We start from the raw sequence: 136,792 nt of genomic DNA on the forward strand, positions 1-136,792 counted from the left end.
AACTTGTATTAGATCAAATAAGCCTCGACACTCTTTCATTGCCCCCCATACAAAAACTCCTCACTTGGTTTGCTTAACGCTTATTTTCGCGTATACAGATTTTGGGGCGGAGTCTACCCTCTTACTCAAGTAAAACCCGACTAGTGACTCAGGGACTCACGGGTGAAAGGAACAAACCTGTCAGGCATGACATCAGAGATCGATACTATACACAGTAGGGTTGAGCCTGCCCCGGTAGTGAGAAATGCACACACAGACACTCCTCTCTGAGTAATGTTGAGCATCACTGATTCTACTCAGTCAAGGACAGGGTTACCTGGAAAGTTTGGGCCAGATGAGGGTTGGAGAACACCTGTCCATGTTTGGGCGCATCGTTCTTAATCAGGAAGTCTCTTCCCAGCTCCCTCCCAGCAGCCCTCATGGTACGGACCCACTTGGCCCAGTGGTGCGCGGTCACCTGGGCAACGGGGAATCCACACAGGGCGAGGTCAGAGGCGGGCCTCAGGACATCCTGGAGAGAGAGCTTGTAGACACATAGGAACAGGAAACACACAGTTAAGGAGTTAGGGTTTCCACTAGTTACCACAGCCACAACGTATAAATGGTCTATATCGTAGAAATTCATGATAATTGTTTTTGCTTTTTGGTCGTAATTTAAGGTTAGTGTTAGGCATAAGGTTAGCACTGTGGTTGAGGCTAGGGTTAGGTTTTTTAAAAACCTACGGTCGATGTTCACACCCCACGGGAATCTAATTAGCATAATAAAAACATCACCATAAAAATGTCAGTTTGAAATCAAATCAAAGTTTATTTGTCACGTGTGCCGAATACAGCAGGTGTAGACCTTACAGTGAAATGCTTACTTACAGGCTCTGACCAATGGTGCGAAAAATAAAAATTAAGTATGTGTGGGTAAGTAAAGAAATGAAACAACAGTTAAAAAACATTTGATAAAAGAGTAGCAAGGCTATATACAGACACCTGTTAGTCAGGCTTATTGAGGTAGTATGTCCATGTAGGTATTGTTAAAGTGACTATGAATATATGATGAACAGAGAGTAGCAGAAGCGTAAAAAGAGGGGTTGGCGGGTGGTGGGACACAATGCAGATAGCCCGGTTAGCCAATGTGCGGGAGCACTGGTTGGTCGGGCCATTTAGGTAATATGTACATGAATGTATAGTTAAAGTGACTATGCATATAAAATAAACAGAGTAGCAGCAGCGTAAAAGAGGGGTTGTGGGGGGGGCACACAATGCAAATAGTCCGGGTAACCATTTGGCTACCTGTTCAGGAGTCTTATGGCTTGGGAGTAATAACTGTTGAGAAGCCTTTTTGTCCTCAACCTGGCACTCCGGTACCGCTTGCCATTCGGTAGTAGAGAGAACAGTCTATGACTGGGGTTGCTGGGGTCTTTGACAATTTTTAGGTCCTTCCTTTGTCACCGCCTGGTGTAGAGGTCATGGATGGCAGGCAGCTTTGCCCCAGTGATGTACTGGGCCGTACGCACTACCCTCTGAAGTGCCTTGCGGTTGGAGGCCGAGCAATTGCCATACCAGGCAGTGACGCAACCGGTCAGGATTCTCTCGATGTTGCAGCTGTAGAACCTTTTGAGGATCTCAGGACCCATGCCAAATCTTTTTAGTTTCCTGAGGGGGAATATGCTTTGTCGTGCCCTCTTCACGACTGTCTTGGTGTGTTTGGACCATTCTAGTTTGTTATTGATGTGGACACCAAGGAATTTGAAGCTCTCAACCTGCTCCACTACAGCCCAGTCGTTGAGAATTGGTACGTGCTCGGTGCTCCTTTTCCTATAGTCCACAATCATCTCCTTAGTCTTGGTTAAATTGAGGGATAGGTTGTTATTCTGGCACCACCCGGCCAGGTCTCTGACCTCCTCCCCATAGGCTGTCTCGTTGTTGTCAGTAATCAGGCCTACCACTGGTGTGTCGTCAGCAAACTGAATGATGGTGTTGGAGTCGTGCCTGGCCATGCAGTCGTGGGTGAACAGGGAGTACAGGAGAGAACTGAGCACGCACCCCCGGGGAGCTCCAGTGTTGAAGATCAGCGTGGCAGATGTGTTGCTACCTACCCTCACCACCTGGGGGCAGCCTGTCAGGAAGTCCAGGATCCAGTTGCAGAGGGAGGTGTTTAGTCCCAGGATCCTTAGCTTGGTGATGAGCTTTCAGGCTTTCAGGGTGATGAGCTTTTGTCCAGGTGGGAAAAGGCCGTGTGGAGTGCAATAGAGATTGCATCATCTGTGGATCTGTTTGGGTGGTATGCAAATTGTAGTGGGTCTAGGGTTTCTGAGATAATGGTGTTGATGTGAGCCATTACCAGCCTTTCAAAGCACTTCATGCCTACGGACGTGAGTGATACGGGTCTGTAGTCATTTAGGCAGGTTGCCTTTGTTCTTGGGCACAGGCACTATGGTGGTCTGCTTGAAGCATGTTGGTATGAGACTCAATCAGGGACATGTTGAAAATGTCAGTGAAGACACATGCCAGTTGGTCAGCACATGCCCGGAGCACACGTCCTGGTAATCCGTCTGGCCCCGGAGCCTTGTGTATGTTGACCTGTTTAAAGGTCTTACTCACGTCGGCTACGGAGAGCGTGATCACACAGTCGCCCGGAACAGCTGATGCTCTCATGCATGCCTCAGCGTTGCTAAGATAGATATATCAGCTTTTTTGCAGTCTCAATCCAATGCATCCGCCTATTTAACACTTCCACATCTGCTGTGAAAGGTGACAGAGCTAAAGGGGTGTTTGTCAGACCATGAGACATCCCAAAATCGTCTGTAGCGTCCGGTTTGGCCTACAAACTATTATGACCCATCTATGGAAAGATGAGACTTTCACGAACACGATGGTGTTCTCCGTTTTACTCTACGATCCCCACCAACGTCTTGGGACTCATCTGAGTTCGGTACAGCCGATCTGCCAACTTCTTTCTGTAGCATCTGAACAGTTTGGGCTACACACTATGACCCCTCTGTGGAAAGGTGAGAATCTCAAGAACACATACATGTAGGTTGTTTTTCCTCTAGGACGCCCACATGCCTCAAGACTTGTCTGAAGGTCCGCTGGTAAATTTATAGTGAAAACTAAACTTAGATTAGAAGAAGGATTTAATTTATCTAGGGTTAATTTAAAACTAGGTTTAAAATTTCGTGCCCCAAGATTAATAGATAAACCTTTATTTAACCCAGTTTTAAGAGTTAATCCATGTTGGTGCAACCCACCCTATGTGTACAAAACATTAAAGACACCTGCTCATTCCATGACATAGACTGACCAGGTTGAATGAAGGTGATGTCACTTATTAAATCCACTTCAATCAGTGTAGACGAAGGGGAGGAGGCGGGTTAAAACCTCTTGCTCCTACCTGGCACGCAGGCGTCCCATCTAGAGCTCTGGAAATGCAAATGCGCTACGCTAAACGCTAATAGTATTAGTTAAAACGCAAACGTTCATTAAAATACACATGCAGGGTATTGAATTAAAGCTACACTCGTTGTGAATCCAGGCAACAAGTCAGATTTTTAAAATGCTTTTCGGCGAAAGCATGAGAAGATATTATCTGATAGCATGTAACACCCCAAAAGACCCGCAGGGGATGTAAACAAAATAATTAGCATAGTCGGCGCTACACAAACCGCACAATAAAATATAAAACATTCATTACCTTTGACCATCTTCTTTGTTGGCACTCCTTGATGTCCCATAATCAATATTGGGTCTTTTTTTCGATTAAATCGGTCCATATATAGCCTAGATATCGATCTATGAAGACTGTGTGATAAACTGAAAAAAATAGCGTTTCATAACGTAACGTCATTTTTTAAAAGTAAAAAAGTCGACGATAAACTTTCACAAAACACTTCGAAATACTTTTGTAATGCAACTTTAGGTATTAGTACACGTTAATAAGCAATAAAATTCATCAGGAGGCGATGTAAATTCTATAGGTGGTCGTCTGGAAAAAATGTCCGGAAAAAACTCAACCAATACATCCTGTTGGAGGCCGGAGGGAATCGGTTCCCTTGGGTCGGTTCGACCAAGAATCAAATCCGAAGCAAATGAGAAGACTCTAGACATCCTGTGGAAGCTGTAGGTACTGCAACCTCGGCCTCATTTAATACGGTTCACCTTTAACAATTCCTGGAAGTGGCGCATGGATATTTTTTTCCATTTTCAGTGATCAGATTTTCCTGCGCTTTTCGATGAAACAGACGCTCTGTTAAATCACAGCCGTGATTTAACCAGTTTTAGAAACGTCAGAGTGTTTTCTATCCACACATACTAATCATATGCATATACTATATTCCTGACCTGAGTAGCAGGGCGCTGAAATGTTGCGCGATTTTTAACAGAATGTTCGAAAAAGTAGGGGGTAGGAGCAAGAGGATAATTATTAAAGAAGGATTTTTAAGCTTTGACACAATTGAGACATGGATTGTGTATGTGTGCCATTAAGAGGGTGAATGTGCAAGACAAAATATGAAAGTGCCTTTGAACGGATATGGTAGTAGGTGCCTGGCATACTGGTTTATGTCAAGAAGGGTCCACCACCCAAAGGACACCCAGCCAACTTGACACAACTGTGAAAAGCATTGGAGTCCACATGGGCCAGCATCCCAGTGGAAAGCTTTTGACACCTTGTAGAATCCATGCCCAGACGAATTGCGGCAAATTTGTTTATCAATGTTTACATATCATTCTGTTTGTAACTACAGCTATAAATACAGCTGCCCTAACAGCCAGCAGCAGGTTGCCATGGAGAGAAAGTATGAAGTATGAGTATGACGTCTCAATTTAACACAATGTACTATACAGATCAACAAAGCAACAGCTCCTTTGAGGAAGCCATGGAAACAGAGTAGAACTGCCTGCTAGGGATGAACAGCTGGACCCAGGCCAAATACAGGTCAAGAATAAACAAATTAGATCTAAAAATAACAAGAGGACAGACAGTGTGTGGGACTGGGGGGCATGTTTTTAATGCTTATTGAAGGACGGACGCACTCAGAGTGCAGAGTCGTTCAGTTGTTGCCATGGATAAGCTACAAACAAAAAAACAAGTGGACAGAAAGGTGCCGTTTGTTGATGTTTTAGATCTAATGTATTTTTTAAAGATGGATGTACACTATGGATGCACTGCTTCACAACATGAGCGGTCTCACTGCATTAGAAACAGAATAGAATAGAGTAGAAATTCTATAAAATACTAAAGAAAAAAACATTATTGTCCATCTGGAGCTATAATAAAATAACCATACAACATACTTTACCTTCTGACTGCCAAACAGGCGGACGGTGTCACACCAGCAGGCCGCAGCCCCCGGCACGGTGGCGTTGAGGGCGTGGAAGGATGGGATCGGGTTAGACTCACTGTAGCCATACCTCTCCAGGAGATCCACTGTCTGTGCCCTGGGAGCCCGGCCACTGGAACAAGACACACGCACACAGTCAAACAGGGATCAACAGAAGCTAAATGTGTTGGTGTAGTAAGTAACACACAAATAATTTAGTATGACTGAGACCGAAAATTTCTAAGGCAGGCAAGCCACACTGGCTACCAACACACCCAAATGGGCCAGTGATTAGCTCAAGGTCACTGATCCAGAACTGGATGGTCAAATAAGTTCAAGGCTGCCACCCAATCAGTAAGAAACCAGTCCAGTATATTCAGTCAGTGCAACACACTAGGGTTAAATAGAAAGTATAACACAATAGTGGCTAGAAAAAACACAACGCCAAGATGAATAACACTGGTTATTCCAGAGTAAACTGGAACTGCACACACACACACACACACACACACACACACTACAACCAAAGACACATTACTTGGTAATAACACACTCATAAAGAAACAGAGGGAAAGTTATTCACTGAGTAACTGTGAACGGGGGGGGGTGTAAATCAGGGAAGGTTAGTCAAAACACATAAAACATGCAAAGGAATTTATCTACTGCTTTTAAAGGTCAGAATGGGTCTCCATTTATGCTGCATAGTATTCATAATACCGATTTCATGAAACTGCCATTGTGAACATGAGTCTCACTGTACGACACTGGCTCACTGGCTATTTTCAAACAAAAACATTGAGAATATATTAGATCATATTACCAGCCTAACCATTCATGATACAATAACCCGTTGCTGAAGATGCTGACTGTTAGTCTACCACATGTTTTTATCTGGCTGTAAAGTGTGTGGTTAAAAACGACAATGAAATATAACAAAACATGAGCTACTGGGTCTTGGCAGTGCAGTGCCACTCCCTCACCTGCCGTTCAGGCCGCGCACCTGGCCTGTGCTTGCGTCATAGAACAGACAGAAGCTGTCCCCACCGATCCCACAGCTGCAGGGTTCTGTCACGGCCAGGGCGGCAGCCACAGCCACAGCAGCATCAGCAGCATTCCCTCCTCTCTTCAAGATGTCTGTGAGGGGAGCAAGTCAAGATGGTATCTGAATATATCAGGTCCAGCCAGGGTCTGGACTCGGATTGGAGAGTCATTTAAAGCATAAAGTGATGGAAAGTGATATCGCCTACAAACATGAAACAACGTGCAAATTAAGATACTATTTTTCACATAGGCCTTAATCAAAGGCGCACTAAAGCATTGGACCAGAGCCACTCACCCAGACCAATGTTTGATGCCAAGGGTTGACTTGATGCCACACAGCCATGTAAACAAACAACAGCTGACCTGCGGGAGGTGAAGGGGAGATCGGGCTGCATAGCCTAGGCTACTTCTCCTTTATCACACAAAAAAACTATTTCCTTCAATACTTCCTCACGTGAAACGCACTGTGCAACAGTTCAGTCATTTCTGTTAAGAGGCACTCTATTTGGACGGCGAAAATAACTAGCTCAATAACGTTTCCTTGTGACATTCACTCGACAATTATTATAATCTAAATGTCATATGAATAATCTGATATTGTTCCACACTATTTTGCTACGTTGTGTCACTTTGCTTCCTGATCGATTAATCGGGGGTCGATTGATCCAGGAATGGTGGATGGATTACAGATCACATCCATGAACAATGCATTGCATTAAAATTACGTTTTTATTTGTATTGTGTGATGTCAAGTGGCAGTACATTGTAGTAGACTAGGCCTACACAACACAATATTCATGTTAGTTTATCAACAAAACAAATAAGACCCACGTGAATGTCTACTCACCAACATACTGTAATGAAACAGGCAGGGAGCAGGTCTCGAACCCTCGACCTTCTAGTCCGAGGTCCGGCGCGCTACCCAGGGTCATTACAATACTGTATACGACCAATGTTCCCTCTAAACTGCGTGCATGTGCGTCCGTAGCCTAGGCTACCGCTCTTTTATCACGCAACATTTTTCCCCCTGCGTTTCCTCACATGAAACGCACTGTGCAAAGTTCATGCATTTCTGTTGAGAGGCGCTGTATTTGGACGGCAAAAATAACTTGCTCAATAACGTTTCCCTGTGGCATACCGTCACTCGACAATTATTCAAATCTAAATGTCAAATGAATAATCTGATATTACTACACACAATTTTGTGTCACTTTGCTTTCTGCTCGATTAATCGGGGGTCGATTGAACCAGGAATGGAGAGATTACATACCACATTCTTTTCATTATGTGATGTCAAGTGGCAGTACGTTGTAGTAAACTTAACCTACACAAGATTAATGTTAGTTTATCAACAAAACAAATAAGACCAAAGTGAATGTCTACTCACCAACATACTGCATATGACAAATGTTACAAACTGTGTGCATGTGCTGGTGCACAGCTCCCCCAGGACTGCTGTGCAGAAAAATATCAGCCTGTGCAGAGAAGCACTAGATTGAACTTCACTCAACTTTCTACAGTTTTCCCCCTTATTAGTTAACACGATCAACCTTTCCCTTTACTGTAGGAATTTTGATCGAATCAACGCAATATTAGCCACTTTCAACATATGGAAACAAAAGGAACTATGCAAGACTTAAAGACAATGTATGCTTGATCTGAATATGTGTTCGGAGGGGCCATATGGATGGTGTGAAGCAATTGCGGAGCCTCCAGAGGCATGCAGAGGCCAAATTGAGCTCTGTACAGCATCACCTTGCCTACCCAAATTTTGGAACAATGAAGAGGGCTCCGTATAGTTCCTCATTGACATGATGGGTTGAAGGCAGGTGGTTGCGGGAGGTCCAGTATAAACACTAACTCACTTCCTTGACAACTTTCTGCACAACAGCTCTGCTCTGCTCTGCTCAGGCAAGCACAATACCAGATTAACCATGCAGGGCCTTTTAGTACGCAAAACTAACTATGCAAGACGTTTTGTTGTAGGCAGAATGCATCAGAGTAAGACTGGCCAATACTCTACACAGACCAGTGAGGCATAACCAATCAGAGCTGCAGTAGACCTATATGCAAATAGACCATTGCCATACATGGATCTGTGCCATTCACTTTGAACTGGACTGTGTTTACAGCATTAGCGGTCATGAGTAGATGTGCTTGTTTTGAGATCTAAGGGAGAGCTGCATGTAGCCACGCATAAACATTTAGTTCATATCCTTTGCTAGTTAGTGAATTATTAGCCCAGTTATAGATCATTTCTTGTCAGCAATGGGGGAGTTATTGCTTCCTACAAGAGCACAACACATTTCAAGACATCTTTGAAAAGCTAGTCAGGTAAAAATAATTGTTTTGTCTTAAAGGGGCAGTGTTGTATTTTGAGATAGGCTTGAATAAGCTAAGTAGTCAATATGCAGAGGGTAGCATAATTTGTCTAATTATCTGCAATAATGGTATGGGAATAATCATGTATATTATTATTATATTTATTTATTAAGTGGTTTCTTGCATCAAACAACACAACATTTTCAGTCACCTCCTTGTCTGAAGGACAAGTGGATACACAGGTTAATGTCAAGCCCTGCATCTTTTTTTCAAAAGTATCATGGAATGAAGGCCTATGTTGAACACCACACATTGGCTGCTACTGGAGGCTGAATGACAGAACAGCTATTTCCATGTTAAAATGTTATGGGATACATTTTATGCATTGTTTTTTATAGTAGGACACTGGTAGGCCTACATTATGATCAAATAGCCACGGTAGCCTACCTGACCACTGTCTGAAACTGAAACTTAATGCGCGTACAGCCTCAGTGTTCACAGTAAATGCAGTGTTCACAGTAAACTTTCATGTTTGCGCTCAGCAGACCTGAAATTTGCTCAGGGCTTACAAAAAGAGGGAACATTGTATATGACCCTGGTAAATACGGTGCATTCGGCCTCCCGAGTGACGCAGTGGTCTAAAGCGCTGCGTCGCAGTGCTAGCTGTGCCACTAGAGATTCTGTGTTCAGACTCTGTCACAGCCGGCCGCTACCGGGAGACCCATGGGGCGGCACACGATTGGCCCAGCGTCGTCCGGGTTAGGGGAGGGTTTGGCCGGCAGGGATGTCCTTGTCCCATTGTGCACTAGCAACTCCTGTGGCGGGCCGGGCGCAGTGCAATCTGACACTGTCACCAGGTGTACAGTGTTTCCCCTGACACATTGGTGCAGCTGGCTTCCAGGTTAAGTGGGCATTGTATCGAGAAGCAGTACGGCTTGTTTGGGTTGTGTTTTGGAGGACGCACGGCTCTTGACCTTCGCTTCTCCCGAGTCCGTACGGGAGTTGCAGCGATGAGACAAAACTGCATCTACCAATTGGATACCACGTAACTTGGGAGAAAAAGAGGTTAAAAAAAAAACTAATGAAAAAAAACGGTGTATTCGTAAAGTATTCAGACCCCTTGACTTTTCCCACATTTTCTTACGTTACAGCCTTATTCTAAAATGAATTAAGTATTGTCTAATGTATTATTAATGAAAAACTGATATGTCATTCAGACCCCTCATATTCCTCAGTACTTTGTTGAAGCACCTTTGACAGCAATTACATCTGAGTCTACTTGGGTATGACACTAGAAGCTTGGCACACCTGTATTTGGTTTCTCACATTCTTCTCTGCAGATCATCTCAAGCTCTGTCAGGTTGGATGGGGAGCATTGCTGCACAGTTATTTATAGGTCTCTCCAGAGATGTTCTATCGGGTTCAAGTCCGTGCTCTGGCTGGGCCACTCAAGCACATTCGTAGACTTTTCCTGAAGCCACTCCTACGTTGTCTTGGCTGTGTGCTTAGGGTCGATGTCCCACTGGAAGGTGAATCTTCGCCCCATTCTGAGGTCCTGAGTGCTCTGAAGCAGGTTTTCGTCAATGATCTCTCTGTACTTTACTCTTTTCATCTTTCCCTCTATCCTGACTAGTCTCCCAGTCCCTGCCGCTGAAAAAAATCCCCACAGCATGATGCTGCCACCACCATGCTTCACCGTAGGGATGGTGCAAGGTTTCCTCCAGACTTAACTCTTGGCATTCAGGCCAAAGAGTTCAATCTTGGTTTCATCAGACCAGAGAATCTTGTTTATCATGGTCTGAGAGTCTTTATTTACCTTTGGCAAACTCCAAGCGGGCTGCCTTTTACTGAAGAGTGGCTTCCGTCTGCCTACTCTACCATAAAGGCCTGATTGGTGGAGTGCTGCAGAGATGGTTGTCCTTCTGGAAGGTTCTCCCATCTCCACAGAGGAACTCTGGTGCTCTGCCAGAGTGACCATTGTGTTCCTGGTCACCTCCCTAACCAAGGCACTTCTCCCACGATTGCTCAGTTTTGCCAGGCTTCCAGCTCTAGGAAGAGTCTTGGTGGTTTCAAACTTCTTCCATTTAAGAATGATGGAGGCCAATGTGTTGCTGAGGACCTTTGATGCTGCAGACATTTTTTGGTACCTTTCTCCAGATCTGTGCTTCGACAAAATCCTGTCTCAGAGCTCTACGGACAATTCCTTCGACCTCATGGCTTGGTTTTTGCTCTGACATGCACTGTCAACTGGGGGACCTTATATAGACAGGTGTAGCCTTTCCAAATAATGTACAATCAATTGAATTTACCACAGCTGGACTCCAATCAAGTTGTATAAACATCTCAAGGATGATCAGAGGAAAAAGCATGCACCTGAGCTCAACTTCGAGTCTCATAGCAAAGGATCTGAATACTTACAGTGAAGTCGGAAGTGTACATACACCGTAGCCAAATACATTTAAACTCAGTTTTTCACAGTCCTGATAGTACAAATTCCCTGTCTTAGGTCAGTTATGATCACCACTATATTTTAAGAATGTGAAATGTCAGAACAATAGTAGAGAGAATTGTTTATTTGAGCTTTTATTTCTTTCATCACATTCCCAGTGGGCTAGAAGTTCACATGCACTCAATTAGTATTTGGTAGTGTTGCCTTTAAATTGTTTAACTTGGGTCAAATGTTTCAGGGAGCCTTCCACAGGCTTCCCACAATAAGTTGGGTGAATTTTGGCTCATTGCTCCTGACAGAGCTGGTGTTACTGAGTCAGGTTTGTAGGTGTCCTTGCTCACACATGCTTTTTCAGTTCTGCCCACAAATTTTCTATAGGATTGAGGTCAGGGCTTTGTGATGGCCTATCCAATTGTTGTCCTTAAGCCATTTTGCCACAACTTTGGAAGTTTGTTTGGGGTCTTTGCCCATTTGGAAGACCCATTTGCGACCAAGCTTTAACTTCCTGAATGATGTCTTGAGATGCTGCATCAATATATCCACATCATTTTCATTCCTCATGACGCCATCTATTTTGTGAAGTGCACCAGTCCCTCCTGCAGCAAAGCACCCACACAACATGATGTTGCCACCCCCGTGCTTCACGGTTGGGATGATGTTCTACGGCTTGCAAGCCTCTCCCTTTTTCCTCCAAACATAATGATGGCCAACCAGTTCTATTTTTGTTTCATCAGACCAATTCTCCAAAAAGTATGATATTTGTCCCCATGTGCAGTTGCAAACCGTGGTCTGGCTTTTTTATGGCGGTTTTGGAGCAGTGGCTTCTTCCTTGCTGAGCGGCCTTTCAGGGTATGTCGATATAGGACTCATTTTACTGTGGATATAGATACTTTTGTACCTGTTTTCTCCAGCATCTTCACAAGATCCTTTGCTGTTTTTCCGAGATTGATTAGCACTTTTCGCACCAAAGAATGTTAACCTTCCTGAGCGGTATATGACGGCTGCATGGTCCCATGGTGTTTATACTTGCGTACTATTGTTTGTACAGATGAACGTGGTACCTTGAAACAGACTTGTGGAGGTCTATAATTTTGTTCTGAGGTCTTGGCTGATTTCTTCTGATTTTCCCATCATGTCAAGCAAAGAGGCACTGAGTTTGACGGTAGGCCTTGAAATACAGTGGGGAGAACAAGTATTTGATACACTGCCGATTTGGCAGGTTTTCCTACTTACAAAGCATTTAGAGGTCTGTAATTTTTATCACAGGTACACTTCAACTGTGAGAGACGGAATCTAAAACAAAAATCCAGAAAATCACATTGTATGATTTTTAAGTAATTAATTTTCATTTTATTGCATGACACAAGTATTTGATACATCAGAAAAGCAGAACTTAATATTTGGTACAGAAACCTTTGTTTGCAATTACAGAGATCATACATTTCCTGTAGTTCTTGACAAGGTTTGCACACACTGCAGCAGGGATTTTGGCCCACTCCCCCATACAGACTTTCTCCAGATCCTTCAGGTTTTGGGGCTGTCACTGGGCAATACGGACTTTCAGCTCCCTTCAAAGATTTTCTATTGGGTTCAGGTCTGGAGACTGGCTAAGTCACTCCAGGACCTTGAGATGCTTCTTACGGAGCCACTCCTTAGTTGCCCTGGCTGTGTGTTTCGGGTCGTTGTCATGCTGGAAGACCCAGCCACGACCCATCTTCAATGCTCTTACTGAGGGAAGGAGGTTGTTGGCCAAGATATCGCGATACATGGCCCCATCCATCCTCCCCTTAATACGGTGCAGTCGTCCTGTCCCCTTTGCAGAAAAGCATCCCCAAAGAATGATGTTTCCACCTCCATGCTTCACGGTTGTGATGGTGTTCTTGGGGTTGTACTCAAACACAGCGAGTGGAGTTTAGACCAAAAAGCTCTATTTTTGCCTCATCAGACCACATGACCTTCTCCCATTCCTCCTCTGGATCATCCAGATGGTCATTGGCAAACTTCAGATGGGCCTGGACATGTGCTGGCTTGAGCAGGGGGACCTTGCGTGCGCTGCAGGATTTCAATCCATGACGGCGTAGTGTGTTACTAATGGTTTTCTTTGAGACTGTGGTCCCAGCTCTCTTCAGGTCATTGACCAGGTCCTGCCGTGTAGTTCTGGGCTGATCCCTCACCTTCCTCATGATCATTGATGCCTCACGAGGTGAGATCTTGCATAGAGCCCCAGACCGAGGGTGATTGACCGTCATCTTGAACTTCTTCCATTTTCTAATAATTGCGCCAACAGTTGTTGCCTTCTCACCAAGCTGCTTGCCTATGGTCCTGTAGCCCATCCCAACCTTGTGCAGGTTTACAATTTCATCCCTGATGTCCTTACACAGCTCTCTGGTCTTGGCCATTGTGGAGAGGTTGGAGTCTGTTTGATTGAGTGTGTCGACAGGTGTCTTTTATACAGGTAACAAGTTCAAACAGGTGCAGTTAATACAGGTAATGAGTGGAGAACAGGACGGCTTCTTAAAGAAAAACTAACAGGTCTGTGAGAGCCGGAATTCTTACTGGTTGGTAGGGGATCATGCAATAAAATGCTAATTAATTACTTAAAAATCATATAATGTGATTTTCTGGATTTTTGTTTTAGATTCCATCTCTCACAGTTGAAGTGTACCTATGATAAAAATTACAGACCTCTACATTTTTTGTAATAGGAAAATCTGCAAAATCGTCAGTGTATCAAATACTTGTTCTCCCCACTGTACATCCACAGGTACACCTCCAAGTGACTCAAATTATGTCAATTGGCCTATCAGAAGCTTCTTCAGCCATGACATTATTTTCAGGAATTTTCCAAGCTGTTTGAAGGCACAGTCAACTTAGTGTGTGTAAACTTCTGACCCACTGGAATTGTGATACAGTGAAATAATCAGTCTGTAAACAATTGTTGGAAAAATGACTTGTGTCGTGCACAAAGTAGATGTCTTAACTGACTTGCCAAAACTATAGTTTGCTAACAAGAAATTTGTGGAGTGTTTGAAAAAAACGAGTTTTAAGGACTAAGTGTATGTAAACTTCTGTCTTCAACTGTATGTAAATGAAGTATTTCAGTTTTTATTTGTAAACATTTCTAAAAACCTGTTTTCACTTTGTCATTATTGTAACGGCCATTGTTGGTGGAAGAAGGTGAGGACCAAAGCGCAGCGTGGTATGTGTTCATGATGTTAATATTTAATGAATCAACCTGAACACTGAAATTAAAAACAACAAAGTGAACGAACGAAACTGAAACAGTTCTGTCTGGTGCAGAATACAAACACTCAACAGAAAATAATCACCCACAACTCAAGGGTGAAAACAGGCTACCTTAGTACGGTTCTCAATCAGGGGCAACGATTGACAGCTGCCTCTGATTGAGAACCATACCAGGCCAAACACAGAAATCCCAAATCATAGAAAAAAGAACATAGACTGTCCACCCCAACTCACACCCTGACCATACTAAAACAAAGACAAAACGAAGGAACTAAGGTCAGAAAGTGACAATTATGGGGGTAGTGTATGTAGATTGCTGAGTTTTTAAAAATTTAATCCATTTAAAAAAATAAGGCTGTAACATAACAAAATGTGGAAAAACTCTAGGGGTCTGAATACTTTCCAAAGGCAATCAGAGAGCTAGAGGGGGGGGGTATTGAACACACTGTCAGCCTATTGGAGTATATGGGGTATTGGCCCTATATTGATTGTCTAGTTGTGTTATATTCTACACTGAGTGCACAAAACATTAGGAACAACTGCTCTTTCCATGACATAGGCTGACCAAGTGAATCCAGGTGAAAGCTATGATCCCTTATTGATGTCACCTGTTAAATTCACTTCAATCAGTGTTGATGAAGGGGAGGAGACAGTTTAAAGAAGGATTTTTATCCTTGAGACAATTGAGACATGGATGTGTGTGTGCCATTCAGAGGGTGAATGGCCAAGACAAAATATTTAAGTGCCTTTGAATGGGGTATGGTAGTAGGTGCCAGGCACACCGGTTTGAGTGCGTCAAGAACTGCAAAGCGGCTGGCTTTTTCATGCTCAACAGTTACCCGTATGTAGGACATCCAGCGAACTTGATGTCAATATGGACCAGCATCCCTGTGGAATGCTTTCGACACCTTGTAGAGTCCATGTCCCGACGAATTAAGGATGTTCTGAGGGCAAAAGGGGGTGCAAATCAATATTAGCAAGGTGTTCCTAATGTTTTGTGCACTCAGTGTACATTTACCTTGTAGCCTATACGTCATAAATCTAATAGTGCACAATATGCTGGTGGCATTGTTGTTTTCAGACTAAATATTATGCATTAATATAAGCCTAAATGTGGATAAAACTATGTAAAGGAAAAGGGTTATTCTTGAATGATAATCAGATTGTATTGGAATGCTTGGAATGTGTGATGCATTATTTAAATCATGTAATGTAAAATAATGATGCTTCATGGGTGTTTCACGATAACATTGGCCGAGTAAAATGCCATAAAGTATCAGGAAAATGTATAGCCTGAAACATACTCCCATTCATAACCATGTATGGACCCCAATAGGCTGACAGTGTGTTCAATAACCCCCCCCTCTATCTCTCTGTCAGGGCTGGGGCCAGGCAGGCAAATGCTATAGTACAACATTAACCGGACCAGATGGTTGCCATAGCACAACTACTGTAAATTCAATTTAAGGCAGTTACATCATGACATCATCCAACCAGCAGTCTATATATACACCCCTCCCCAATCTGAGGGATTGAGAACGTTTGGTGGGTCTGGACAGGTACAATCCTAGATAGGAACCTTTTACGGAGGATGTACAGTTTAGGTGTGTACGAGTTTGTGTGGGAGCCCTTTGGACTTTAGAGAACCCCTTTTGGCCCTGTGTGACTGTTTTGGCTGATAAGGTGAACCATGTGCTCAGGTAGCTTTGCCAAGTCCCTGGGCATCACCTTGATCCCCCTGGCCATCTTGTGTGTGCTCAGTAACATCCTGCTCTTCTTCCCTGGGGGGCTGGTCATTGACGACAATGACCATATCACTAAAGAGGTGTGGTACTTTGGGGGCATCATGGGATCTGGGGTTCTGGTAAGTCAACTGTTATGGAAGGGATGGAAAAGGGCTTTTGACGTGGGGCTTTTAATAGCTTCTAATAACTCTCTAATGTACACATTTCTAATTTCAATGGTTTTACTTGAATATCTCTATTCAACATGTGGAGAAACATAGAAATGTACCAATATTGTCTTGAGCCTTTCAGAAAACAGTTGAACAGTCAGGCAGACATATACAGTTGTGGCTATAGCCTATGTGGTGTGTTTAGGAGCCCGTCACTGCCTACAAGACAGCTTTAGTGAGATGAACGGTCCTTTTGAAAAGCTTTGTTTCCTACTGCGAAATGGACTGTGGATTTTGGTTGAGAGGCTGGGAGTGGGTCAGATGTAAATCATGTATAATGTATTATAACTGCATAATAGTATATGAGGTACAATTTGAAACGATCAAAATGATAGACGGAGGTGGGCTTGAGCAACATGCTTGTGTTATTCCAGCATTGTTAGAATGTGATGAAATGTTCCCAGTGTTCAAAAGACAGTGCCATGCTGTTTTTGCTTCTTTAAGCCAACCTGCCGTTGTCCTTCCTGTTGCCGATGACAGACACCATAGCCTCCATACTATTCGGATACAAGCCAATATGATTGTCAGTGCTATAGTGAGAATTTACAAAATAGAGAGCAGTCTTCCTGGTCTTATCTAAATGGTTGTATGATGTCTTTCTGTCCAGATCTTAATCAATAGTTGTGTATCCGAATGGTTGTGCGTATATTGTTGCGGTCTGATCCTAATGATTGTGTGCTGTATATCTTTCTGAACAGATGACCCTCCCAGCACTGGTCTTCCTAGGACTCAAAAACAATGACTGCTGCGGTTGCTGTGGCAACGAGAGTTGTGGAAAGAGATTTGCGGTGAGTGACGTTACATGGAGAGAAAAAAAACATGCAACTTAATAACATATTTATTTAGTTAAAGCATGGGGCATCCAAAGCAGTACACTGGCAATTCACAGGACTCCTATAGACAAAGCCCTCATTATACTGGTGGCCAGCAGATAAGAGAAGCGTACAGTTATGACTATAATTACTGTTCCCTGAAGAAGGCAATGGGGAGTTTGCACACTACCGCCCTCTACTGAAGAGCATTAGATCACGGCTGACAAGGCCAATCAACACCGTACCTCACCGTAAGCCCTTCCACAGGTGATAAATCAGATGATTCATTCTTTCAATTGTGTTCTTGTACCTAATTTCCCTCCTTCATGGGACAGTAGCTATAGTCATAACTGTACATTCCCTTTCAGTAGGTCAACTCAGTGCAAAACAGCTATGGGGATAGAAAATCACACCCTAAGCAGACCCCAGTGGACACCAAATGAAAAGGGCAACGGCAGACCACACCGAGTTCCAACCCGACAGAAAACCTGCCTTTGTGATACATGAGATTGGCTTACAAGATGTGTTAAAAGAAATCCTTTCAGATAATATACCATATTGCCCAGTCATCATCATCACAATATCCTCACCAAGACCCCTTCAAAATGGTGCACAGTCCAGCTTATTGTCCACTGTATGCTCACATATTGAAAGGATCTCTAAACAAATTGTTTGAGTCAATCTTATCTGATTATGTATCATGAAATAGAAGCACACTTCAATCAATAAATCACATTTCTTTCATAAAGCTCTTTTTATATCAGCAATTGTCTGTGTTTTACAGATATCCAGCCTAAAACCTATAATGAATAGAGGGTGCAAACACTTCAAGACTGTAAGGTCAGGTGGCTTTTCATGCTTTAGGAAGTCAGGGTATGTGGGTGTGATGGTAAGAGACATGGCAGTTAGGGATCAGTTCAGGTCACACCAGCTAGTCAGCAGCATGGGAGAGGCAGCCCAACCAGGTGGATTGTCCTCAGGCGTAGAGTGAGATAAATGGGCTAATTAGTGGGGGCATTCAGATCCAATGTTTTATTGATATCCATTCTTTATTGACTATTACACTTCATATTGCACACGTTTATGAACATATCCTTTAATAAATCTCAATAACATAATTTCACTTCATAAATGTTACATTTTTCTTATTAAAAGTTGTGAAAGGTTTTCTAAACAAGTTCATGCCAACAACTGCTTGTTCAGTAAGCACAACTTTTATTTTGAAACTATCAGACCAGCGGTGAAAAAAGCAAACATCCGGGACTAGCATTAGGCACTCAAGTATGGTGGTGGAAAATTGTGTTTCAAAAAGAAAGTATGGAAATTTTCCCACCTTCTCGCAATTAAATTCATTTAAGGAGGAAATGGACTCCTTTGCAGCCTGAATGGAGAATGTTTTATGTATGAACCTGTGCACGGTGGATAGGAGTGTACAGTCGGCTGCATACATTCACTTTGGACGGTAAAATTATGACTCAATATCGCCATCTGTCGACCTTTGGCTAGATGCCGCCAGATCCCTGGTGGATTGGGCACTTACACAGTTAGGTATTTCCTGCCTTTCGCTGTCATATGCTGGAGAAACAGCTTCCACAATCCACTGGGAGAGACACTGTTTAGAAAGCGCTCTACCACGAGCCGGATTAGAAAAACAGAATTTAAAAAATTGGTCACACAAACTGGTCCGCTCAAGTCTGCTTAATGCTTATAGTATGCTTAATGCTCTTACCGGACACAGGGCATGTACCGCTCTGCTCTTTAGAAGTGAACAGAGGGAAAAAGCTCAAAAGCTAGAGACCTGTAGGACATAGTCATGACCTTGGAGGCGAAGGTCACAACGTGACTTTAGAGTTGCCAAAGGAGCACATTATACAGGAGGGGTGAACAGATAACGGGTGGAGATCTCCACCACCTGTAGCTGAGGCCAAAGCCACGAGTAGAGCGGTCTCGTAGGAGAAGATCTTCAGATCCACCGATTCAAATGGAGCATCAAACAGCACATCCAAAACCCAAGCCATATCCCATATAGCCGCAATAGGTTTAGAAACCGGCCTGAGACAGTGCACACCTTTTAAAACCGAACTGCCAGGGGAAGAGCGCCCCAGGAGTGGCATCATCAATTCTCACATGAAACGCTGAATTAGCTGCCATATACACCTTCCAAGGAATTAATCTGCGTTTCGTGGTTTATCGCTTGTGGAAGGCGTGGCTTCTGGTGAGGCACAGTGTTCATTGGCCTTGTCAGGCGTGATTCTAATGTTCTTCATTAGAGGGAGTTACCGTGCGAACACCCAATGTACGGAGTTCACCGACTGAAGGGAAACAAAGAGCAGGCAGTTAGCTACAGCGCTCTCTTACCACCCGATCAATAGTATTATTGATCTCATACTGGTACCATACTGCAGCATTGTTTAGGACGGTGCCATTGCTTTCAACAGATTTTGGGGCAAAAGGATCAATTGATTGATTGTCCATTGTTGCATTGGTTGGCTCAAGGTAATAATTATTTCAAACTGTTACTGATATGCTCACAGAATAAGTAAGACCTAAAGTCCATCCTGACCTAGGATCAGGAGCCCAGACCTGTCCATATAATCTTAGCAATTATGGTCTGAAAGCCAAACTGATCCTTACTCAGACGCTGTATGGACACGGGCCCTGAACACTAGTGTTAGTCCACTGAGTTAAAAGTAGGAGGGGCTAACGAAGTCTATTTGAGTCACTTTGATGGCCTGGGTTCAATACCCAGATTGATTGACCTGTGATCTTTATTTTCCTCAGATGTTCACCTCGATCATCTTTGCTGCGGTGGGGGTTCTGGGGGCTGGCTACTCCATCATTGTGTCTGCTGTTGCCATTCATAATGGACCAATGTGCCTCTATACCAATGGTACAACAGAGTTATGGACCAACCCCTTTGTTGACGGGTAAGAACGGTTTTACTACTCAAACACATTGTTGTTAACCTCTTGAAGCTAGGGGGCACTATTTTTATGTTTGGAAAAATAACATTCCCAAAGTAAACGGCCTATTTCTCAGGACCAGATGCTAGAATATGCATATAATTGACGGATTAGGATAGAAAACACTCTAAAGTTTCCAAAACTGTCAACATTTGGTCTGTGCGTTAAACAGAACTGATATTGCAGGCTAAAACCTGAGGAAAATCCAATCAGGAAGTGCCCCTGTTTTTGAAACCTCTGTTCTTATGCATCCCTATTGCCCATTTAAAGGGATATCAACCAGATTCCTTTTTCTATGGCTTCCCTAAGGGGTCAACAGCCTTTAGATGTAGTTTCAGGCTTTTATTTTGAAGAATGAGCATGAACAACCACATTGCGTAAGTGGATAGGTGGGGGCTCTCAGTGAGTTGTGCGCAAAAGAGAAAGGCGGCCATTGTTACTCCCGGTCCTAGTGAAAAGCCAACTGTCCCGGTCAATATATTATCGAATAGATATTTGAAAAACACCCTGAGGATTGACTATAAAAAACGTTTGTCATGTTTCTGTGGACATTGTGGATATAATTTGGAATTTGTCTGCGTTGTCGTGACCGCTCTTTCTGGTGGATAACGCACCAAACTAACGGAGGTATTTGGATATAAAAAATATCTTTATGGAACATTTGTTGTCTAACTGGGAGTCTCGTGAGTGAAAACATCCGAAGACCAAAGGTAAACGATTAATTTGATTGCTTTTCTGATTTTCGTGACCAAGTTACCTGATGCTAAGTGTACTTATTGTTTTGTCGAGCGATTGCTAAACATACAAACGCTTGTATTGCTTTCGCTGTAAAGCATAATTTCAAAATCTAAGATGACAGGTGGATTAACAAAAAGCTAAGCTGTGTTTTGCAATATTGCACTTGTGATTTCATGAATATTAATATTTTCTAGTAATATTATTTGACTGTGGTGCTATGCTATTTCCCTCATTAAAATGCAAATGAATTTAACATTTTTGGACATACGTTTTTCTGGATTTTTTTGTTGTTATTCTGTCTCACTGTTCAAATAAACCTACCATTAAAATTATAGACAGATCATTTCTTTGTCAGTGGGCAAACGTACAAAATCAGCAGGGGATCAAATAGTTTGTTCCCCTCACTGTACCTCTGTCACTCAGATAAGATTCAGCACACTGCAATGTATTTTACTTTTTGCTGAACTTAACCATTTTCACCAGTGACTACCTGAATAACCACACCCTGTGGAAGGACTGTACAGCACCTGAGGGCATTGTGACCTGGCACCTGACCTTGTTTTCCATGCTGCTGGTGATGGGCCTGCTGCAGGCTGTACTCTGTGCCATCCAGGTCATCAACGGACTCATCGGTGCCATCTGTGGAGACTGCTGTGGCCGCTGTGGGGTAGGAGGACCAACCCTCGTCTTGAAACACCACAATCTTAAATAAACATCTAGCCCATATGCCAAATTGGGTTCACAAATACTTTTGCTCTAGTGGAACATACCTTTTAACTAATTGTATTCTAAAGCCCAGAGCTGGACAGGACCTGCCCACATCTAACGCTCAATAAGGCTAGCCCCCTATTGACATTTTCACCCACCTGTGTCACTGACCTCTCGGGCCATGTGTTGTCTGACCATGAACTCCAGTGAGCTTAGCAACAATTAGCTCATCCATGATTGTCACACTAATACACTGTATAAATATGTTTGTATTTGAGTAAGAGTTGATTTGAAAGTTCTGTCCTGTGTTTGTCTTTCAGAGTACTGATGGTGCAGTCTAAGGATGTTTGAGCCTCTCAGAAGACTTGTTATAACTGGCTTTCTATGAACAATTTCCTACCTACCTAACTTGATGGCCTTTTGCTATATAGAAAATATTAGATTTATTTAAATGAAGATAATACTTTTAACATAATCAATATGTTTAAAACATGAGAGCAGTTTTTACAAGTTAAATTAGAATTTCATATTATGCACCATAAAAGACATGTCCAACAGAACACTTGGCATCAATTAAATCTATCAAATATGTATCTTATTTCATTGAAAATCATTTTAGCTATTTAAAAACAAAGAAAAAAAACTTCATAAAAGTTTGACAGAGCGAGTGGACCACACCTGCGTTGGCCTTATTTTAGTAGGCCTGTGGGTCTTAGTAGGCCATTTGTTCTTAACTGACTTGCCTAATTCAATAAAGGTTCAATAAAATACATTTAAAAAGTCGTCTTATAACTTCATTCTGGCTACGTCTTAATGGAGGGACATGGCTAGCTTCACGCCGCTGTGTCACGGCATGGGGTTACTGAGGAGTCTTTGTCGTGTTGGGTTATCCATGACATTATGAGGATGTTGATTCCACTATATTATACAAACACACAACAATGCAGGTATCTCCAACCCAGATCCGATTTGCATTAAACATGTTCGAATGGTAGATGCAAAGATTCTTCGGCTTGCAAGCCTCCCCCTTTTTCCTCCAAACATAACGAAGGTCATTATGGCCAAACAGTTCTATTTTTTTTTTTCATCAGACTAGAGGACATTTCTTCAAAAAGTATGATTTTTGTCTCCATGTGCAGTTGCAAACCGTAGTCTGGAATTTTATGGCAGTTTTGGAGCAGTGGCTTCTTCCTTGCGGAGCGGCCTTTCAGGTTGTCGATATAGGACTCGTTTTACTGTGGATATAGATACATTCGTACCCGTTTCCTCCAGCATCTTCACAAGGTCCTTTGCTGTTGTTCAGGGATCGATTTGCACTTTTCGCGTTTCTCAGGAACGCGTCTCCTTCCTGAGCGGTATGACGGCTGCGCGGTACCATGGTGTTTATACTTGCGTACTATTGTTTGTACAGATGAACGTGGTAACTTCAGGCATTTGGAAATTGCTCCCAAGAATGAACCAGACTTGTGGAGGTATATACTTTTTTTCCCTGAGGTCTAGGCTGATTTCCCCATGATGTCAAGCAAAGAGGCACTGACTTTGAAGGTAGGCCTTGAAATACGTCCACAGGTACACCTCCAATTGACTCAAATTATGTTAATTAGCCTATCAGAAACTTCTAAAGCCCTTACATAATGTTCTGGAATTTTCCAAGCTGTTTAAAGGCACAGTCAACTTAGTGTATGTAAACTTCTGACCCACTGGAATTGTGATAGTGAATAATTGAAATAATCTGTCTGTAAACAATTGTTGGAAAAATTACTTGTGTCATGCACAAAGTAGATGTCCCAACCGACTTGCCAAAACTATAGTTCGTTAACAAGAAATTTGTGGAGTGGTTGAAAAGTGAGTTTTAATGACTCCAACCTAAGTGTACGTACACTTCTGACTTCAACTGTATATGTGTGTCTGTTTATGTATACACTAACTCACAAATTATTTTTGATATTTTCTACATTGTAGAATAATAGTGAACACATCAAAACTATTAAATAACCCATATGGAATCATGTAACCAAAAATGTGTTAAATCAAAATAGATTTTATATTTGAGATTCTTCAAAGTAGCCCCCATTTGCATAGTCTTGGCAGTCTCTCAACCATCTTCACCTGGAATGCTTTTCCAACAGTCTTGAAGGAGTTTCCCACATATGCTGAGCACCTGTTGGCTGCTTTTCCTTCACTCTGCGGTCCAACTCATCCCAAACCATCTCAGTTGGGTTGAGAATGGGTGATTGTGGAGGCCAGGTCATCTGATGTAGCACTCCATCACTCTCCTTCTCGGTCAAATAGCCTGTACACAGCCTGGGGGTGTGTTGGGTCATTGTCCTGTTGAAAAACAAATGATAGTCCCACTAAGCGCAAACCAGATGGGGTGATGTATCGCTGCAGAATGCTGTGGTAGCCATGCTGGTTAAGTGTGCCTTGAATCCTAAATAAATCACTGACAGTGTCACCAACAAAGCACCATCACACCTCCTCCTTCATGCTTGGTGGGAACCACACATGTGGAGATCAACCGTTCACCTACTCTGCGTCTCACAGAAGCACAGCGGTTGGAACCAAAAATCTCACATTTGAACTCATCAGACCAAAGGACAGATTTCCACCGGTCTAATAACCATCGCTCGTGTTTTTTGGCCCAAGCAAGTCTCTTCTTATTGGTGTCCTTTAGTAGTGGTTTCTTTGCAGAAATTTTACCATGAAGGCCTGCTGCTTTGGGGGAACTATTTAATGAAGATGCCAGTTGAGGACTTGTGAGGTGTCTGTTTCTCAAACTAGACAATAATGTACTTGTCCTCTTGCTCATTTGTGCAACGGGGCCTCCCACTCTTTCTATTCTGTTTAGAGCCAGTTTGCGCTGTTCTGTGAAGGGAGTAGTATACAGCTTTGTACAGTTTCTTGGCAATTTCTCTCAAAGGAATAGCCTTCATTTCTCCGAACAACTATAGACTGATGAGTTTCAGAAGAAAGTGCTTTGTTTCTGGCCATTTTGAGCCTGTAAACGAACCCACAAATGCTGTTGCTCCAGATAGTAAACTAGTCTAAAGAAGGCCAGTTTTCTTGCTTCTTTACCATAACACCAGTTTTCAGCTGTGCTAACATAATTGCAAAAGGGTTTTCTAATGATCAATTAGCCTTTTAAAATTATGAACTTGTATTAGCTAACACAACGTGCCATTGGAACACAGGAGTGACGGTTCCTGATAATGGGCCTCTGTAAGCCTACAGTACAGCAGCCCATTATCAGCAACCATCCCTCCTATGTAGATATTACATGAAAAACAAAAGTCATTTACAATATTAACAATGTCTACACTGTATTTCTGATCAATTTTAAATGGACAAAAAAAAAAGTGCTTTTCTTTCAAAAACAAGGACAAGTGACCCCAAACTTTTGAACGGTTGTGTGTGTGTGTGTATATATATAAAATATATAAATATGAGACGTTAGCCAATGTTACCTACAGTGGTTCCTCCTTTAAAAGTTGCGATCTTACACCGCAGAACTTAGAGGTCACGGCTTCATTGCTCCAGACTGCCGCAAGGGGGAGTTAGAGCACTCATTATGCATTTGGGTCCCAAGGTTTTTATATGACAAGAGCCACCCGTCGCTGGTGACTTTCTTTAGCAAAGATGGCTGACAAAACATTATGATGGAAGCAAATATAAGTAATTATAACGCCATTACGAGTCAAGCAAAAACTGTACATTTGGAGAGGAATATGTTATTTAATATGGAGACAAACTTTTGTGCATATTTGTTTGTCAGCAAGTTAATTTACGAAAATCGCAACGTGGGTTGTGTTATTAGTGATCAAAAGTGAACTTCTGTATTAAATGACATCAACAAATAAGATCCACGGTTCTGACACCATTTTATTCATTTTTTACATGTTATACAACTTTAAAATGATCAAAGACTCCTTGCCCAGGTTACATTATGTAAAATTGCCTCCACACTGCCAGCATACAGTATACGGCCATTTTGTTGGTGTGTGATTTCCACAACCAATGAGCATTCCAAGAACACTGTACCTACTGACAACATACCTCCGTCTCATCCAACCATGCAGCTGTAGCCTAGCCACTGCGCTATATATTGCTACAGAGTTATCCTTTCCAATCCATGTCATGCCACTCACTATGCACAGCTGTAGTCAAACGTGCTCCACACCAAACCATTTCCTCAAACTCTTTATTCTGTAACACCACCGCTGTGTTCATCCCCTATCTATGGTCTCAAAAGGATCCATCTCTTTATCAGGTCTTGTTAACCCCCAAAGTATAGACTTACAAAAAGACAATCTGATATAAATGCGATTATCCATTTTTTTGAACTTTTAACTTGTGCCCTTCATACTGGTGCCACCTTGAACTTTGTTCCCCCAAACTGGTGCACCCTTGAATTGTGTCCTGTAACAACGCACAAACATCCCTGCCTTGTGTCCCCCCTCAGTGCCCCTCTGGCTTGTGTTAGAGCTTGAACAGCAGGCCATTCAACAGAAAACAGACAGGAAACCTCCCTGATGCACACCAGGAGAGGAAGCTGTGCAATTGGACAGTGTTAAGCCTCATCCAATCCCCTTGTCTGATTCTCAAAGGACCTCATCACCTCTCACTGGAGCAGTTTTCATCAGCTAGGCCTGGGCATAAATTAGCATGTTGCTAGCCCATGCTTGGGTCATAGAGAGGCCTCCAATCTTTGGCACTAATCCACACCATTTCCCCCAATCCACACCTCTCCAATGAGACGTGGTAACTGTGTGCCCCTCTCACCCCCCTCTAGGCCTCTCTTCACCTTGACGTTAGGACGTCATGAGCGCGGTGTTGGCCGCTGTGTTGAAAAGCAGCAGGTTTTGGCGTGCATTGAACGCCCGCCCCCTCCCTCCCTAAACTCAACCCTCCTCCCTCTCTCCCCATCTATTCATTGCCCCTTCCCAGGATCCATCACTTTCTCGCCTTGTCAGTCCTAACGTTCTACACAGCAACCAGACTCAGTATAGTCACAATATAAGGTCGGGCTATAGAAAACCTAACGCTAAGAATAACAAATATGTCATTCAACATGCAAATACAAAAACTGAGGCAAATGTAGAAAAAAAGATTAGAGCAGATTGTGCTGAGGGGCTGGCATGTTAAAACAAAATCATAATGCCAACCCCATGTCAATCCAGTAAAAATCCTTTAAAAATGCATTAAAGGCCATATAAAATACTATTGTTGCATATTTCCCCGCAGAACAGATATTAGAAAAGTTGTCCTTTGGGTTTCCAAACAGGCCCAACTGAGGACCAAAGACAGAGTTTGCTTATGAAGGATTATCAAGCCTCAACGCACATTGAACCAAAACGTCTAGTGGGAGCTTCTGGTGATCATCTAACTTCAACATTCACTTCATGATCAGATATCTTTGAATCCCTTGCTGATTTGCAGTGCTTTGAAATCTCAATTGCATTAACAAAAAAACAACAAAAAAAATCTAAATAGCTCATGATAAATACTAAAAATGCTAACTTTATATTATAGGTCCTACAATGGCACCAGATGCAAAGAACCCATCTGGGCTATTTTACAGTAAAAGAAAAAATAATACTTGTAGCATGATATAAAAAGTACATGGTATAAAACACAATTCTACATATGCACGTCATCGCATAACCGAGGCATGAGCTTTTAGTGTTATAATAACTATATTGGAATCAGCTTGAGTACAATTAATAAAATGACAAAAAACATGTTTAAAAAAAAAAAAATCAAACAATACAATTTTAAAGTTTTAAAGCTTTTGTTGTGACATTGTAGCGAACCACAGGAAACATTATTTGGTGTACAACACACTTTGCTCTCATGGCCGCTAACGCTGATATATAACTGAATCCAAGATGGTTGTCTTTGTGAACAGAAGCAACAGTAACAAAGCCAAATCGTTTTTTTTTATTCTAACCCAAACTGACAGTTAGGATACTGTTGGTGATATAGAAGAAGGTTTACAGTGCTGTTGCCAAACGAGGTCCACTTTATACAAAGAACCTACAGACTGGACAACCTTGTAGCCAGTAAAGATCCATTTCATAACTGCAGTACGTTAAGCAATAGCTCCACCTAGTGGTGAAAAAGACTCCCTGCATACATTTTGACAGTCACGTCAAAGCAATACCATTGGAAGCCAAATGTATTGATTTTCACCAAGTACTTGTTCCACATAGAAAGTCACCCCAAGAAAGAAAGGAAAGCTGTGGAATTGCTTTAATCAATTGTGATTCCAAAACCAGAGTGGGTTATCGGAGGAAGTCTTCTAGAACATACAAAACCAAAAGTACTAACGTTGTTAGTTTACAACAAAAAAGTATACTTTAATATGTGTCATGTTTTGATTTGCTTTTGTTCTCTCAAGGCTTTGATTAATACTCGATCTTTGATCCAAAACTGAACTCAGATTGACGATATGTGGTCTGGCAGACAGAGGTTAGACAGACAGAGCATAATATTACTGTACACATGGAGAAGTGGGAAGAAGAGATAATGCTGATTTGAAAAAGTAGCAAAAGGTAGTCTTTAGATATGTGGAGTGAGTCTTTCATCCTGTTTGTATGGCTGTGAATATATGTGTGTAGAAGTGTGTGTGTGTGTGTGTGTGTGTGTGTGTGTGTTTACAGCCAAGTGAGGAAGGGCTCGCTCTTGTTGAGGACTGACTCCACGTCGTTGAGGATGGGGATGAGGTCTGCTCCCTCCAAGGTTCCCAGGTCCACGTTAGTGCCTGGCAGCGAGTCCAAGAAGTCCGGGAAGCGGCTGTGCTGGGGCACGTTCATATTGCCCGCCTGGGCCATGCTCTCACCTGGAGGGGGAGATGAAGGTCAGTCGAGGGGGGGAGAGAGAGTGAGAGAGATGGTCACATATAATCAGGTAGAGAGAGAGAAAGGGGCGAGAGAAATACATTTGCCTTGGCAATGTATGTGGTAACACTTTCCATGTCAATAAAGCCACGTGGGAGAGAAGGCGAGAGAATAAAGGTGAGAGAGAGGGCGAGAGAGAGTCCTACCTGTGTCCATCTCCTCCATGTTATTAAGGAAGTCCTCTGGGGTGGTGGGGATGCTGTAACAGCCCAGCCCCAGGCCACTGTCTGTGCTCTGCTCCCGTGAGTGCTGGAAGTGACCACTGTGGATCACATACATGACACACACATTAATACACTGATCCCTTCTGTCCACAAACTGGATCACACTCTACAGTTTGAAAGCTGAAAGCAGAAGACAGGCGGAGAGGAGAAGGAGAAGAGAATAGCCAGGGGATAAGAGGGAGAGGGGGTGTTGAGAAAGAAGGGAGAGGAGAGAGAGCAAGGAAGGGGGGGGACTGAGACAAAACAGAAGCAAAAGAGGAGGGATAGGTAATATATGGGAGTGCACTTGCCTGTTGAGGAAGGGGTCGGATCCATTGGTGGGCATGTTGCCCTGTGTCATGGGCTGGGCAGGGTTGCCACCGGGGGTGGGCACTGGAGCCATGCTCTCCGAGTCCATGGGCAGCTGTCTACACAGCGCCACCTCCTAGGGGGAAGCAATAGGCAGCAGGGGAAGGGGGAGGAGAAGGAGAGGGGGAGGAGAGATTCAAGATTACTGAAACTATGTTCATTATTGTTCAAGAACATGTGCTACAGCACAACGAGAAGAAACATTTGCTGACTCCAGAACAGGGACAGAATCTGCTTCTTACAACTATTACAGAACAATTAACCAAGTAGTGTTTTTCCAGGCCACAGGCATCAGAATAGCATAATATATTAGTGAGTGTTTGAACTTCACAGCAATTATCTGATGTGAAAACACACACATTTAACAGTCTTAAAGAAAGTGGGCCACTGGTTAAGTAATAGGTGTGTGCTTTCTGATGTACAGATAACCCTACCCAAACACACACACAGGATGAGTGTCAAAAACAGACCTACACTGGTGGGACTTGGAGGAAGGGAGAGAGAGGGGGCTAACCTTTGCCGGTCCCACTGCCCTGACACGGTTTCTGGGGTTGGATCAGTGCCAGCCTCCATGCCTCAGGCACTACTAACTCCCAGTGCACAGTCACCGGAGAAACACCAGCTTGCCATTCCAATTCACTTTGAATGGCTTCCCCATTCATCTGATGGGCTGTGTGTGTAACAAAATGGCTGAATATCTAAAAGGCAAGGGGCTTTCCAGCCTGCTGAATACGGCTTTATAACAGTTGATAGGTGTGAGTGTGACATTGGAGCTGGATGGACTGAACACCACACTGTATGGTAGTGAACAGAACGGTTAGAGGAGGAATACACCAGTCTATATGGATCTATTTGCAGACAGTCAGACCAAAGCAAAGTCTAGGGGACGACAGTGGAAAATAGGAGACGCTACTGCTAAGGATGGGCCTTACTGACACACCACACACACCTCCCCTCTCCCAACCCTTGGCCAACCCCAGGCCATTCAGTGCTGCTCAGTGCTCAGGGTGGGCCAAATGTGTGCCAAAGAGTTCTGGGTAAGATAAACACTTCCTTGGATGAGGTCACTGGCTGGATGTTGAAGGCAGCCATTTTGTAAACAGACTGGTGTGCACATCTCTGACACACTAAAGGCTTCAGCATGCTTCAGTTCGGCTAGCGCCGAACAAGCGTGCTCGCGTACTCCCTTAAAAGACCTTTGCTTCTGAAACAATAGTACTGTTTGTGCATTTTGAGATGCCGTAGCCAGTATACATTTCCTCAAAATAGTCAAGAAAGGAGATCTTAGTCGTAATTTTAGGTGCAGTATTTCTCTATGAAAAAATGTGCATGAAAAGGAGTCATCTCTCGTTGAATGACAACAAGGATTTTATTGAAGAATCCCTACTGTTGAACTTCCGCTTACCTCAATACAATTTTTTTGGTGTGCCCGAAAAGCCGAAAATCTGTCGAAGTCCAAAACGTCACAAAATGTTGTCGAACTCCTCTGAATTCTTTCTGCTACGAAGCATACGGACACCTTAAGAGTTCAGTGTGCTCTCGCTCTTTCACTCTCAATGTAAACACGGCTCTTAAACACTACCCTGCCTTCGTGCAAGTGTAGGAGCAGATGGCTTAAAACAGAGAGTAGCTAGTAGCTAACCCTTTTCAGCCACCAGGTGATGCTAATGTTTAACCCCCAACCCCCCCTGCCACACGCCATAAAAAGGCCCAAAGCATGCGCTCAAAAGAAACCACTGGAGGTAAGCGGTCAATTTCCTGTCTTTCTGAGAGTCTTCGGGGAAACCCCCGAAGACGTGATGCGTTGGCTTGTGGCCAGTGTGTATGTGTATGCGTCCATGCTAATGTTTGGCTTGAATAAATTGGGTCGAAGTGTCTTTATGAGGAAAAGAGGAGATAATGAGTGATTAGCGATATTGTGAGCAATAAACAAAAGCGTGAGACTTGAAGAGGAAGACTGAGAACAGAGCAGTCTCTCTGTCTGTGAGACCAAGGCCATAGGGGCTGACCAGACTGGGAGGATGAGGGAAGGGGGGGATGTAATACATGTGTGTGTTATATGGCTTACTAGAAATAGTGGGCTGTTGCTTATACTGTACTAGGCCATATCTACTTAACCATGGCCTTTCTCTCATGATTAGAGCTTAGAGGACTCATACGGGCTCATACTTTAGCAGCTGGGGGTTATTGTTGAGGTCTAGATTGCCTCACCTGTCTCATGAGCTCCTCCTGTCGTCTCTGGATCCTCTCCCTCTCCAGCTGGATGCGCTGCAGCCTCATCTTCTGCTGGTGCTGGGAACTGACCCCCACGCCCAGGGGACTGGACAGGCTCATCATCCCAGCCTGGGAGCTCTGCTGCTGGGGGAGTGAGCCAGGTGAGCCTAAGGCTTGGGCCTGTTGGGGCTGCTGCTGCTGGGCGTGTTGCAGTTGCTGCTGGTGATGGTGTTGAGACATCACTGTGGAGGGAGAGACAGAGAGGAGGGCAATAGGAGGGAGAGAGGGGGGTTGTTATTAAGGCTAGAAACAACAAAACACAGTGGAGGACAGAGAAAAAGGGGCGAGAGGGTTATCTTGAGGCTTACAGTACTGTGATAAGAACGACTGCGCTAGTATGTACACAGTACCACTACAGACACTTCTATCAGGTCTATTCAATCAGGTGAACAAGCAGCTGATTCGGAACACTGAGCTCAGCTCACTTCACTAGTTCCACATCACCTCTTTTCACACCACTGCTCTGGGGAAGGAGACAAGGTCCAGATAGTAAGTTAGGCTGGAAATGGATCACCCGCGCATAGGCTACATGTATTCATTTGATTTAACTAGGCAAGTCAGTTGAGAACAAGTTCTTGTTTTACAATGATGTCCTTTTCTACGTGTACAAAAGCACCATGTGCGTGCACCCACACCACACGGGTGTAGACTGTCGGCATAAACACTGCACATGTGATAGAGCTTGGTCCAGTCGTTTCTCACTGTCAACAGAGCCTAGGCCACATACTTTAAAGCACACCTGCAATATGGATAGAATACTGCTCCTGCGCTTAAGGGAAACCAGATGGCCAGGACAGACTAGACCTCCAGCAATAGCATCTAGACTTGGCTATTCCAGACAACAGCCAAAAGGGGTCAGTAAGGTTGGTTTCAGAAAAACAAAAAAAAATCATAACATTGTTTTTGGGACTTGTCTACTGTCTCTAGTCAGTTAATCATCAGCTCATTCTTTCGAAGACTGTATCATCATTATTAAGCAGTGATGAGCTGTTTTTCTTTGTTACCAGTGGGCATTAATAATTAGCTAGCCCCTATGTCAGACTCTGTGATCCCAGCCAGCTCAGTCACAGAGTGAGAGAAGTGTAGCTTAATGAAGGCCAGTACAGTGATGCAGTGTTCCGTTATCTGTCTCAGGACAGGACAGACACACGGTCACCCTACTCTCACAGGAACAACTAGACTGACAGAAAAAGAGAGAGAAATGGGGGGGGGTGTGATCCAAGCACAACAAGCATACAGTATTTAGTTACTGTACAGGACAGAGCCTGCCTTGGGTCTGGACAGGACAGGGAGAAATGTGATCATGATTTGGTCAGTTCATTCACTTGGTCAACATTATTCACACCTCAATGGAGGTCTTTAACTGCAGCTTCACCAGTATTTTTTCAGCAGTATCGAATAAAACCTTGCTCAAACTTTTAATGGATTCTCCAGAGCACAAAGTCATTGTGTGTGTGTGTGTGATGTGTGTGTGTGACATAAACTAATCACACATGGCATAAATGTAGCAGTAAAGGCCCGATTTGGAGCCGAAAAGGCACATGGCACAAAAAGCAGACAGTCTGGTGGTTTCGGTGTGGACAGACAGAGTCTGCTCTCTCTCCTTCACCCCATCTCTTTCCTTCTATCTCTCTCAGCACATCTGTTTCTCTTTCCCTCCATCTCTCTCCTTTGCCTCCTCACCCCCTCTCCCCCTTGGCAGTTCAGTGTACCCCCCCCCTCCCCATCTGTCAGCTGGACCTGTAGTTTACGTGAAGTCTGGATGAAGAGCAAAGAAGGAACATAGTTTACCCAACCTCCTTTCCCAAATCACAACCAAATGGGTTCAACACAGACTCAGTGTGTGGGGAAAGTTTGACTCACGTAAGAGAAAAATGGTTTTGGCCTATCTGTCATGCAATGTATGATTTCATCTTTCTATCTATAAAAGCAACACATTTGTGGAGCATAAGGTGCTCCTCAGAGCCCCTTAACGTACTTCACAATTCGGCAAAAATAACCATCCATAATCGTCTTATTACACTCAATGACGTAATTCCCAGAGGCTCGATGCACGGCCATTTTGGTTCCAAAGCTATTCAGTGCAACAGTCTTCATGTTTGGTGAAGGGGCCAGACAGGAAACCGTCCATTAGACATTCAAACATATCAAATAGATTATGCTGACAGCTATTAATTAAGAGGCCTGGGCTAAAGTACATGACAATAATGGGAACATTTATTTATTATACCCTTGTTTTGTTAGAACCAAATAGCTTGAGCGGAGGCCCTAAGTTTGGATTTGGGCCAAACAGACAGAGACACACATGCATACACATGGCATGCATGCAATTGCACACAGAAACACTCAAAGCAGCATGTTTAGGTTTGGGTCTGGGACAAGCTTACGGGGCAGGACACACCCTGTCAGAGTGTGCATATTGGGGCTGCAGAAAATAGACTGCAGGCTTTGCACAGCTCCACACAGCCTCAGTCACAAGTAAAATAACACTCCTCTACTACCTCCTGTTTTACCCTCTTCTCCCAGGATCTCCCTCGCACTTCCCCACCTCTCTCCTCCTCACCTACCCCTCTCTAACCTCTCCGATAGACTAGAGCAACAAGACGACGAGCCAGCACACTACAACCCCTCACAACTCTGTCACCACATCAGGAGAGAAATGGAGACAGAGAGATTGAGAGAGAAAGCAGGGAAGCAGGGAAGTTGGGGTCAAAGTAAAAAGGGAGGAGGTAAAGGCGTTGAGAGAAAAACGGAAAGGAAGAGAGGGAGGCTGAGAAACAGGGGGAGACGGTAGGTACCGAGTGGCGCTGCTCTGCTAACAAAGACCTTGTTTCGTTTACTTCCCAGAAACAGGGTCAGCTAACACGTGGAAAAACAGAAACTCATTAAAACCTCCACCATCTCCTGTGTGTGCGTTCGTGGGTGTGTTACATTTGATAAGAGACAGCAGAGTGATTTAATATCATATAAAAGGATATGTGGAAGTGACACTTGTAAGGATCGAGTTTTGTATGTGTGTTTGCATGTGTTTGTATGTGCATGCTTGCACGCGAGTGTCTGTGGTCGGGGATCAGGCAGGCCGGCACAGCACTCACACACAGCCAGTCTGAGGACAGCCTCTTGTGCAACAGGACCCGTTTGGGCAGCTGGCTGGGGAATGAAAGACTAAAACTCTAAAGTAAATGCATTATTTTAAGGTCAGTGCCAACTAAAGATAAAGCGGACTATAAGTTAATGTTTTCCATATTCATCAAGGGAATTTTTAACAGAGCAATTTAGTGTTGGTATGTTCCTCTCCTGGATATGTTCCTAAACCAGTCCATACTCCAGGCAGAAAACAATTCCCATTTTAAAATCCGACACCAATTAACTCTCCTCTGTCAAAGAAAGCTTCTGTTTTGCCTCATTGGTCTTACCTCATCCATCTAGGGACCTGAAAACATCCATCTAGGGACCTGAAAACATCCATCTAGGGACCTGAAAACATCCATCTAGGGACCTGAAAACATCCATCTAGGGACCTGATGGTGCGGAGGTTATCCAGCACACAGAGCTCCTGGGTACTCTCCTGTTGCTCCCCCAGACACACACCTCATCGACACGCCAATCATATACATACCTCGTCCACGCATAAACACACCTCAGATATGTCCTCTCCCACTCTCCCACTGTTATTTCACTCGCATCACTAACTAAAACACTGAGAAACTAAACAGACTATAGTTGAAATACAAGCACCCAAATGTGTACATCAAATACAGACACAAAATCAATCAATCATCATGCAAGGATAGGAGCGCACTGTCAGGACAGGAAGTGACACAATCACATGTAGAAATCAGGAGAACCATTGGTCACTGGTGGGAGGGAGAGGCAATCATTTTTATTGGCTTGGCACTGTCATTGGCTATTGGAATCAGACTTGGTATCCAGATTAACATGTGATTGGGTTTCTCAGGAAGATTTAGCTAACTCTAGTCCAAGCAAAGCATTCCTCTAGCTTCTCACAGGCAAAGCTCAGTCCCAGGAGGCAACAGGGGGCAAGGGGTCAATGGCCAGGTATGAGAGATCAAGGGGCATGGTTTGATTAGTTTAATGCTAGTAATTTTGGGGATGAAGGGGGTTGATTGGTTGGTTGGAGGTTTGAGCAAGTTGAAAGGGTAGCGATTTGGGGGATTTGCGGTCCACTTGCTGTCCAGAGGGTACTTACTGAGGCGAGCATCCACGCGCGGGTCGAGCCAAGACGTTCTGTGTGTTTTGTGGTCAATGAAGTAGGTTTCTCCACTAGGATTTTCAGCCTGCTCCCAGCCATCAGGTAGCTCTCCTGTTCACAAGCAGCAGCAACACCACATCAGCCAGAGTACTTCACCTTTACCAAGCCTGACTGATGCAAGTTTGTGACCAAATTTCATACCTTACAGTATATGTTCATTTGATTGGACAATAACACTTTTGGGGTATTTGAATTCTTTGGAGCAGAAACATACTGGTGAACAGTAATCTAACTAATCACGGTTTGACACATTTTCAAATGTTTCTCCCCCAGTCACTCACCTTTTGTTTCATCAGGTGATTTGACTAAGAATACAGTCAAGGGGTTGAAGTGGAATGGAGAGGAGCAGAGCGCTTTCTCACAAGTTTCATGATGAGTCAACATGGCTAACAGGGGAGATGAGCCTAGTCATGACTAGAGCTAAATCTGAAACTCACTGCGTTGCCATGGGAGATAAAGTGTCAAGGGATGAGTGGGAGGTGAAATTCCACCAAATCTATTCTAGAACTACAGAGACAGTGGTCATGATCACCAACGTAGTAGTGGAGAGATGCCAGGTAGCTAACAGTATATTTCTAGTCGTTTCTTAGAATCAGGTGTTTTAGTGCTGGTCTGAAACAAAAACCCTGCACACCATCACCTCTCCAGAACCAGGATTGGTGATGATCACTCTAGATACCCGTGCAAGAATCAAGCACTTCTCAGGGAGTAGACAGAGGTCTTGATCCCGTACTGTAGATTCTAACTGGCAACCATAGACCTGTGTGTTGTCTGTTAAAACCCCAAAGCAGAGTGTGCTAACATGTCCATCTGAGAGGAGAGAAGAAAACAAAAGGGGTAGAACACAGCCATCAGGACGACAAAGATAATTCCCCTTCAACAAAAACTGGGGCGTCCGCAAGCATTGTTCCAGCAAGAAGGGGGGGAGATGTTCAAATCCAGTTCTGAGATTTGAACTTGTGAAAACTTTCCATGGAAGATTTGCACAGAAGTTTGAATTAGGCCCACAGGCTCCAGTCAGGATTAGTCCTGATGCGCTTTAGGAACAGCCATCAGAGTTATTTTATAGTCATAGGTTTTAGAGAGTTTGTGTGTGTGTGTGACATCACTCCAATAGAGCAGTGGTAAAAACATCCCAGTGACGTTTGAACAAGTCGAGCAGGGCGGTGTATATACAACTACTCAGGTTGAGCGACTCCATTCATACACTCGCACACTAGGCCACACACACACACCACACGCGCACACCACACGCGCACACCACACGCGCACACCACACGCGCACGCATACACGCGCGCGATCCCGCTGCATTTCTGTCCGTCCTAAATTTCCTAGGTCTCTTTTGAAATTTTCCACTTGTTTGGCTCTCACTCTTTCTTGAGTTTACCCCTCCACTGCACACTCAGCCCATCACTCTCAAACTGCAGACACCTTTTTTCCCCATGTCATCGACTCAAATGGCATAAAGCGCACACACACTGTACTGAACGAGGCAGTGGTGATGTTCTGCAGGCTGAGCCAGGTGGCTGTGATATGGGTTAGCTAGGTCTATTATTAGGTGCGAGCTAGGCTAATGCCAACGTGAATGAGATTAACCAGTCAATGCCAATCTGTGTTATGAAGGAGCTGTCAGGCTCTGTCAGACTAAGTGGAGCATAAGAGGGTGGGGAGGGCTTCCTTATCTCACCTTCAACACAATAACATGCCTCTCTCAGGCAACACAGATCCTGGCTTTTGGTTGGTTCACACACACATTCCTTTGGTGTTATTGTGGAAAGGGACTGCGCATGTTATTGTGGTAGTTCCCCAGGGTGAAAGACGTCATTGGTCATTGGTAATGGGCAGTGCCTTGTGGCAGACATGTCAGCATATAGGCATCAGGATAAGTGGGATATCAGTGTGTTTTGGTAAGCTACTAACTCACGGTGGTTGGCCCAGTTGAGTGTGTCAGGGTTTTAAGAGCGTGAACCAGGTTGCCCGAGATTCAGAGATATCCTGCCCAAAGCCACTACCCTTTCCCGGGATAAATAACTGCGAGAAACCAGTAAATGATTATAAATTAACTATATGAACAGCATGATGTGAAATGGAACTGTTAAATTATATGCAACGTCTAAAAATCGGTCTTATCTGTTCTGCTATGTGCACGATCAAGGCAACGTTCAGGGTGGGGACAGACAGCGCAGTTCACAGTGCATGTATCACCTCATCAGCCGGTAACTTTGGTCTTCTTCTTGTGACTGGTACATTTGCTGCAGCATAGCCTACTGTATGCTACAGTAATATTATAACCAATATATCTGAATGCGCGTCTAATTTAATCTCCATCTGACATTCGGGGGTCATACGCACTACACACACACCAGTACACATGGATTTTGTGTTGTAGATATGTGGTAGTGGAGTATGGGCCTGAGGGCACACACTTATTGTGAATTCTGTAATGAATGTATTGTAATGTTTTTAAATTGTGTAACTGCCTTAATTCTGCCGGACCTTGGAGCAGCTAATGGGATCCATAATATATACAAATTAAATACCTTTGTTTTTTGTTGGGGGGGGTGACTTCATTAAAATTGCAGCTGCACTCGAATATTGTTGCTTTAAGTTAGTGCGTACATGAGCATGGTCTTTCTCTCACCGTCAATTCCATTCAAATTGTATCCAAAAAAGATCATCCTGTTGACGATACAGTATTGATATAGATATACTGTAGATCGATGTCCTAGCCTAGGTAATAAATTCAATGCAGCATTAGCCCTTATATTTAGCTAATTCATTATGGGGGTGGGTTCTACTAATTTAACATATGGAATGGTTTCAAGGTGTTCGTACCATGGATCATTTAGGTATTTTATTTCGGAAGGTATAAAAAAATAAAATTATTTGATAAAATTACTACTATAGCCCATAGAAACACATTGAATAACACATTCATAAATGGCAACACAGACAGTCAAAAAAATGTATAATAAGAAATATGTTCTTTATATAGGAGATAAGAAAGCTCAGGAAATATATTATTGGGGACAAATATTTAAACACCTTTTTGTTGGCACAAAATGTCTATACTTCAATTCCTTTTTTAAACCGGTACTAGGTTACCTTCAGACCAAGGTAAGAGGGATGCACGCTTGCTCTTGTTTGCTGAAAGGTAAATACAGCATCCAAAAGAACCCACAAGGAAAGGAGATAGCACAGGGGTACACAGGGAGATAGCACAGGGGTACTCAACTACTATTTGAGAAGGTCCAGTGACACAAATTTCCTAGGTGGCAAAGGTCCGGAGGGATATCGTCGTTTATCGGCGCTATGGTACAGCGTAGTAGCAAACATAGTCGTCTACGACTTAGGAAACATGTTATATAAAATGTACATTAAATACATTGAGACTAAGAACTACGACTTTAACTCCTTTAGCATGTAAACGTGGAACATTGCTGAAGAACAAAAGTGGTTGCATAATTGTCTATAAACAAAGTGCACTCTGAACTTTTTACAATTATTATTATGAAATAAAGTGCATGTTTTCTGGAGAACAAAGGAGAGTTGAACAAAAATAATAATCTGAATGCACAGAATGTCAAGGTGGGCCATGCAATATTCATGTATAAGTCACTCTGGGCCTTGCCGCCGCATCAATGAGAGAAATTTAACTTGGTCTCCCGCCAATGCTTTGAACTTTGGCACTGAGAGCAACTCTGAGACACTGGTGCAGGTGTTCATTGGTGAGCCTGGTGTGGTATTTGTTTTTAATTAAGTTGATTGTGGAGAAGGCTGATTCACAGCTGTATGTGGAGCCAAACATGGTCAGGATGTATAATGCCAGTCTCATGAGAACAGGAAAAATCAGTTGCAGGCACCATCTTTCCCCAGAAAGTGACAGCGTCACAATCACCAGCCTGCTCCTTCAAAGACACATTTTCTTGCAGCTCAAAATCAACATAATTTCAGTAATGTAACATCTACCCATCTGAAGATCTGGTTAGCTTCTTCTGACAACTTAGTTGCAGTGTTATCTGATGAATCATCCACAGCTAATGAAATGCATGCTGCATTCTGAATGGCCTCATCAAGTTGTGAAGTTAAATCTTCAGCTAATGTTTCAGTTCTCTTCATTACAGTGGGATCTGGTTGATCTTTCCCTGAGCTAATCTTTTTTTTTTTACCTTCAAGGAAGGTGTCAGCAACTTCACACATGCATCCTTTTACCGTTTCAGCATCTGGATTTTCTTGTGTGTGTTTTCCCAAAACCAAAGCTATCCTCAGTGAACACTCCATTGCACGCTGTTGGGCTGTCAGGGAATTGACAAGGACTTTGATGGACCACTCATATTGGGATTTGTGTTGGTTATCACCTCCGTGTTCAGGGGATACATCTAATCAAATGTACTATGCCTGGTGTCATAATGGCGCTTAACATTGGCACTTTTCAGGAGTTATGGACTCGCTGCATATCAGGCACATTAGTTGTGTGCTAGTTGCGGGGAGAATGAATAAATACATTTCCGTCCATTCGTCTTTGAATATACAGTTTTCAGAGTAAACTTATTTTTTTTAACAAGCCATATTAACAAAGATACTGGTAACTAAGCTTCTTCTATGTGTGATATTAACAGTTGAACCGCAATTTATTTCTGCCTGCTTGTCCCAAGGTTCCGCAGAGGATATTTGGATTGATGTGATTGGGTAAGCGGCCTCTTGTATTTGCATATAACCACGCGATTGTATTAGACGGGGCACTAATAGGTGGGCATTGCTTCGAGAGAGCGCGAGAAAGAGGATGCTGAGAGGCCGCTGAGCCCGGTAATTTAAAAAAAAAAGCTGTCTAAATATAAATTTTATATAACAAAATGCGATGTTGTCCGGTCCGGATTGCCACTTCTCTGGGTTCGGACCCAGACCACGGTCCGCCAGTTAAGTTTGGCTGCTATAGCAGTTATTTATTCAGACCCATAAACATAAAAAGCCATCTGCATCTTATTTTAGTCCTGTATTATTCAAGCATGTCATTACAATGAAGATAAGGACAACAAAACAAATTTAAAATGTACCTGTTGAGCGCGAGGAAGGAATGAAGGTAATACACACGTCGCACAACACGAGGGGAAATATTGTGAAAGGTGGGCTAATGCGTCAGCCTACTAATTATCACGTTTTGAAATAGGCCTATTTTATTTCAGAATGAAACTAATTCACTAGCCTAGAACTGTAACTTTGTAGGCCGCATGTCCTGCACCAGCATTGCATGTTCTCTCCCAGCTTCATGGTTTGAATGAGGTGCGTAAATCCAGTCCATATAATACAGAAAAATAAAATCCACATCCCAAAAAGATTACAGGAGGCCGTTTGATTTATTTACCTAAGAGAGCATACAATCGATGAGCTTTCATGTTATTCTGTTGTGCGTAATGTGCGGTGGCCTATAGCCTGTCAGAAGTACGCCTAATGAATAACGGCACAAGCATTGGAGCTTTATGTAGGGCTCATCTGGCTTTAGGTGGCATCGGCCTTGAATTTTCATGCCGATCAAAGCTCTGATCAAAGCTCTAATCAAATCCAGACATTTGCGTATGTTTTAGAATTTAACTTCCAGTTTTTGTGGGAAATACCAGGTTACCCGGGAGAAAAGTGATTTATTCTGAGAGTGGAACATTTGTAAAATACCAGGAAAGTGTGTGTGCGCGACACTAACCGAGGTTGGGCTGGGACAGGGCCATGTTGCGTTGCTGTGGGGTGGCGGAGGGTGGGGGAGCATGGAGGCTCATCTGATTCATGGCGGCCGTCATGGTCTTACGAGGGTCATGCCAAGTAGTGATCTTCTCCACGTGACTACAGAGAGACAAAGAGAAGAGAACATCAGGTTAGACAAGAGAAAAAAAACATGTCAGAGATGGTTTCCAGGGTAACAGTCTTCAATTCCTTCCTTTACTAGTCTCCCTTTCAGATTCCCTGTCCCACATCCACATAGTGATTGGGGGGGGAAAACAAATAGACACAGAATATAGCAATATCATTTGACGATATCATATCGATTCTATGACTCCAAGTATGGCTTCTCAAAATAAAACAAAAAACATTAGCTGGTTCTAGTCAGTTGTACCTGCACCAAACCTCGTATTTCTCCATCTCTAGTTTGTTATCAATCTTCTTTTTAAATGGTGAACCTACATGGTTTTCAGCACTTCTAATTCCATGACTGATCAAATTAATTTTCTCGCAGCACTCTTGTCCCTCTGCAGCAGCGCAATATGTTCGGAACACCGAATTGCAATGCATATAGAATCGTGAGAATCTCAATGCATATTGTATCGGCACCGTGATAATATTGTATTGTGAGCTCACTGGCATTTCCCAGCCCTACACCCATAGCTAGCCTGACGGTAGATAAGCTACTGTACACGATATTCCAGCCCCACTGCATTCTTCCATAGGACCACATAAGCAGCAGCAGGCCTAACAGGTGGTTAGTTACCGCAGCTCAGTGGCTCATTATAACTATCACTCTGATCATTATATCATCAGGGATTACACAAGTTTCTGTTGGAATGACAACTGCCTTTAAAATCAGTTCCTACAGACCTGCCCTAATGCAAGTGTAATACACTACATGATCTAAAGTATGTGGACACCTGCTCATCGACCATTTGGAGTTGGTCTCTCTTTTGCTGCTATAACAGCCTCCACTCTTCTGGGAATGCTTTCCACCAGATGTTGGAACATTGGCAGCAAGTTCCCACAGAATTCAGCCACAAGAGCATTAGTGAAGTCGGGCACTGATGTTTGGCGATTAGGCCTGGCTCGCAGTTTGCGTTCCAATTCATCCCAAAGTGGTTCGAAGGGGTTGAGGTCAGGTCTCTGTGCAGACCAGTCAAGTTCTTCCACACAGGTCTCGACAAACCATTTCTGTATGGACCTCGCTTTGTGCATGGGGACATTGTCATGCTGAAACCGGTAAGGGCCTTCCTCAAACTGTTGCCACAAAGTTGGAAGCACAGAATTGTCTAGAATGTCGTCGTATGCTGTAGCGTTCAGATATTTTTGTATATATAGTGTACTGTACGTTGATAAGAACATGTTTCTGGTGTAATGTTTTTGTATCATTGCTAGGCTTTTGTCTTAAGGAGAACAGTTTTCTAATGATCAATTAGCCTTTTAAAATGATAAACTTGGATTAGCTAACACAACGTGCCATTGGAAAACAGGAGTGATGGTTGCTGATAATGGGCCTCCATATGCCTATTTAATTATTCCCATAAAAAAATCTGCCATTTTTGTCAATATAGCCATGCAGCACACAGAACATACCCTGTGCAGTTTCATGCTTGGGAATTGTGAGATATTGCTCTATGTCCTCGTGAAGAACATCCGACATGTAACGAGCAAGAGTCAATGCATGGGCATCTCGGCCCTCGCAGCTAACGTTCATTTGGAGAACATAAGGTGGGGAGTTTTAGAGTTTCCTCTTAATTGCTAAAAAGATCAATGTTTTGTTTCACGGTGTTATCTGACAAAATGTATTGATGTGAGTTTTTGTGCCTCAGCCTCCCCACACATTGTTTTCACATTATCAATTGCGGGCTGGTAAAACCAAAGTCTCTGCAATCGGTGTGGTTTCATGGCGTAGGGGGCTGCAAAGGTCAAGTGAGGCCTTTCCCATGATCTATGGGTGTTCTCTGGTTGAATTTTAACTTTTAGATTTGAATAATTTAAAATTGAGAGGTTAACCACATTCCAATGATTTGAGAGACAAAGATGATATTATAATATACATTTTTGTAGGTTTTTTTTAACCAGGATTTTGGAAATTCTCCTATCAGGCGACCCCTAGCTTGGAAACCACTGCTCTACACTATACATAGCTTAATTTCAGTTTGTGACAAAACAAGCAAACTATTAGAATTTTAGCAACCAGGAAATGGAAGAGTGATTTCTGCATATTGCACCTTGAAGACATTCATTACCTGTAGCTAGTTACATTGTCACTCACGAGATCAGCCAGGCTGGAACAAGAAAGCACACACAGGAAATTGTTGAGTTCCACAAAATGGAAGATAACGTTGCGGATAAAGTTCGGAATGACAATTTCATGTGTACAGCATCTAAAAGACCTGCATCTGAGACCTGAATGCTGAGACCTTTGGGTGTTTTTGGACACCCTGGAACTCCAGAATGACGCTCAGGATCTCAATCGCTGCAGAGGTAAGTTTGTCAAAACCCAGTGAAAATGTAAAAATATATATATCTGCACCATTCTATAACATGCCATTTACATCAAAAATACAGATTAAGTTCCAACATTTTTTAATTCTCCTTCAAAATGTTCAAGACTAACCATTTCCCTTAAAGGGCAATAAAGTTATATATATATATGTATCCATCTATTATACTGCCATCTCAGTGCGAGGGATGTCAAACTAGTTTGTTTAAAATACAAGGGCCAAGAAGGAGTCTTGACGGCACTGTCGCATCACTGCATGGGACAAGAGACCTGTTCATAGTCTCGCTCATTCCACATTTATATACACCCATAAATGCAGCACAAATGAACTTTTGCATGATGTGAAAAAGAACTGGAGTGTACTTACAGTACCAGTCAAACATTTGGACACAAGGGTTTTTATTTCTACCCTGTAGATTAATAGTGAAGACATGAAAATGATGAAATGGCACATATGGAACCATGTAGTAACCAAAAAAGTGTTAAACAAATCAAAATGTATTTTATATTGAGATTCTTCAAATAGCCACCCTTTGCCTTGACAGATTTGCACACTCTTGGTATTCGCACAACAAGCATTATGAGGTAGTCACCTGAAATGCATTTAAATTAACAGGTGTGCCTTGTTAAAAGTTAATTTAAAAATTTTTTTTTATTTATTTCACCTTTATTTAACCAGGTAGGCTAGTTGAGAACAAGTTCTCATTTGCAACTGCGAGCTGGCCAAGATAAAGCATAGCAGTGTGAACAGACAACAGAGTTACACATGGAGTAAACAATTAACAAGTCAATAACACAGTCGAAAAAAAAAAGGGGAGTCTATATACATTGTGTGCAAAAGGCATGAGGAGGTAGGCGAATAATTACAATTTTGCAGATTAATAACACTGGAGTGATAAAGGATCAGATGGTCATGTACAGGTAGAGATATTGGTGTGCAAAAGAGCAGAAAAGTAAATCAATAAAAACAGTATGGGGATGAGGTAGGTAAAAATGGGTGGGCTATTTACCGATAGACTATGTACAGCTGCAGCGATCGGTTAGCTGCTTAGATGGCAGATGTTTGAAGTTGGTGAGGGAGATAAAAGTCCCCAACTTCAGCGATTTTTGCAATTCGTTCCAGTCACAGGCAGCAGAGAACTGGAACGAAAGGCGGCCAAATGAGGTGTTGGCTTTAGGGATGATCAGTGAGATACACCTGCTGGAGCGCGTGCTACGGATGGGTGTTGCCATCGTGACCAGTGAACTGAGATAAGGCGGAGCTTTACCTAGCATGGACTTGTAGATGACCTGGAGCCAGTGGGTCTGGCGACGAATATGTAGCGAGGGCCAGCCGACTAGAGCATACAAGTCGCAGTGGTGGGTGGTATAAGGTGCTTTGGTGACAAAACGGATGGCACTGTGATAAACTGCATCCAGTTTGCTGAGTAGAGTGTTGGAAGCAATTTTGTAGATGACATCGCCAAAGTCGAGGATCGGTAGGATAGTCAGGGTAAGTTTTACTAGGGTAAGTTTGGCGGCGTGAGTGAAGGAGGCTTTGTTGCGGAATAGAAAGACGATTCTTGATTTGATTTTCGATTGGAGATGTTTGATATGAGTCTGGAAGGAGAGTTTACAGTCTAGCCAGACACCTAGGTACTTATAGATGTCCACATATTCAAGGTCGGAACCATCCAGGGTGGTGATGCTGGTCAGGCGTGCGGGTGCAGGCAGCGAACGGTTGAAAAGCATGCATTTGGTTTTACTAGTGTTTAAGAGCAGTTGGAGGCCACGGAAGGAGTGTTGTATGGCATTGAAGCTCGTTTGGAGGTTAGATAGCACAGTGTCCAAGGACGGGCCGGAAGTATATAGAATGGTGTCGTCTGCGTAGAGGTGGATCAGGGAATCGCCCGCAGCAAGAGCAACATCATTGATATATACAGAGAAAAGAGTCGGCCCGGGGATTGAACCCTATGGCACCCTCATAGAGACTGAGGAACGATTTGACACACTGAACTCTGTCTGCAAAGTAGTTGGTGAACCAGGCACGGCAGTCATCCGAAAAACCGAGGCTACTGAGTCTGCCGATAAGAATATGGTGATTGACTAAGTCGAAAGCCTTGGCAAGGTCGATGAAGACGGCTGCACAGTACTGTCTTTTATCGATGGCAGTTATGATATTGTTTAATACCTTGAGCGTGGCTGAGGTGCACCCGTGACCGGCTCAGAAACCCGATTGCACAGCGGAGAAGGTACGGTGGGATTCGAGATGGTCAGTGACCTGTTTGTTGACTTGGCTTTCGAAGACCTTAGATAGGCAGGGCAGGATGGATATAGATCTGGAACAGTTTGGGTCCAGGGTGTCTCCCCCTTTGAAGAGGGGGATGACTGCGGCAGCTTTCCAATCCTTGGGGATCTCAGACGATATGAAAGAGAGGTTGAACAGGCTGGTAATAGGGGTTGTGACAATGGCGGCTGATAGTTTCAGAAATAGAGGGTCCAGATTGTCAAGCCCAGCTGATTTGTACGGGTCCAGGTTTTGCAGCTCTTTCAGAACATCTGCTATCTGGATTTGGGTAAAGGAGAACCTGGAGAGGCTTGCGGGGGGGGCGGAGCTGTCGGCTGAGGTTGGAGTAGCCAGGCGGAAGGCATGGCCAGCTGTTGAGAAATGCTTGTTGAAGTTTTCGATAATCATGGATTTATCGGTGGTGACCGTGTTACCTTAGCCTCAGTGCAGTGGGCAGCTGGGAGGAGGTGCTCTTGTTCTCCATGGACTTCACAGTGTCCCAGAACTTTTTGGAGTTGGAGCTACAGGATGCAAACTTCTGCCTGAAGAAGCTGGCCTTAGCTTTCCTGACTGACTGCATGTATTGGTTCCTGACTTCCCTGAACAGTTGCATATCGCGGGGACTATTCGATGCTATTGCAGTCCGCCACAGGATGTTTTTGTGCTGGTCGAGGCCAGTCAGGTCTGGAGTGAACCAAGGGCTGTATCTGTTCTTAGTTCTGCATTTTTTGAACGGAGCATGCTTATCTAAAATGGTGAGGAAGTTACTTTTAAAGAATGACCAGGCATCCTCAACTGACGGGATGAGGTCAATGTCCTTCCAGGATACCCGGGCCAGGTCGATTAGAAAGGCCTGCTCACAGAAGTGTTTTAGGGAGCGTTTGACAGTGATGAGGGGTGGTCGTTTGACTGCGGCTCCGTAGCAGATACAGGCAATGAGGCAGTGATCGCTGAGATCCTGGTTGAAGACAGCAGAGGTGTATTTGGAGGGCCAGTTGGTCAGGATGACGTCTATGAGGGTGCCCTTGTTTACAGATTTAAGGGTGTACCTGGTGGGTTCCTTGATGATTTGTGTGAGATTGAGGGCATCTAGCTTAGATTGTAGGACTACCGAGGTGTTAAGCATATCCCAGTTTAGGTCACCTAACAGAACAAACTCTGAAGCTAGATGGGGGGCGATCAATTCACAAATGGTGTCCAGGGCACAGCTGGGAGCTGAGGGGGGGTCGGTAGCAGGCGGCAACAGTGAGAAACTTATTTCTGGAGAGAATAATTTTCAAAATAAGTAGTTCGAACTGTTTGGGTATGGACCTGGAAAGTATGACATTACTTTGCAGGCTAACTCCTCCCCCTTTGGTAGTTCTATCTTGACGGAAAATGTTATAGTTGGGTATGGAAATCTCAGAATTTTTGGTGGCCTTCCTGAGCCAGGATTCAGACACGGCAAGGACATCAGGGTTAGCAGAGTGTGCTAAAGCAGTGAGTAAAACAAACTTAGGGAGGAGGCTTCTGATGTTGACATGCATGAAACCAAGGCTTTTTCGATCACAGAAGTCAACAAATGAGGGTGCCTGGGGACATGCAGGGCCTGGGTTTACCTCCACATCACCCGCGGAACAGAGGAGGAGTAGAATGAGGGTGCGGCTAAAGGCTATCAAAACTGGTCACCTAGAGCGTTGGGGACAGAGAATAAAAGGAGCAGATTTCTGGGCATGGTAGAATATATTCAGGGCATAATGCACAGACAGGGGTATGGTGGGGTGCGGGTACAGCAGAGGTAAGCCCAGGCACTGGGTGATGATGAGAGAGATTGTATCTCTGGACATGCTGGTTGTAATGGGTGAGGTCACCGCATGTGTGGGAGGTGGGACATAGGAGGTATCAGGGGTATGAAGAGTGGAACTAGGGGCTCCATTGTAAACTAAAACAATGATAACTAACCTGAACAACAGTATACAAGGCATATTGACATTTGAGAGAGACATACAGCGAGGCATACAGTAATCACAGGTGTTGAATTGGGAGAGCTAGCTAAAACAGTAGCTAAAACAGTAGGTGAGACAACAGCTAATCAGCTAGCACAACAACAGCAGGTAAAAATGGCGATGACTAGGCAGGGAGGGTCAGATTAACTACACACAGAGCCTTAGTGCAGCTGGGGCTGACAGATAAAACATAAACAAGCAGAATGGAGTACTGTGATTAATGGACAGTCCAGCATGCATCAGCTATGTAGCCAAGTGATCAGTCTTACCTTCTTCATGCATTTGAGCAAATCAGTTGTATTGTGACAAGGTAGGATTGGTATACAGAAGATAGCCCTATTTAGTAAAAAGACCAAGTACATATTATGGCAAGAACAGCTCAAATAAGCAAAGAGAAATGACAGTCCATCATTACTTTAAGAAGGTCAGTCAATTCGGAAACATTTTAAGAACTTTGACATTTTAAGTGCAGTCGTAAAACCCATCAAGTGCTATGATGAAACTGGCTCTCATTAGGACCACCACAGGAAATAAGACCCAGAGTTACCTCTGCTGCAGAGGATTGCTACACAGTTCAAGTAACAGACATCTCAACATCAACTGCTCAGATGAGACTGTGAATCAGGCCTTCATGGTCGAAATGATGCTAAGAAACCACTACTAAAGGAAACTAATAAGAAGAGATGTATTGGGCCAAGAAACACAAGCAATGGACATTAGACATGTGGAAATCTGTCCTTTAGTCTGATGAGTCCAAATTTTAGATTTTTGGTTCCAACTGCTGTGTCTTTGAGATGCAGAATAGGTGAACGGATGATCTCCGCATGTGTGGTTCCCACCGTGAAACATGGAGGAGGTGTGATGGTGCTTTGTTGGTGATACTGATTTATTTAGAATTCAAGGCACACTTAACCAGCATGGCTAACACTGCATTCTTCAGCGATACGCTATCCCATCTGGTTTGTGCTTCGTGGGACTATCATTTGTTTTTCAACAGGACAATGACCCCAACACACCTCCAGGCTGTGTAAAGGCTATTTGACCAAGGAGAGTGATGGAGCGCTGCATCAGATAACCTGGCCTCCACAATCACCCAACCTCAACCCAACTGAGATGGTTTGGGATGAGTTGGACCGCAGAGTGAAGGAAAAGCAGCCAACAAGTGCTCAGCGTATGTGGGAACTTTTGGAAAAGCATTCCAGGTGAAGCTGGTTGAGAGAATGCCAAGAGTGTGCAAAGCTGTAATCAAGGGAGGCTACTTTGAAGAATCTCAAATATAAAATATATTTTGATTTGTTTAACACTTTTGTTGATTACTACATGATTCCATCTATTATTTCATAATGTTGACGTCTTCGCTATTATTCTACAATGTAGAAAATTGTAAAAAATAAAGAAAAACCCTAGAATGTGTAGGTGTGTCTTTTGGCAGGTACTGTAGATACATACAATCAAGAGAATAACACTAAAAAGCTAGGTTTAATAAACTGTTTACAATGGACACTAAATAGTCAGAGTGGTGCGGTGTGAGGGCATAAAGGGCTTCCCACACCATGTTGTGACTCAGAGGCACACTGGGAAGGTAAAAGCCACTTCCTGTTACTCTAACCCAGTCAGGAAGAATCCACTGTGGGGTTAGTCACCAGAAGCAACAGGGCCCCCAAAAAACACCACCGAGCTGAGATGTAGATTACCGGACATTGCGCTGTGATTTACTGCAACAGTGAGAAACATTTTGTTGAGTCAGTATAACTATGTTTACTCTGAAAAAACAGTGCTCAAAAGCCTTTGCTAATGTAGAGAGAATACCAACAGACATGCTTCCAAAAAGTGAAAGTGTATTTCAATATCAAACCTCAGCTGCAGACACTCCAGATGCTACATCATAACACAGAGACGGAGGCTAAACACCAAACATGGTAATAGGCCCTAATCTGGGTCAGGCTCTAAATGATTATTGTGGCCTGCAGCTCTAAGTAACCACAAGACTCCAGTAAGACAACCAGCTGCGGTGCCGAGTGCGTGTGTGTGTGTGTGTGTGTGTGTGAGAGACATCAGAGGAAAGGCTGATTAACGTTTTTAAGACGCGGGGCGGCAGAGCGTCGCTCTTCAGGGCAGATTTATGAAAGGTCTGTGGGAGAGTTGGATGAAGTTGCCTCTAGACACTGATCAAAGGTCAGTTTGTGTTTCCCCTAAATAGATAAGGGTAGAACTTGGAGAGGGTCAGCTTATCCTAGATCTGTGCCTGGGGTGGGAGTTGCCTGGTGGACGTCAGATCACCGCAGGGCCTCCGGTTGTGTGGAGGGGATGGGATTGACCCCTGAATTAAGGCCCATGCCCAAGCCTTTTAACTAGGTCTCACTCTGGAGGAGTTATCGTCATCTACTCATTGGTTTCCACATGGATGATTGAAAGCTCTACGAGGAGAAATTAAAGTAAACAAACTAGGTTTTTCTCTGTGGATGAATTGTCAGAGTAGAGAACACACAATTTTGTACGACTCAAAATTCTACAAAGGTCAAGCAAAAAAAGGACCATATGCATTTCAGGTAAAATAAGAACCCAATGTTTATCTCCCAGGACAAATTAGCTAGCAACATCAAGCTAGATAAATGTCCGTGAATGCTTCATGTGTTTTGACCTGTCCCCAAATGAATATAGTTGGTTCACAGTTGGTTTTTGTATTTTAACCTGCGTGTCATGAACGTGTCTGGGTGGGAATAGACAAAATCAACATGCGCACGATGGCGCACTCGCAGTGCCGGTTTCGTTAAGGTGTTAATGGGAATATCTCACCAGGGGAGGACCATCATCCTCAGTGAATTTTATAAAAATAGTAAACAGTTAGTTATCCTTTATGGGATAAAACTATACTAAAAACTATATATTCAGGCCACCAAATAAATTGATTAAAACACACTGTTTTGCAATGAAGGTCTACAGTAACCTCAACAGCACTCTGTAGGGTAGCACTATGGTGTAACCGGAGGATAGCTAGTTTCCGTCCTCCTCTGGGAACCTTTACATCAATACAAGAACCTGGAGGCTTGTGGTACTCACCCCCTTCCATAGACTTACACAGTAATTATTAGAACATCCGGAGGACCTCCCCAACACATCAGAGCTCTTAGGGGATAGACATTGTCCACCCAATCAAAGGATCAGAGAATTAATCTTGTACTGAAAGCACAAGCTACTTCTAGCTAGCACTAGAGTGCATAATATGTGGTGAGTAGTTGATTCAAAGAGAGAGAAAAGACAATAGTATAACAAATTCATTCATTAAAAAAAAATGGAGAAGCGACCGAGAAAGAGCCATCTAGATTTCATAATTTAAAAAAACTTTTCACATGCAGCTAGCTAGTTTAGCCTACTCAAACACCTGGCTCAAACAGAGAGGGATGCTATGTTAGCTAGCTGGTTATGGCTATCCAACATTGGAACTGTTCTAAGTCAAGGAAAACGTTTGGTTTTATTAAACCGCGGCACAACTGTGTAACTGCTCAACTGCTTGCTGACTGTACACTGTACTGCATGTTTGTAGCGTGTTTACTCCATGTTAGTTCTAGTAGCTATGTTGACTATGACGTTAGCTAATATGTAGGCTGTGTGTAGCGGTTATGATATGAAGGTTTGGCTTGGAAAGTTTTTTCACCTGGTCACAGACAGCTGATGTGTTGTGCACTGAAGTCCACAAGTGAATGGAAAAGGTGAAAGTAGGAGAGCTCTATCAAAGGAACCATGCTGTTTGTATGTGGCTGCTATGAAAGCAGTGTTTGTGTATGATCAGGATTGTATTCATTCTGACTATTCTGTTGAAAAACATTTCTTAAAAAGGAAGCAAACAGAACAAAAGCCTGAATTTGTCTAATAGAAACTCTCATTTGCAACTATTGGACCAATGATTACACCCTAGATCAGCTAGATGCAGGCAAGACGGTATTGAATGTGTCAATGTGTGTAAACTTTCATTTAAAGGCTAGGATGTAGCAACCTCATGATGGGTACAGGGAACATTTGAATATGAAATCAAATATGAATGACAGTCATCCAATATGCTCATTAAAAAAAACATTGTCCTCTCTCATCTTAAAAAGCACCAACCACCACTGCTCCTCACCTCTGAACAGCAGTGGATCAGCTCTCTTTTCCCTTTTCTTTCAAAGCAAGATAGCAGGTGATCCTGTCCTCTTACCAAGTTGAACCTGAAGATCCGCCATTAAAGCAATCACCATTATGGCACAGTGTCAGAATCAGGAAAACACATATACAGGGGCTTGCATAAGCCTGCAGGGGGTTGAGATGTTGTGTAGGCCTGGGGGCTTCGTGTGGCGGTGTTTGGGAAAGAGAAGCACATTGTTTACAGAGGAAATGGGAACAATGGCTGGAGCAACGGTAAGGGACGGCCTTGCAGGCTGAAACAACAGTCCCCATCTGTTGCACGCCACCACACACAAACTATCCCACTGCACTGTCTCTAGCACACCTCATAACTCACAGGACTTCAGCATAAACAGTCTCTCCGTCCTCTTCTCCCCCTAGCCTCCCTGTTTACGCCAGCGCTCCACAGACCAACAGGGCCTTGTGTGTACATAACCTACTGAGGGGCTGGATCTACACGTAACAGCAACACACTATGGTACTCATCTTACCCATTCATTTGAAATTGATGCCTGCAAAGCATTTGAATCTCTGCCTGCATAACAATGTATGAGAATGTGAGGAAAGCCAGAGTGGATAAAGGGCTAAATCACAGCAGAAAAATGGCGGAGCTCACTATTTACTTTGGGAAAAGTGGGGCGGGGGGATCCTAGCTCCTCTTCTGAGTACTGCTGTTGTTGTTGCTGAGTGTTGTCCTTTTGTGTTTCATATTTACGGTATGGGAGGGGAGGAGGGAATGAGGGACTTGAGAGGTGCTGGGTTGTCCCGTCCGGCTGCCCCTGACATGCTGGAGAGCCAGCAGTGTCTCTATAAATACACTGCCTACGCGGCTGGCAAGCAGGCAGCTGCTGCTCACACACAGACACACACACTTATTGTGCATTCATGGTACACACACATTAGGCCATACAAGGCCAGTGATCCAAGTTATGTAAGTGATTAAGTAATGTGATGGCTCTATGATTGCCACCATGTAGTGTTATGGGAGGTGGGAGTACATATTGTAGGTGGTCTAACTGCTACATGGCTCAACATCAGACACAGTTCAGACACTGTTAACAACTCAACCTGAGCTCAGGGAATTTGTCCGACTTGGAGCCATGGAGACGTCAATAGACACCAGACATTGTTTGGTTCCCTCCACGACATTGCCAGACAGGCACTGTAACTACAGTGATACACACTGGGCAATATGGAGAGCCTTTAGATGTACACAGTTAGGCAAACTATCCTCCATACTGGTGCCAAATGTTTAATCAATCAGCACAATACCATTCTGATTCACATTCTCACTAGAATGTAACCAGTCTTAGAACGTTTAATGTTAACATGGAACCTGAAACCCCAAAACATGGTTTACCATTGTTTCCTTGTGTAGGCGTTATCTAGGTCTCGTCTGGTGTTATGTTATGTGTACATGTTAATCAATCCTTTGCCTCTTACATGGACATGAACAAACCCACTGGTTCATCAGGTTAAGCCTAAAAGCTGGCTTTTCTCTCAGTATACAACCAGAACCTGCTCTGATTGTTAGACAAGAAATTAGCAGAAGGCAGACCAGAGAGCTTACGGGCCTTCTCCATTTCACATTCAACTTTCATTAAGCCAAAACAATAAAGTTTCTCTATGGCTGCATGAACACAATAGCAGACTGAGTGCAGGGGTTATGATAAGAGACCTCTATGGGGCCTTGTTGAAGACCATGATAATGCAATGTAAGGTCAAATGGTGGAGAAATGGTTACAGTAGAAGTATATGTAAATATGGAGATCGGGTGGCAGCCTACATTATAGACCTATAGCTGAATTCTAAGGGTTGTTTTGTGTGAAACTAGACTGGACTTGTGTCTGATTGTGATGTTGTACGCTGATAAACCCAGAGGCACAGATTGTGCTGCTTTCTGAGATTCAGTGATAAGAGAAATACTGAGACGGACATACAAAATGGTACAATAACTGCCCTGCCATAGAGACTGCACAACATCCTACACCCTCTCTATTATATAAGAACAGACACGGGATGACGGTTTAACACAAAATCAGATTTGGAGTTTAGGAAGGCGAATGGTTACAATAACACACACACACACACACATTATGGTAAAACAATGTCCTATATGTAATTAAAGGTTGTCTGAATCACTGAACCACACCAGAAAGTGACCGGGCCTTGTTGGAATGAACAGCATTCCCGTTCCCTCCCTGTAACCTTAATCAGAGGCCGGGAAAAAAGGAGAGGATTGCTTTCCCATTCTGCCCAGGCTCCAGAGCTCTGGTTACAAGGAGAATCCCCCAGGTCATCCACACAATGGAAACCCAACACTGACTGTAGAGGACTGGGTCTCTATGGGAATAGGAGTCTCGCTGTCTATCTATGGCTAAACACTTTATTTCAGGGGCTGAAGACTTGCCCAAACTATTAGGAAAACATAGAATTCTAACAAGAATAGCATTAGCTATAGATCTATGACAGTGTTTCCCAAACTCGATCCTGTGGACCCCAAGGTGTGCATGTTTGGGTTTTTGTCCAAGCACTATAGCAGATTAAAATGACAAAAGATTGATGAGTTGATTATTTGAGTCAGCTGTGTAGTGCTAGGCCAAAAACAAAAATGTGCATTCCTTGGTGTCCCCTAGGCCAAAATAATCAGATCTTACGGTCGCTTTAATTCTCTGTAAGGTCTGAACGGCAGGCTGCCATGATCAGGACACCGTGGAGCCTCTGGGAGATATGGCTTGGAAAACATACCTCAATCCAGAGATGGGAGTGCACACTGTACTCTTAATTATCCCATTATCCAAAATGATACATTGAGAAGATTTTAAAAACTCAGTATTTCATTAAACTGCAGTTTTTGTCAGCATGCTAGGCTAGCCAATGCTAAATCAACCCATTGGAGTCGACAACACTTCCAGCAGCAACTCATCCCAATGCAAGACGTTGCATTTTCATGGAATCCAAAGGGCTGCTATAGCATTAGATGACAAAAACGGCATTTTAATTTGAAACCAGCAGTACTCCAATCTTCGAGTCACCATTCTGGGATAATTAGGAGTACAGAGACACATTCCATCCCTGGATTTTCCCAGCCATATACCACGCCGGACTCTGGTTGTCCACATTGTGGCATAGCACCGTTTCGACTAGAGAGAAGAAACTAACGAAAGTCGCATTCTGGCTAGTGGCCCCCAGAACCAAGTTTGGGAAAAGCTGATCTCTGGGTTTCTAAGGGAAAACATCCTCAGATAGATGGAATTGATGGAATGCCATTAAGGCTAACAACCCAAAAATGACAATGTCAGAAGGGCTCGGATTCAGAGTTCTCTTGGTTTGTTGTGGAATGTTACACTGGACAGCAGCTGGAAATCGTATTCAATTAAATTAGAACAAAGAGGAGAGGAGTGGCAAGGGAGGAAGTGGAATGTGGCTTGCTAATAATAGGCCTTCCCATTCGCCAGGCCTGCCTGCCAGCAGGGAAGAGCGCTAGCGCTAGCTGGCTTGACACAGGAAGAGACCAGACTGCCATTTTCCCTGAGACATGTTTAGGGCTAGCAGTGACTAGCCCCGACTGACCACAGTCAGAGATGCACAGTAGGTTAGCACAAAAACCTCAGACGCTCTAGAGAATGACCAATATGGATTTTGTTTTAGGGCTGATGCCATAACCTATTTTTTGGGGGTCAAGATCGATATTTTATGCCGATATTCAATATCATTACATTTGAAAATTTGGATGACAACATTTCCCAGAGACAGCCATGTCATTAATGCATCAATATGAAAATCAAATAATACATTTGACTTTGTTTGTACCAATCTAACTACATGTCTTGAATGTCTTGACAAACTGGGTAAATTAAGATGGCATAGGCCTACTCTAAACACAGACGAAGGCATTTTCAATAAGAGTGTGTGCATGCATTGAGTTATTGGGTTTTCCTGGCTGATCAGTGGAGTCTATGGTGCTACAGATGACAAACAATCTGTTTGCCTTCCATTTGCATAGAAGCATCACATTATGATGTTCTTCCAAACAGGCGTGACATGCTGGAGTGATGCTTCAATGCAAATGTTGTTGACCATAGGCTCTGCTGATTGATTGAAAATATAAAATAACATCTATTCAATGCAAATGGGTCCAACGTAACGTCATGATTTGTGATCACGGATGCTTATGAAACTAGTATAGGTTGTAATTTTCCATGATCGGGATATTTTTTTTCTCTCCAGCTGTCACGACGCATCTCTAAACAACTCAGCTGCCAGGACGAAATTCGAAATAACTCAATTGGCTAGTTCAGCTATCTGTCAAGAAATGGGTGGGCTGTAACTAGGGCTGTGGCGGTCATGAAATTTCGTCAGCCGGTCTCATGAAATAGCAGTCGGTCTCACGGTAATTGACAGTAAATTAACAAAACACACTTAGCATCTCCTGGCTTCCACACATGATGCAGACCTTTGGAACATCTACATTTTTTAAAAGTCTAAGAAATCCATGTAATATAGCCTACACCTTGACAATACATCCATTATTTATTTTAGACAGGTCTAAAGAAACATGATATGAAGAAAATGTAGTCTATTTCAGAACAGAATAGCATACTCTGAGTTGTCCTTATGTTCGGTCCTGATGTGGCCACGCCAAATGGCTGTGTGCTACACTAGTTCATTTAGCAGACAAGATTCTCAGAATTCCGTGGCATTATTTTATAGTATGAAGAATACAATTGAACAAAGCTGAATAAAATATAAATCTTTTCTCCAAATGATTTGAGGGAGTGCGCGCATGTGGCTATTCTGTGTTGAGGGGTTAACAAAGAAATAGGTACTCCTATATGCTCAATTTAGAGTTAATGTAACTTTAGTTATTCTATACGTTTAGATTTGTAATACATTGTAAGGTTGCATCATCAGACTAGTGATGATTTGAAAAAAGTTGCTTGAAGGCATGAGCTCTGCTTTGTTTTTTGTTTTTTTTGTGCAGGCTGTACACACTTGATTAGTCTCTCATTCACAATTTGACAAACACTTGATAATTTTTATTTAACCTTTAGGCAGTTAAGAACAAATTCTTCTTTTACAATGACGGCCTACCACAGCCAAATCTTCCCCTAACCCGAATGACGCTGGGCCAATTGTGTGCCGCCCTATGGGACATGGCCGTTTGTGAAACCGCACGGGATCGAACCAGGGTCTGTAGTAACGCCTCTACCACTGAGATCTAGTGCCAAGTGCCACTCGGGAGCACCCAATAATTCCTTGTCTTTATACTAAATAATATACACTATTGTTCAAAAGTTTAGGGTCACTTAGAAATGTGCTTGTTTTTGTCCATTAAAATAATATCAAATTGATCAGAAATACAGTGTAGACCTTGTTAATGTTGTAACTTACTATTGTAGCTGGAAATGGCAGAGTTTTTATGGAATCTGGCACGTTGTATTAGCTAATGCATATTTATCATTTAAAAAAGGCTAATTGATCATTAGAAAACCCGAGGCGCGTTCTGTCTGAATGACTCCAATCTGCCCATAGTTTGATAAGTGAGAACACACACACGAGCGCTGATCTACAGATTTTTGGTCCATAAACATGCTGGAAGATTCTTTAGGTAGCTAACCCTATTGACAACCTTTATTTAAGCATTTTAAAACACTTCCATCTTTCCCTATTACGACAATCATCTAATCTGACTATCAACTGTCGATTTACGGATACGATTGCGGCTGGTCAGATCAGCACACTAGTAAATAGCTAGCATTACACCGCAAGTCAGATGGCTTTGTTGCCAAAAACGGTGCATGTTCAAAATGATAACTATCTAAGGGTAGCTAGCTATGTTAGCTATTAGATCCTATCTGATAGCTTAGCACCATGTTTACCAAGACAGCTAGCTAGCATAGTAGCTAATATAGCTAGCTAACACAACATAAAATGGTTAGTTATGGTAATCTTTGCTAAACCGGTCACATAGCTCTCTGCTTAGCTATCTTGTTAGTGAATTAACTAAACAAATATTTGCAATAGGAGGAGTTTCAATTTGGTCACTGTGTCAATTCATCCATTTCTCAATAATGCACCTTTCTGTTGGAGAATGAGCTAGCTTGCTGCTGCTGCTGATTTTCTCACCTAGACATTCAATGTGCAGTGCTCGTAGCTCAGGCGGTGAGTGAAAGCTGTCATAGTAGCAGCTTAACTATGTACATGGACTATGGGCAAAGCCGATAGAGAAGGGCCGATAGCCAAGAATACAAAAGGCTAATATATCGGACAATTACAGTCGTTCTCTAGTTAGCACCAAATGTGATGAAAGAATGGTAATTTAGGGTTAGTTGGGGCAGTTCTCTTATTGGAGCTTTGGTGCCAACATGGCGCCCGAGAGAATTCTACATCTCAAACAAAGTCTGCCAATGTTTGAAACAACAAATGAATGGGAGGAAAAGCCTTATGTTAGGCAGCAACAGTCATTTGTGTATCAAGGTCAATATTATGGTGATATTAGTTGGAAATTATATCCATAATTATCATTGGTCGAGTGGAAAGTTTAACCAGTTCCCCCTCAGATCTACCTCATCTGTGGCAAAGCACTATGGGTGGCTCCTCTTGTTACTGCTGGGGATAACTGGTGGTTTGGGAGAGGGTGAGAGGGGAAAGAGGGGTTGAGTGTGGAGAGGTAGGGGGCGAGTGGGCGCAATATAATGGCAGCTGTTGATGGGCCGTCTAACTATAGACCTGTAGCTGGCTAGGCTTGGTAGTGCATGGGCGCAAGACACACTCTCTCTCTCTCACACACAAACACACCCCATGGAGGAACCTACCTTCACCTGACAATAACAGTATTTAACTGTCCACCTACACACCCCTACCCTGTATAAACACTCATATATCATCACAACCTAAGAGAGCACAGTTGTGACTTCAAGGCTGTTGAGTCAGGGCTCTAAAACACAGACAGGCAGACAGCGATCAAGAGCGAGAGAGGACCTTTGCTGGATGACAGATGGATGTCCTCAGAGAAGGCCAATTTGGTCTTTCAAACCTAATAATATGAATTACAGTGGTTTGTTTTCCACTAGGGCAGAGGACATCCAGACATGACAAGTTCTTCTGGTGCTACGATCTCCCTGGTCAAAATCTGAAAGAAGTACAAGCAAAAAAGTTCAGCTAAAATTATTCTAGTGATTTCAAAGATATGTTGATAACTGCACTGTGATTTAAAATGTATGTTAATGACTCAATTTTGTTTAAAAGATATGTCACATGGCAGATTTTTGTTTACGAAAATGTCTGTCGCTTCCAATGTCCAAAATCACCACATCCCAAACCGCTACATCAACCCTTCCGCTCATTCTCGCCTTGACCAATCACAACAAAGATCAGAGCAGCATGGGTCTCTATGTTCCCTGGCTGTGGTTGATGTGATCCTGATTTATCCTGTACGGAACAGCAGGAGACAAACAACATTCAGAGTGGTCTGGGACAGGCTTCATTAGGCCTTCATGTGCCAGGCCTGGCCCACATCCCAGTATGTTAAACCAGTAACCAGAACCCACACTGGAGTCCAACAACAGACAGACTGTGATGGAGGGCAGCGATACTGGATGTAAGAGTCTCTCTCTCCCCTACGCCTGTAGCGCGCGCGCACACACACGCACAGCTTCCTCAAAGAACTCCATTAGAGGAGAGAACTCATGCATATCAAGAACGCTGCACTCGGACGAAGGCCTGGGCCTACACAATTACCTCTGTATGTGTTAGTGTGAATGTTTTATATGTTAACACGTTTAAATGAAATTGAGTCATTAACATTTCATTTTAAAATCACAGTGCAGTTATCAAAATGGTCACTGATCATCATCATAAAAGGGAGAAAACAAAAAACAAATAGGCCTACCTAGTTAGTAAGAGGGGATTTACATCTTTCAAATGATTTGCCACGGATATAAAGCGCTCTTCACCTCATTGTCATAAACAGTTGAAGATTTGTTTTATTTTTAAGTGCTGGTTACAGAAATTATTGCAGTTGATAGGCAGCCATTATCAACGGTCTACTTTACTTGAGGTAATTTGCTAAATGAAAGACAAAAACGCCATTTGAGCCATGACTCGCGCTACTGAAACAGGTGCATCTTTCATCCATATCACTGTTCACCTTTTACAACCTGTTTCAAGAAGTGTTATTTCTTTATTATGGGAGTTGAGACACTTAGCATTAGAAAGCAAAAATGATTCCTTTTTTAAACAGTATATACCCGCATTTGACGTGTTTTCTTTAGCCCTGTTTTTTATTTGTGAGTTTATACTAGGTGGGCAGGCTTTTATTAAACATAAAACAAATAGCCCCTACACTAGGGCCCTATGATTTCCGCAATGCGAAAACACAGACGGAATCGCAGAATTTGGTAATAAAAATGGAATCAACTGTAAAACGTGGAATATTGCAGAATTTTCCGTAATTTGGCTGAAACTTTTTTTCTTTTTTTTTTATCATCAAAAGTAGGCCTAATTATTGTAGTAACCTACATTATTTCATGATTGTAAAACTACAGAGGGTAGGCCTAGAGAAATAATTCCGTTTTTGATTGGGGTGTTTTGAGAGGGGGCGGGGGTCATTCGTTCGTGGGACCATTACGTCACTTTGAGAAACATGTCGAAGAGTCGTCAAAAAAAATTTAAAAAGCCCCTAACCCCTAAATTCAGAGCAGAGCCATATCCAAAGGACTTACGAGTCAGGCGATAAGCTGTTTTGCAAATTCTGTCAACATACCATTGATTGGAAAATCCCATGTGAAGAACAAGGAAAAGCACTGTGTTAGCCAGAGCATGCCACTTCAAAATGGCCATTACTAGTGCAAGCGCATCAGCAGATTCAAGACTAGAATTTATTCAGGACTTTGTGGCTGTGTGCGCCGAGTCTGGGATCCCCTTAGAAAAGCTAAGAAAGCTACGGCCGGTTCTAGTGAAGCATTGCAAACAGGGAGGAGTGTTGGCCAAAAATGAGAGCAGCCTTCAAACTCACCTGCCCCATGTGTTCGACCAACATATGACTGCCGTTCTACAAAAGATCCATGTCAAGAAGTTTGCAGTGGTTGTTGACAAGACAACCGATCCAAGGGATTGCAGCGTTCTAAACATCGTCATTGGGGAGTTAACAGCCTATTAATATACCGTTGCAATAGCCTACATTTACATTCTGCAATGTGAATTGTCCACATGCAAATTGTGATATTCCAAACGACGAGCTATGGTGGTGAAATATAGCGATGCATAATGTCAGCAGTTGTCTGCCTCTCCATCTAGCTAACTATCGCTGTATCTATATTGTTAACACTTGAAAAAGTGACAAAATAAGTGTTAGGTTAAAACATTATTTAAGTTTTCCTTGTCTTTCATTGCAGGTATTGAAAACCAGTACGTTCTGGTGGTTGTCATTTTCATGGACAGAGTTCAAAGTTTTCCCAAGCTATACTAGCCTCCCTCCACAGCAAATATCTGAACCTGAATGATGCCTGGGCAGTCATAGATAATGCCTCCTACTGCCTGAAGGCATACAATGAGATTCTGAAAGGAGTGATGCCCAACAGTGTCCATGTAACCGGTCTCTGCCATGTCATCAATCTGGTGGGTGAGACCTGGCAACACTACAAACACCTCTCTGAAGTTGCAACACTTGTGAAATGGATGAGATCGGTCTCCTTCAAGAAGCCTGCCAGAAAGAGAAGATGGGTGAGCTGCCTTATTATGAAGGAGTGTGTGCAGGCCAAGGCTCCTCCTGAAGCAGTGAGCTCCAGAGGGAATAGCTGGTTTGAGGCAGTGAAATACCATGCGGAGCATGTTCATCTGTACAGAGAGTTTTGGTTGGCAGAAAAGTCATCATCCCAGGCAGTCACAAACATTCTCAGCCAGCTGGAAACAGAGGTGGTGCAGGCCCTCACTGTTACACTAACCTTCATCTCGGAGGGCTGGTCTAAACTGATGACAGCTCTGTCAATCCTTGAAGGAACCCACCGTCCCACAACAGTGTCTGCATACAATGTCATGGAGGATCTGGGCTCTTACCAAATGAATGGCACGGCAAAAACATGTGGGTGTGGTGCCAAGACAGATGAGCTATTGAGAAAGATTGGGATTGGAGAGAGAAGGGAGGTGCTTGACCATCTCCATGATGCATTCTACTTGGCCTTCAAAGTTGTCAAAGCACGGGGACACCCATCCAGCCAGAGGTCTACAGGCTGGCTAGGGTGTTTGATCCTAGGCAGGCTCCCAGCCATGGAAAAGCAGATTAAATGCAACGTTTAGTTGTTGTTGTTTTTTACATAAGTATAACTCTAGGTTTTGCCTATTGCTTGCTGCATTGTTGCCTAGATTCTTGCATTACTTTTTTTCCATTTATAATCAAACACTTAGAACTCCGTATTGAAGCACTTGTAACCTACTCTAAATGGCACACTATAGCAGTTCACAAATAAAAACCTAAAAGATGCAGGCCATGGTTGGAACACATACTGTATTTCCCTACTTTAATTCAACCAGTCCATTTTGAATGTGTGATAAAGCCGTCATGATTTGGCAAGGAATATAGCTTGTCTACGTTTTTTTTGTGTGTCCTATCAGTTAGATACGTTTTAATAGGCAGTAATTTCTGTAGGCCTAATGGGACCTTGGTTGCGTAGCACGTGTGTGTAGAGGGAGCTGTCAGATTCTAAATGTAGTGAGAGACACGTAGGGAAAAGAGAATGTTGGGAAAATAACGTATCACTTGGCTAGGTTTCTTTGTTGTGAGTCGCTAATGCACATAAGATATGGAAGGAACACTAGAGTCAACGTGAATTAACAGTTGCCTTTGGGACAACATTTCACCTGCACAAAGCAGATTCCAGATGCTAGCTGAAATAGTTCGTGCATATATTGTGAAGACATTTGACATTTTTGTTCGTTTTAGTGTTTGGCAGGTTTTTTTTTTTCTTCAGCTGTTCGAACCCAAAAAAGGATTGAGGCAAGTTTGGTAGCCGAAGTCTACGCCTTTCGTCAGTGATTGGTCAATAGTACTACTAACACCTTCCTAATTGTGTCTTACAGATCCTTCTTTAACCCGTCTCCTCCCCTTCATCTACACTGACTGAAGTGGATTTAACAAGTGACATCAATAAGGGATCATACCTTTCACCTGGATACACCTGGCCAGAAGCGGGCAACTGAACGGTGTCCTGTCTATACTCGGTTTGTTGTTTTTATGAAATAGTTTTTAATTAAATCCTTTTTAAAAATCATAGCTAAAGTTAGTATTGCTACGGATTCCGCAATGTGGACAGCCGTTACAGCTGGGACCACAACTTTGTGTCCCGGATTCCTGTTAAGTACCAGTTAGCTGCTAGCTCACTGGTGTTTTTACCCACGGCTGGGCACAAATGCGTCAGGTGCAAGATGTTTTAGAGACTGACAAGGTCTGGTAGTGCTCCAATTCTCGTCAGAATAAGCAACAGAGGACATAGAAAGCATATCAACTCCTGTAGAAATGGCACAATGGTTATTGTGAGTAACCTAATTTCTGTTCCTTTAACTCAGTCTGAGTTTATACAAACTGTAGATTAGAGACAGTCAGAAAACATTGTTGTAATGTTAATAATTTGGTTGTTATTCTCATTGGTTACCTTGAGGCAGATGCTCCAGGGGCAGAATGGCCCTCATGGAATATGGCGATTTTAAAATGTTAGAGCTAGTAAAACCTTTCTCGTGAATTACATCATTGCATGTTTCTCACGGAAACATGGCTGTCATTAGATTGTAGTACCACTCTGCAGCTTTTCATACTCAATCAGAAAAGGGCTTTTTTCTTTTACTAATGCTGTAAGGACATTTCGTTTGGCAACTTTTAGTATTCTTATCATCATGCTATATACTGTTTAAATGTCAGCCACCAGTGCAGGCCATAACCCTGATTTACCTGAACTATTGTTGATTGTCCTTGAGAACTATGATAAAATCCTTGCGTTGGGCGATTTTAATATTCATGTTGACGAAGAGAATGAATTCAAGGCCATTGAATTCATGAATCTTTTGACTTTATCCAACATGTTACTGGGCCCACCCATAACCGCAGCCATACTCTGGACCAGGTTATCACCAAGGGGCTTTCTATCATTTCCTCTATTGTTGATGTTGCTTTATCTGATCACCACTGAATATTTTTACTACATTGTTACCCATAGTATAGGATAATACATAACGCAGTATTAAACACTATCTTACCTCTGAAGTTGCTTCAGAATTTGAGTGTATGACTCTCCACATTTTGCAACATTTACAGCCTTATTCTAAAAATAGACAAAAAAATAAATACATCCTCAAATCTACACACAATACCCCATAATGACAAAAGTTTATCTAAAAAGAAAAAATGGAAATATCACATTTATATAAGTATTCAGACCCTTTACTCAGTACTTTGTTGAAGCACCTTTGGCAGCGATTACAGCCTCAGGTCTTCTTGGGTATGACGCTACAAGCTTGCAGGCCTGTATTTGGGGAGTTTGTCCCATTCTTCTCTGAAAGTCCTCTCAAGCTCCGTCAGGTTGGATGGGGAGCGTAGCTGCACAGTTATTTACAGGTCTCTCCAGAGATGTTCGATCGAGTTCAAGTCCGGGTTCTGGCTGGGCCACTCAAGGACATTAGGAGACTTGTCCCGAAGCCACTCCTACGTTGTCTAGGCTGTGTGCTTAGGGTCACTGTACTGTTGGGAGGTAGACCTCATGGTTTGGTTTTTGCTCTGACATGCACTGTCAACTGTGGGACCTTATATAGACAGGTGTGTGTGCCTTTCCAAATCATGTCCAATCAATTGAATTTACCACCGGTGGACTCCAATAAAGTTGTAGAAACATCTCAACGATGATCAATGGAAACAGGATGCACCTTAGCTCAATTTCAAGTAGTTCATTATTATTTTTAACTTGTAATAAATTTGCAAACATTTCTTAACCTGTTTTCGGTTTGTCATTATGGGGTATGCATGTGTCTGTAGATTGATGAGGGAAAACAAAACGTAATAATGTTAGAGGCTGTAACATAAAAAGGTAGAGAAAGGGAAGGGGTTTGAATACTTTCCGAATGCACTGTACTCAATATACAGCACCAACTACATAAATATCTTTTAGGGTCCATTATCTGCTACCTGGACTTTAACTGAAGTATGTAGCACAATAGTGGACAGTGATTTAACTGTCCCTGACAGCTGGGTGCACGTCTAGGGTTTGGGGGTGAACGAGAGACAGAGATACAGTGAGAGACCCAGACAGACAGAGCGTAGGCTGGAAAAGCACTCTGCCTGCCATGGAAAACAGGAAAAGGAGAGAGAGAGAAAGGGGGCTGAAAGGGCTTGAGTAGGAGAGAGTGAAAGAAGAGGCTGTAGAGGGAGAGCGAGTTGGCAGGCAAGGAGGGAGATGGCTGGCACAGTGGCCCACGCAGGCTCTCCTCTGCCTGGATAAAGAGCCCAGTGTCTGATGGATGACCCTGGAGCAGAGAACAAGGACTAGGACCAGAAAACCAGGGGTGACTTAATACAAAACCTTGAAGTGTAGTACTTTTTGGCCAAAATGATCAGTATGAAGCTAGATACTGTAACGGTTATGTAATCCAGTGAAGCAGCAACACCTTGCTGTTGATAGGAAGTCTCCTCCAGTTCAGTAGCAGTCCAACATGGGTTGAGCCCGGAGGTCACGCCTTCGCAGAGTTCTGTGTGTTGCAAACTCACTTAAGACGACCTCCTCGCCGTGCTTCAAGCTATACATCACAGCAACACTGAAGTGTCAAAGAAACATTTCACCCCTCTCGCTGGCCCAATAATAGACTGGTGGTAGGACAAACAAACCTCTTTCTCTGTGTCTGTCCAGTGAAAAAAAGAAATCAGTGGACAGATATTAGCCTAATGCCCTACTGTACAAAGCAGCCATTGTTATTAATCCTAAAGCAGACGTCAGAATGAACTCTGGCTCCACCATACTAGCCTCACTATCCTCCACTCCCCACGCCTCACTCCCTCTACAGGCACTTTACAAGTTATATTTTGGCATGCGGAAGTAGGGGAGGGTGTATATATGTGTGTGTGTGTGGGGGGGGTTACACCCAACTATCACCCCTTTATATATTATCTTTATCTTGATAGCCCTCTGTGGAACAGACTGTCCTGTGCTTGGCCTGTCAGTGTTTACCGCACAAGGAACAAAAACAAATCTATTTTCTCTCCCCTCATCCCTCTTGCATCTGCTCGCTACAACAGCCCCTTGACAACAGCTTGCTTTTGGATGGTTATGGAACTCATAATAATATCAGTAAAAATAATGAATGGTTGCTGTCAAACCTGCACTCCGCCACCGCCTACACGTGACAGGGAGCGGTCAAACTTCACCACAGGAAGAACAAGCTGGAGACAAACACGGGGGGGGCAGCTGAATGGGAAAACATTCCTTCAACATTGTGGCAACGAACACTGTTTTGGCAGGAGAGATTGTTTAAGAATGTTGAATTCCTCAGCTGGGGATCGAGAGAGCTGTCTCCTCAAGCTGGCCTTGGGGAGAGGAGGACCAAGGAAAAGAGAGAGGGGAAGTTGTAACTGCAGAGGTGGTGGTTAAGTGAGAGAAGAAAGAACAGAGGATGAAAGAATGGCACTGCAATGGATAGCTGCCGTTTTACAGGCTTCTGACCCTAAAACAAATGTTTCTGCCATTGTTTCTTATGACCAAAAAGAGCTTCTAGACATCTGAACAGCTCATCTAGATTTAGATGAAGATTTCTACTTCAACGAGTTGGTAGCGCAGGACATACTGCTCACCTCGGACCAGGCCCTAATCCTGAGACTTGGAAAAGGAAAAGGCCGACGTGCGGGCAACCCGATGAAATGACATTGGCGGGTAAATAAACCGCCTCTACCATCCGTTCTATTGGTGAACGTACAATCACTGGAGAACAAACTGGACGAGACTATTCTATCAATGGGACCTGAACAACTGTAATATCCTATGTTTCTTGGAGTAGTGGCTGAACAAGGACATGGATAATATACATCTCACTGGTTTTTATATTCATTGACAGGACAGAACCTCAGCCTCGGGTAAGCTCAAGGATGGAGGTGTGTCTGTTGACAACAGCTGGTGTGCAATCTCTAATATTAAGGAAGTCTCAAGGTTCTGCTCGCCTTCATTAGAATACCTAATAAAAAGCTGTAGACCATACTATTTACCAAGAGAGTTTATCTATATTTTAAGTAGCTGTCCATTTACCACCACAAACCAATACCGACACTAAGACCGCATTCAACAAGTTTTAGAGGGCCATAAGGAAACAAGAAAACGCTCATCCAAAAAGGCAGCGCTGCTAGTGGCCGCTGATTTTAATGCAGGGAAACTGAAATCCATGTGTCACCTGTGCAACTAGAGGCGAGAGACAAAACTTGAGATCACCTTTACACCACATACAGAAATGCATTAAAAGCGCTCGCTCGTCCTCCAATGTGGCAAATCTGACCATAACACTATCCTCCTGATTCATGCATACAAGCAAAAAGCACCAGTTACGTGCTCAATACGGAAGTGGTCCGATTAAGTGGATGCTAAGCTACAGGACTGGTTCACTAGCACAGACTGGAATATGATTAAGAATGAATTCGATGGCAGAGGAATTTTCCACATCGGTCACTACTAAATGAATTGACAACGTCTCCCCCCCTACAGAGACCATATATAAATATACCAACCGGAAGCCATTGATTACAGGCAAAATCTGCTCTTGGCTAAGGGCTACAGCTGCCGCCTTCAAGGAACCATCAAACAGGCAAAGTGTCAATACAGGACTAAGATTTAATCCTACTACGCTGGCTCTGACACTCGTCGGATGCAAACTATTACCGATTGCAAATGGAAACCCAACTGCGAGCGGCCCAGTGACGTGAGCCTAACAGATGGGCTAAATGCCTTCTATGCTCGTTCGAGGCAAGCAACACTGAACCATGCATGAGAGCACCAGCTGTTCCAGACGACTGTGTGATCACGCTGTTCGTAGCCGATGTGAGTTAGACCCTTAAACAGGTTAATATTCACAAGGCCACAGGGCCAGACGGATTACCAGGACACATACTCAGAGCATGTGCTCACCAGCTGGCAAGTGTCTTCACTGACATTTTCAAAATCTCATATTTCAAGCAGATCACCACAGTTCGTTTGGCCAAGAACCCCAAGGTAACCAGTCTAAATTACTATCGCCGAAGCACTTAGAAAGGCTGGTCATTGCTCGCATCAATACCATCGTCACAGACAGCCTGGACCCACTCCAATTCGTATAGGGCCCCAACAAATGACACAATCTATATTGCACTCCACACTGCCACCTCCCACCTTGACAAGAGGAACACTTACAGTGCTTTCATAAAGCATTCATACCCCTTGACTTATTCCACATTTTGTTGCGTTACAGTCTGAATTCAAAATTGATTAAATAGAATAAACAAATTCTCACCCATTCATACACAATACCTCATAATGACAAAGCAAAACATGTTTTAGAAAAGTTACTGAAAATTAAATAGAGAAATGTCATTTACATGGGGGGGGTTTACTTGACTCATCGCGCTCTAGCGACTCCTCGTGGTGGGCCGGTTGCCCACAGGCTGACTTTGGTTGTCAGTTGAACAGTGTTTCTTCTGACACATTGGTACAGCTGGCCTAAGCTGGTGGATGTTAAAGGAGCGCGGTTTGGCGGGTCATGTTTCGGAGAACGCATGACTCGAACTTCACCTCTGCCGAACCCGTTGGGGAGTTGCAGCGATGAGACAAAATGGTAAATGAAATTGGGAGAAAAAGGATAAATACAAAAAATAAATATGGAGATTGGGGCAAATAAATACAACAATGAGTAGCAAACAGAACACTGTGTCTTGAGGACAAAAGGTGAATTGGTTTGCCACCTTTTTTGCAGTATTACTGTAGTACCTTGATGCAAACAGGATGCATGTTTTGGAATATTTGTATTCTGTACAGGCTTCCTTCTTTGCTGGTAACACTGATTTATTTAGAATTCAAGGCACACTTAACCAGCATAGCTACCACAGCATTCTGCAGTGATACGCCATCCATCTGGTTTGTGTTTAGTGGAACTATCATTTGTTTTTCAACAGGACAATGACCCAACACACCTCCAGGCTGGGGGCGGCAGCGTAGCCTAGTGGTTAGAGCGTTGGACTAGTAACCGGAAGGTTGCAAGTTCAAACCCCCGAGCTGACAAGGTACAAAATCTGTCATTCTGCCCCTGAACAGGCAGTTAACCCACTGTTCCTAGGCCGTCATTGAAAATAAGAATTTGTTCTTAACTGACTTGCCTAGTTAAATAAAGGTAAACTTTTTTTTTTTAAAGGGCAATTTGACCAAGAAGAAGAGTGCTGCTTCAGATGACCTGGCCTCCAATCACCCGACCTTAACCCAATTGAGATGGTTTGGGATGAGTTGGACAGCAGAGTAAGGGAAGAGCAGCTAACAAGTACTCAGCATGTGGGAACTCCTTCAAGACCGTTGGAAAAGCATTCCAGGTGAAGGTGGTTGAGAGAATGACAAGAGTGTGCAAAGCAGTCATCAAGGCAAAGAGTGGCTGCTTTGAAGAACCTAAAAATAAATATTTGTATAACATTTTCTGGGTTACTACATGATTCCATGTGTATTATTTTATACATTTGATGTTATCACTATTATTGTACAGTGTAGAAAATTGTAAAAAATAAAGAAAAACCCTTAAATGAGTAGGTGTGTCCAAAGATGACTGGTACTGTAAGTATTCAGACCCATGCTATGAGACTTGAAATTGAGCTCAAGTGCATCCTGTTTCCATTGATCATCCTTGAGATGAGAGGCACACACCTGTCTATGTAAGGTCCCACAGTTGACAGTACATGTCAGAGCAAAAGCCAAGCCATGAGGTCTAAGGAATTGTCCATAGAGCTCCGAGACAGGATTGTGTCGAGGCACAGATCTGGGGAAGGGTGCCAAAAAATGTCTACAGCATTGAAGGTCCCCAAGAACACAGTGGCCTCCATTCTTAAATGGAAGAAGTTTGGAACCACCAAGACTCTTCCTAGAGCTGGCCGTCCGGACAAACTGAGCAATCGAAGGAGAAAGCCTTGGTCAGGGAGTTGACCAAGAATACGATGGTCACTCTGACAGAGCTCTAGAGTTCCTCTGTGGAGATGGGAGAACCTTCCAGAAGGACAACCATCTCTGCAGCACTCCACCAATCAGGTCTTTATCCACTAAATCAGGCCTTTATGGTAGAGTGGCCAGACGGAGGCACTCCTCAGTAAAATGCACATTACAGCCCACTTGGAGTTAGCCTAAAGGCACCTGAAGTCTCTCAGACCATGAGACAAGATTCTCTAGTCTGATGAAACCAAGATTGAACTCTTTGGCCTGAATGCCAAGTGTCACGTCTGGAGGAAATCTGGCACCATCCCTACGGAAAAGCATGGTGGTGGCAACATCATGCTGTGGGGATGTATTTCAGCGTCAGGGACTGGGAGACTAGTCAGGATCGAGGGAAAGATGAACAGTGCAAAGTACAGAGATATCCTTGACGACAACCTGCTCCAAAGCACTCAGTACCGCAATTAACTCTTACCCCTGCACATCAACTCAGTACTGGTACCCCATGTATATAGCAAAGTTATTCATTGTCTATTTATTATTACTTTTCTATTATTTCTTAATTTCTCTTTCTCTGAATTGTTGGGAAGAGACAATAAGTAAGCATTTCACAGTTAGTCTACACCTGTTGTTTACAAAGCATGTGACAAATAAAATTTGGTTTGATGAGAAAGACGAGTTATTGGTAAAGGCGATGGGTGCAATCAGTGTCTGGGATCAGTGTGGTAAGGAGGAAGGGTGGATGGAAGGCCTAACCTGCAGGCTAGCTGCTATGTGATCATACCTGTTCTTACTTCACACGCAGGCAGGTAGCAGTAGGCCTCCGTCATTATGGATGTGAAGGACATTGATCGCATCAGAAGGCTACAGGTACTTCCAGCATTTCATCATGAGGTTTTAAAGGTGCAGCAAAACAATTCTAATTCATCAATGTCTATTGATTGACTTAATGCATTCATTCACTGTAGGGAGGATACCTCTCACAAACTATATTGATAAAGCAGCAGCGCTGGACCGGAATAGAACATCTGTCTAGTACAGGTATTCCCAATCTGGGGCAATGCCTTCGGGGGTACACCAAACAAAAACGTGATTCACTTTAAAAAATATATATATATTTTATAGATTTGGATGAGGTTTTTTCCCCCCCTCACCCGAGTAGCCTCGTTTCACTGCCAAAATTGTGCGAACACCACAACGTCAAATACAGGTAGCCTAGTCAAATAATTCACATCCAATCACATTAAACAGTCTCTCGCGGGAATTCCACTAACGGTCCGTATGTAGCTAAACGTAGCTGCTGCTCATTCCACTTGATACATGTTTTTTTTTAAAGGCCTGCGTCCATGTTACACTGGCAATACTAAAGGGCCTATAAGAACATCCAATAGTCCAAGGTTAATGAAATACAAATGGTATAGAGGGAAATAGTCCCATAATTCCTATAATAACTACAACCTAAAACTTCTTACCTGGGAATATTGAAGACTCATGTTAAAAAGGAACCACCAGCTTTCATATGTTCTCATGTTCTGATCAAGGAACTTAAACATTAGCTTTTTTACATGGCACATATTGCACTTTTACTTTCTTCTCCAACACTGTTTTTGCATTATTTAAACCCAATTGAACAGGTTTCATTATTTATGTATAAAAGCAACAGATACCATTAATGATAAGGGGCTAGAAGCGTCTTATACGGTGAGCTACCGAGTGGCTAGGACAGGTAAGCCCCATACTATTGTGACTTCATTCTTCCTGCTGCCACGGATATGGCTGGGACAATGCTGGGGGAATGTGATGTTTTTTCTCACCTTATGATCTGAATCTAGGATTACAGGAACTCTCCGCAACTATATTCAATGTGCGGGATAAAATTGAAGCTATGATTAAGAAGTTGGAGCTCTTCTCTGTCTGCATTAACAAGGACAACACACAGGTCTTTCCATCATTGTATGATTTGTGTGCAAATTAACAAGCTTACAGACAATGTCAAATGTGATATAGCGAAGCACCCGAGTGAGTTGGGTGCGCAACTACGCAGGTACCTTCCCGAAATGGATGACGCAAACAACTGGATTCATTAACCCTTTCATGCTCTGCCTCCAGTCCACTTACCGATATCTGAACAAGAGAGCCTCATTGAAATTGCAACAGGCGGTTCTGTGAAAATTTAATTTAATCAGAAGCCACTGCCAGATTTCTGGATTGGGCTGCATTTATAGTATCCTAAGACACTGACGCCCTTTGCAACTACGTACCTATGTGAGAGTGGATTCTCGGCCCTCACTAGCATGAAAACAAAATACAGGCACAGACTGTGTGGGAAATGATTTAAGACCGAGACTCTCTCCAATACAACACAATGTTGCAGAGTTATGTGCATCCTTTCAAGCACACCCTTCTCATTAACATATGGTGAGTTATTCACAATTTTCGATGAACAAATAAGGTTTTATATGTAAGATGGTTAAATAACAGCAAAATTAGAGATTATTATTTGTGCCCTGGCCCTATAAGAGCTCTTTGTCACTTCCCACGAGCCGGGGTTGTGACAAAAACTCTCATTCGTATGTTTAATAAATGTATCGTATGGCGTGTGTGGAGCAGGCTTACAATGATGGCAACAACAAAAAAACATTTGAGAGTGCGCTGACCCTGGTGCTAGAGGGGGTACGCAGTTAGAGGTTGAATGTTTGAAGGGGTACAGGACTATAAAAAGTTTGAGAACCACTGGTCAACCACCAGGACCACCACAATTGGCATCAGAATGGGCAGCCTTGGTTCTGATATATTAAATAATATGTGGTGTGAAAATCCACAAGATCCAACACAAGGCTTATCCTTAGCTGGCATTTCAGATGGGCAAAGAGAGATGCGTGTGAAATTCCATTAACTTTCCCTCCCTCATTCCCGCTCTCTGGGGCAGTGGTCAAATAGTGGGGTGGGGGTGGGGTCAGCCACCCTCTATTTGGGCCGCCACCACCGCTCCCAAGTGAGTGACCAGCGCCATTCATAACTCCAGCCTGTCACAGAGTGGAATGCGGTGGAATTCATTCTGCTTGACTGAGATCAGACATGCAGCAAATTCCTCTCCAGAAGCCACTGTGTCTGAGGGACAAAGGGGCCAAGCAAATCCCCAATCAAGTGGCCCAAAGATTACACAATGCATCAAGATGATGCCATACTGTATGGCTGCTGTCTTGAAAGTTTCTACTCAACTTTGCCATTTTGGCGTTCATCTTTACGAAATGCATCCGCTATAAATTCCTAATAAATCTGCAAAAAATAGGAATATCAGATCGGCAGTTACTAACCTCAATTACGTCTTCCACTTCGACCGATTAATCCGCTCTGGGCTCTTTATTTACCTCCGATCCAATCTTCCAAGAGGAATCACTGGCAAAAAAAGACGCTATCAACGAGACTCTCGTAACTGCAATATCCATTTTTCTGAAACATGGTGAGTATCTCGTCTGAAATCCATGGCTACTCAACTCGATACTCCATTCTCCAAGCAGACAGTTGATTGGATTCAGGGAAATCCAGGGGGGTGGTATGTCTCTTCATCAACAACAGATGATGTGCAGTGGAAGTCGACCTATTGTTCACCCTTTTTGGAATACCTGATGGTCAAATGATGACATTTCTATATAGGCATTTATTTATGTTGGCCTAACAGAGCACACGTGTAGAGGGACCCAAGTGAGTGAGACACGGAGGGGAAAGGGAATTTAGGGAAAAGAACTGTGTGATGCTTGGTTTCTTTTTTTGTTGTGTACTGCAAATGCACATGTACAAATTTAACACGAGAGTCAAACATATGCCTAGTTTCCTGAAACAAGTAATATGTTGCGCATCACTACTTCACAGGTGAGCCATTTGAATGTAAACCTTTTTTTAAATATATAAATGTATGGTTGGTTAGTTACCTGCAAATTCATACAGGATAGTAACGCTATGAGTTGGTATTATGGTAAATTGTTTAGCTAGCTATACTGTCTAAACTAAGACTCCACTAGTAACCATTTCAATAGAATGTTCATATCACTGCAACAACTGTCGAGACGTAGCTGGTAAATTCTGCCAGAGCACAGAATAACTGACTACTTTACGAACGCTTAACACTCGTTGAATAAGGCCGGTGTTAGTAAATGTTGGGAAAAAAAGCGTAATTAAATTGTTGCCAGCACCTACACTCTGGATAACATAAAAACAACCTAACCAGTTCTGATAGGGCAAATAGAATGGTCAGAGTGAGCTGTTCTCGCATGTGTCTGGAAGTAGCTAGCAAGCTAGCCCACATTAGCCAGTTAGCTTGGGTGCTTTACTGCTGTTAGGTCAAAACGCTTGGATTAACCCTACTCCTCGTCCAGAACGTCCAGTGTGTGGTCTGAACACTCAGAGTGAAACACTCTGAATTTACGAACGGACAATGTGACAACGCTCTGAGTTTACGTACGCCCAGAGCACACTCTGGCACTCCAGATGAAACGTACAAACACACCCTAGTATAAACCAGCCTTTAGTCTTGAAATATTTGGTTGTTTAGTACATGGCCTCACATGTCAACCCTTAAAGAGATGGGTGGGGCTAAAGGTTAAGAGGGTGTGAACGATGCTGAATGGGTGTAAACAAAGTGCTCTCCAGTAGTAGTACCAAAACATTCAAAGGCCATTTTCTTAAAAGTGAGTTTACAAGTAACTCAACTTTCAAAGCATTTCCCATTGCAGTGTATGATACACCATTTTGTAGCTCTGAGTCTCTACTTTTATCCAATGTAAAAAAGCCCCTTTTCAAATTTTTCTTCATAAGACCGAATCAAGCCGGTCGGTCACATATGTCATGACTGCTCTGTGAGGATCCCAATGGGTTAGATCAGCTTTGCAATGGTTAACTTCAACCAGACCTTCTCTCACCCATAGAGGGGGGTTGACAGCCCACGCCCTATTGTAAATCAAGGAGAGAACATCCCACTCCAAATTCACACAGGAATGTGCCTTTGTTTCAGACATTTTCTAGCTCTAACTAACACATTATAAAGCGAATACTGGAACAATATTTCTAACAGAGCGTGGGGAATCGTCAGAGGCGACCTAAAAGAACAATGTCATGTGGGTTGTTATTTTAAGAGGGATGTGATCTTAGAACCTTTAAGAGGATATTGCTTCTAGAACCTTGTACAAGTAAGTAGTCACCGCCCCCTTGAGTGAGGTCAGAGAGGGTCAGCCTCACGAACCACCCCTTTTGAACAAACTGTATAAAACAATGGGTTAAGAATTAACATATCAGACCAGAAAGGTGTCAAGCTGCAGCTCACATCTAAAGTGGTTTGAACTCTGAAATCTCAACACAAGGTAGAGACAATAGTCACGTAAAGTATGTAGAAAAGCTAATATATGTGGGACCATTCTACTATTCTCAAATCACCATAGTACTCTACTCTCATCATCCCACTGAGAACCATCTTCAAATAATCAGCTACAGGAGCGAATGGAAGGGAAATCAATTCTGTAGTTCTGTTAAGTCACCGGATACCAGACGACAGCATAGGAGAATAGAATACGAGTGGGGACCCCTTTTGGACAATCAGAGCCTTACAAGCGTGCCGCAGAAAGGCCCAACCAACACCCTTTCCAAGAAGGACTGGTTCCGACAGAAATACACGAAGAACCAAGACATTAACATGTAAATACATTCATGATTTCTTACTCCAAAACAAGCAGTGGTTAGTGTGCTAAGTATATGGTTACTGTGAGAGTAGTTTCTAAATGTACCAAAGTATCTCTTCTCTCTTTGCTGCCATATTGTGTCAGTCTGCTAGGGACCTGTTTAAAATGTATTACCATTTAGTTAGCTAGTAAACAAATAATTAAACCAATTTGTGCAGTACTGAATCATAAGTAAGGCTGGGGTTTTTGCAGATGCAGGAGGTTACAACTGTTCAGAATGATGATATTATACGAGGTTATGATTAATGACTGTTTATGGATGTGATAGGTAAAGACCTTGAGTTTAATTCGGGAGATGGTAACTCTTTAAACAACCGCTCTCATGGTGCCCCAATTCCTAATGAGTTAATTGTTACATGATTATACTAACCTCTTCCTCCTGGAAGAGCTGGGGCTGATATCCCAGGGAGCACCCAAAAGGCAAGAGACCAGTGGCTGAGCAAGGGAAGGTGTTGCGGGCATACTCTACCCACACGAGCTGCTGGCTCCAGGTGGTGGGATTAGCAGAGACCAGGCAGCGAAGAGTTGTGTCCAGGTCCTGATAGGCTCACTCTGACTGGCCGTTAGACTGGGGATTGTTGGGGAGTTGTTGGAGGTGGCAAGCTGGAGTCTATTATTCACATCCTAGTTCTTATGTGGTTTCTATTATTAGTATTACTGCATTGTTGGGAATGAGCTATCAAGGTAAGAATGTCACCATACTGTTTTACACCTGTTGTATGCTGCGCACGTGGCAAATAAACGTTGTAACTTGAAACACGTGACACCCCAATGAAGTAGGGCAACCCCCTCGTGCCAATACAAACTCCCCATCCTCACCACCGCACCAGTCCAATGAGCTGCTAGCACAATGCTGTGGCACAAAGTAGCAGTGTAGTAGTCTGGGCATGGTAACTGGTGAATGAAACGCCAGTGGTATGGGATAGAGGCGCAGAGAGGGCTGTTAAAGCCTCTGCTCTGCCTGGGGAACAATACACCAACATAGCTACTGCTCACATTCCTGGGGCCATAAACAGACTGCAGTGGAGAGAGAGAAAGTGTGTGGGGGGGGGGATAGGCTAGAGGGGGAGGGGTCCTGAGGAAGTCGGGTGGGTGGGTGGGTTAGAGAGAAAGAGTTGATTTTTGTTGCTTATCTACTATTGTAGTTCACTTGCTTTGGAAATGTTAACATGTGTTTCACATGCCAATAAAGCCCATACATTTTGAGAGCGAGAGAGCGAGCGAGAATGTGTAGACTAACTTGTCCAAGCTAAACCCAGATACAGACACTCATTCTGAGAGACTGCAGTCAGTGACACTACAGCTCTCACACTCTTTCTTACACAGAAAACAGTGTTTCTTTAGTGAAAGACCCTACATCACTATCCTTTAAAAAAAAAAAGCTTCTTTTTTTTCTCAACAGAATACAGCAAAAGTACTACGACAAAAAGTTCATTCAACCCCCAAATAATTTTATTTTGGCTTTGAGCATTTGGATATTGTTGCATTAGCCATGAGTACACTATAAATCTATGGGTCATGGTCATCATGAAGTAGTTGTTGATAGATTTGGTAAAGTCATATCTCCAAGAGTGCTTCTGAGAAATTTTCTGTAAATAAACAAAGAAATTATTGGATAACTGGTATTTCTCTTTGTTGCTCAAATGACATACAGTTGAAGTCGGAATTTTACATACACCTTAACTACATTTAAACTCAGTTTTCCACAATTCCTGACATTTAATCCTAGTAAAAATTCCCTGTCGTAGGTCAGTTAGGATCAACACTTTATTTTAAGAATGTGAAATGTCTGAATAATAGTTGAGAGAATTATTGATTTATTTCATCACATTCCCAGTGGGTCAGAAGTTCACATACACTCAATTAGTATTTGACAGCATTGCCGTTAAATTGTTTAACTGGGATAAACATTTTGGGTAGCCTTCCACAAGCTTCCCACAATAAGTTGGGTGACATTTGGCCCATTCCTCCTCACAGAGCTGGTGTAACTGAGTCAGGTTTGTAAGGCCTCCTTGCTCACACACGCTTTTTCAGTTCTGCCCACACATTTTCTATAGGATTGAGGTCGGGGCTTTGTGATGGCCACTCCAATACATTGACTTAGTTGTCCTTAAGCCATTTTGCCACAACTTTGGAAGTATGCTTGTGGTCATTGTCCTTTTGGAAGACCCATTTGCGACCAAGCTTAACTTCCTGACTGATGTCTTGAGATGTTGCTTCAATATATCCACATAATTTGCGTTCCTCATGATGCCATCCATTTTGTGAAGTGCAGCAGTCCCTCCTGCAGCAAAGCAACCCCACAACATGATGCTGCCACCCCCGTGCTTCACGGTTGAGATGGTGTTCTTCAGTTTGCAAGCCTCCCCCTTTTTCCTTCAAACATAACAATGGTCATTATGGCTAAACAAGTCTATTTTTCTTTCATCAGACCAGAGGACAGTTCTCCAAAAAGTACGATCTTTGCCGTCACAGTAAAAACAAGTCCTATATCGTCATAATCTGAAAGGCCGCTCAGCAAGGAAGAAGCCACTGCTCCAAAACCACCATAAAAAAAGTCAGGCTACGGGTTTGCAACTGCACATGGGGACAAAGATAGTACTTTTTGGAGAAATGTCTTCTGGTTTGATGATTTTATTGACTCCAACCTAAGTGTATGTAAACTTCTGACATCAACTGCAAATAAATTCATTAAAAATCCTACAAATGTGATTGTCTGGATTTTTTTTTCTCATTTCGTCTGTCATAGTTGAAGTGTACCTATGATGAAAATTACAGGCCTCTCATCTTTTTAAGTGGGAGAACTTGCACAATTGGTGGCTGACTAAATACTTTTTTACCCCACTGTATGTATGTATGTATGTATGTATGTATGTATATTTGTTAAATGTATAACTGTTATAATAGCCGTGGAAAAGGAGTCCGGTGGGTTCTGAGTCACAGCAGTTGAATTTAGAACATCCATCAAGAGAAAAATAAGCAAATCCTTAAACTCCTTATAAAACTCTGGGGGAAAGCCATCGTCCCCTGGTGATTTGCTGGATTGTAGAGAGGAAATTGCCTTTTTGATTTCCGTTTTTGTAAAGGGGCGATCTAGTTCATTTTAGTCTTCCTGTGTGAGGTGCGGTAGCTCAATAGTAGGCAAAAATGTGTCCATCATTGCTGGTTCTGTTCCATCAGAAGTGTATCACTTAGAATAGTATTGTTTAAATGAATCATTCATCTCTTCCGGGTTGTGAGATACTTGACCGTTTTGTGTTTCAATAGAGTTGATGGTTCGCCCCAGCTTTTATCTGCCAGGCTAAGACTGTATTTTCTCCCCCAATTCATTATATATATATATATATATATATATATATGCCTAGTTCTAAGAATAGCCTTTTCAATGAGGTTGCTTTAGTTAAGGATCTATCCAGATACGGATCCAGACAAAAATTAAAGTTGCCCCCAACTAAGAGTGTTCCCTGAAATTCCACTACCTTGAGGAATATATACTGAATAAAAATATGCTCATCTTAGTTAGGTGGATATATATTAAGGTTCAAGATTCAGAATACATTCTGCCATGGACCAACTACATAACTTCCCAGTGGATCAATAACTGTTTTCGTTACACAGAAGGGTAAATTATTATTAATCAACAGTTACTCCCCATGTCTTTGTGTTATATGAAGAAGCAAAGACCTGTCCTACCCATTCCCTCTAAGATTTTATGTTCTGCCCCTGTTTGATGTGTTTCTTGTATAAAACACAACAGCATTCTTTAGTTTTATCAAGTACATAAGGACTCGCTTTCGTTTAAAAAGGACCATTCAGTCCATTAACCTTTAATGATGTATGATTTACTATCTTAGCCATATTGTTCACTCAATATATTAATGCAAATGTCAAAAGTATGTTCAAAAAGGGTGTCTATTGCCTATTTTCAGTGAGCCTGTAGTCAAACTCATACTATAAAGCGAAAGTCGCTCACAAAACAGTACTGTAATATAAAGTAAAGCAAACAATTCCCCTCCTCCCCCCAGCAAAGTTCTTGAACGCACCCAGCACAAATCCCACCTGTATCTCTATTCCTAAATTCTGTTTCTAACATGGAGGTGAACCTGGAGCTCGAGCCCAGTAAAAATGAACAAAAATAGAGAATTCTTCACCCATCATTGTGTGATGCAAGTCAAAAACAAAACCAATAACAGGGAGCAAAATAAATATAAGACGTCATGGCTTAGCCATATAAAATGGTCCAACAAATCATATTGATGCCTCCGAGGACCATGCTTAACTTAAAAACCAATGTCACTCTGGTAAAAACAAAATCAGTTTTTTTAATGGATATTGGTATCTTACCTCATTGATCTGCCAGTAAACTAGAGTATAATCCAGCAAAGCAGTCCTACCGGTTATGCAAGCAATAAGGCAGGCTAGTGGAACACAGCCCAGCAAGCAGTGAAATTAACCCGATGTGCTATCCAATCAACAATGTCCTGAGCTGGTAGCCTGCAGTCCGCGGAGAAAAACTTCTTTGGGCGTTTTGAAGGATCTTCTCTATCTGCCATGTTTGAGTCTCATCGTTGCAGGTTGAAGCATAGCAAAGGGAAAGTTATTTTTTCATCTGGTCGAATTCCTTCTTGCGTTTGACCATCCCGGGAAATAATTGAAATCGCCTCCCCTCCAATGTAAGATCACTCCTATCTCCTTGAAATATTTGGCCACGGTTCTGAGAAATGTCTCTGTTCTGGTACCTCAGAAACCGAACAAGGAAGGGTCATGGGTTCTGATCAAGGGATGGGCGAGTGACCTGTGTGCCCGTTTGATAGCCAGGGGTTCAGGTAAAAATGTTTTTTTTTGCCCAGTAGGGAGGGGATAACGGCAGCAGAGAAATCAATGGGGTCCGTCCCCTCACAGCCGTCGCGGAGGTCGAAAATTCTAACGTTGCTTCGCCTACTGTAGTCTTCCAAATGGTCGACATTATTCGTCAGGTATTCTTTGTTTTTGCACAGATTCTGTAGTTCTGTCCCCATTCCCTCTAGCTTAACCTCAGCAGTGCTAATGTGCTCTTCAGCTTCTTCCATTCATGATCCAAGCGTGTTGGTAGTCGTTATCAAACCTGAGATGGCGTTTTGGATTTCAGCCTACTGAGATGGAGTAGCTGAAATCAGACGTTTTCAACTTAAAATGTGTTGAGGGAGTCACTGCCTTCGTTGATCATTTTGAGGATGTGATCAAAGCCTTGGGTTTCCGAGGAGGCCATGGTCAGAGATTTTTTCTCCATCGTCTCTTGGTCAGTTTCAGTGCTACCCTTGCCTTTTTTTGTCTTGTAGTCATATCATCACTCTCGGCTACAGTGTAGTAATAAGTATGGGTGAAGTTTAAGGATAGCACTGCTATCGGGAGCTCTCGTCACACTTCTTCTTAGCTTCGCTGCATCATGTGCCCCCACATCACTGTCCTTAAGTAGCCTTAGAAGGGGACATTTATAGGGCAGACATTTTGACAAGGAACACTGTGCTATCGGGTTGTTAGTGTCAATGTCCTAGGTTAGTAATTTTGAACTCCTGAGGAATGCAGATTTAGTATCTCAGAACTGCCAAAGCTCCTTCCATAACTAGCTATTCTCTGGCTCCTCACACTCTTTGGCTTAGAAAAGAAGACAGGCACAGAGTATACAATGTGAATTGTTGTCTCACAAACCGTGTATACCAAATTAAACAAGATAAAACAGGCAAAATAAGTCAAATCAATTTAACCAAACCAATCTCCCCCATCTATCTTAACTAAAATGTTGTCATCATATTGGGGGAAAATGGACTCCTGATGACTCATGAATTAAATTCCATCTGCTGTATTGATTGCTCAATACCTTATAAAATCAAATTGTATGTCACATGCGCCTAATACAACATGTGAAGAGCCTACAATGAAATGCTTACTTACAAGTCCTTAACACAGTTAAGAACATACCCCAAAAATTATATACAGGGGGTACCGGTACAGAGTCAATGGGCGGCTGCACCGGTGGAGGTAATATGTACATGTAGATAGAGTTATTAAAGTGACTATGTATAGATAATAACAGAGAGTAACAGCAGCATAGAAGAGGGGGGGGCAATGCAAAAAGTCTGGGTGGCCATTTGATTAGCTGTTTGGGATTATTATGGCTTGGGGGTAGAAGCTGTTTAGAAGTCTCTTGGACCTAGACTTGGCGCTCCGGTACCGCTTGCCGTGCGGTAGCAGAGAGAACAGTCTATGACTAGGGTGGCCGCCTGGTATAGAGGTCCTGGATGGCAGGAAGCTTGGCCCCGGTGATGTACTGGGCCGTACGCACTACCCTCTGTAGTGCCTTGCAGTCGGAGGCCGAACAGTTGCCATACCAGGCAGTGATGCAACCCGTCAGGATGCTGTCGATGGTGCAGCTATAAAACCTTTTGAGGATCTGACGACCCATGCAACATCTTTTCAGTCTCCTGAGGGAGAATAGGTTTTGTCGTGCCCTCTTCACGACTGTCTTGGTGTGCGTGGACCATGTTAGTTTGTTGGTGATGTGGACGCCAAGGAACTTGAAGCTCTCAACCTGCTCCACTACAGCCCCATCGATGAGAATGGTGGCGTGCTTGGTCCTCCTTTTCCTGTAGTCCACAATCATCTCCTTTGTCTTGTCCTTGCGCCACACAGTCAGGTCTCTGACCTCCTCCCTATAGACTGTCGCATCGTTCTCTGTGATCAGGACTACCACTGTTGTGTCATCAGCATACTTAATGATGGTGTTGGAGTCGTGCCTGGCCGTGCAGTCATGAGTGAACAGGGAGTACAGGAGGGGACTGAGCACGCAGCCCTGTGTTGAGCATCAACGTGGCAGATGGGTTGTTACCTAACCTTACCACCTGGGGGCAGCCTGTCAGAAAGTCCAGGATTCAGTTGCAGAGGGAGGTGTTAAGTCCAAGGATCCTTAGCTTAGTAATGAGCTTTGAGGGCACTATGGTGTTGAATGCGGAGCTGTAGTCAATGAATAGCATTCTCACATAGGTGTTCCTTTTGTCCAGATGGGAAAGGGCAGTGTGGAGTGCAATAGAGATTGCATCATCTGTGGATCTGTTGGTGCAGTATGCAAATTGGAGTGGGACTAGGGTTTCTGGGATAATGGTGTTGATGTGAGCCATGACCAGCCTTTCAAAGCATTTCATGGCTACAGACGCGAGTGCTATGGTTCGATAATAACCGAGGCAGGTTACCGTCGTGTTCTTGGGCACAGGGACTATGGTGGTCTGCTTGAAACATGTTGGCATTACAGACTCAGTCAGGGAGGGGTTCGAAATGTTAGTGAAGACACTTGCCAGTTGGTCAGCGCATGCATGGAGTACACATCCTGGTAATCCGTCTGAAGAACTGCTAGTGGGCGTGGCGTTAGACCAAATCGATGTGGGTGGCTCGTCAGGCTAGTAAAATGGTTCTTCAGTTTTAAGACACTGCGACTGCACTGCAACCCCTTTTTCACGCTACTGCTACTCTCTGTTCATCATATATGCATAGTCACTTAAACATATCTACATGTACATACTTCCTCACTCGATGTTTGTATGTAGCCTTGCTACTTTTATAGCCTCGCTACTGTATATAGCCTGCCTTTTTACTGTTGTTTTATTTCTTTACCTACCTATTGTTCACCTAATACCTTTTTTGCACAGTTGGTTAGAGCCTGTAAGTAAGCATTTCACTGTAAGGTCTACACCTGTTGTATTCGGCACACGTGACAAATAAACCTTGATTTGATTTGCCATTCCAGCTCGACAGCCATCTGCCCAGTCAGACAGGAAGTAATGTGGAAAGAGGCAAACATTTCATTTTTTATGAGTTAAGTGTGTCAGGGAGTTCTTGTCCATTTCTTCCCCTGTTGTATGTGCCTTTGAAGTGAGTGAGTCATGTTCATTGTTTTACTTTGTCAGAGCCCAGAGAGAGAGCCTTATGAGTCCCCTGTAGCCATTCTCTCTCCCTCCAAAACAATAGGAAATTACCAGCTCTATATCCTGTGGACCTCACCATCTCTTTCAACTGCTTATTGGAGGGGGTGTGAGGTAGTCTATGGAAAATACCACTTTTCCATTAAAAACAGCCCATCTCCATCGTCATGTGGAAAACCCTGGCACTAGCTCTTTATTTCCTTTCATCACTGTAAAAAGGAGACATACATCAACAAGAACAAATAAGGCTTGTTATGCAACAGAAACAGGCCAAAGACAACATACTGTACATGTTGGAAAGGAAAGGGAGCGAGAGAAGCAGAAAGAGAGCAAACGAGGCGGAAAAGTAAAAAACAATGAACAACTACATGGAGGACATGGTGTCTTTGAAGACCACCCGTTGGAATTGAAGGGGGGAAAGGGTCAATAACACATATGTGCGCATGCTCTGACAATGACCTGCTTCTTTATTTAAACACCATTAAAAAAAATGCATACACTGCTGCGCTCAGAACTCCCAGCCAGGACAGCACAACACACATATCACACACACAAACACTAGTCTAGAACTTTCCTGAACTCAGCATCAGAAATATTATATTTCAGACTAGAGAATTTTTGTTTGCCAACAAACAGATGCGTTTTTATTTTCTTAGTGTACAGTAAATTTAATCACTGCTGAATATCAGCACATATAAATACACCTTGTGATGTGCAAAAACAGATCTATTTTAAGTTATGATCAACTCAACGCCACAACTCAAAAGGAGCATTGTTTAAGGGTAGTAGACTGATGTGACTAAAGGTGGCAATACATCCAGAGTAAACAAGGAGGATGTCTGCCCCTCCGTCGCCCCACATACACCATGACGCCTAGCTCCCAGAGGATGTGTCCTTTAGGGAGACCAGGGAAGGTCAGGTATCTCGCAAACACACACACACACACACCACACACACACACACACACGGTCTCTGGCTCTTGGCCCATAAATATCAGGGCTGTTTCCATGGATTAAATAGCAGACTCTAAAGTAGCCACTTCAAGTAGCGAGTGCATAAAATGTTCATAGTTTTTTCTTACTGTGTGTTAGGGAATGGGGCTGGAGGCTGGGTGAGGGCACCACAGGAGAGAGAGCTGTGCCCTCAGCTGTTGTGTGGAGGAGACCGGAAGGGAACTACAACAAGACTGTAGTAGACCTTAGTGAGATTATCATACATTCTCACACACAAAAACTTTGTGCTGGCAGACCCCATTTGCCTCAACACCTCGCTTTCAAATTTGTTCTCTTTTTCTCTGTTGTGGCTAAGTTCCTTACTATCATCCAAAGACCACTGTCTCTGTAGCGCTCCTCCTCTCCCTCCACTGACACACATTATAATGTATGTATTTACAATCCAATGGGTAAAAAAGTACATGTGAAAGTAATATTCTCGTGAATAGTTTTAGCGAACATCTTGAGCGCCTTACTCTTGGCTAACACTTCAAACCAACAGTTAAACTGCAGTAACGAAACATATGTTCACTTAGGTCTGTATGCCTCCCCTTGTTAGGACTCAATATCGAGGACAAACTAAAGTACTGCCTTATTCTCCACTCTGCTCTCTGTTATTGGGCTGCTTCAAAGCGGCCATTTTGTTGTCCCTTTAAAACCGAGAGCCCTGGAGCTGTGGAGGATTTTCCTCTAGCCCAAAGCTCAGACCACTCCAACTCACTAACCTCTGCCGCCAGCCCTGCTCCTATTCAAGGCCAGAGAGAAAAACAGACTCGGACCACAAACTCCATAGGTTTTAAATTCAGCTCACATGACATTTCCTTCAACTTGAATTGCTTTCATACCATTTAAATCTGCGATGCACGCAAGGACCTGGAGCTGTGCAACTCTCTTGCTGTACAAAGCCCCTCTTGTCCTGTTTAGCTCCCCATCAGTAGGAGAGGAGAGCGGCCCAGACGGCCAAACAAGCACGTCTTCATGCTCTTCCAACTAACATATCAGGACAGAAAGTGGATCCGGCATGGCCGCAGTGCCCAGGCCCCAGCCAGGAAAATACAGAGCTAGCCTCAGAGTCTGCCTGTCTAGAAAGGAGAGGCAGAGGTATCCAGCATGTCTGCCTGCTTGCTTGGCTAGCTGCTTCACTGCCTGGCAGACTGATTGGCTGCCAGTCTTGACAAACATCTGTTCTTGCTGTTCCAGATAGGCCCAGAGGCTTCAGATCTGTCTGTGTTGCAGACAGGGCTATTTCTTTGCAGCAGTACAGGCTATTGTTTTTATCATGCCCCTTGTGAGTTTCGAATTTCCACTCCCTCACTTTCCCTGTGTACAACTCCCTAACCATTACCCCCCTGCCCCCTCCTTCCTTTGGCCTAGAGCACTGTATGAGGCAGCAGATCAAGAAAGGGAGGGGAGCCTCATGTCCCCTGATTTTGGGCCTTTACTTCTAGCCTAGTCTGAGAGGAAGAGGAGGAGCAAGGAGGCTTTTCAATTATAAAAAAAAAAAAACAGTATGGCCCTATATATTCAGTTTTATATATCTGATTCCATTTAGTTTTTTACCAAATACTGTTTTGTTTTTCCTTGTTCCGTCAGGTTTTCACTCTTAAAAAAAAAAGAGATGAAAAAGCACACTAATCATTTTTACAAAAACCACATCAGGAGACCACTCATGATATTCTGCCAGGCATAGGCTACTTTGTAGTTAGCATTTAATTGATAAGGTTTTGGGAAAGCCTTTCCATCTCTACCAGAAGAAGCTCATTTTTTAGCATCATCGTTAACCACAACAAAGGGCATGCTCACACACACTGGCATTCCTGTTTCGTTTCAGAAAGTTGCAGGAAAATACAAAATCACTGATGCATTTTCTTCATGTCTTATGATTAAATTGGGCAAATGAAAGCAAGTTCAATACATTTATTGATTTTGAACTAAGTTCAATACATGTTTTTTATGTTGTTTGAATTCCACTTCAATGTCTGGATTCTGTGATTTTATATGTCCCTACAACTGCTCAAGCAGTGACCAGAGAGAGAACATGTGCCTTTGCCCAGCAGATGTAACATGTCACAGCTAGGTGGCTCACAGCTTATAGAGACCCAGTGAAACTCTGACCTCCAGGGTAGTAAACTAAAATGTTACTGACCAACCAAAACACTGGTGGTTGGGATTGGCCAACGGGCAGAAAATAAAAAGACACTCAAATCAAATGTACTCTACCTGGCTGCCTACTGTAAGTTTGGGTGCTACTAGTACCAACTGTTGCCACACTAATCATTCATTCTTCTTCTGCCATTGGTCAAGAGTGCTCTGGCCCAAGCCATAGAACGTCTGGCACCAAGCATTCCAGAACTATGACACTCTCTAGGAAGAATCCAAATTAGAACGGTGCTGGCATGGAACACATTGTGCCAACATTGAGGACAGTTCTCTGAGAATATCTGCCTCTGCTCTGACCTGGTCTTGCCCTTAAGATGAAGCTGTGACCTTAATCAAAACATTCACCAGTCACTTAGACTTAACCAAATTTTTATTGGTGGTCTGGTGCTATTTTCAGCCACTTCCCCACCCTACCTTCCTGGTAGAGTCCCACCACCACAATCCACCTGGCGCTTAGCCACCAGTCCATCTTACAGGTGCAGAACAGAACAAAAATCCCACCTTCCGATTTAGACCTATAAATCCACCCAGGACAGCCCTGGGAGAGCCCTAACCCAGCTTGACCGACCGACCGACCAACCATTAGGCCTACCCCTACTCTCAGCCAGAGCATGTGAGTGAAATGGAGCTGTAGTGCGCCCAATTTGACTGGAGCGAGTTTCCCCCAAAGGCTGGAGCATCGGCCTTCTCGCCCGCTCCAGTAGAGCTCACTGCCCGGCCCATAGATAATAGAACGAAAATTACTCACATTGTAGCAAAGTATTTAGAAACAAATATCTGAGATCTTAAAAGTTTTGTTAATTTTTGTTATATTATCTACACATCTCTAGCAAGGAAAAACCTTCAGGACTACCTATATAAAAAATATAATAAACCAACTCTGCATCCCTGTCTAGCCTGGCAAAAGTGGCCTGAGAAGCATCCCCAGTGGCTCTGCAAACACAGAGGATAATCTCAGCTGCTGGCCTGCTCTCCAGACACCATCGCATGAGCCTGAAGCCACAGACTGACCAAACCAGTGTTTCTAAAAGTGAATTCAAAAAGGCACTGTAGACAGAGCCTAATAAGAAATTTTTCGTAAAATGTTTATTTAATTCTAAGTCAGTCACAGCCTATAAGCGCAATTTCCAGAATATAATAACTTAATACAATGAAACGTAGTTTAAATGCTGGGCGCTTAATGTTCCTACCAGCTACCAGTGTCACACTCGCAAATACTTCACAATTTATGTATTTGTAGGCTACAGCCTTGAAATAATAACAATAATATAGCCTAAATAATTGATTTTCGTTCCTCTTAGGCCACCCGTCTGGCTCCTGACCTATTTAGAGTGTTTATATGCTGTTTAATACAACATGTAGCCTATTTTAAATGATGAGCGCTTCTTACCATCACCTTTTCATGTCGTTTCTTAAAATACTTTTTATTCAAATCATATGGTTAAGTTTCAATAATTCAAAAGTAAATGGAATGTCCAGGTACACACAAAAATAGATGGGTGTTGGTTAAATGGTGATTTCTAAATGAATGAGTGAATTTTGAGCGGAGCTTAAAATAAAATACAAATTTAACACGTATTATTTATTTTTTACCTGTTTTTCTCCCCAATTTCATGAGATCCAATTTGTAGTTAGTCTTGTCCCATCACTGCAACTCCTGTACGAACTCGGGAGAGGCGAAGGTCATAAGCCATTCGTCCTCTGAAACAACCCTGCCAAGCCGCACTGCTTCTTGACACACTGCTTGCTTAACCCGGAAGCCAGCCACCCCAATATGTCAGAGGAAACACCATACAACTGGCGAGCGAAGTCAGCGTGCCTGCGCCCGGCCCACCACAAGGAGTCGCAACAGGACAAGGACATCCCGGCCAGCCAAACCCTCCCCTAACCCGGACGACACTGGGCCAATTGTGCGCCGCTTCATGGGTCTCCTGGTCGTGGCCGGCTGCAATACAGCCTGGGATCGAACCCGGGTCTGTAGTAACGCCTCTAGCACCGTGATGCAGTGCCTTAAACTGCTGCGCCACTCGGGAGGCCGAAAGGAGCATTTTTTTAGCAGAGAAGTTGGAAAGGACTTGAGCTGGAGCAGTGTGCAAGCATACATACTCTGCTCTCAGCAGACTGACCATTAGGCCTACCCTACTCTCAGCATAAACACCCAGGGGACTAGCCAGGCCATGATTACACCCCCACCCCCTTGGGATCTAGGACCGCTATAACAGAAGGCAAGGTTCATGCTCAAGTGACTATCAGATCACTCCCCTCTCTCACATTCCCCTACTGGTTTGATATCAAAGAGGGCTTCAGATTGTTTTATCCAAGCCTGCCGTGGTAGTGCTGTAGTAAGTAGTAATCACATCCCTTTGTGCGGTGAGGACCTAGAGATTAAAATCAGCCTTTTCTCCCAACTGAGCCACTCACATTAAATGATTCAAATGCACTGGACGCTTTCAAGTTGGCAATACACTGTTCAAGGGCCATCCAGGCATGTTTGTGGTTTGCACCTGGTAATCACTGGGCAAATCGCTTGCCTTTTCAAAGACCCTGTGGATCAAACAAGCTGTTCAAAAACATTCATCAAACACCTTAATCTTAAAGTAGCTACTATAACATTGATCAAATACTGATCAGATGATAACAGTGGGTAAAAGTAAATCTTTCAATGTGCTGGTCCCGCTTTTCCAAAAGCATCTTAAGGCAAAGTTTATTGTTAGAACATTCATAGGAGTGTCGTTAAATCTCTGAGCTGTTTCCCAAAACCATCGTTATTGTCACACTTGAAAACGTTCATAACGCCAGCCTCAGACCACTCGTACAACAGCTAAGTGTGTTGGATTTTTTGATCAACGCTACACATAGAAAATCATGGTTTATTTGTCTATACATGTGACCGCCGACAACGTTAGGACATGTTTTGCAAAAAATGTAAGTTGCCAATGTCTTTGCAACAAACAAGCAATGTTTAAAAATATGCTTCAAATGAAAACCAAGACGACTGCATGAAAATATAAATAGTAGGACCAAAAATCAAATCAAATTGTATTGGACACATACACATGGTTAGCATATGTTAATGTGAGTAGTGAAATGCTTGTGCTTCTAGTTCCAACAGTGCAGTAATATCTAACAAGTAATCTAACAATTCCCAACAACTACCTAACACACACAAACCTAAAGGGGTGAATGAGAATATGTACAAAAGTGTGTGGATGAGCGATGGCCGAGCGGCATAGGCAAGGTGCAGTAGATGGTATAAAATACAGTATATACATATGATGAGTAATGTAAGATATGTAAATATTTTTAAAGTGGCATTATTTAAAGTGACTCGTGATCCATTTATTAAAGTGTCCAGTGATGTCTCAATGTAGGCAGCAGCCTCTCGGAGTTAGTGATTGCTGTTTAGCAGTCTGATGGCTTTGAGATTGAAAAACATCTTCTGTCTTTCGGTCCCAGCTTTGATGCACCTGTACTGACCTCGCCTTCTGGATGATAGCGGTGTGAACAAGCAGTGGCTCGGGTGGTTGTTGTCCTTGATGATCTTTTTGGCCTTCCTGTGATATCGGGTGCTGTAGGTGTCCAGGAGAGCAGGTAGTTTGCCCCTGGTAATGCGTTGTGCAGACCGCACCACCCTCTGGAGAGTCTTGCAGTTGAAGTCGGTACAGTTGCCGTGCCAGGCTGTGATACAGCCCGACAGGATGCTCTCGATTGTGCATCTGTAAACGTTTATCAGGGTTTTGGGTGACGAGCCAAATTTCTTCAGCCTCCTGAGGTTGAAGAGGCAATGTTGCGCCTTCTTCACCACACTGTCTGTGTGAGTGGACCATTTCAGTTTGTCTGTGATGTGTATGCCAAGGAATTTAAAACTTTCCACCTTCTCCACTGTTGTCCTTTTGATGTGGATACGGGAGTTCTCCCTCTGCTGTTTCCAGAAGTCCACGTTCATCTCCTTTGGTTTTGTTGATGTTGAGTGAGAGGTTGTTGTGTACACAGCTGTGAATATAACTGACGAGAATTCTCGTGGTAAGTAGAATGGCCGACATTTGATTGTAAGGAATTCTAGGTCGGGTGAGCAGACGGAATAGAGATCCTTTGTGTTATGATCACACCATGAGATGTTAATCATAAAGCATACACCCCGCCCTTCCTCTTCCCAGAGGTGTTTACCTCTGTCGGCGCCATGCATGGAGAAGCCCGGTGGCTGGACCGATTCCGACAACATATCCTGAGAGAGCCATGTTTCCATGAAACAGAGAATGTTACAATGTCTGATTTCTCTCTGGAAGGCAACCTTTGCTCGAATTTCATCTACCTTGTTGTCAAAAGACAGGACATTGGCGAGTAGTATGCTCGGGAGTGGGGAGCGATGTGCCCGTTCACGAAGCCTGACCAGAAGATCTTTCCGCCTGCCCCTTCTGCATCGCCGTTGTTTTCAGTCAGCTGCGGGATTATGTCCATTGTCCTGGGTGGTGGTCCGAAGAGAGGATCTGCTTCGGGAACGTCGTATTCCTGGTCGTAATGTTGGTAAATTGACATTGCTCTTATATCCAATAGTTCTTCCCGGCTGTATGTAATAAGACTTAAGATTTTCTGGGGTAACAATGTAAGAAAAAATACATTAAAAAAAAACAAAATACTGCATAGTTTACGAAGAACGCGAAGCGACCATCTCTGTCAGCGCCGACAGAGATGGCCTATTTCAATCATACTGAAATACATTTCATGTTCAATAAATTGAGTTCCATTTTGCTACTTGTAGGCTACAGTGTTTCGATCCCCATCAGTAGACACATGACGCCCTTAGCGACTTTTCTCTCTGCGTGGAGTTTTGGGAAATGCATAATACATCTCTTCATCTGATGTGGAAAAGATGCATAGTTAAAAAACACTCGTAAGCCTAAATTCCATTTTTAACTGGGAAACCAGGCCATGGTTAGTCTAACTCCCCTTGTGTCTGTGCTCGTTTGAGTGTTTATTATAAACAAGCGTCTGGCAACAACTTCTCAGTCGGAACCTTGATAAGACCAGGACACAAACACAGGCAACACTACAGATACGGCTGGTCTGTGATAGGTCAGATTCCACAAACGGAAACAATCACACCTAATATGCTGTTATACGTTACATATAAAATCTGCCATGGAATTTCAGCTACACAGAATTCAACATATTTAGGTCTGATTCATGTGGGTCTGTATGAAGCACTTTGAAGATACTGACTGCCATCTAACATCAAACTCATGCTTAATTAGAGACTACCCTTATTCATAGATTGTTACAAAAAAACATCCATACATTGAGGAATTTTGGGCTTTCCAAGTAAAGCAGACACCCTGGTATGCCGTGTGTGAGACAGCCTTGTGTGTGACACACACATACAGCTTGGAGTCTGCAGCCCAGATGAAAGCACTAAGCTAGGCATAAACTAGATAGAAGACATGTAGGGATTTATGAAGAGCTCCAAGCAGAAGATGAAGTTTTGTTTATCTCCTCCATTCTCTCCGGTGTCATGACTTTCACCTCCGCCTCAATGTATCAAGTCAGACTGTCCAGATCTCAGTCCCAACTCAAACCCCTGTACTAACTCAACCCAGCCAGAGAACAGGACATTGGTTAGCTAAACACTGATTGAACTCTCTGCTCCTCTGCCTCAGCATTAATCACCTACCTCCTCCAGTCCTGAATCCAGGGATGTCAAAGCCACCCACGCAGATCTCCCTCTCTCCATTATCACTCTTTCTATCCCTCTCACCATCATTCCCCATCACACAGACTAGTAACACTTTACAGTAAGTTATACTGTGCACTGTACCTCCCACACACTTTTATCAGGCCTACTGAAGCGAGCTAGGCAGCTACTATTCAGTCCAGCTTGGGAACGCAGGGTTAAGCTCTCCGCTCACTTTACTCTGTTATTATACTGGTGCGCTTCGGGGGAGTCAGATTTTTTGGAGCAACGCGCACCTTTTGGTAACATATTTTACTTGCCAGTGTAACCTACCAAAGGTATTCCAGTTTGAGATTGTGTTGAAATGTAATAGCTCCCGTCTCAGCTAAAAATAGATTGTCATACTTTTTTAATTAATTATTTTCTTGACAAAAAAGTATCACAAGGCAAGCAGCGGTGTAAATAAAATACATTTTCGGGGGATTCTAATAATTTAATAAGGCTACAATGTTGTTTGGTTTAGTCACTGAGATTATATTTATCAATGCAAAATAGTGTACATAGCCTAAAGACCGATCATTTGTTCATTTGACATAGTGGGATCTTTTTGTGTCTAAAATTAACTAAGCGAGAAATGGTGGTGGAAACGCCTTTCTGCACAAATATTGATATAATAACCATCATATCAAAGTACTCTTGGAGTCATGTGATATGGTGTGTGGTCCACTACGATTCGGGAAGCCATGCAGTTTATTAGGCTACAGATTAACTTCACAGGGTGGTGAAAGTGCACAGTGATCTTGTTGCTCCTGTTCAATAAATATTGATGGTCTTATTCTGGTGACAGGATGATTGATGCTTGACTTCCATTTGACAAATACAGTGGGGCAAAAAAATAACAATACTTATTTTCACCATAATTTGCAAATAAATTCATTAAAAATGTTTTTAATGTGATTTTCTGGATTTTTTTTTCTCATTTTGTCTGTCATAGTTGTAGTGTACCTATGATGAAAATTACAGGCCTCTCATCTTTTTAAGTGGGAGAACTTGCACAATTGGTGGCGGACTAAATATTTTTTTGCCCCACTGTAAAAATCATTCTTATCATGTAGACTAGCCTACCTGCACAGCTTACGCCCACTGTTTCTGCGAGCTGTTGGCTAGAGCGCACGTGCGAAGACCAGAACAGATACATTTGCTATTTTATTGGAAATGCAAATAGAAACACATCGAACTTTTGATTTTTTTTAGTCGGTACATGACCCGAAAAAGTACATTGGGTGCACTACGTCCTCATGCACTGACTTATCTGCAGCAAGTCCGTTTGGTGGAAACACTGTCCTCTTTGTAACTAGAACAGTAGTTGCTTTGAAAACTGTATTTTTCCCACAATTGCATTTTGAGCAACGGTCATGTGAGACCCTTTACAGATAGCTGAGCATATGACGCACGTCACTACTTTACAGGAGAGGCATTTGAACCAAAAACCTTTTTTCAACCCAATACATTTTTTTGGGGGGGGCAAAATGCCTTCTTGAACGTGTGAGCTTTGATGTGCCTTAATAACAAACTCATATGTAAAATCAGTAAATGTAAATAAAATGTGAAATCACAAAGTTGTTAAGACACTGAGAAAATACAGAATCTTGCCAAGCCATGATTGGTTGAGATGAGGGGGCTGCGACATTCATGAGAAAGAGAGTCCATTCTGTCACTCAAGGCTTCTCTGTCAAATGGCAGATCCTGCTCTATGCTACCACAGATATTTGAAAGATCCATTGTATTTACTAATATTTTAATCATGCTACAGCTTTAAATGTCAGTGGTGTCCAGAATAAAGCTGCTGGCATCGACAAAGCTCTGTCTTCTGTGGCTAAAGCAGTCTGGACTGGTTGAAGCAGAGTGGGAAGGATTATTTTGAAAGTGTTTCAGTCTGCCATGAATCATTATAATCCATAGACCGGTAAGAGTCCACAGTTAAAATGCCAAGATAACTACTTTGAGACAATAACGCATGTAGCTTTCATCTTGAACATCTTCATTGAACAACATTTGAACATCTTGGCCATGTTCTGCTATAATCTCCACCTGGCACAGCCAGAAGAGGACTGGTCACCCCTCATAGCCTGGTTCCTCTCTAGGTTTCTTCCTAGGTTGTGGCCTTTCTAGGGAGTTTTTCCTAGCCACCATGCTTCTACACCTGCATTGCTTGCTGTTTAGGGTTTTAGGCTGGGTTTCTGTACAGCACTTTGATATATCAGCTGATGTAAGAAGGGCTATATAAATAACTTTGATTTGATTGCTAGCTATTGTTAGCTATTTTGCTAGCTAGATAGACAATGGCATACTGGTGCCGTTGTAGCTTGCTTCATCCCGCAATGAGCCATTGTTTACAAATGGCCACTGTGGTCCGAAATAATCAAACACCAGGTTACGTTATAGGGACACATGCTAAGTTGGCTAACCACGATGAAATGATAGCTAAATAGCTATTGGATTATAGATTAAGGTAGATTTTTTGCATGCTCTACTAACAAACTCACTCACTTTTGTACATCGCCTTGGTCCGTACAACTGACCTTATTTTAGCGCCCCAAAAACAATACTTCCAGATCAACTGTAATGTCAATATCATTGTAAAGCACAATTTCTCCCTCCCCTTTCCAACAGCATCAATTGCATGACCTAAACGCTGCCCATTTCTGCATGATTCAAGCATGCAATGAGCCCCGTCGGGTCTTTTTAAAAATGGCGGGTGGGGAAGCGAAACTAATGCGTGATAGTGAGAAGGAGAGATGTGTGGGAAAATAGCTTTTTTTTCCACTCGATCTGTCCAACTTATCGCCTCTAAAATGTAAATAAAACACTATAAAGAGTTTATATAATGTGTCATTACAAACCTATTTGAAGGTTTGTGTCGAATTTGAATCGGGTTTTTAGGGCGGTGCTAAAGTGATCTTCAGAAGTAAACAGCAAGCGGCTTTGAGAATGATGGCATGCAATGACGACGCAAAAAATGACTAGATATCCCCCTTACCCCCATCACTGTCCATTTCTTGTTTTTAAAGGATGAGAGAAGTGCTACACCTGGTGGAGAGAGATTGTAAGAGAGAAATAGTTGCTTTATGCGTGCTGTACATTACGACATGACACGTCACTATGTAACAGAGGGTCCGTTTTTTCAACTGTTCTCCAATACTATAGATCCATTACCATGTTGATCAACACTTGAATAGAAACCTAGTTCACACCCCAGATGTTGAAGTCAACACAGTCGCTACAGTCCCATTAGTTTTCTTTGTAGCCTCGTTTGAATGTTGCGGTTGCGCACATTTGTACGGAATGGGTTGAGTTTACTTTAGCTGGTTAGCCAGATGAATACTATTTACATCTAGCCAGCTGGTAATTATGAAGCTAAACGTTTGCTAAATATAGCTAGTTATCTTGTGTCTGCATTGCCATTGTTGGGCTGGAAGCAGGCGTGTACAGGGCATTTTAGTACAGCTGTAGCAGTCAACAGGCAAGCTATAGGACTTCAATTCATGTTTTATCCAATTTTTCTGGAATTTGTCTGTCAGCATAAACCACCGGTACAAGATGATCAAGGGTGAACAAGCAACAATTCTGCTATTTATTTTCTTTGTACTTGGAGTTTATTGCTTGGACGTTATTGAATGAATGTTATTGCTGGTATGCAAGGTTAATGTCTTGTCTATTTTTGTCTGCTTTCCTCCTTCACAGCTTTAATTGCCTGGAGCCTGGTGTTGTTGTGGCCTTTCACTCAGATGGAACCAGGTTTCAGCTGCTGTACAATGTTGACGTCCTTCCTCCCAGAGATGCGAAAGCATTCCCCCGGACTGGACACAACTCGGCAAACATATTTTTAAGAAGACAAGGAGTTTTGCAATGAAAAGGCTATGGACATTCCATGTCCTGCTCCAAAGGATAGGACAGAAATATGCTCTCAGGCTAGATTTCTTTGTTCATATCATAACCTGCAGTTACTTTTAAGTTACTTAAAAGGATCTTATGATATAGGCCTAGATATTGTTTTTATCTAAACCTTTAGCTGGTTTACAATACTCATACTAACATACTGTATACTAAATCACTTAATGAGTATTTACTACTATTCGAACACAGCTTTTGGTGTTTGTGTGTTTTACATTTTTCGTAATGATAGGCTACTACCTTTAGCACTTGAAATTAATAAAGTATTTTATTGTTGAAATATTTGTTTTTTTAAGCACTACCTCACTGCTTTAGCACATGGCCACATTCGCATGTGTTCCAATGTGGATTATTTAAGAGATGGGTGGGTCTAAGGCTTTAGAGGGTGTGAACGATACTAAATGGCAGTAAACAATGAACAGCACTGTAGCTAAAATGGCGGCGGAAGAAATGGCAGCAGTTTTACAGGCGCCTAACCAATTGTGCTATTATGTGGGGTTTTTTGCGTTATTTGTAACTTATTTTGTACATAATGTTTCTGCAACCGTATCTACAGCAAAAAAGAGCTTCTGGATATCAGGACAGCGATCACTCACCTCGGTTAGACAAAGATGACGCACAAGACAATCTCCAAACACACCACAGGACCGACATCCCCGTTATTTGCAAAAGGAAGCGATGCAGGTACAGAGGACAAAGAGCTGGATGCCTGGTCAGGACCCGGAGAAGGCGACTGGGAAAGCTGCCGTTACAGTCAATACTACTCGCCAACGTGCAATCATTGGACAATAAATTAGACGAGGTACGATCACGAATATCCTACCAACGGGACATCAAAACTGTAATATCCTATGTTTCACGGAATCGTGGCTGAATGACGACATGGGTATTCAGCTAGCGGGATATACGTTGCACTGTTCATCATATATGCATAGTCTCTTTAACCATATCTACATACTTCCTCAATCAGCCCGACTAACCAGTGTCTGTATGTAGCCTCGCTACTGTATATAGCCTGTCTTTTTACTATTTTATTTCTTTACTAACACCTTTTTTGCACTATTGGTTAGAGCCTGTAAGTAAGCATTTCACTGTAAGGTCGACACCTGTTATATTCGGCGCACGTGACAACTAAACTTTGATTTGATCCATGGGAAAGGTTCTTTATTATACTACAATAGGCAATTTAATACTGTAAATGGTTTGCCTAATGGGGTAACTTGGTGAGATAATGTTCAGAGAATCCATTTAGGAAATTTGGTGAAAGTATTCCTTTTCTCTGTTTCCCAAGGATTCGATTAATGTAGAGCAAGTGTGAAAATCACAGCAAAATGTTTGAATGCCTTTTGCTCCTAAATGGGATTATACATTTATGAACTTTTAGAGCAGCATTAGTTCCCCATGTTTCCTCCAACTACATATGCTTGTGCTTCTCTGAATGCATATATCCCTCCTCCATGTGCACAGTGGGGAGAGGGAGTAAGTGGCTCGCTCACACAACAGCTGACAGCAAAACAGGGACAGGCATTTACTTTTTTTGTTTTGTTGCAGGAATCAACATAACGCATCGGCTATTACTGTAATGGTTTTAGTAAATAATGGTTTCAGTACAATCTACAGGAATGTTTTGTCGCATAATCACAGACTTATGCAAAATGCTTTGGTGAGAGGAAGGCAATGTCGATGTCAGTAATTTTCTGTTTATTGTCCCAGCTCTACATGTCTGACCTATTACCAGGTACTACCACAGGACTCAAAAAAAATGTCAGGCCTTATGTAACCCTATTATTTTTCATTTGAGTAGTACACAGTGTATCCCATCCTTTTTTGGGACATTCAACTGTACAGTAAAAGTCTGCAATAGAACAAAGAAAAAGTTCAGAAAAAACAAATGCCTTAAAGGCAGACAGGACAGGAGACATGATGGATCAGCAGTGGCATCCTTAACAAAGAGCTCAGAGTGAAACTAAAAAGATCCAGCAGCTTCGGGACAAGCAGGCAGACTTTGTTATCCGGACTAGTTAATTGCAGGGTGCGGTGAGGCCGGGGCTCCCAGCTTTGTTGGTGGTGACAGAGCCAACTGTGAAAACCTCTGCATGAGCAGGCATGTTCTCACCCCCGGCCGGGAACCAGAGAAGGGAGAGGAGACACCTCCTTGAGCCTGGGGTTAGACTGCAGTCATTCCCTCCCTTTCCTTTCCTCCTCTCCACAGGTGCCAACAAGAGAGCTCACAAAAAAACCTCAGCCGTCTTTCCATCCCTCCCCTCAAACTCTTTCCCTGCCTCTCACTCCCACTTGTTCTCCTTCCACTCTTACCCCCTTCTATTTCTCTCGTTCTCTCCCTCCCACCTGTCCACCCCCTCTCGCTCTTTCCAATCTCTCGGTCTCTCCTCCCCTCTCGGTTTTTCTCCCATTACAAAATCGTTACATGCAAGCACAGCCAACCCCCTCTCCTTTTTCTGTGGAAAGTTATCTAGCTAATGAACAGCCAGACCTACTGATCAGTGTTCTTTCTGTTCTGTGGTTGTTCTCCTGACGTGGCTAGTTCTCCTGAGGGTCAGCATGCAGCCAGCCAGCCATAGAGCCAGGCAGTACAGACCAGCCATGTCCCTCTGCTTCTCTCATCATCTCACACTGTGTGTTTACATTTCAGGCTGCCTGTTTCCTGGGAAAAACACCCCCTCTGTATTGTTATTCATTATTTCACCTGGTCAACTGGCGTTTAAGCTAATGTTGAACTGATATGGATTACTCTTGGAGACAATGAGCATCAGGCTAATGTATCGATGGGCTGTTGATACTGTTCAAATAGAGTAATCTAGGAACAGATCTAGGTAAGTGTAAAAAAAAAAAAAAAATAAAAAAAAATTTAAATTTAAACGAACAAGAAATAGGTGTATGAAGTGAGTGCGTTTTAGCAGAGAGGCCTCTGCTGCAGTGAGACTTGGTGGAGACCAGGGTGTGTTCACACCTTTATAATTACTGTCCCTTTAGAGGACATCCTGCTGAGCTGACCCCTACCACACAGCCCTAACCTCTGCCTAGTCAAGATAGCCATGGTGACCCCTGGGGCGGGGAAGAATGGGTCTGCCTGGTCATCTTGTTCCACCGAGTCAAGAGTCACAACACTCATTTGCATTAAGACTGACTGTCTCCAGCAGGAGAGGTATGAACCAGCAGAGGAAGGCACTTCACTGATAAGGTAATCACTTTTTATTTAGTTTGTCATTTTTCTTTTCAGAGGTAATCCCTTTCTTATCAAGGTGAACAAGAACAGGGATCACAGGTGTGTGTGTGTTTGTTTGAAACAGGTTACAAAACAGTGATAGTTTGGATTCACATTGATAGTCAAACACACACACATTTCGTTTCAGTTTACCTTGGGCATGTGCTAAAGTGAGGTGAAAGGTCACTTATTCTGAAAAGATGGCGCTGGATGGAATAGCAGCTGTTTTACGGGCTCCTGACAAATTGTGCTATTTTTTTTTATTTATCTGATCCTAACTTTTTTTGTACATAATGTTTCTGCCATGATTTCCTATGACCGAAAAGAGCTTCTGGACATCTGAACAGCGATCACTAACCTCGATGTGGATGAGGATTTCTACTTCAATGACACTGAGGCGAATTACATACTGCACATTCCGAACCAGGCCCAAATCGGTCTTACCTCATTTCTACCAGCATGTCACCTGTGCAACTGGAGGCAAAAAACAAAAACTCTACATCACTTTTATTCCACACACAGAGACTCAAACATAGCTCTCCCTCGCCCTCCATTTGACAAATCTGACCATAACTATCCTTCAGATTCCTGCTTAGAAGCAAAAACTCAAACAGGAATTACCAGTGATGTGCTCAATAAGGAAGTGGGCCAATGAAGCGGCTACTCAGCTAAAGGACTGGTTTGCTAGCACAGACTGGAATATGTTCCAGGACTCATCTGATGGCATTGAGGAATTTACCATATCAGTTATTAATAAGTGCATCTACGATGTCGTCCCCACAGTGACCGGACGTACATATCACCACCAGAAGCAATATATTACAGGCAACATCCACACTGAGCTAAAGGCTAGAGCTGTTAATTTCAAGGAGCAGGACACTAATCTGGACATTTAAGAAATCTGGCTCCACCCTCAGATGAACCATCAAACAGGCAAAGTGTTAGGACTAAGATTGAATCCTACTACAACAGCTCTGACGCTCGTAGGATGTGGCAGGGCGTGCAAGCTATCATGGATTACAAAGGGAAACCCAGCCGCAAGTTACCCAGTGACGCGAGCCTACCAGACAAACTAAATGCCTTCTATACTCGCTTCGAGGCTAGCTAAACTGAACCATGCATGAGAGCTCCAGCTATTCCGGGCGACTGTCTGATTATGCTCTCCGTAACAAATTTGAGTATGACCTTTAAACAGGTTAACATTCACAAGGCAGCAGGGCCAGACAGATTACCATACTCAGAGCACATGCTGACCAGCTGGCAAGTGGCTTGACTGATATTTTCAACCTCTCCCTGACCCAGTCCGTAATACCTACATGTTTCAAGCAGATCCTTGTGCCCAAGAACACCCAGGTAACCTGTCCTAATATTTAAATATATTTCTTAATTCATTTATTTTACTTTGAGATGTGTATTGTTGTGAATTGTTAGATACTACTGCACTGTTGGAGCTAGGAACACAAGCACTACTCTACAACCGCAATAACATTTGCTAAATATGTGTATGTGACCAATATAATCGTAGCACTCACATCTGTAGCCATGAAATGCTGGTCATGGCTCACATCAACGCCATCATCCCAGACCCACTCCAATTTGCATACTGCCCCAACATATTCACATATGACGTAATCTGTGTTGCACTCCACACCTTCCTTACCCACTTGGACAAAAGGAACACCTACGTGACAATGCATTTCCTTGACTACAGCTCAGAGTTCAACACAATATTGCCTTCTAAGCTCATCGCTAACCTAAGAACACTGGGACTAAACACCTCCCTCTAACTAGATCCTGGACTTCCTTACGGGCCGCCCCCAGGTGATGAGGGTAGGCAACTACACACGGGGGCCCTTCAGGGGTGCATGCCTAGTCCCTTCCTGTACTCCCTGTTCACCCACGAATGCTTGGTCGTGCACGACTCCAACACCACCATTAAGTGTGGGCTCCTGAGTGGCGCAGCGTTCTAAGGCACTGCATCTCAGTGCTAGAGGCATCACTATAAACCCTGGTTCAATTCCAACCGGCCGTGATTGGGAGTCCCTTAGGGCAGCGCACAATTGGCCCAGGGTCGTCCGGGTTAGTTTGTGGGTAAATAAGAATTTCTTAACTTACTTGCCTAGTTAAATAAAGGTTAAATAAATAAAAGTTTGCAGACAACACAACGGTGGTAGGCCTGATCACTGATTATGATGAAACAGCCTATAGGGAGGAGGTCAGAGACCTGGCAGTGTGGTGCCAGGCCAACAACTTCTCCCTCAGTGTCAGCAAAACAAAGGAAAGGAGGTGATCATGGACTACAAGAAACGGAGAGCGGAGCACGCCCCCATTCAGACGGCTGTAGTGGAGCGGGTCGAGAGCTTCAGGTACCTCTGTGTCCACATCACTAAGTACCTGTCATGGTCCAAACACATCAACACAGTCGTGAAGAGGGCACGACAATGCCTCTTCCCCCTCAGTAGGCTGAAAAGATTTGGCATGGGTCCCCAGATCCGCAAAAAGCTATACAGCTGAACCATTGAGAGCATCTTGACAGGCTGCATCACCTGTTGGTATGGAAACTCCTTGGCATCGGATGGTAAGGTGCTACAGAGGGTAGTGCATACAGCCCAGTACATCACTGTGGCTGAGCTCCCTGCCATCCAGGACCTCTATACCAGGCGGTGTCAGAGGAAGGCCCTAAAAATTGTCGAAGACTCCAGCCCCCCAAGTCATCGACTGTTCTTTCAGCTACTGCATGGCAACCGGTACCGGAGCGCCATGTCTGGGACCAAATTGCTCCTGAACAGCTTTTACCCCCAAGCTATAAGACTGAACAGATAATCAAATGGCTACCCTGACTATTTGCATTGACCCATTTTTTATTTGCACCAGCTCTAAGCACACTCACTGGACTCTACCCACACACTCAAATATACTACACTGACACTCCAACTCACTCACACACACACACTACTACTACCACCTCACACACACACACGCATATTGATGCCACACGAAAACACACACATTCACACGGTGCTGCTACTGTGTTTATTATCTATCCTGATTGCCAAGGACTTTTACCGCTACCTACATGTACATAATACCGCGTACCCCTGCACATTGACTCGGTACCCCTTGTATATAGTGTCATTATTGGTATTTTATTGTGTTACAATTTCCTTTATTTCTACGCTTACTTTGCATTGCTGAGAAAGAAATGGTAATTAAGCATTTTACAGTAAAGTCTACACTTGTAGTATTTGACGCATGTGACAAATAAAATATGATTTATCCCAGTGCGTGGGTGAGGATTAGAAACACTACAGCCATTGTGGTTTAACCGGCTGGGGCTCAGAGAACGAAACCAAAGACAACTTCACTGCTGTTGCACAATACACTAGAGGTGGTCTGTGATCACGTTGCACAAGGAGATACTTCACTAATGAATGGGGCCAGGTGCTCGTTTATATTATTATATAGGTCTAGCACAACACACTGACTAATTCTAGCAATGAGATTAACCTACCAGCCTGCATGAAATGACAGTGTTCACTGCAAGCACAGACAGGTAGGCTACGGCTCACGCAAAATATGAGGCTACACGCAGTACTGGGTTCGACTTGTGTGAACAATGCCGCATTCAAAACAATTGGGAACTCTGAAAAATACGAGGTCTAATCATGACTTCGGTGATCTTCAGTTTGGAAAGTCGAGTTTGAATTCCGAGTTGGATGATAGAGTTCCCAGTTGTTGTGAACGCACTGAAGTCGTAAGTGGGAGATTTCCGAGTTCCCAGTTGTTTTGAACGCGGCATAAGTGGTGGCATTATAGGGTCTTAGCTGACAGCGCCAAACAAAGACACAAAAACAGTATACTCAGTCAAACTGGCCGCACAGCGCTCAAAGGGGCCACTTGTTCCGCACAGTGATCCAAAACTATTGTTGTTGGGATTTACACTCAAATTACACAGATTTTCCACAACCCATTTAGGCCCATCACTTGAGATGAACCAAAGTTACCTGAAGTGAGGCTTGCACTGACTGAACCTGGTGTTTTGTTTTTTAAAGGGACTGGAGACATGTGTGTTTTCTGTATAATAAAAAATTAAAAAAACTTACTTGAGAAAGTACTTCTGTCCAGTTGACGTGTAGGCCATCTCCCATCCAGGAGGCAGGGGCAACTCTTCGGCAACATCGAAAGACTGGTGCCGGATGTGCGAGTGATGTACTGGGCTTGGAGTTGAATTGGCTCCCAATCCAAGCTGTAAGGACGCGGGCGAGGAATGTGACCGTACGTGTTGTACGGTGAGCCTGGGCGGGTGGCTGCCCGAATCAGTGCTCGACTGTCGGGAGTGAGATCCAGAATCTGGCTCCTTGAAAAAAGACTCGGGTAACATTTTTTTCCTCCATGAACTGGGTTTCGGGTTCATAACCGAATTAAAAAGCGCCTCAAGATCCGTATCAGAGTCCTGGGCGACATGGATAACTTGTTGTCCTGGCATTGGCTGCAGTGGGTTGCTCATTTTGGCTTCGTAGAAAAGTTACAACGCAATACAGAAAATATAAAACGAAAACGTTTCGAGGCGAAGAGAGATATCAAACCTTGAGCTCTCTTTAAACGGTCATAAACCCTCCTCTGTGTGGACAAAAAATAGTTATCACCTTGTTGCCGTCAAACTCGCGTTAAAACAATTCTGAAAGAGTTAGATTTGTTTTTTTAAACACTAAAATGTATCCTTACATTAGAAAAGTAATAAGAACTGTACTTTCTCTTTGCCTCGGCCAGTTCGATAGCTCTTGTTGGTGCTGCCCGAACTTCACTCCCGTCCCAAAGTTTAACTCAACTTTTTACGACGCCTGTGTCAGCAGTCGTTCATGAATTATTCATGAGCTCCGGGGCGAGAGGGGTTTAGTACAGTTTCGTGATTACAAAACAATCTCTCAAATGACAAACTATTGATGGCGGGTGTAACAATTTTGAAAATGTTTAAATAGTTACAACTCAACGCCACAAAGTTGCGGAATAGAGTTGAGAGTTTGTTTCAGCAATACATCACGGCTGCTTCGTTCTGTTACATTTGGAGATCATTTGGGGATGGTCTATAGGCCTAGAGACTATGAACTAAAACAAGTTAAGAATAGTTCAAGTTAGTGGAAAACTGTCCACAGAGCCTATCTGTCGATTGGACAAGTGAAATCATTTTGAATGTAAGGTAGTGCAAAAATTACCCATCTGTTGAATAATAACTTGAAACTTGTGAGGTTCTGAGATGTTTTGTCATTGCCCATATATAGTATGAAAGATGAAAGATAGGCTGCGCCCATGCCTGTCAGATGTAGGCTACCCTACTTTTCCCCCTTCATAGTGCATTTTCACTCCCACTTATTCAACACAGAGGTCAATTCTGTATAGTGTGTCCAGAGGCCTACATTAGAAAAAAAATGACAAAAACACTGTGCTTGCTATCATTTCATTACTATGTCAACAATGTACTTCCAGACATTCTGAAATTCACTAAAGCATCCCATGTATGTAACTTTAGTCTTTCACTTTTCCATGATTCATGACAGTCTCAAGCTAATATTTTTTTTTATGTTCAGAGCTTTCTCTGTACACTTCTGTATCAGTTCTGCCCCACATTTTGATGTAATTAATTAAGACATTAGACTACTCATGGTGGATTCTATCCAAAGTTGTTGTTTTTTAAAATCTAAAATATCCACAAATGAGTTATTCCTCACAAAACCCAGACAAAAATAAAGACCATGATTTTGGAAAATGTCATGAAATTTTAACTATTGAATAGTCTTTTTGGCAAAGGATTGTTGACATATATTTGAGATTTGTATCTAAAAACATGAGAAATAATTTATCAAAGTTGGCATATTCATTACATTTTGTCCTCACCCAGGCCTCCTTTAAGACTCCATAGAGTTTCATCTATAGGTGCTAAAAAGCTAATATTGGTTTCTTAAGAAGCTTTACCACTTGCTCTGTACGATGAGTAGTATTTAGTTTTTTTTTTTAAGTTTTACATTAATTTATGAATATAGAAAAATCAACATTTAGAAAAGGCATTTGTTTAAATATATTGTTTAATATACTATATTCTATAAGCATATTCTATAAGCATATAAGTTCAAGAGTGAGATTTCTGCTACTTTTATAGTTATGATCCCATTTGTAAGCATTCCCAACAGTGTGAATGTGAAAATGGAGTCACCCTCTGCTGGTTATTTGTAGGATGCTATGTTCAACTATATACAGTGCATTCGAAAATTGTTCAGACCCCTTGTTACTTTACAGCCTTATTCTAAAATGGATTAAATTGTTTTTCCCACTCATCAATCTACACAGAATACCAAATAATGACAAAGCAAAAACAGCTTTTACATTATTTTAGCAAATTTATTCAAAACAAAAAACTGAAATATCAAATTTACATAAGTATTCAGAGCCTTTCCTCAGTACTTTTCAGTACTTTGTTGAAGTATCTTTGGCAGTGACTACAGCTTTGAGTCTTCTTGGATATGACGCTACAAGCTTAGCACACCTGTATTTGGGGAGTTTCTCCCATTCTCTGCGGATCAACTCAAGATCTGTCAGGTTGGATGGGGAGCGTTGCTGCACAGCTATTTCCAGGTCTCTCCAGAGATGTTCGATCGATCGGGTTCAAGTTCAGGCTCTGGCTGTGCTACTCAAGGACATTCAGAGACTTGTCCCGAAGCCACTCCTGCGTTGTCTTGGCTGTGTGCTTAGGGTCGTTGTCCTGTTGGTAGGTGAACCTTTGCCCCAGTCTGAGGTCCTGAGCAGGTTTTCAACAAGGATCTCTCTGTACTTTGCCCCGTTCATCTTTCCCTCGATCCTGACTAGTCTCCCAGTCCCTGCCACTGAATAACATCACCACAGCATGATGCTGCAACCACCATGCTTTACCGTAGGGATGGTGCCAGGTTTCCTCCAGACGTGACGCTTGGCATTCAGGCCAAAGGGTTCAATCTTGGTTTCATCAGACCAGAGAATCTTGTTTCTCTGAGTCTCTAGGTGCCTTTTGGCAAACTCCAAGCAGGCTGTCATGAGCCTTTTACTGAGGAGTGACTTCCGTCTGGCCACTCTACCATAAAGGCCTGATTGGTGGAGTGCTGCAGAGATGGTTGTCCTATTGGAAGGTTCTCACATCTCCACAGAGGAACTCTGGAGCTCTGTCACAATCGTGACAATCGTGTTCTTGGTCACCTCCCTGAGCAAGGCCCTTATCCCCCGATTGCTCAGTTTGGCTGGGCAGCCAGCTCTGGGAAGAGTCTTGGTGGTTCCAAACTTCTTCAATTTGAGCATGATGGAGGCCAATGTGTTTTTGAGGACCTTCAATGCTACAGAACATTTGTACCCTTCCCCAGATCTGTGCCTCGACACAATCCTGTCTCGGGAGCTCTACGGACACTTCCTTCGACCTCATGACTTGATTTTTGTTATGATATGGACTGTCAAATGTGGGAACTTTATATAAATATGTGTGTACCTTTCCAAATCATGTCCAATCAATTGAAGTTACCACAGGTGGTCTCCAATCAAGTTGTAGAAACATCTCAAGGATGGTCAATGGAAACAGGATGCACCTGAGCTCAATTTTTATTCTCATAGCAAAGGGTCTGAATACTTATGTACAGTAAACACAATTTCTAAAACCTGTGTTCACTTTGTCATTATGGGGTGTGTGTAGATTAAATAAAAATGTCATCAATCTATTTTAAAATAATGCTGCAATGTAACAAAATGTGGAAAAGGTCAAAGGGTCTAAATAATTTCCAAATTCACACATATACAGTACCAGTCAAATGTGTGGACACACCTACTCATTACATGATAGCATGTAGAATAATAGTGAAGACATCAAAACGATGAAATAACACATATGGAATCATGTAGTAACCAAAGAAAGTGTTAAACAAATCCAAATACACTGCTCAAAAAAATAAAGGGAACACTTAAACAACACAATGTAACTCCAAGTCAATCACACTTCTGTGAAATCAAACTGTCCACTTAGTAAGCAACAGTGATTGACAATAAATTTCACATGCTGTTGTGCAAATGGAATAGACAACAGGTGGAAATTATAGGCAATTAGCAAGACTCCCCCAATAAAGGAGTGGTTCTGCAGGTGGTGACCACAGACCACTTCTCAGTTCCTATGCTTCCTGGCTGATGTTTTGGTCACTTTTGAATGCTGGCGGTGCTTTCACTCTAGTGGTAGCATGAGACGGAGTCTACAACCCACACAAGTGGCTCAGGTAGTGCAGCGCATCCAGAATAGTACATCAATGCGAGCTGTGGCAAGAGGGTTTGCTGTGTCTGTCAGCGTAGTGTCCAGAGCATGGAGGCGCTACCAGGAGACAAGCCAGTACATCAGGAGACGTGGAGGAGGTCGTAGGAGGGCAACAACCTCGCAGCAGGACCGCTACCTCTGCCTTTGTGCAAGGAGGAGCAGGAGTAGCACTGCCAGAGCCCTGCAAAATGACCTCCAGCAGGCCACACATGTGCATGTGTCTGCTCAAACGGTCAGAAACAGACTCCATGAGGGTGGTATGAGGGCCCGACGTCCACAGGTGGGGGTTGTGCTTACAGCCCAACACCGTGCAGGACGTTTGGCATTTGCCAGAGAACACCAAGATTGGCAAATTCGCCACTGGCGCCCTGTGCTCTTCACAGATGAAAGCAGGTTCACACTGAGCACATGTGGCAGAGTCTGCTGTTCTGCTGCCTGCAACATCCTCTAGCATGGCCGGTTTGGCTGTGGGTCAGTCATGGTGTGGGGTGGCATTTCTTTGGGGGGCCGCACAGCCCTCCATGTGCTCGCCAGAGGTAGCCTGACTGACATTAGGTACCGAGATGAGATCCTCAGACCCCTTGTGAGACCATATGCTGGTGCGGTTGGCCCTGGGTTCCTCCTAATGCAAGACAATGCTAGACCTCATGTGGCTGGAGTGTGTCAGCAGTTCCTGCAAGAGGAAGGCATAGATGCTATGGACTGGTCCGCCCATTCCCCAGACCTGAATCCAATTGAGCACATCTGGGACATCATGTCTCGCTCCATCCACCAACGCCACGTTGCACCACAGACTGTCCAGGAGTTGGCAGATGCTTTAGTCCAGGTCTGGGAGGAGATCCCTCAGGAGACCATCCGCCACCTCATCAGGAGCATGCCCAGGCGTTGTAGGGAGGTCATACAGGCACGTGGAGGCCACACACACTACTGAGCCTCATTTTGACTTGTTTTAATGACATTACATCAAAGTTGGATCAGCCTGTAGTGTGGTTTTCCACTTTAATTTTGAGTGTGACTCCAAATCCAGACCTCCATGGGTTGATAAATTTGATTTCCATTGATACATTTTGTGTGATTTTGTTGTCAGCACATTCAACTATGTAAAGCAAAAAAGTATTTAATAAGAATATTTCATTCATTCAGATCTAGGATGTGTTATTTTAGTGTTCCCTTAATTTTTTTGAGTAGTGTATATTTTATATTTGACATTCTTCAAAGTAGCCACCCTTTGCATTGATGACAGCTTTGCACACTCTTGGCAATATTTATATTATTTGGGCTGCAATAAGAGATGCTGTCACGACTTCTGCCGAAGTTGGCTCCCCTGCCTGTTCGTGCGGTGCTCGGCAGTCATCATCACCGTCCTACTAGTCACCACCGATCCCTTTTTCGTTTGTCTGTTTGTTTTGTCTTATTAGTTTCACCTGTGTTCTGTTGTATCGCTTAATGAGCTTCCCTATTTTAAGCACGTGTACCCACTCTTGTTTTGTGCGGAATTGTCTTTATGTTACGTGTGCTCGTTTTAGGTAGAGGTGGATATATTTTCGGAACTTGGCACCCTGTGTTTTTGGGTAGTCACTGTGTTGTTGGGCTTATCATTTTTGTGTGCCAAATTAAAGAGCATTTTTCACAACTGGAACTCTCTGCGCCTGATCCCTTCACCCACCTAGTCCCGCGTGACAGAATCCCGCACCCTGACACATGGAATCAGCAGGAGCAATCACACCTCCTCTCCCATCGATGGAGGAAAGGGTCCTCCATCATACCAGTGTTCTCCACAGGATTGGTTCAGCGATGGATCTAATGATGGAGAGGATGGATCGATGGGAGAGGAGTGGCCTTCCCACCTCATCTCCAGCACCCCCTCCTCCAGCACCTCCTGTCACTGCTACCGCATCCGGCTTCGGGGCTATTCGGCTGGCCCTCCCACGGGAGTATGATGGAACGGCGGCTGGGTGTCAGGGTTGCCTCCTACAACTAGAACTTTAAATGGTGACCGTTCATCCTACTCCCTCCGGAGAGGAGAGCGTGAGCGCCCTCGTCTCCTGTTTGACTGGACGAGCCCTAGAGTGGGCAAACGCAGTGTGGAATGGCCCAGACTCGGCGAGGGATCACTACCCAGAGTTCACCCGCCGATTCCGAGCTGTATTTGACCACCCACCAGAGGGTCGTGCGGCGGGTGAACGGCTGTTCCACCTGCGTCAGGAGACAAGGAGCATGCAGGACTTTGCCCTGGAGTTCAGGACCTTGGCCGCAGGAGCAGGGTGGAACGACAGGGCCTTGATAGACCATTTCCGATGTAGCCTCAGGGAGGACGTCCGCAGGGAGCTAGCGTGTCGGGACACCACCCTCACGCTGGATGAGCTAATCGACATGGCCATCTGTCTTGACAATCTGCTGGCTGCCCGCGGACGTTCGGAACAGGTCCCGTCATTTCCACCTCCCAGCCCTCCTGCTCCTATCCCTATGGAGTTAGGGGGGGGGGCTTCGAGGGGGACCGGAGGAGGAGTTTCCTTCTGCACCAGTTGTGGTCGGCGGGGACACACGGCCGACCGGTGCTGGAGGAACTCGTCTGGAAGTCGGGAGGGCAGGTGGAGCACTACTCGATCACCCAAGGTGAGTCAGCACCAGACTCACCCAGAGCTTCCTGTCGGTCATATGTATGTGTTAACCTCTTTCCCTGGCTTTTCTCCCTCTCTACAGCATAAGGCGCTATTCGATTCAGGCGCAGCTGGGAATTTCATGGATCGGGGGCTCACGTTAAGGCTAGGGATTCCCCTTGTGTCGTTAGACCTACCTTTCCCCATGCACTCCCCAGATAGCCGACCATTAGGGTCAGAGTGGTCAGGGAGGCCACGGTGCCGCTGGACATGGTAACGCAGGGGAGTCATAAGGAGCAGATTAGTCTGTTCCTTATCGATTCATCTGTGTTTCCAGTGGTGTTGGGAATTCCCTGGCTAGCTCAGCACAACCCGATGATTTCCTGGCGACAGGGGGCTCTTAAGGGGTGGTCAGAGGAGTGTTCAGGCAGGTGTATGGGAGTTGCCGTCTGTGCGACTACGGTAGAGAGTCCAGACCAGGTTTCCACCGTGCGCATTCCCTCTGAATATGGCTTGCATTCCCTCTGAATATGGCCGATTTGGCTATCGCCTTCAGTAAAAGGAAGGCGACCCAATTACCGCCCCATCATCGAGGGGACTGTGCGATAGACCTTCTGGAGAACGCTGCACTTCCTAGGAGTCACGTGTACCCATTGTCCCAGGAGGAGACAGTAGCTATGGAGACATGTGTTGCTGAAGCGCTGGGACAGGGGTACATTCGGCCCTCCGCATCACCCGTCTCCTCAAGCTTCTTTTTTTGTGAAGAAGAAGGAGGGAGGTCTGCGTCCGTGCATTGATTATCGAGGCCTAAATTCCATCACAGTGGGGTTTAGTTACCCACTACCTCTCATCGCTACGGTGGTGAAATCATTTGACGGGCGCGCTTCTTCACAAAACTGGACCTGAGGAGTGTGTATAATCTGGTGCGTATCCGGGGAGGAGATGAGTGGAAAACCGCATTTAGTACTACATCTTGCCATTATGAGTACCGCATCATGCCATATGGGTTGAAAAATGCTCCAGCCGTCTTCCAATCATTCGTAGATGAGATTCTCCGAGACCTGCTCGGGTAGGGAGTGGTAGTGTACATCAATGACATCTTGATCTATTCTGCCACACGCGCGGCGCATGTGTCTCTGGTGCGTAAGGTACTTGGGCGACTGCTGGAGCATGACCTGTATTGCAAGGCGGAGAAATGTGTGTTCTTCAAACAGGCCATTTCCTTCCTGGGTTATCGTATTTCCACCTCCGGGGTGGTGATGGAGTGTGACCTCGTTACAGCCGTGCGTAATTGGCCGACTCCGACCACGGTGAAAGAGGTGCAGCGGTTTTTAGGGTTTGCCCCGGGTTTTGGTCAGGTGGCTGCTCCCATTACCTCACTGCTGATGGGAGGACCGGTGCGCTTGCGTTGGTCAGCAGAGGCGGGCAGAGCTTTCAGTCGTCTGAAGGAGCTTTTAGGATGAAGGATGCAGGTAACGCTAATGAACTTAACCTCTGCAGCAGAGGTAACTCTGGGTCTTCCTTTCCTGTGGCATTCCTCATGAGAGCCAGTTTCATCACAGCGCTTGATGTTTTTTGCGACTGCACTAGAAGAAACTTTCAAAGTTCTTGAAATTTTCCGGATTGACTTACCTTCTCGTCTTAAAGTAATGAAGGACTTTAATTTCTCTGCTTATTTGAGCTGTTCTTGCCATAATATGGACGTGATCTTTTACAAATAGGGCTACCTTCTGTATACCACCCCTACCTTATCACAACACAACTGATTGGCTCAAACGCATTAAGAAGTAAAGAAAATCCATAAGTGAACTGTTAATTAACAGATGTGCATTGTTGAAATGCATTCCAGGTGACTACCTCATGAAGCTCGTTGAGAGAATGCCAAAACTGTCCAAAGCTGTAATCAAGGCAAAAGGTGGCTACTTTGAAGAATCTCAAATATAAAATATATTTTGATTTGTTTCATACGTTTTTGGTTACTACATGATACCATATGTGTTATTTCATAGTGTTGATGTCTTCACTATTATTCAACAATGTAGAAAGTAGTAAAAATAAAGAAAAACCCTGGAATGAGTAGGTGTGTCCAAACTTTTGACTGGTACTGTATATATACAGTGCATTTGGAAAGTATTCAGACCCCTTGACTTTTTCCACATTTTGTTATGTTTCAATGTTACAGCCTTATTCTAAAATTGATTACATAAATGTTTTTCCTCATCATTTTACACATAATAACCCATAATGACAAAGTGAAAGCAGGTTTGTTGAAATATTTTGCAAACATATTACAAATAAAACCAGAATACCTTATTTACATAAGCATTCAGACCCTTTGCTATGAGACTCAAAATGTAGATCAGGTGCATTTTGTTTCCATTGATCATCCTTGAGATGTTTATACAACTTCATTGGAGTCCGCCTGTGGTAAATTCAATTGATTGGACATGATTTGGACAGGCACACACCTGTCTATATAAGGTCCCACAGTTGACAGTGCATTTCAGATCAAAAACCAAACCATGAGGTTGAAGGAATTGTCCATAGAGCTCAGAGACAGGATTGTGCCAAGACACAGATCTGGGGAAGGGTACCAAAACATTTCTGCAGCATTGAAAGTCCCCAAGAACACAGTGGCCTCCATCATTCTTAAATGGAAGACTTTTGGAACCACCAAGACTCTTCCTAGAGCTGACCGCCCGACCAAACGGGGAGAAGGGCCTTGGTTAGGGAGTTGACCGAGAACCCAATGGTCACTCTGACAGAGCTCTAGATTTCCTCTGTGGAGATAGGAGAACCTTCCAGAAGGACAACCATCTTTGCAGCACTTCACCAATCAGGCTTTTATGGTAGAGTGGCCAAGTGGAAGTCACTCCTCAGTATAAGGCACATGATAGCCCGCTTTGAGTTTTCCAAAAGGCACCTAAAGACTCTCAGACCATGAGAAACAATATTCTCTGGTCTGATGAAACCAAGATTGAACTTTTGTCCTGAATGCATGAAGCATGGAGGTGAAGCATGGTGTTGGCAGCATCATGCTGTGGGGATGTTTTTCAGAGGCAAGGACTGGGAGACTAGTCAGGGTAGAGGCAAAGATGAACGGAGCAATGTACAGAGAGATCCTTGATGAAAACCTGTTCTAGCACGCTTAGGACCTCAGACTGGGATGAAGATTCAACTTCCAATAGAACAATGAACTGAAGCACACAGCCAAGACAATGCAGGAGTGGCTTCAGGACAAGTCTCTGAATGTCCTTAAACCCAGCCAGAGCTCAAATTTGAACCCTATCTAACATCTCTGGCGAGACCTGAAAATAGCTGTGCAACAACGCTCCCCATCCAACCTGACAGAGCTTGAGAGGATCTGCAGAGAAGGACAGGAGAAACTCCCCAAATACAGGTGTGCCAAGCTTGTAGCGTCATACCCAAGAAGACTCGAGTCTGTAATTGCTGACAAAGGTGCTTCAACAAAGTACTGAGTAAAGGGTCTCAATACTTATGTAAATGTGGTATCAGTTTTTAATTTCTAATAATTTAGCAAAAAAAACAAAAAAACTTTGTGTTATGGGGTGTTTTGTGTAGATTGATGAATGGGAAAAAAATGATTTAATCAATTTTATAATAAGGCTGTAACCTAACAAAGTGTGGAAGTCAAGGGGTCTGAATACTTTCCCAAAGGCACTGTATATAATATTCAACAATATATATAGCATAATTAGTCAAACATTTTATATTTCAATATTCATCATTGAATGTAAAAATATGTCATTGAAATCCAAAATACTATTTATATCACAGAGCAAGGGGTAAAGCTTCCTATGACACCAGTTTTTGCTTTGTAGTAACTACAGATTCTGTGTTCTCCATTCTGGAGTCTTAAAGGAGGCCTTGGCAAGATCAAAATGTCATAAATATGCCAACTTTGATTCATTATTTCTCAATTCAGATTTGAGATACAAATGTGAAATATATGTCAACAATCCTTCCTCCAAAGGATTATTCTACGTATTAAATGTCATGGAAATTACCCAAATTATGTTATTTTTTGTCTGTGTTTTGTGAGTAATCACTAATGTTATGCACAGCGTAAATATCCCTTTGGCTCACTCAGTTGATAAAAATATCAACATTAGGCTATCGGAATGCAGCAGGTTAAATCTCTACTTAGTGGGCTGAATTATGCTCCATGTTCATGAATGGTTAAGAGATTTCTTACATTTTTTAAATAAATTAATAGAATTATGCTACCCAGGTGGTGGCTCTTCAGGGTTGTAACCACAGTGTCAAACTGTAACACAGCCCATAATAAAAGCAACCAGAAGTCCCTTGTACTCCACAGAGGGTGCAGCTGTCCTTTGTAATGTGAAATTCTGAGATGGCACCGATTAAACCAATTTCTTTGGACAATTACTCTGTCCTCAACAATGTACCAACCAAGCAGCCAATCCACTCTTCAGTCTGGATGGCCTGGCCTGTGTTCCTGTGGTGGGTCTTATATGGTCTGGTCTGTGTTCACTGGCACATATCCAGCCTCAGACCACCAACCCCATAATGTTACAGAGGTTGCGCACCTACAACAGCCTCAGACCAACAACCCCATATTGTAGCATCTTCTCCAAGACCAAAAAGTAAACACTTTCCTCTGGATTGGAAGTTTTTTGGTCAAGAGGTAGACTATGTATGGGTGCAGAACGTTGATGTACCACAAAATAAATGATATGTATATTTGTATTGCCACAGCTTGACTAGTACAGTACAGCCACAACCTACTAGTCATTCTGATGTAACATTTGGGTAACACTGCATGCCCAAGACCGAACCCAAAGCTGTCTGACATGCCAGGGAAAACCCCAATCAGATAGTGAACAGGGATCGTATTTAACCACACAACATTGACTACATCTACAGTGGAGACAGCATTTGAATTGAAGGTCAATATAGAATAAAAATGATTATGCAAGAGTCAGTTTCTCATTAAAGGATTAGGATGAATCCACTTGTTCACATTGCTCATTCTCATTTGTAGCTGTGCCTGAGATTCTGATTCACACACACAGCTCTAACTGTCGCCGAGGTAGGCTCTCTGACGATGTGCACCTGTCTCTGAGAACAGCTGACTTTGGCAGAAGTTCAGCTGATGTCTGACAGAGAACCCCCTGCCCCCTCCATACACTCCGTACCCTGAGAAACCCACCTGTCACTAAAGATACCCTGACCTCTACACCAGCCCCATCGCCCTTCAATAGTCTGGGGTAGAGGCAGACCTATGGGATACAGTCAGTAAAGGTTTACTTACGCTGATATTTCAGTAGAGCAATTGTAGTTTTTTTTGGTGTTGTGTTGAAGTTGTTTGTGTCATGCCTCTAATTAGCACTACATCTTATGCTCTTTCATCATGTTCTATAACAATGATCATACGTTGATTACAAGCTTGTAATTGTATAATTTTAGCGTTGTAACATTGTTTTAAATACCGGTATGTAATATGTTATTTTGAAAGGCTTTATGAATGACTACATTCGACTGACCTAGAAACGTTCTTATACACATCCGTTTTCTTTTAATGCGCTGATGCAATAACTTTTAATATTCAGCCACAAATAGCCATTTAAAGTGCAGATGGTTCCAGGAAGTGCAGTAAGTTGATGTACAGGAAGCACCTGTGTTATATCCTCTGCTGATCTGTAACAATGACTTCACACCAACAAGACTCCCACCTGGGTGACCTCTAACCTTATTAGAGGACTTTAAAGTTTAGAGGTTTTCCTATAGACAAATGGTAGAATTCCTCCCCCACTACATTGTAGACGTATGCCAGATCTTACAAAGCCTGGATAGGTATTTAATACATCACATCAGCTACTGTTATGATATGGGGGGGGGGAGGCTTGATAAGCACATCAGGTGCAGGCAAATAAGGTGATCGTCAGTTGATGTCTCAGCTTGCAGAGTCGTGAGGCTTTCGTTTGGGCATGCCTGTTTGTAGTTTTCTGTTTTGTATGCTTATTTTCATCACTATCTGAACAAAGGGACTTCCGAAAATCACGGATTATAAAGGGGAAACCAGCCACTATCCCACCTGGACAAAAATAATACCTATGGTAGAACGCTGTTCATCGATTACAGCTCTGCTTTCAACACCATCGTTGCTGAGGTCTAAAGCCTTGTTCACACTGCAGGCCTTAATGCTCAAATCAGTTTTGTTTTTCAAATCTGTTTTGGAATACAGGCTGTCCAAACAGCATGTTACAAGTGACCAAATCAGATTTGCATGTGTTCAGACAGCAGTCATTTGCTGATAAACCTACGCTAGTCGCTGTAGTAACGACAGGTGTGTGCACAGTGGTCTAGGCTGATTGGTGGTGGTACTCGTGCTTCCTATCACTCAGAAGATCTGTAACAAGCTAAGGTGACAACAGTGCCTGCCATGGACGTTTCCCAGTTGTTTAGAATGTTTCAAATTAGAAGTGTAAGAACCTTTATGGCCTCAAAAGATAAGATGATTCAACTTTCAAAATGAATTCTAACTAGCTAGCTATCTATACTGTAGTTGTTTAGCTTTTTAACCCATTCACTAATTTGTTTGTAAACAATTAACAAGCTAGTTAGCCATCATGGGACCATACTTGTGAACATAAGCAACCGTTTAAATCTAAATGGGTTTTCCAGCACAAAATGCATATCAGCCAATGAAAAGCGTCTATTTACTTGCATGTGACAGAACACCAAATTGTAGCTGGTCCCATCAGATCAAATCAAATTATACTTGTCACATGCCCGGAATACAACAGGTTTAGACCTAACCGTGAAATGCTTACTTACAAGCTCTTAACCAACAATGCAGTTCACAAGAAATAGAGTTTAGATTATTCAGTAAATATTTTCTTAATAAAAAAATAAAAAATAACACAATAAAATAGCAATACAGAGGCTATATACAGGGGGTACCGGTACCGAGTCAAAGTGCGGGGTTACAGGTTAGTCGAGGTAATTTGTACATGTAGGTAGGGGTAAAGTGACTATGCATATAGGTAATAAATAGGGAGTAGCAGCAGTGTAAAAAAAAGGGGTGTGTGAATGTAAATACTCTGGGTGTCCACATGGCACACAATAGCCTTTGCTAACCTCAACAGGTGGTACTGAACATCTTTATCAGCCTATGAAAGATCTTAGACTTTATATCAACCAACCAATGGCATTTCTTAAAATGGGTCAACCCTGGGCATAGAGGGATATTGTAAACCTACAAAATCAAGTTTTTTTGTTCTGTTGGTCTGTAACAAGACGTAGTGTGCAAATATTGCAGTGATGCATCCTTGACTAGGCTACTAGCTACTATTTACGTTAAAGACAATGTTTTTGCATATGGCAAAATCCCATGTTTCTGTTGATCAGTTTCACACACATCCATTTGCTTTTATTGGAAAAAGATAAGAGGACCTTACATGTAAGTTTATAGCACATCATTAAAAAAACTATAGGCCTTATGGGTTTGTCAAACAGTAGTCATGTAGGCCAGTGGTTCCCAACCTTTTTTGGTTACTGTACTACCTACTGAATTTTGCTCTGCCCCGGAACACCCCTGAAGTACCCCCCTCATGTGCATTTTACCAGTAGGCCTATGGTCTTGAGTTTTCTGAAGTCCTAGTACCTCTGGTTTGGAATCACTGATGTTGGCTATGATTGACATCGCTTCACGCTGGCACACACTGCTAAAGCTGTTGACTTGCAATCGATAGTGCACTTTAACCGTGGATTCGAGCCCCCCTCACAGCAAGCTTTTTTGTGTTGATGGAAAAAAAACTGTTCACTGCCGGTCCTTACGCTCGATTCAAAACTCATGTGATTAAGTGGATGATTATAATAATGCATAGCAGTTAGCCTGCATGTAAGTGTAGCCTACATAAGAATATACTAATGAAAGCCAACCGTCTTCCTACATTAAGACCTAGTGGCGCAGTGGTTTAAAGGCACTGCATCACAGCCCGGGCTGTGCCACAACCAGCCGTGGCCGGAGTCCCATAGGACGGCGCACAATTGGCCCAGTGTCGTCCGGGTTAGGGGAGGGTTTGGCCGGTGGAGCTTTACTTGGCTCACCGCGCTCACGCGACTCACGGTGTTTCCTCCGACACATTGGTGCGGCTGGCTTCAGGGTTAAACTGACGAGAGTTAAGGTAAGTGGGTCATGTTTCGGAGGATGCATGACTCCACCTTCACCTCTCCCGAGCCCGTTGGGGAGTTGCAGTGATGAGACAAAATTTTGAGTCCTGCAGATTCACAATAAACTTATTCAATTTTTATCAATTTTTAAGCTATTGGCTGTAGGTTCCCCCTTTCAATACTAAGTGCTTGAACTTGGGCAGAAGCTCACCGGAACTGAAAACTGGCACCTAAAATGTTCTACTGCTTGAGTTCCTGCATCTTTTCGAAAATATTAGCTCAAAGGTATTGTGCAGTTCCTGCACCTAAACATTAACAGTACCGGCACCCAAAATGAGTACCGGCACCTATAGTGCTTTCAGAAAGTTGTTATATACCTCCTTGACTTATTCCACATTTTGTTGTTACAGCCCGAATTAAAAAAATAATTAAACATATTTATTTTCCCCCACCCATCTACACACAATAGCCCATAATGACAGTGAAAACATGTTTAGAATTTTTTGCAAATATATTGAAAATGAAATACAATCTCATTTACATAAGTATTCACACCGCTGTGTCAATACTTTGTAGAAGCACCTTTGGCAGCGATTAGTTTTGAGTCATCTTTGGTATGTCTGTATCAGCTTTGCACATCTGGATTTGGGTATTTTCTCCTGTTCTTCCTTGCAGATTTTCTCAAGCTTAAGCTTAAGTTAGATGCGGAGCGGCAATGAACAGCAATCTTCAAGTCTTTCCACAGATCTTCAAATGGGATTCAAGTCTGGGCTTTGGCTGGGCCACTCAAGGACTTTCACATTGTTGTTCTAATGCCATTCCATTGTTGCTTTGGCTGTATGCTTGGGGTCATTGTCCTGAAGGTAAATCTTCGCCCCACTCTAAGGTCGTTTGCACTCTGAAGCAGGTTCTCATCAAGGATTTGCCTGTATTTGGCTCCATTCATTGTTCCCTCTATCCTTACCAGTCTCTGCCGCTGCCCCATAGCATTATCCTGACACCACCATGCTTCACGGTAGCGATGGTGTTAGATGGGTGATCAGCTGTGCCTCCAGACATAGCGCTTTACATTCAGGGCAAAGAGTACCATTTTTGCCTCATCAGACCACAGACTATCTTGTCTAATGCTCAGTCTAACACGTGCCTTTTTGCCAACTCCAGGTGTGCTGTCATGTGCCTATTTCACAGGAGTGGCTTCAGTCTCGACACTCCCATAAAGCCCATATTGGTGAAGTGCTATAGGGACTTGTCCATCTGGCAGGTTCTCCCATCTCAGCCAAGGAACTGTAGTTCTGTCAGAGTGGTCAATGGGTTAAAATCAAATCAAAGTTTATTTGTCACATGCGCCGAATACAACAGGTGTAGACCTTACAGTGAAATGCTTACTTACAGGCTCTAACCAATGTCCGAGAAAAAAAGGTATGTGTGTGTGTGTGTGTGTGTGTGTGTGTAGGTAAGTAAAGAAATTAAACAATAGCAAAAAGACATTTGAAAAAAGAGTAGCAAGGCTATATACAGACACCTGTTAGTCAGGCATATTGAGGTTGTATGTACATGTAGGTATCGTTAAAGTGATTATGCATATATGATGAACAGAGAGTAGCAGAAGCGTAGAAAGAGGGGTTGGCGGGTGGTGGGACACAATGCAGATAGCCGGTTAGCCAATGTGCAGGAGCACTCGTGGTCGGACCAATTTAGGTAGTATGTACATGAATGTATAGTTAAAGTTACTATGCATATAAGATAAACAGAGAGTAGCAGCAGTGTAAAATAGGGGTTGGGGGGTGGCACACAATGCAAATAGTCCGGGTAACCATTCTTGGTCACCTTCCTGACCAAGGTCCTTCTTGCCCGGTTACTCAGGTTGGACAGCCACCTCTAGGCAGTCTGGGTAGTTCGATATTTGTTCAATTTCCCAATGATGAAGACCACTGTGCTCTTGGAAATTTTCAACACTCCAGAAATGTTTTTTTTACACTTACCTTAATATGCTTCATCACAATTCTATGTTGGAGACTTAAAGACTTAAAGTTCCTTGGACTTCATGGTATAGTTTCTGCTCTGACGTGTGTTGCGGGTTGAGAATCCTTGAGTTGGAACTAAAAGTAAAGGGAATACATTTCTTCTGCTGGGCTAAGTAATATCCGTTCCTATGCAGTCAGACATTTATTATGCAGTAGATGATGCAATTAAAGTCAGGACACAAGAGGGCGCTCTAACTTTGGTGTTGGACTAGGAATCAAGGGACTTCTGAGCTGGCTTCATTATCAAAACAGAGTCACTTGAAAAAGTGAAACATTCTCACATTCTACTGCTCTAAGATATCCATTCTGATGGTAGTAACATTTTGGGGTCTCATCTGACCAGAGTTGTGGATTGTGAAAGAACCACAGCGACAAGCATGTGGAGACCAGAGCAAGCTGCAGAGCTTCAGGGACAGAAGTGTTCGAAGTATAATGGCTCAAGTTAACATGTGTAAAAAGCTAGTGGGGGACATTCAAAACCTATCAGGTTTCAGGTATGGCCCAGGTGCAGACAGTGTCGAATAAACAAAATGGTATTTCTAGTACAGGGGCAGACAAACGACAGATCAAAGGCAGGCAGAGGTCAGTAATCCAGAGAGGGTGCAAAAGGTCCAGAACGGCAGGCAGTCTCAGGATCAGGGCAGGCAGGGGTCAATAATCCATTGAGGTGGGGCAAGGTATAGAACGGCAGACAGGCTCAAGGTCAGGGCAGGCAGAATGGTCAAAACCCGGGAAGGACTTGAAAACAGGAGCATGGGAACAAACGCTGGTAGGTTTCACGAAACAAAACAAACTGGCAACAGACAGAGAACATAAGTATAAATACACAGGGGATAATGGGGAAGATGGGCGACATCTGGAGGGTGTATGGCATGACCAGATACTCGTAGTGACTACTGGCCATGTTGAAGGCAGTCTTCCACTCATCCCTTCCCGTATCTGCATCAGGTGGTAGGCATTCCATAGGTCCAGCTTGGAGAACACGGTGGCCCCCTGGAGCTGCTTGAAGGCCAAGGAGATGAGAGGTAGTGGGTAGCGGTTCTTCACCGTGATGTCGTTGAGACCCCGGTAGTCAATGCACGGGCGCAGGATTCTTGTCCACAAAGATGAACCCTGCAACAAGGGAGTCCTCAATGTAGGTCTACATAACCTTGGTCTCCGGACCCGACAGAGTTCAGTCGCCCCCAGGGAAGTGTGGTGCCTGGGACAAGGTCAATCCCGCAGTCATATGGTTGGTGCGGGGGTAGCGAAGTTGCCCGTGCCTTACTGAACACCTCCCGGAGGTCCTGGTACTCCGCGGGAATGGCGGAGAGGCTCAGGGCATCTTCCAAGCCCCCAGGAAGACATCCCGGGGCAGCTTGTGCTGACTTCAGGCAATGTGCGTGGCACCGGCAGTTCAGTCAATGAGGGGATTGTGTTGCTGGAGCCAAGAGAATCCCAACAACATGGGAACCTGAGGAGACTTAAAGAGCAGTAACTGGATCGTCTAGCACACGTAGGGTGATAGGGGTGGTCTTGTGGGTGACCCGGCCTATAGAGCTCAGGTCCAGTGCTCTAACGTCCATGGGAATGGAGTGGGGCTGAGTGGGGATATCCAGCTCGGAAGCCAGGGTAGCGTCCATAAAGCTCTCATCAGCCCCAGAGTCAATGAGTACCCGGAGAGATTTTGACTGGTTCCTCTACAGCAACATGGCATGAAAAGGGATGCGAGTAAGACGAGAGGAAAAGCTTTCCGTATGGCCCACCAGAGTTCTCGATCCTACCAGTGAGCCTGGTCTTTTAGTGGACAGGTGGAGACGAAATTACCAGTAGTCCCGCAATACAGGCAGCTCTTAGTGTGAAGCCTGTATAGCCTTTCAGCTGGAGACAGCCTAGCTTTGCCTAGTTGCATGGGCTCGGGAAGAGGTGAATCGGTAATATTTAGAGGAACTTGGGTTCTCTCGGAAACGGAACCGTCAGGGACTTCCGGAATACCTCGGAGGAGAGGTGGAATCCTTGGACAGGCAAGTGAAATCAAATCTCCTCTCCTTTCTCTGTTCCCGTAGTCACCCCACGAAGCCGAATGGTCAAGGCGATGAGCGAGTTGAGATCCGTTGGTAGTTCCCAGGCTGCAAGCTCGTCCTTTACTTCCTCTGATACTCTGTGTAGGAACATGTCGAACAGCGCTTCCGGGTTCCAAGCACTCTCAGCTGCCAACGTGCGGAAATCCACCACGAGGTTTGCCACACTATGGGAGTATTGACGTAGCTGGAGCAGCTTGCGAGCAGCCTCTTTCCCGGACAACGGAGATTCAAACACCTTCCAAACCTCCTCCACAAACTCCTCCAGACTGAGGCAGACGGTGGATTGTTGCTCCCACACCGCAGTGGCCCAGGCGAGTGCCCTCCCGGACATCAGCGTTTTGACGTACACTATTCTCGAGTGGTCCAAGGGGTACAAAGAAGGCTGCAGCTCGAAAATGAGGGACCACTGGTAGAAAAAAGCCTGTCAGGTTCCGGAATCTCCAGCGTAGCGGGGTTCTCGGGACACTGGGGTAGGCTGGGAGATTACTGGTGTGATCTGCTGCCCAGTGGGGAATCGGCGGAATTGCTCCAGCAAGGTATCGAACGCCTGGTCATGGCATTCTGTCATGGTATGGAGTCCATCCATAAGACCTTGAAGTAACCCCTTGTGTCTTCCAAGGGTGGCTCCTTGCAGGGAGACAGCATTGTGGAGCTGGTCTGAGTCTGCTGGGTCAGTCATGGCCAATTTGTACTATCAGGTTTCAGCTATGACCCAGATGCAGACAGTGTCGAAGAAACAAAAGGTTTATTTCTAGTACAGGGGCAGGCAAACGACAGGTCAAATGCAGGCAGAGGTCAGGAATCCAGAGTGGGTGCAAAAGGTCCAGAACGGCAGACGGTCTCAGGGTCAGGGCAGGTAGGGGTCAATAATCCAGTGAGTTGGGGCAAGGTATAGAATGGTAGGCAGGCTCAGGGTCAGGGCAGGCAGAACAGTCAAAACCCAGGAAGGACTGGAAAACAGGAGCAAGAACAGACGGGAGCAGGGGAACAAATGCTGGTAGGTTTCACGAAACAAAACGAACTGGCAACAGACAAACAGAGAACACAGGTGTAAATACACAGGAGATAATGGGGAAGATGGGCGACACCTGGAGGGGGGGTGGAGACAAGCACAAAGATAGGTGAAACAGATCAGGGTGTGACAAAAACGGTTGATCCAGCTCAAAGAAGAGCAGTTATACAAACTGGCAGCTGTCCTGAGTGGGAAAATGTTTGTAGAGGCTCCCACTGTCACAGGGGCTAATGAAGCAGAAATGTATGACTGCATTGTGAGATACATGAACAGTAAACAGCTGAGTCAGGGGGAAGATAAGGGCGGTCAGTCAGCTGTCTTTCCCCAGGATCTTGTCACCCAGCTGCTGGGGAACACCCTCGACTACACAACTGCCAGAGAAGAAACGGACTCCATCGCATGGCAATGAACAAGGACAACGGGAGTCAACAGACAACAAACTCTCAGACACACCAACGTGCAGTGGCCATGTGCAGGTTCCATGGCAGCCCTTCTGCCACAATGTGAATTTAAGGTCTTTGGTGGTCAAATAACCAATTCACATGCTGATGTGAGTTACAGTAGCATTTGTAAGCAAATTGATGAGGGACCAAGAGCAAACAAGACCCCACAGCAATTTGCATATAGGCTTATTGGGTTGAAACAGCGCATACAGTGCTGGCCACGAGGGTGCAGACACACTAACATATGACAAACCATTGGCCAAGTGTGTGTTCATTCGCACTGTATATCAAGGGTTCAGTGTCAAACATGCAAACATCAGAAGTGATTTAAAAGCATATGTATCTAATCTTAAGGCCAAAGATGATTTCTTCCTAGATCTAATCACTGAGTCAGCAAGGGAGGATGCAGAAATTCAAAAGTGCATTTGAGGGTCTTACAAACAACGCTCAGTAGCTGCTAATGTATCACACCAAAGTGATGGGGATGAAAGTGCGACAGAACAAAACCCTAACCAAGGTCACTGTCACGGTCGTCCTCCTCTTCATCTGAAGAGGAGAGGCGAGAAGGATCGGAGGACCAAAATGCGGCGTGATATGTGTTCATCATGAATTTTAATAAAGAAAACACTGAAACACTATACAAAAACAGTAAACAAAATAACAACCGTGAAGCTAATGCGAGCTGCGCTGAAACAAGCCATCAACATAGACAATCACCCACAAACAAACAGTGCAACCCAGGCTACCTAAGTATGATTCTCAATCAGAGACAACTAATGACACCTGCCTCTGATTGAGAACCATACTAGGCCGAAACAGAAATCCCAAATCATAGAAAATCAAACATAGACTGCCCACCCAACTCTCGCCCTGACCATACTAAATAAATACAAAACAAAGGAAATAAAGGTCAGAACGTGACAGTCACATACAAGGAGATGTACAGGCAAACAGAGTAGCCATCCAAGAGTTACCTAGTAAAGTCCCAGCCATCGCAAAGAACCTGGAAAAAATTATCAGACCAAAAAGTGAGAGTGGACGGTATGCTGACTATGGTAGAAAACACGGCAGTGTCTCTGAAGGAGAATAAGGGTACATGTAACAACTGTGTGAAACAAGGTGTTACATTTAGATAAATCCGCTTTGGAAGGGCTAGTCACCGAGGAGTGGCTTGACTGCTGAAAGGACAGAGACTGGGGAACTGGAGGAGGTCTCAGGGTGGGGATGACCAGTGACCTCAAACATGGGAATGTCCCCTCCCGGAGGTATTTACTGACCAAACTGGCACTACAAACAATGTCTAGTGACAGAGACTTATTCACACTTTATTCAGAAGATGGACAATACAGTGATGGGCAAAAGACAAAATACATACTGTAGCACAGTTAATTGGGGGGCAAGTGTTTACTCTCATGTGTCATGGATGGAGTGTCATGTGAGGCACATGAGCCGCACAGAGGTCAGCATAGCGGGATTTTTTTTTATAGAGAAGACACTGCCCACCATTTACATTCAACCCATTGACACATTACTTAGAGATAAAGGACACCTCAATGGGGCAGCAGTAAATGGAACCAGGGTACCCTTCAAGGGGTGGATTGAGGTGCTGGTAGATATCCAATAGTACCAAATATGGATGGTTGGCTATAGAACCCTCATACTCAACTCTGGACCTCGAAGCCAGTTCCCCTGTGTTTTTTAATTGTTCCCCTCTAATCAGGGACTGATTAAGACCTGGGACAGCAGGTGGGTGGAATTAATTATCAGGTAGAACAGAAAACCAGCAGGCGCCGGACCTCGTAGGAGAAGAGTTGAATACCCCTTTTATAGAGGTTCCAAAGCTAGTGAGCCAGAGATCTGTTGACTTCCCACTTGTAAGCTTTAATTAATGTTATTAAGGAGCTCATAAAGGAAGGTGGTGAGCCACAACAAAATGGGTTTGACTTGAGTGCTCTTCACGGAGAAGCTATGAATGTGAGGAAGAACACAGCTGACAGTGGTTAACACAGTGAACTCTATGGCCACCAACTGCCATAGAGTTCAACAGACGAGACAGAATTTAGCTACACAGTTAAGTGGGCAAGCTAGGGATGTGAAATGGGCAAGATAGGGATGTGAAATGTAGAGTCAGAGTTCTGGCAAAAGGGGGTGCGTAATGATGTTTGACCCATATGTTATGTCTCATCAACCAGAAAGACTTGATGTCTACCCCAGTATTGTAGAGTTGCCAGCAGGAGAGTCAACATTTGTGAAAATCAAAGTGCAAAATTCATCACAACATGATATCTGGCTTGCATCAAGATCATGTCAAGGCAGTACTGAGTCAGTAGTTGATCGTCCCTGTGCCCGTTTACCTTACCCCTCAGGGAGACCAGAAGGCTACACTCTATACCATGCAGACAGACCCAGCAGCAAGTGATGGCACCAATGACAAATCCAACAGACCCCAAATGCAACGTGTGAAATGGCATCCCCCAGTGAACTTCAGTCATCTAGATGCAAGACAGGAGGAAATAGTGAGACAAATGTTGGAGGAATCAGGTGTGTTTTCTGAGAATGATGGAGATATAGGTTGTGTGCCAGAGTTAAAACTTGAAAGTGAACCTTGTACAGCGAAGTGAAGGAGTATTTGCACATACTACTTGAAAGAGGGTGGATAAGAAAGTCAAAGTCGTCAAACTCATCACCTGTTGTGTCTCAGGATGTGCATTGATTTCAGAGGACTGAACAAGAAAACAATTCCCGACATACACCCACTGCCAAGAATTCAAGACTTGCTGGATAACTTGGGAGGTTTCTCGTGGTTCTCTATTTTTGACCAAGACTCTGCATATCATCAAGGACTTGTTGCAGAAGAGTCAAGACACCTCACAGCATTTAGTACACCATGGGTATGAATGTGGCATTTCCGAGGTGCATGGAAGAGACACTTCAGGGAATTAGAGATGAATGCTGCTCACCCTATCTGGATGATGTGTTGTGTTACTTCAAATAATCTGAAGAGCATGTGGAAGACCTAAGAAAAGTCCTCAAACAGATGCGTGAACATGGAATCAAGCTTAGGCCTGCTAAGTGTGAGCTCTTCAAAAAGGAAGTGAGACACATTGGCCTCATGGTTTCCAGTGAGGCAGTATGTATCTGATCCAAAGGACCTGGAGGCAGTGCAGGTGTTTAAAGAAATATCACCCAGCACAGTGGGAGAGGTGTGGCCTCTTCTCGGATTTCTAGGTTACTATAGGTCCTTCATATAAGATTTCTAGAGACTCTCAAAACCATTGTATGAGCTGCTCCAGACCGACAGAGAAAATACAGTGGAAAGCAAAATGTCCAAAAGAACATCAAAATCCAGAGGATAGCCAAAAACAAAATATTCAGGTCAATTGCCATCAAAGATGCCAATTAGAATGGACAGAAGCCCACCAGGCCATTGTAGACAGGTTAGTGGATGTAGTTACCCATTCCTATCCAAGACGAGGGTCTTGGTGCAGTACTCTACCAGAGGCAGCAGGGAATGCTATGAATTTTAATGTCGTGGAAATTCTACACAGAGACACTCAAAGTCAATCTTCATGAATGGGTCATGTCACCCCCCTCGTATCTTTACTAAGCACAGGCAGGATCCAAGGAGTATTTATGACACTAAGACAATATTAACATTTTCAAAGCTGTCTCTTCACGAGATACAATGTTCCATAATAATAAGTTATGGGTCGAGAACCTTGTCTCCAGCTGAAAATAATACCCAAGAGGATGATCACGGCATCAAGGAAGTGATGAACTTCAAGTTAAAGGGGCGACAGCAAACAGACACAGAGAAAAGGCAACTGTGTGTGAGAGCCAAACACTTATGCATTTGTGGACAAAACTGCAGACTGAGGATGGAATCATTTACAGAAGGGTTGGTGACAGGAAGCAGTTAGTCATCCCTTTAAAAAAAACACTGTTTTGAAACACCTACATAATGACAATGGGGGATGTGGGTGCAGAAAAAAAGTCACTCACCTGGTGAGAGAGCGATTTTACTCTCCATTTATATAACAGGAAGTTGAGGACGATGTCACAAAGAAATGTAGTTGCATCAAGCAGCAAATGTCAAATGCGCCACAGAAAGCTCCAATGGGCAATCTCACAGCAAGTGCTCCCTTTGAGTTGGTCTAAGTGGACTTTTTGCACTTACAACCCCCCTACTAGGTTCTGAGTACATCTTAGTAGTAGTCGATCATTTCACTAGGTTTACACAGGCCTACGCCACTCGCAACAAGTCTGCAGACAGCAGAAGAGAATATCTTCATACCCATCTTCGGATATCCTCAGAGGCTCCACCACGATCAAGGCTGTAAATTTGAAAACAAACTCTTTGGAGCCTTCAGGAGCTGGCACAACACCATATCATCCCCAGGGAAACTCAGTGGAATGGATTAATTGCACCCTTCCCTAAGAAAATAAATCACAATGAAAAGACCACTTGCCTCATATCATACATGCATACAACTGCACTCGTCATGAAGCAACAGACTTCTCACCAGACTTCCTTCTCATTGGCCAGCCACCCTGCCTGCCCATTGACCGGTTGTTTGGACTCAATCAGAGTGATGAACAGGTGTCACCCCCTGTCTAGGCTCAGAACTGGGCCACCAAAATGCAGGAAGCTTACCAAGTTGAATCTGAAAACATTAAAAAGTCCTCAGCTAAAGGCAAAAGACACTACGATCATGGTGCAAAGGCAGTGGCCCTCCAACCTGGAGACCGAGTGAAGAATATGTCAGAGAGAGGAGGGCCGGGTAAGAAGCGGGCCATACGTAGGGTGGTAAGATAAGATTGGGGAAGGACCTGTCTACAAGGTGAAAAGGGAGAATGGTGCTAAGAACATCAGAGCGATCAATCGCAACATGCTGATGTTAGTGAACGACTTAACTGTAGAACATGAGACCTTGGATGAGAGGAAACAGCCTGCTATAAAAAGAACATCAAACACAGAACATGGAGATGGGGATGACACGTCCATGCCTCATACCAAACTCTACCACCCACTCTGCCAGTATTTATGCCTACTTACCAATGTCAGCAGTGTGGCCAATATCGCTACCAGTACCGAAACCTATACAGAACACCAGACATACCCGCTCAGTTATAGACTTAATGAGTAATAGCAGGAGCCACTATTTAAAGAGCAGGAGAGTGTAGCAGATTGAAAATTCTTGAGTTAGAACTAAAAGGGATACTTTTTTTATTTTGCTGGACTGAGTCTATCCATTTCTATGCAGTAGTAGATGCAATTACATTCAAGACACAAGAGGGAGCTCTAACTTTGGTGTTGGACTAGGAATCAAGGGAGTTCTGAGCTGGCTTCATTATTAAAACGAGTAACTTGAAAAAAGTTTAAACAGTCTCATGCACTTTTTCACCACATTTCAGATTACTATCCTACTGCTCTTAGATCTCCATCTGAGGATAGTAACACATGCAGTGTCAACTGTGGGACCTTATAAAAACAGGTGTATTTATTTCTAAATAATGTCCAAGCAATTGAATTGGCCACAGGTAGACTCCAATCAAGTTGTAGTGAGGTCTCAAGGATGATCAAAGTATACTGAATGTACTTGAGCTCGTAGCAAAGGGGTGTGAATACTTATGTAAAATAGATTAGCAAATGTCTAAAAACATGCTTTCACTTTGTCATTATGGGGTATACATCAGATTTGATCGTTCAGACAAGTCGCATGGCCAGGAATCAGATTTGTATCTGATTTCAAACCACCTACAAAGGTGGTTTGTAGGACATTTACAGCACTCGGTGTCAACAGAAGGCCAAGAAGATCCTTAAAGACCTCAGGCATCCAAGCCACAGTCTGTTCACTCTGCTACCATCTAGCAGACAGAGACGGTACTGGTGCATAAGAGCCGGGACAGAGAGACTGAGAAACAGCTTCTACCACCAGGCCATCAGACTGTTGACCAGCCATCACTAGCCGGCCCGGTACTCAGCCCTGCACCTTCAAACTAATGCCCCATATATATATAGTCATTGATTATGGTTACATGCACACAACAATACGATTGTGTGGCTAGTCAGATTAATATAATTGTTTGATTAAAACGTTTACATGCTTTGCAAGAAGAATGGTTTCTCTAATAATCCTGTTTACACATCTGAAATCAGGCTACCTGATGGGTCTTTGATAAATGCAGACAATTGACAATCAAAATAAACGTTGTAACACAATTAACATGTTATTTTAAGGAAGTCTATTTGTTTCCAAATTCAGACATTTAAAGTTTGTATGTGAAAACGACTTTAAGATGCACACTTTCAGTTGTTTTTGCCGAACACATTTCACACATGCTCAAGAGGGAGGCTCGCTCAGCTGGTGCTAGCACATGTGCAGATCAAATACACCGCTGGAACTCGGATTAAGGTGTTTAGATGTCCTAATAAGGAGAAAGATTGCTCAGAAAATCTGTGTTTTAATTGGTGTATGCTTACTTCGATTATGATCGTACACTGATTAATTAAGATAGACTAAGATGTATACATGACTAATGCCATACTCTGCCTACTACCATCATCAGTTTAATATCAAATTATTAGTATGCATGTAAACATACTCATTGAACACTGGTCACCTCATATTCTGTTGTTTACTCACTGTGTATGTACAGTGGGGCAAAAAAGTATTTAGTCAGCCACCAATTGTGCAAGTTCTCCTACTTAAAAAGATGAGAGAGGCCTGTAATTCATCATAGGTACACTTCAACTATGACAGACAAAATGAGAAAAAGAAATCCAGAAAATCACATTGTAGGATTTTTAATGAGGGCGGATAACAGAAAAAGCACTAATATAAGAAGTAGACTGTACATGTTTGGTTTTGGGCTAAATGTATACATTATGATTTGCCTCTGAACTGTATGTAAACCCCTCTGCAATCTACTGGCACTAACCATTAAAAACTAGGACTTCAACCAGGCTGTCCCTATGCTATTTGCTCTCTTTCTCTCTTAAACTGCTCTACATAATTCAGCAGGGAGGTGTGCAACTACCACACATTATACCCATTATATCAGTGTAGAAATTACGTAACCTACATAGGTATTACCATATCCCTTTCAATTCACATTCCTTGCAGAAAAAACTATTTGCAAACCTTTTAAAATATCCAGAAAGACTGGTCTTAGAAGGGTATTTATACTTTAAAATACCCATTTTATGTGAATGGATTTGAATGAAAGAATTCTGCCACTGTTTTAATGTCCTAGTTTCATATTTTTTTCTTTACCTCCAACTCTATATATCCAAGTGAGCCTATCAGGACCTTGGGGATCAGATTTACCATTATACCCATTGATCAAATGTATAACAGACCGACACTGCTCAAAATAATTTATTTGTGATATCTACACTCAGTTTCCACTTTATTAGGTTCACCACCATATTCAAGAAAATAAATTGCACCTACATACATCAAGTTCAGTGGTCTTGGCCTTCTAGACACTAAAGCATGCAGAGAAGTATTCAGGTATTCTGTTACTGTTTGTTTGAACTTTAGAATGTGCAAAATGACAGCACAGTCTGTGATGGTCTTTTGTAACACAGAAAAGTTCCAAAACTGTTTTTTAATAATTCCAACACAGCTTGTACTGACTGTAATAAACTCCAACTGCACTTACAAACTTGAACAATCTATCTCCTTTCCCAGTTTCATCAAGTATTAAACATTTGGCTGTAAGTGATGAAGAGTTGAATCTATTACCTCAGGGGGGAAAAAAGCCTGAAAAAGGAAATACTGATACTAGGAAATACATTTTGGGAGGTTTAGTGTACTTTGATGTAGGTTTGATGTACCTACTGTAGTTATTGTAATTCATGTTACATATATTTTTAAGTCCCACATGGAACTTTGGAACCTTTCTGTTTTTGTCTTGGCCACTAGGGGGAGGTGTTATTTTCATTCTACAGTACATTAGACTAACAGCAAAGGAGGGACATTCTCAGAGTTACAGTAGCTTACAACAAGGTTGACTAGGTGTGTTCGAGGTAAACTTTTGCAGAAAGCAGAAAGACAATCTTTGGGGAATCCTTTGCTGTAGGGTGTGGGGAGGGGGCAAAGCACAGACAGTGAGAGAACAATGTAGTATGCAACTGTGAGGGACAGTCTTTGAAGCACAACCTCGAGAACTATGGGTTCCACAGAAAGCATTTTTAAATGCGTCAACAATGCATAAAATTGTGGTACTCTTTTTTTCCAGTCGAAGCAAGACTGCTCAATGTGTGCTTTGTATCACCCAGGCAAAACGATGACCTGACGAACTGGGTTTGTCTTTGTGTAATATAACAGTAGGCTATGAAAACTCATGTAGTTTCATCCTTCAAGACATTTAGAAGTAATAAACTTTGTCTTTAAACTTTTTTTTTGCTCTAATGTTCTATTATCATTACTCTATTTTATTATTCTACTATGAGAGATACTAGATACATACTATGACAGCAATTCACTGTATTAGGTGAACACGTTGCATCTGGCACGAGAGACGATTAAACTGATTTGAATTTCAAAGCCTACGATAATGGGAATGTTTGATATTACAACATTGACATGTGATCGCTTCTTCAGTAACACATTCATTTTTTTCAAATGTATGCCTTTATTACGATTATGATTTATATTGCCTGAATACTCAACGATGATTAACGCCTCAGTTATGTGTGCTTCTATCAGGGTTGTGGTCAAATGCATGTAATTTAAAGTCAATTTAGCCATTGAACAAAAATCCAATTTAATTTGAAAATGTTCCTAATTGCAAAAGCATGTAACAGAATTTGGGTATTCCAGAACTGTAATTTACATGTAAATAAACATAACCCTGTTTTATGTTTTTAATACTGCAGATAGAATTCTCTGTGTGCCAGAGATGGTACCATTCAGATTGTCTGGGGATGACAAAGGCCAAAATGATTGGAAGGGGCCTCTTTGCTGTTAAATTAGAGACCTATAAATAAATGACTGTTGTGCATTGTAACTACTTTAAAATGTGGAACTGTTGCACTAAAAATGCAAACATTGATTTGGCATACAATTTAATATTAAAAACATTATACAACTTTATGTAAACATTGTTTAACTTCATGTAGAACAAATTGTACTTGAAATTAACATTTCTTTCAAGATATGGCAAATAAATGCCTATTTTCACTTTTTTCTGAGACAATCACTGAATTAGATTTATTCATCATTAAATACAATATTTGAGCTTTTATGTATTTCTTTCAAATCAAAACTGGAATTTCTACAAAAAAAAAAGTATACTAGACATTTATAGAATAAATCATACCTAGTTTGATGACTGTCATAATCAGTGAAAACGTTATTGATTTATATAGCTTTAAATGGCATTTTATAGAAGTTATGTATTTCTCTCAAGTAATTCTTCCTCAAAACAAAGGTTGTAAAAGTATGCTAGACATTTTTGGAATAAATCATACCTACTTAGATTTTTCTGTGACAAATGATGAATGAGTTATCGATGTATACAGTTTTAAATGCCATTTTATAGATGTTGTGTATTTATACCATGTGAAACTGGAATTTCTACACAAAACAAAGGTTGTAAAAGTATGCTAGACATTTATAGAATAAATCATATCTAGGTTGATGTTTATGTGACAAATAGTGAATTAGTTATTGATTTTTACATTTTTAAATGGCTTTTGGCGAATGTCTGTTGAATGTCCATCAATAATTGCAATGCAACGCCTACGCGTCTAGTCGGGCAGAACCTCAACCACACACTGATCTAAGTCCGTTTTGTGTTTCCCCTATGATGATCTAAGATATGCCTGACAGGCAAATTCTAGCATTTAGCCGTTATGGACCCAAGACGAAATTGTTAACTGTTTAATGTTACAGTTACTTTCCAGACATATTGTCCTAGTTCAATTTCGGCGCGTAGTTAATTGAATGGACTGGATTGGATATATAGCTACATGTATTTTATTCTGGTGACATGATGATCGATGCTTGGCTGCCATTTGACAAATAAAAATCTTGCTCTTTTGTCTATAATAATCTCATCATGTAGTAGACTACACCCGCACTGTTTCTGCAAGCTATTTGCTAGAGCACACATACTAAAACCATGGGAATAACCACAAGTTATTTTTATGTGCACTACATCATTTGCAGCCTTTAACCCGCAACAATTACATTTGATGGAAAAAATCTTTGGTTGGAAAATGCACAAATGGTTATGTAGATTTTAGAACATTTGACTGAAAATCTGTTGCCAATTGGAAGGAAACCTAGCTAGTGAAGTGGTTTGTTCATAGAATTCTTGGCAAAAATGTACTCACAAAAAAATGTATAGATGGCAATATCTAAAAATCCTGTAAACAATTTAACAACATTGCTTTATACAATTCTAAGTAACATTCAGCCACTCATACTCTTTTTGGAAAAAATCATTCAAAGTCATGGATAAGGCTAAAAACATGGACAATCTATATCCATAATGGCTCATTTTAAGTCTACCTTTCATCTGAATCTTTCTGAAGTACCAATGTAAACCGTTTGATTGATGTAAAACAGACAATGCCCACATTCTGAATCCTCTACATAATAAAGTGCACTGTTCTCTCACCCACTACTCATCTTCCTCTACAATTGATCCGTCAAGAGAATCAGGGCTATCCAAACGATGTCAGTACAATTTGAATGTGTACAAATGAAATGATCAAAGATTATGAATGCAACAGCACTGCATGATTACGACTGAGGGCTATTGCCAAGTACTGTTTCTACAAGGCTAGAAAAGATGCACCAGTAAACTCTGTCCATACCACATAGAAATGTCCAAAATGCCCTCCATCCCACCTAATTCTGATATGGTTATTGTGATAGTTTTATTACTTGACAATATTTGATCGCCATTAGCTAAATGAATTAGAATAACAGTGCCTATCAGTGTATACATCTCAACACCCTAGTGCAGCCTCCTTGTCCATTTCCCTGATCAGAATAAAACTGCATAGGGCCCAGATTTTCCAAACATTTAATCCAGATCAGAATTATCCTGTGTTGTTTCAATCCTGATCCCCCATTGAGTTCCCACTTCGTTTTAGAAAGACAATATTTCACCCCCAAATGTCATGGGATCATATAAAATTATATTTATTGTGGCATATGATGTGGTATGTAAGAGATGTGATTCAGTTCTCTCTTGCATCCAAAAGCAAGGAGGGGCCACATCTGAAGGGGGAGCAGAATTTAACACAGGATCATTTCAATCAAACTGTGCCCAGGTGATAGCATTCTCTCTAGTTGACCGGTGCCATTCATCTTTCACTTCTCTGGATTTCCCACCCAGATCCGAGCAGATACAGTAAGCTCCAAAACTATTGGGGCCGTGACAAATATTTGGTTATTTTGGCTCTGTACTCCAACACTTTGGATTTCAAATGAGAAAATGACTGAGGATAAAGTGAAGACTATCAGATTTAATTTGAGGGTATTTTCATCCATATCGGGTGAACCGTTTAGAAATTACAGCAGTTTTTGTACTTAGTCCCCCATTTTAGGGGACCAAAAGTACTGGGACAGATTCATGTGTATTAATGTAGTCAAAAGTTTAGTATTTGGTCCCATATTCCTATCACACAATGATTACATCAAGCGTGTGACAACGGCATTTGTTGTTTATTTAGATTGTGTTTCAGATTAGTTTGTGCCCTATATACATGAGTGGTAAATATTGTAATGTCATTTTGTAGTCACTTTTATTGTAGATTTTTTTTCAATTATAGGCTTGAATGTTTAACTCTTCTACATTAATATGGATGCTACCATGATTACGGAAAATCCTGAATGAATCATGAATGCGAAAGAGTGCGAAAGTTAGAAGCACAAATATCATACCACCCAAAAAATGCTAACCTCCCATGTTATTTTAATAGTGAGAGTTTAACAAGTCTTGGGGGAATGATATTTGTGCGTCTAACTTTCTCACTCGTCATTATTTACAATTCATTCAGGACTATCCAAAATCATGGTAGCATCCACATGAATGTAGAAGTGTTTAGAAACATTCTATTCTTATTTACAATACAAGTGACAATGCATTACTTCCCATTC

General features: G+C 43.1%; 3 protein-coding genes across 6 annotated transcripts in view; 1 reads left to right on the plus strand and 2 right to left on the minus strand.

Moving 5' to 3' along the window:
• Window positions 1–7,438, minus strand: part of LOC112251131 (glutathione hydrolase-like YwrD proenzyme) — a 21,968-nt gene extending 14,530 nt beyond the window's left edge. The window contains exons 1-4 of one of the 2 annotated variants that reach the window (XM_024421900.2): window positions 7,201–7,438; window positions 6,293–6,446; window positions 5,292–5,445; window positions 317–523 (exon numbers count right to left, since the gene is read on the minus strand). In XM_024421900.2, coding sequence (XP_024277668.1) covers window positions 317–523; window positions 5,292–5,445; window positions 6,293–6,446; window positions 7,201–7,285 — 600 coding nt within the window. In that variant the 5' untranslated portion in view covers window positions 7,286–7,438. Of the gene's footprint in view, window positions 1–316; window positions 524–5,291; window positions 5,446–6,292; window positions 6,447–6,648; window positions 7,161–7,200 lie in introns of those variants that run through there. The other variant, XM_024421891.2, reaches the window with a different exon arrangement.
• Window positions 7,439–15,922: 8,484 nt separating this feature from the next.
• On the plus strand, window positions 15,923–22,345 carry LOC112251140 (transmembrane 4 L6 family member 4-like). Its single transcript, XM_024421909.2, has 5 exons — window positions 15,923–16,234; window positions 17,023–17,112; window positions 19,918–20,063; window positions 21,321–21,504; window positions 21,866–22,345. The coding sequence occupies exons 1-5, from the start codon at window positions 16,061–16,063 to the stop codon at window positions 21,884–21,886; spliced, it is 615 nt and encodes a 204-aa protein (XP_024277677.1). The 5' UTR covers window positions 15,923–16,060; the 3' UTR covers window positions 21,887–22,345.
• Window positions 22,346–25,406: 3,061 nt separating this feature from the next.
• LOC112251145 (WW domain containing transcription regulator 1) lies at window positions 25,407–104,905 on the minus strand. Of its 3 annotated transcripts, none has more exons than XM_024421932.2 (7): window positions 104,158–104,905; window positions 41,257–41,393; window positions 35,498–35,611; window positions 31,225–31,469; window positions 28,956–29,086; window positions 28,588–28,703; window positions 25,407–28,383 (listed from the first exon to the last, which is right to left on the minus strand). In XM_024421932.2, exons 1-7 carry the CDS (start codon window positions 104,559–104,561, stop codon window positions 28,199–28,201), a joined length of 1,332 nt encoding a protein of 443 aa, XP_024277700.2. In that variant the 5' UTR covers window positions 104,562–104,905; the 3' UTR covers window positions 25,407–28,198. The 3 variants fall into 3 exon arrangements, with proteins under 3 accessions (XP_024277700.2, XP_024277692.2, XP_024277708.2); XM_024421924.2 differs by having other exon boundaries at window positions 28,956–29,089; XM_024421940.2 differs by lacking the exon at window positions 35,498–35,611 and having other exon boundaries at window positions 28,956–29,089; window positions 104,158–104,900.
• Window positions 104,906–136,792: the final 31,887 nt, after the last annotated feature.

This window comes from Oncorhynchus tshawytscha, linkage group LG01 (assembly GCF_018296145.1).
Source record: "Oncorhynchus tshawytscha isolate Ot180627B linkage group LG01, Otsh_v2.0, whole genome shotgun sequence".
NCBI lineage: Eukaryota > Metazoa > Chordata > Actinopteri > Salmoniformes > Salmonidae > Oncorhynchus > Oncorhynchus tshawytscha.

Coding starts and splice junctions, on each gene's coding strand:
- LOC112251145 (XM_024421924.2), bottom strand. CDS start 104,561: ATGAGCAACCCACTGCAGCCAATGCCAGGACAACAAGTTATCCATGTC. Junction 31,470..35,497: donor GCGCGTGGATGCTCGCCTCA/GTAAGTACCCTC, acceptor CTCCCTCCACAG/TGATGTCTCAACACCATCAC. Junction 28,384..28,587: donor CATGGAGGAGATGGACACAG/GTAGGACTCTCT, acceptor CTCCCCCTCCAG/GTGAGAGCATGGCCCAGGCG.
- LOC112251140 (XM_024421909.2), top strand. CDS start 16,061: ATGTGCTCAGGTAGCTTTGCCAAGTCCCTGGGCATCACCTTGATCCCC. Junction 16,235..17,022: donor TCATGGGATCTGGGGTTCTG/GTAAGTCAACTG, acceptor CTTTCTGAACAG/ATGACCCTCCCAGCACTGGT. Junction 17,113..19,917: donor GTTGTGGAAAGAGATTTGCG/GTGAGTGACGTT, acceptor TATTTTCCTCAG/ATGTTCACCTCGATCATCTT.